Source organism: Anser cygnoides, unplaced genomic scaffold (assembly GCF_040182565.1).
Source record: "Anser cygnoides isolate HZ-2024a breed goose unplaced genomic scaffold, Taihu_goose_T2T_genome scaffold_49_1, whole genome shotgun sequence".
Taxonomy (NCBI): Eukaryota; Metazoa; Chordata; class Aves; order Anseriformes; family Anatidae; genus Anser; species Anser cygnoides.
Window position 1 is genome coordinate 757814 of NW_027103072.1, and position 144179 is coordinate 901992.

Here is a 144179-nt window from a genome sequence, read left to right on the forward strand (position 1 = left end):
CCAGTGGTGGCAGTGCACTCTCTGGACTCACTGCATCCCCAGTGGTGCCAGGGCACTCTCTGGACTCACAGCACTGCATCCCCATTGGTGCCAGTGCAGTCTCTGGACTCACTGCACTGCATCCCCAGTGGTGCCAGTGCACTCTCTGGACTCACCGGGGTGCATCCCCAGTGGTGCCAGTGCACTCTCTGGCCTCACTGCACTGCATCCCCTGTGGTGCCAGTACACTCTCTGGACTCATTGCACTGCATCCCCAGTGGTGCCAGTGCACTATCTGGACTCATTGCAGTGCATCACCAGTGGTGCCAGTGCACTCTCTGAGTCACTGCACTGCATTCCCAGTGGTGCCAGTGCACTCTCTGGACTCACTGCAGTGCATCCCAAGTGGTGCCAGTGCACTCTCTGGACTCACTGCACTGCAACCCCAGTGGTGCCACTGCACTCTCTGGACTCACCGCACTGCATCCCCAGTGGTGCCAGTGCACTCTCTGGACTCACTGCACTGCATCCCCAAGGTGCCAGTGCACTCTCTGGACTCAACTGCACTGCATCCCCAGTGGTGCCCGTGCACTCTCTGGACTCACTGCAGTGCATCCCCAGTGGTGCCAGTGCACTCTCTGGACTCACTGCATTGCATCCCCAGTGGTGCCAGTGCACTCTCTGCACTCACTGCACTGCATCCCCAGTGGTACCAGTGCACTCTCTGGACTCACTGCACTGCATCCCCAGTGGTGCCAGTGCACTGTCTGGACTCACTGCAGTGTATCGCCATTGGAGCCGGTGCACTCTCTGGACTCACTAAACTGCATCCACAGTGGTGCCAGAGAACTCTCTGGTCTCACTGCAGTGCATCCCCAGTGGTGCCAGTGCACTCTCTGGACTCACTGCAATGCATCCCCAGTGGTGCCAGTGCACTCTCTGCACTCACTGCACTGCATCACCAGTGGTGCCACTGCAATCTCTGGACTCAGTGCAGTGCATCCCCAGTCGTGCCAGTGCACTCTCTGGAGTCACTGCACTGCATCCCCAGTGCTGCCAGTGCACTCTCTGGACTCACTGCAGTGCATCCCCAGTGGTGCCAGTGCACTCTCTGGACTCACTGCAGTGCATCCCCAGTGGTGCCAGTGCACTCTCTGGACTCACTGCACTGCATCCCCAGAGGTGCCAGTGCACTCTCTGGACTCACTGCACTTCATCCCCAGTGGTGCCAGTGCACTCTCTGGACTCACTGCATTGCATCCCCAGTGGTGCCAGTGACCTCTCTGGACTCACTGCACTGCATCCCCAGTGGTGCCACTGCACTCTCTGGACTCACTGCACTGCATCACCATTGGTGCCAGGGCATTCTCCGGACTCACTGCAGTGCATCCGCAGTGGTGCCAGTGCACTCTTTCGAGTCACTGCAGTGCATCCCCAGTGGTGCCAGTGCACTCTCTGGACTCACTGCACTGCATCCCCAGTGGTGCCAGTGCACTCTCTGGACTCACTGCACTGCATCCCCAGTGGTGCCAGTGCACTCTCTGGACTCACTGCACTGCATCACCATTGGTGCCAGGGCACTCTCTGGACTCACTGCAGTGCATCCGCAGTGGTGCCAGTGCACTCTTTCGATTCACTGCACTGCATCCCCATTAGTTCCAGTGCATTCTCTGGACTCATTGCAGTGCATCCCCAGTGGTGCCAGTGCACTCTCTGGACTCACTGCACTGCATCCCCAGTGGTGCCAGTGCACTCTCTGGACTCACTGCACTGCATCCCCAGTGCTGACAGTGCACTCTCTGGACTCACTGCACTGCATCCCCAGTGCTGACAGTGCACTCTCTGGACTCACTGCAGTGCATCCCCAGTGGTGCCAGTGCACTCTCTGGACTCACTGCACTGCATCCCCAGTGGAACCAGTGCACTCTCCGGACTCACTGCACTGCATCCCTAATGGTGCCAGTGCACTCTCTGGACTCACTGCAGTGCATCCCCAGTGGTGCCAGTGCACTCTCTGGACTCACTGCACTGCATCCCCAGTGGTGCCAGTGCACTCTCTGCACTCACTACACTGCATCCCCGGTGTTCCCAGAGCACTCTCTGGACTCACCGAGGTGCATCCCCAGTGGTGCCAGTGCACTCTCTGGACTCACTGCAGTGCATCCCCAGTGGTGCCAGTGCACTCTCTGGACTCACTGCAGTGCAGCCCCTGAGGTGCCAGTGTAATCTCTGGAATCACTGCACTGCATCCCCAGTCGTGCCAGTGCACTCTCTGGAATCACTGCCGTGCATCCCCAGTAGTGCCAGTGCACTCTCTGGACTCACTGCACTGCATCCCCAGTGGTGCCAGTGCACTCTCTGGACTCACTGCATTGCATCCCCAGTGGTGCCAGTGCACTCTCTGGACTCACTGCACTGCATCCCCAGTGGTGCCAATGCACTCTCTGGACTCACTGCACTGCATCACCATTGGTGCCAGTGCACTCTCCGGACTCACTGCACTGCATCCGCAGTGGTGCCAGTGCACTCTTTTGAGTCACTGCAGTGCATCCCCAGTGGTGCCAGTGCACTCTCTGGACTCACTGCAGTGCATCCCCAGTGGTGCCAGTGCACTCTCTGCACTCACTGCACTGCATCACCAGTGGTTCCACTGCACTCTCTGGACTCACTGCAGTGCATCCCCAGTCGTGCCAGTGCACTCTCTGGAGTCACTGCACTGCATCCCCAGTGCTGCTAGTGCACTCTCTGGACTCACTGCAGTGCATCCCCAGTGGTGCCAGTGCACTCTCTGGACTCACTGCAGTGCATCCCCAGTGGTGCCAGTGCACTCTCTGGACTCACTGCACTGCATCCCCAGAGGTGCCAGTGCACTCTCTGGACTCACTGCACTTCATCCCCAGTGGTGCCAGTGCACTCTCTGGACTCACTGCATTGCATCCCCAGTGGTGCCAGTGACCTCTCTGGACTCACTGCACTGCATCCCCAGTGGTGCCTGTGCACTCTCTGGACTCACTGCACTGCATCACCATTGGTGCCAGGGCATTCTCCGGACTCACTGCAGTGCATCCCCAGTGGTGCCAGTGCACTCTCTGGACTCACTGCAGTGCATCCCCAGTGGTGCCAGTGCACTCTCTGGACTCACTGCAGTGCATCCCCAGTGGTGCCAGTGCACTCTCTGCACTCACTGCACTGCATCCCCAGTGTTCCCCGAGCACTCTCTGGACTCACTGCAGTGCATCCCCAGTGGTGCCAGTGCACTCTCTGGACTCACTGCAGTGCATCCCCAGTGGTGCCAGTGCACTCTCTGGACTCACTGCACTGCATCCCCAGTGGTGCCACTGCACTCTCTGGACTCACTGCACTGCATCACCATTGGTGCCAGGGCACTCGCTGGACTCACTGCAGTGCATCCGCAGTGGTGCCAGTGCACTCTTTCGATTCACTGCACTGCATCCCCATTAGTTCCAGTGCATTCTCTGGACTCATTGCAGTGCATCCCCAGTGGTGCCAGTGCACTCTCTGGACTCACTGCACTGCATCCCCAGTGGTGCCAGTGCAATCTCTGGACTCACTGCACTGCATCCCCAGTGCTGACAGTGCACTCTCTGGACTCACTGCACTGCATCCCCAGTGCTGACAGTGCACTCTCTGGACTCACTGCAGTGCATCCCCAGTGGTGCCAGTGCACTCTCTGGACTCACTGCACTGCATCCCCAGTGGAACCAGTGCACTCTCCGGACTCACTGCACTCCATCCCTAATGGTGCCAGTGCACTCTCTGGACTCACTGCAGTGCATCCCCAGTGGTGCCAGTGCACTCTCTGGACTCACTGCACTGCATCCCCAGTGGTGCCAGTGCACTCTCTAGAGTCACTGCACTGCATCCCCGGTGTTCCCAGAGCACTCTCTGGACTCACCGAGGTGCATCCCCAGTGGTGCCAGTGCACTCTCTGGACTCACTGCACTGCATCCCCAGTGGTGCCAGTGCACTCTCTGGACTCACTGCAGTGCATCCCCAGTGGTTCCAGTGCACTCTCTGGACTCACTGCAGTGCAGCCCCTGAGGTGCCAGTGTACTCTCTGGATCACTGAACTGCATCACCATTGGTGCCAGGGCACTCTCCGGACTCACTGCAGTGCATCCCCAGTGGTGCCAGTGCACTCTTTCGAGTCACTGCACTGCATCCCCAGTGGTGCCAGTGCATTCTCTGGACTCACTGCAGTGCATCCCCATTGGTGCCAGTGCAGTCTCTGGAGTCACTGCAGTGCATCCCCAGTGGTGCCAGTGCACTCTATGGACTCACTGCACTGCATCACCAGTGCTGACAGTGCACTCTCTGGACTCACTGCACTGCATCACCATTGGTGCCAGGGCACTCTCCGGACTCACTGCAGTGCATCCCCAGTGGTGCCAGTGCACTCTCTGTAGTCACTGCACTGCATCCCCAGTGGTGCCAATGCATTCTCTGGACTCACTGCAGTGCATCCCCATTGGTGCCAGTGCAGTCTCTGGAGTCACTGCAGTGCATCCCCAGTGGTGCCAGTGCCCTCTCTGGACTCACTGCACTGCATCCCCAGTGCTGACAGTGCACTCTCTGGACTCACTGCACTGCATCCCCAGTGGTGCCAGTGTACTCTCTGGACTCAGTGCACTGCTTCCCCTGTGGTGCCAGTGCACTCTCTGGACTCACTGCACTGCATCAACAGTGGTGCCAGTGCACTCTCTGGACTCACTGCAGTGCATCCCCAGAGGTGCCAGTGCACTCTCTGGACTCACTGCAGTGCATCCCCTGTGGTGCCATTGCACTCTCTGGACTCACTGCACTGCATCCCCAGTGGTGCCAGTGCACTCTCTGGACTCACTGCACTGTATCCCCAGTGGTGCCAGTGCACTCTCTGGACTCACTGCAGTGCATCCCCTTTTGTGCCAGTGCACTCTCTGGACTCACTGCACTGCATCCCCAGTGGTGCCAGTGCACTCTCTAGAGTCACTGCACTGCATCCCCAGTGGTGCCAGTGCACTCTCTGGACTCACTGCAGTGCATCCCCAGTGGTGCCAGTGCACTCTCTGGACTCACTGCACTGCATCCCCAGTGCTGACAGTGCACTCTCTGGACTCACTGCACTGCATCCCCAGTGGTGCCAGTGAACTCTCTGGACTCACTGCAGTGCATCCCTTGTGGTGACTTTGCACTCTCAGGACTCACTGCACTGCATCCCCAGTGGTGCCAGTGCACTCTCTGGAGTCACAGCACTGCATCAACAGTGGTGCCTCTGCACTCTCTGGACTCACTGCACTGCATCCCCAGTGGTGCCAGTGCACTCTCTGGACTCACTGTAGTGCATCCCCAGTGGTGCCAGTGCACTCTCTGCACTCACTGCACTGCATCACCAGTGGTGCCACTGCAATCTCTGGACTCACTGCAGTGCATCCCCAGTGGTGCCAGTGCACTCTCTGGAGTCACTGCACTGCATCCCCAGTGCTGCCAGTGCACTCTCTGGACTCACTGCAGTGCATCCCCAGTGGTGCCAGTGCACTCTCTGGACTCACTGCAGTGCATCCCCAGTGGTGCCAGTGCACTCTCTGGACTCACTGCACTGCATCCCCAGAGGTGCCAGTGCACTCTCTGGACTCACTGCACTTCATCCCAGTGGTGCCAGTGCACTCTTTCGAGTCACTGCACTGCATCCCCATTAGTTCCAGTGCATTCTCTGGACTCACTGCACTGCATCCCCAGTGGTGCCACTGCACTCTCTGGACTCACTGCACTGCATCACCATTGGTGCCAGGGCACTCTCCGGACTCACTGCAGTGCATCCGCAGTGGTGCCAGTGCACTCTTTCGAGTCACTGCAGTGCATCCCCAGTGGTGCCAGTGCACTCTCTGGACTCACTGCACTGCATCCCCAGTGGTGCCAGTGCACTCTCTGGACTCACTGCACTGCATCCCCAGTGTTCCCCGAGCACTCTCTGGACTCACTGCACTGCATCACCATTGGTGCCAGGGCACTCTCTGGACTCACTGCACTGCATCCGCAGTGGTGCCAGTGCACTCTTTCGATTCACTGCACTGCATCCCCATTAGTTCCAGTGCATTCTCTGGACTCATTGCAGTGCATCCCCAGTGGTGCCAGTGCACTCTCTGGACTCACTGCACTGCATCCCCAGTGGTGCCAGTGCACTCTCTGGACTCACTGCACTGCATCCCCAGTGCTGACAGTGCACTCTCTGGACTCACTGCACTGCATCCCCAGTGCTGACAGTGCACTCTCTGGACTCACTGCAGTGCATCCCCAGTGGTGCCAGTGCACTCTCTGGAGTCACTGAAGTGCATCCCCAGTGGTGCCAGTGCACTCTCTGGACTCACTGCACTGCATCCCTAATGGTGCCAGTGCACTCTCTGGACTCACTGCAGTGCATCCCCAGTGGTGCCAGTGCACTCTCTGGACTCACTGCACTGCATCCCCAGTGGTGCCAGTGCACTCTCTGGACTCACTGCACTGCATCCCCAGTGGTGCCAGTGCACTCTCTGGACTCACTGCAGTGCATCCCCTGAGGTGCCAGTGTACTCTCTGGACTCACTGCACTGCATCCCCAGTGGTGCCAGTGCACTCTCTGGAATCACTGCAGTGCATCCCCAGTAGTGCCAGTGCACTCTCTGGACTCACTGCACTGCATCCCCAGTGGTGCCAGTGCACTCTCTGAGTCACTGCACTGCATCCCCAGTGGAGCCAGTGCACTCTATGGAATAACTGCACTGCATACCCAGTGGTGCCAGTGCACTCTCTGGACTCACTGCACTGCATCCCCAGTGGTGCCAGTGCACTCTCTGGACTCACTGCACTGCATCCCCAGTGGTTCCAGTGCACTCTCTGGATCACTGCACTGCATCACCATTGGTGCCAGGGCACTCTCCGGACTCACTGCAGTGCATCCCCAGTGGTGCCAGTGCACTCTTTCGAGTCACTGCACTGCATCCCCAGTGGTGCCATGCATTCTCTGGACTCACTGCAGTGCATCCCCATTGGTGCCAGTGCAGTCTCTGGAGTCACTGCAGTGCATCCCCAGTGGTGCCAGTGCCCTCTCTGGACTCACTGCACTGCATCCCCAGTGCTGACAGTGCACTCTCTGGACTCACTGCACTGCATCCCCAGTGGTGCCAGTGTACTCTCTGGACTCAGTGCACTGCTTCCCCAGTGGTGCCACTGCACTCTCTGGACTCACTGCAGTGCATCCCCAGTGGTGCCAGTGCACTCTCTGGACTCACTGCACTGCATCCCCAGTGGTGCCAGTGCACTCTCTGGACTCACTGCAGTGCATCCCCTTTTGTGCCAGTGCACTCTCTGGACTCACTGCACTGCATCCCCAGTGGTGCCAGTGCACTCTCTAGAGTCACTGCACTGCATCCCCAGTGGTGCCAGTGCACTCTCTGGACTCACTGCAGTGCATCCCCAGTGGTGCCAGTGCACTCTCTGGACTCACTGCACTGCATCCCCAGTGCTGACAGTGCACTCTCTGGACTCACTGCACTGCATCCCCAGTGGTGCCAGTGAACTCTCTGGACTCACTGCAGTGCATCCCCAGTGGTGCCTTTGCACTCTCAGGACTCACTGCACTGCATCCCCAGTGGTGCCAGTGCACTCTCTGGAGTCACAGCACTGCATCAACAGTGGTGCCTCTGCACTCTCTGGAGTCACTGCACTGCATCCCCAGTGGTGCCAGTGCACTCTCTGGACTCACTGTAGTGCATCCCCAGTGGTGCCAGTGCACTCTCTGGACTCACTGCAGTGCATCCCCAGTGGTGCCAGTGCACTCTCTGGAGTCACTGCACTGCATCACCAGTGGTGCCACTGCACTCTCTGGACTCACTGCAGTGCATCCCCAGTGGTGCCAGTGCACTCTCTGGACTCACTGCACTGCATCCCCAGTGCTGCCAGTGCACTCTCTGGACTCACTGCAGTGCATCCCCAGTGGTGCCAGTGCACTCTCTGGACTCACTGCACTGCATCCCCAGTGGTGCCAGTGCACTCTCTGGACTCACTGCACTGCATCCCCAGAGGTGCCAGTGCACTCTCTGGACTCACTGCACTTCAACCCCAGTGGTGCCAGTGCATGGACTCACTGCATTGCATCCCCAGTGGTGCCAGTGCACTCTCTGGACTCACTGCACTGCATCCCCAATGGTGCCACTGCACTCTCTGGACTCACTGCACTGCATCACCATTGGTGCCAGGGCACTCTCCGGACTCACTGCAGTGCATCCGCAGTGGTGCCAGTGCACTCTTTCGAGTCACTGCCGTGCATCCCCAGTGGTGCCAGTGCACTCTCTGGACTCACTGCACTGCATCCCCAGTGGTGCCAGTGCACTCTCTGCACTCACTGCACTGCATCCCCAGTGTTCCCCGAGCACTCTCTGGACTCACTGCAGTGCATCCCCAGTGGTGCCAGTGCACTCTCTGGACTCACTGCACTGCATCCCCAGTGGTGCCAGTGCACTCTCTGGACTCACTGCACTGCATCCCCAGTGGTGCCACTGCACTCTCTGGACTCACTGCACTGCATCCCCATTGGTGCCAGGGCTCTCTCTGGACTCACTGCAGTGCATCGGCAGTGGTGCCAGTGCACTCTTTCGATTCACTGCACTGCATCCCCATTAGTTCCAGTGCATTCTCTGGACTCATTGCAGTGCATCCCCAGTGGTGCCAGTGCACTCTCTGGACTCACTGCACTGCATCCCCAGTGCTGACAGTGCACTCTCTGGACTCACTGCACTGCATCCCCATTGCTGACAGTGCACTCTCTGACTCATTGCAGTGCATCCCCAGTGGTGCCAGTGCACTCTCTGGACTCACTGCACTGCATCCCCAGTGGTGCCAGTGCACTCTCCGGACTCACTGCACTGCATCCCTAATGGTGCCAGTGCACTCTCTGGACTCACTGCAGTGCATCCCCAGTGGTGCCAGTGCCCTCTCTGGACTCACTGCACTGCATCCCCAGTGGTGCCAGTGCACTCTCTGGACTCACTGCACTGCATCCCCAGTGGTGCCAGGGCACTCTCTGCACTCACTGCACTGCATCCCCGCTGTTCCCAGAGAACTCTCTGGACTCACCGAGGTGCATCCCCAGTGGTGCCAGTGCACTCTCTGGTCTCACTGCAGTGCATCCCCAGTGGTGCCAGTGCACTCTCTGGACTCACTGCAGTGCAGCTCCTGAGGTGCCAGTGTACTCTCTGGACTCACTGCACTGCATCCCCAGTGGTGCCAGTGCACTCTCTGGAATCACTGCAGTGCATCCCCAGTAGTGCCAGTGCACTCTCTGGACTCACTGCACTTCATCCCCAGTGGTGCCTGTGCACTCTCTTGAGTCACTGCACTGCATCCCCAGTGGAGCCAGTGCACTCTATGGACTAACTGCACTGCATACCCAGTGGTGCCAGTGCACTTTCTGCACTCAGGCACTGCATCCCCAGTGGTGCCAGTGCACTCTCTGGACTCACTGCACTGCATGAACCGTGGTGCCAGTGCACTCTCTGGACTCACTGCAGTGCATCCCCAGTGCTGCCAGTGCAATCTCAGGACTCACTGCAGTGCAGCCCCAGTTGGTGCCAGTGCACTCTCTGGACTCACTGCACTGCATCCCCAGTGGTGCCAGTGCACTCTCTGGACTCACTGCAGTGCATCCCCAGTGGTGCCAGTGCACTCTCTGGAGTCACTGCAGTGTATCCCCAGTGGTGCCAGTGCACTCTCTGGACTCACTGCACTGCATCCCCAGTGGTGCCAGTGCACTCTCTGCACTCACTGCACTGCATCCCCAGTGGTGCCAGTGCACTCTCTGGACTCACTGCAGTGCATCCCCAGTGGTGCCAGTGCACTCTCTGGACTCACTGCACTGCATCCCCAGTGGTGCCAGTGCACTCTGTGGACTCACTGCAGTGCATCCCCTTTTGTGCCAGTGCACTCTCTGGACTCACTGCACTTCATCCCCAGTGGTACCTGTGCACTCTCTAGAGTCACTGCACTGCATCCCCAGTGGTGCCAGTGCACTCTCTGGACTCACTGCAGTGCATCCCCAGTGGTGCCAGTGCACTCTCTGGACTCACTGCACTGCATCCCCAGTGCTGACAGTGCACTCTCTGGACTCACTGCACTGCATCCCCAGTGGTGCCAGTGAACTCTCTGGACTCACTGCACTGCAGTGTGCATGCACCTCTGACTCACTGGTGCATCCCCAGTTTGCACTCTCAGGACTCACTGCACTGCATCCCCAGTGGTGCCAGTGCACTCTCTAGAGTCACTGCACTGCATCCCCTGTGGTACCAGTGCACTCTCTGGACTCACTGCAGTGCATCCCCAGTGGTGCCAGTGCACTCTCTGGACTCACTGCACTGCATCCCCAGTGCTGACAGTGCACTCTCTGGACTCACTGTACTGCATCCCCAGTGGTGCCAGTGAACTCTCTGGACTCACTGCAGTGCATCCCCAGTGGTGCCTTTGCACTCTCAGGACTCACTGCACTGCATCCCCAGTGGTGCCAGTGCACTCTCTGGAGTCACAGCACTGCATCAACAGTGGTGCCTCTGCACTCTCTGGAGTCACTGCACTGCATCCCCAGTGGTGCCAGTGCACTCTCTGGACTCACTGTAGTGCATCCCCAGTGGTGCCAGTGCACTCTATGGACTCACTGCACTGCATCCCCAGTGGTGCCAGTGCACTCTCTGGAATCACTGTAGTGCATCCCCAGTAGTGCCAGTGCACTCTCTGGACTCACTGCACTGCATCCCCAGTGGTGCCTGTGCACTCTCTTGAGTCACTGCACTGCATCCCCAGTGGAGCCAGTGCACTCTATGGACTAACTGCACTGCATACCCAGTGGTGCCAGTGCACTCTCTGGACTCACTGCACTGCATCCCCAGTGGTGCCAGTGCACTCTCTGGACTCACTGCACTGCATCCCGAGTGGTTCCAGTGCACTCTCTGGATCACTGCACTGCATCACCATTGGTGCCAGGGCACTCTCCGGACTCACTGCAGTGCATCCCCAGTGGTGCCAGTGCACTCTTTCGAGTCACTGCACTGCATCCCCAGTGGTGCCCATGCATTCTCTGGACTCACTGCAGTGCATCCCCATTGGTGCCAGTGCAGTCTCTGGAGTCACTGCAGTGCATCCCCAGTGGTGCCAGTGCCCTCTCTGGACTCACTGCACTGCATCCCCAGTGCTGACAGTGCACTCTCTGGACTCACTGCACTGCATCCCCTGTGGTGCCAGTGTACTCTCTGGACTCAGTGCACTGCTTCCCCAGTGGTGCCACTGCACTCTCTGGACTCACTGCAGTGCATCCCCAGTGGTGCCAGTGCACTCTCTGGACTCACTGCAGTGCATCCCCAGTGGTGCCAGTGCACTCTCTGGACTCACTGCACTGCATCCCCAGTGGTGCCAGTGCACTCTCTGGACTCACTGCACTGCATCCCCAGTGGTGCCAGTGCACTCTCTGGACTCACTGCACTGCATCGCCAGTGGTGCCAGTGCACTCTCTGGACTCACTGCAGTGCATCCCCAGTGGTGCCAGTGCACTCTCTGGACTCACTGCACTGCATCACCAGTGCTGACAGTGCACTCTCTGGACTCACTGCACTGCATCCCCAGTGGTGCCAGTGAACTCTCTGGACTCACTGCAGTGCATCCCTTGTGGTGCCTTTGCACTCTCAGGACTCACTGCACTGCATCCCCAGTGGTGCCAGTGCACTCTCTGGAGTCACAGCACTGCATCAACAGTAGTGCCTCTGCACTCTCTGGAGTCACTGCACTGCATCCCCAGTGGTGCCAGTGCACTCTCTGGACTCACTGCAGTGCATCCCCAGTGGTGCCAGTGCACTCTCTGGACTCACTGCACTGCATCCCCAGTGGTGCCAGTGCACTCTCTGGACTCACTGCAGTGCATCCCAGTGGTGCCTTTGCACTCTCTGGACTCACTGCACTGCATCCCCAGTGGTGCCAGTGCACTCTCTGGAGTCACTGCACTGCATCCCCAGTGGTGCCAGTGCACTCTCTGGACTCACTGCAGTGCATCCCCAGTGGTGCCAGTGCACTCTCTGGACTCACTGCACTGCATCCCCAGTGGTGCCAGTGCACTCTCTGGACTCACTGCACTGCATCCCCAGTGGTGCCAGTGCACTCTCTGGAGTCACTGCACTGCATCCCTATTGGTGCCAGTGCACTCTCTGGACTCACTGCACTGCATCCCCAGTGGTGCCGGTGCACTCTCTGGATCACTGCACTGCATCCCCAGTGGTGCCAGAGGCACTCTGGACTCACTGCAGTGCATCCCCAGTGGTGCCAGTGCACTCTCTGGTCACTGCAGTGCATCCCCAGTGGTGCCAGTGCACTCTCTGGACTCACTGCACTGCATCCCCAGTGGTGCCAGTGCACTCTCTGGACTCACTGCACTGCATCCCCAGTGGTCCCAGAGCACTCTCTGGACTCACTGCAGTGCATCCCCAGTGGTGCCAGTGCACTCTCTGGACTCACTGCAGTGCATCCCCAGTGGTGCCAGTGCACTCTCTGGACTCACTGCACTGCATCCCCAGTGGTGCCAGTGCACTCTCTGGACTCACTGCAGTGCATCCCCAGTGGTGCCAGGGCACTCTCTGGACTCACTGCACTGCATCCCCAGTGCCAGTGCACTCTCTGGACTCACTGCACTGCATCCCCAGTAGTGCCAGTGCATTCTCTGGACTCACTGCAGTGCATCCCCAGTGGTGCCAGTGCACTCTCTGGACTCACTGCATTGCATCCCCAGTGGTGCCAGTGCACTCTCTGGACTCACTGCACTGCATCCCCAGTGCTGCCAGTGCACTCTCTGGACTCACTGCAGTGCATCCCCAGTGGTGCCAGTGCACTCTCTGGACTCACTGCAGTGCATCCCCAGTGGTGCCAGTGCACTCTCTGGACTCACTGCACTGCATCCCCGGTGGTGCCAGAGCACTCTCTGGACTCACTGCAGTGCATCCCCAGTGGTGCCAGTGCACTCTCTGGACTCACTGCACTGCATCCCCAGTGGTGCCAGTGCACTCTCTGGACTCACTGCACTGCATCCCCAGTGGTGCCAGTGCACTCTCTGGACTCACTGCACTGCATCCCCAGTGGTGCCAGTGCACTCTCTGGACTCACTGCAGTGCATCCCCAGTGGTGCCAGTGCACTCTCTGGACTCACTGCACTGCATCCCCAGTGGTGCCTGTGCACTCTCTGGACTCACTGCACTGCATCCCCAGTGGTGCCAGTGCACTCTATGGACTCACTGCACTGCATAACCAGTGGTGCCAGTGCACTCTCTGGACTCACTGCACTGCATCCCCAGTGGTGCCAGTGCACTCTCTGGACTCACTGCACTGCATCCCCAGTGGTGCCAGTGCACTCTCTGGATCACTGCACTGCATCACCATTGGTGCCAGTGCACTCTCCGGACTCACTGCAGTGCATCCCCAGTGGTGCCAGTGCACTCTTTCGAGTCACTGCACTGCATCCCCAGTGGTGCCAATGCACTCTCTGGACTCACTGCAGTGCATCCCCATTGGTGCCAGTGCACTCTCTGGACTCACTGCAGTGCATCCCCAGTGGTGCCAGTGCACTCTCTGGACTCACTGCACTGCATCCCCAGTGCTGACAGTGCACTCTCTGGACTCACTGCACTGCATCCCCAGTGGTGCCAGTGACTCACTCTCTGCCACTGCACTCTCTGCACTGCATCCCCAGTGGTGCCACTGCTGGACTCACTGCAGTGCATCACCAGTGGTGCCAGTGCACTCTCTGGACTCACTGCACTGCATCCCCAGTGTGCCAGTGCACTCTCTGGACTCACTGCAGTGCATCCCCTTTTGTGCCAGTGCACTCTCTGGACTCACTGCACTGCATCCCCAGTGGTGCCAGTGCACTCTCTAGACTCACTGCACTGCATCCCCAGTGGTGCCAGTGCACTCTCTGGACTCACTGCAGTGCATCCCCAGTGGTGCCAGTGCACTCTCTGGACTCACTGCACTGCATCCCCAGTGGTGCCAGTGCACTCTCTGGACTCACTGCACTGCATCCCCAGTGCTGACAGTGCACTCTCTGGACTCACTGCAGTGCATCCCCAGTGGTGCCAGTGCACTCTCTGGACTCACTGCAGTGCATCCCCAGTGGTGCCAGTGCACTCTCTGGACTCACTGCACTGCATCCCCAGTGGTGCCAGTGCACTCTCTGGACTCACTGCATTGCATCCCCAGTGGTGCCAGTGCACTCTCTGGACTCACTGCAGTGCATCCCCAGTGGTGCCACTGCACTCTCTGGACTCACTGCACTGCATCACCATTGGTGCCAGGGCACTCTCCGGACTCACTGCAGTGCATCCGCAGTGGTGCCAGTGCACTCTTTCGAGTCACTGCAGTGCATCCCCAGTGGTGCCAGTGCACTCTCTGGACTCACTGCAGTGCATCCCCAGTGGTGCCAGTGCACTCTCTGGACTCACTGCAGTGCATCCCCAGTGGTGCCAGTGCACTCTCTGGACTCACTGCAGTGCATCCCCAGTGGTGCCAGTGCACTCTCTGGACTCACTGCACTGCATCCCCAGTGGTGCCAGTGCACTCTCTGGACTCACTGCACTGCATCCCCAGTGGTGCCAGTGCACTCTCTGGAGTCACTGCACTGCATCCCCAGTGGTGCCAGTGCACTCTCTGGATTCACTGCAGTGCATCCCCAGTGGTGCCAGTGCACTCTCTGGACTCACTGCAGTGCATCCCCAGTGGTGCCAGTGCACTCTCTGGACTCACTGCAGTGCATCCCCAGTGGTGCCAGTGCACTCTCTGGACTCACTGCACTGCATCCCCAGTGTGCCAGTGCACTCTCTGGACTCACTGCACTGCATCCCCAAGGTGCCAGTGCACTCTCTGGACTCACTGCACTGCATCCCCAGTGCTGCCAGTGCACTCTCTGGACTCACTGCAGTGCATCCCCAGTGGTGCCACTGCACTCTCTGGACTCACTGCACTGCATCACCATTGGTGCCAGTGCACTCTCCGGACTCACTGCAGTGCATCCCCAGTGGTGCCAGTGCACTCTCTGGACTCACTGCAGTGCATCCCCTTTGGTGCCAGTGCACTCTCTGGACTCACTGCACTGCATCCCCAGTGGTGCCAGTGCACTCTCTGCACTCACTGCACTGCATCCCCAGTGTGCCCCGAGCACTCTCTGGACTCACTGCAGTGCATCCCCAGTGGTGCCAGTGCACTCTCTGGACTCACTGCAGTGCATCCCCAGTGGTGCCAGTGCACTCTCTGGACTCACTGCACTGCATCCCCAGTGGTGCCACTGCACTCTCTGGACTCACTGCACTGCATCACCATTGGTGCCAGGGCACTCGCTGGACTCACTGCAGTGCATCCGCAGTGGTGCCAGTGCACTCTTTCGATTCACTGCACTGCATCCCCATTAGTTCCAGTGCATTCTCTGGACTCATTGCAGTGCATCCCCAGTGGTGCCAGTGCACTCTCTGGACTCACTGCACTGCATCCCCAGTGGTGCCAGTGCACTCTCTGGACTCACTGCACTGCATCCCCAGTGCTGACAGTGCACTCTCTGGACTCACTGCACTGCATCCCCAGTGCTGACAGTGCACTCTCTGGACTCACTGCAGTGCATCCCCAGTGGTGCCAGTGCACTCTCTGGACTCACTGCAGTGCATCCCCAGTGGTGCCTGTGCACTCTCTGGAGTCACTGCAGTGTATCCCCAGTGGTGCCAGTGCACTCTCTGGACTCACTGCACTGCATCCCCAGTGGTGCCAGAGCACTCTCTGGACTCACTGCAGTGCATTCCCAGTGCTGCCAGTGCACTCTCTGGACTCACTGCACTGCATCCCCAGTGGTGCCAGTGCACTCTCTGGACTCACTGCACTGCATCACCAGTGGTGCCAGTGCACTCTCTGGACTCACTGCACTGCATCCCCAGTGGTGCCAGTGCACTCTCTGGACTCACTGCACTGCATCCCCAGTGGTGCCAGTGCACTCTCTGGACTCACTGCAGTGCATCCCCAGTGGTGCCAGTGCACTCTCTGGACTCACTGCAGTGCATCCCCAGTAGTGCCAGTGCACTCTCTGGACTCACTGCACTGCATCCCCAGTGGTGCCAGTGCACTCTCTGGACTCACTGCATTGCATCCCCAGTGGTGCCAGTGCACTCTCTGGACTCACTGCAGTGCATCCCCAGTGGTGCCACTGCACTCTCTGGACTCACTGCACTGCATCACCATTGGTGCCAGGGCACTCTCCGGACTCACTGCAGTGCATCCGCAGTGGTGCCAGTGCACTCTTTCGAGTCACTGCAGTTCATCCCCAGTGGTGCCAGTGCACTCTCTGGACTCACTGCAGTGCATCCCCAGTGGTGCCAGTGTACTCTCTGGACTCACTGCAGTGCATCCCCAGTGGTGCCAGTGCACTCTCTGGACTCACTGCAGTGCATCCCCAGTGGTGCCAGTGCACTCTCTGGACTCACACCACTGCATCCCCAGTGGTGCCAGTGCACTCTCTGGAGTCACAGTACTGCATCAACAGTGGTGCCTCTGCACTCTCTGGAGTCACTGCACTGCATCCCCAGTGGTGCCAGTGCACTCTCTGGATTCACTGCAGTGCATCCCCAGTGGTGCCAGTGCACTCTCTGGACTCACTGCAGTGCATCCCCAGTGGTGCCAGTGCACTCTCTGGACTCACTGCAGTGCACCCCCACTGCTGCCAGTGCACTCTCTGGACTCACTGCACTGCATCCCCAGTGATGCCAGTGCACTCTCTGGACTCACTGCACTGCATCCCCAAGGTGCCAGTGCACTATCTGGACGCAACTGCACTGCATCCCCAGTGCTGCCAGTGCACTCTCTGGACTCACTGCAGTGCATCCCCAGTGGTGCCACTGCACTCTCTGGACTCACTGCACTGCATCACCATTGGTGCCAGGGCATTCTCCGGACTCACTGCAGTGCATCCCCAGTGGTGCCAGTGCACTCTCTGGACTCACTGCAGTGCATCCCCAGTGGTGCCAGTGCACTCTCTGGACTCACTGCACTGCATCCCCAGTGGTGCCAGTGCACTCTCTGCACTCACTGCACTGCATCCCCAGTGTTCCCCGAGCACTCTCTGGACTCACTGCAGTGCATCCCCAGTGGTGCCAGTGCACTCTCTGGACTCACTGCAGTGCATCCCCAGTGGTGCCAGTGCACTCTCTGGACTCACTGCACTGCATCCCCAGTGGTGCCACTGCACTCTCTGGACTCACTGCACTGCATCACCATTGGTGCCAGGGCACTCGCTGGACTCACTGCAGTGCATCCGCAGTGGTGCCAGTGCACTCTTTCGATTCACTGCACTGCATCCCCATTAGTTCCAGTGCATTCTCTGGACTCATTGCAGTGCATCCCCAGTGGTGCCAGTGCACTCTCTGGACTCACTGCACTGCATCCCCAGTGGTGCCAGTGCAATCTCTGGACTCACTGCACTGCATCCCCAGTGCTGACAGTGCACTCTCTGGACTCACTGCACTGCATCCCCAGTGCTGACAGTGCACTCTCTGGACTCACTGCAGTGCATCCCCAGTGGTGCCAGTGCACTCTCTGGACTCACTGCACTGCATCCCCAGTGGAACCAGTGCACTCTCCGGACTCACTGCACTCCATCCCTAATGGTGCCAGTGCACTCTCTGGACTCACTGCAGTGCATCCCCAGTGGTGCCAGTGCACTCTCTGGACTCACTGCACTGCATCCCCAGTGGTGCCAGTGCACTCTCTAGAGTCACTGCACTGCATCCCCGGTGTTCCCAGAGCACTCTCTGGACTCACCGAGGTGCATCCCCAGTGGTGCCAGTGCACTCTCTGGAGTCACAGCACTGCATCAACAGTGGTGCCTCTGCACTCTCTGGAGTCACTGCACTGCATCCCCAGTGGTGCCAGTGCACTCTCTGGACTCACTGTAGTGCATCCCCAGTGGTGCCAGTGCACTCTCTGCACTCACTGCACTGCATCACCAGTGGTGCCACTGCAATCTCTGGACTCACTGCAGTGCATCCCCAGTGGTGCCAGTGCACTCTCTGGAGTCACTGCACTGCATCCCCAGTGCTGCCAGTGCACTCTCTGGACTCACTGCAGTGCATCCCCAGTGGTGCCAGTGCACTCTCTGGACTCACTGCAGTGCATCCCCAGTGGTGCCAGTGCACTCTCTGGAGTCACAGCACTGCATCAACAGTGGTGCCTCTGCACTCTCAGGACTCACTGCACTGCATCCCCAGTGGTGCCAGTGCACTCTCTGGAGTCACAGCACTGCATCAACAGTGGTGCCTCTGCACTCTCTGGAGTCACTGCACTGCATCCCCAGTGGTGCCAGTGCACTCTCTGGACTCACTGTAGTGCATCCCCAGTGGTGCCAGTGCACTCTCTGCACTCACTGCACTGCATCACCAGTGGTGCCACTGCAATCTCTGGACTCACTGCAGTGCATCCCCAGTGGTGCCAGTGCACTCTCTGGAGTCACTGCACTGCATCCCCAGTGCTGCCAGTGCACTCTCTGGACTCACTGCAGTGCATCCCCAGTGGTGCCAGTGCACTCTCTGGACTCACTGCAGTGCATCCCCAGTGGTGCCAGTGCACTCTCTGAGTCACTGCACTGCATCCCCAGAGGTGCCCGTGCACTCTCTGGACTCACTGCACTTCATCCCCAGTGGTGCCAGTGCACTCTTTCGAGTCACTGCACTGCATCCCCATTAGTTCCAGTGCATTCTCTGGACTCACTGCACTGCATCCCCAGTGGTGCCACTGCACTCTCTGGACTCACTGCACTGCATCACCATTGGTGCCAGGGCACTCTCCGGACTCACTGCAGTGCATCCGCAGTGGTGCCAGTGCACTCTTTCGAGTCACTGCAGTGCATCCCCAGTGGTGCCAGTGCACTCTCTGGACTCACTGCACTGCATCCCCAGTGGTGCCAGTGCACTCTCTGGACTCACTGCACTGCATCCCCAGTGTTCCCCGAGCACTCTCTGGACTCACTGCACTGCATCACCATTGGTGCCAGGGCACTCTCTGGACTCACTGCACTGCATCCGCAGTGGTGCCAGTGCACTCTTTCGATTCACTGCACTGCATCCCCATTAGTTCCAGTGCATTCTCTGGACTCATTGCAGTGCATCCCCAGTGGTGCCAGTGCACTCTCTGGACTCACTGCACTTCATCCCCAGTGGTGCCAGTGCACTCTCTGGACTCACTGCACTGCATCCCCAGTGCTGACAGTGCACTCTCTGGACTCACTGCACTGCATCCCCAGTGCTGACAGTGCACTCTCTGGACTCACTGCAGTGCATCCCCATTGGTGCCAGTGCAGTCTCTGGAGTCACTGCAGTGCATCCCCAGTGGTGCCAGTGCACTCTCTGGACTCACTGCACTGCATCCCTAATGGGGCCAGTGCACTCTCTGGACTCACTGCAGTGCATCCCCAGTGGTGCCAGTGCACTCTCTGGACTCACTGCACTGCATCCCCAGTGGTGCCAGTGCACTCTCTGGACTCACTGCACTGCATTCCCAGTGGTGCCAGTACACTCTCTGGACTCACTGCAGTGCAGCCCCTGAGGTGCCAGTGTACTCTCTGGACTCACTGCACTGCATCCCCAGTGGTGCCAGTGCACTCTCTGGAATAACTGCAGTGCATCCCCAGTAGTGCCAGTGCACTCTCTGGACTCACTGCAGTGCATCCCCAGTGGTGCCAGTGCACTCTCTGGAATAACTGCACTGCATCCCCAGTCGTGCCAGTGCACTCTCTGGAATCACTGCACTGCATCCCCAGTGGTGCCAGTGCACTCTCTGGACTCACTGCACTGCATCCCGTGTGGTTCCAGTGCACTCTCTGGATCACTGCACTGCATCACCATTGGTGCCAGGGCACTCTCCGGACTCACTGCAGTGCATCCCCAGTGGTGCCAGTGCACTCTTTCGAGTCACTGCACTGCATCCCCAGTGGTGCCAATGCATTCTCTGGACTCACTGCAGTGCATCCCCATTGGTGCCAGTGCAGTCTCTGGAGTCACTGCAGTGCATCCCCAGTGGTGCCAGTGCCCTCTCTGGACTCACTGCACTGCATCCCCAGTGCTGACAGTGCACTCTCTGGACTCACTGCACTGCATCCCCAGTGGTGCCAGTGTACTCTCTGGACTCAGTGCACTGCTTCCCCAGTGGTGCCACTGCACTCTCTGGACTCACTGCACTGCATCCCCAGTGGTGCCAGTGCACTCTCTGGACTCACTGCACTGCATCCCCAGTGGTGCCAGTGCACTCTCTGGACTCACTGCAGTGCATCCCCTTTTGTGCCAGTGCACTCTCTGGACTCACTGCACTGCATCCCCAGTGGTGCCAGTGCACTCTCTAGAGTCACTGCACTGCATCCCCAGTGGTGCCAGTGCACTCTCTGGACTCACTGCAGTGCATCCCCAGTGGTGCCAGTGCACTCTCTGGACTCACTGCACTGCATCCCCAGTGCTGACAGTGCACTCTCTGGACTCACTGCACTGCATCCCCAGTGGTGCCAGTGAACTCTCTGGACTCACTGCAGTGCATCCCTTGTGGTGCCTTTGCACTCTCAGGACTCACTGCACTGCATCCCCAGTGGTGCCAGTGCACTCTCTGGAGTCACAGCACTGCATCAACAGTGGTGCCTCTGCACTCTCTGGAGTCACTGCACTGCATCCCCAGTGGTGCCAGTGCACTCTCTGGACTCACTGTAGTGCATCCCCAGTGGTGCCAGTGCACTCTCTGGACTCACTGCACTGCATCCCCAGTGGTGCCAGTGCACTCTCTGCACTCACTGCACTGCATCACCAGTGGTGCCACTGCAATCTCTGGACTCACTGCAGTGCATCCCCAGTGGTGCCAGTGCACTCTCTGGAGTCACTGCACTGCATCCCCAGTGCTGCCAGTGCACTCTCTGGACTCACTGCAGTGCATCCCCAGTGGTGCCAGTGCACTCTCTGGACTCACTGCACTGCATCCCCAGAGGTGCCCGTGCACTCTCTGGACTCACTGCACTTCATCCCCAGTGGTGCCAGTGCACTCTTTCGAGTCACTGCACTGCATCCCTATTAGTTCCAGTGCATTCTCTGGACTCACTGCACTGCATCCCCAGTGGTGCCACTGCACTCTCTGGATCACTGCACTGCATCACCATTGGTGCCAGGGCACTCTCCGGACTCACTGCAGTGCATCCGCAGTGGTGCCAGTGCACTCTTTCGAGTCACTGCAGTGCATCCCCAGTGGTGCCAGTGCACTCTCTGGACTCACTGCACTGCATCCCCAGTGGTGCCAGTGCACTCTCTGGACTCACTGCACTGCATCCCCAGTGTTCCCCGAGCACTCTCTGGACTCACTGCAGTGCATCCCCAGTGGTGCCAGTGCACTCTCTGGACTCACTGCAGTGCATCCCCAGTGGTGCCAGTGCACTCTCTGGACTCACTGCACTGCATCCCCAGTGGTGCCACTGCACTCTCTGGACTCACTGCAGTGCATCCCCAGTGGTGCCAGGGCACTCTCTGGACTCACTGCACTGCATCCCCAGTGCTGACAGTGCACTCTTTCGATTCACTGCACTGCATCCCCATTAGTTCCAGTGCATTCTCTGGACGCATTGCAGTGCATCCCCAGTGGTGCCAGTGCACTCTCTGGACTCACTGCATTGCATCCCCAGTGGTGCCAGTGCACTCTCTGGACTCACTGCACTGCATCCCCAGTGCTGACAGTGCACTCTCTGGACTCACTGCAGTGCATCCCCAGTGGTGCCAGTGCACTCTCTGGACTCACTGCACTGCATCCCCAGTGGTGCCAGTGCACTCTCTGGACTCACTGCACTGCATCCCCGGTGTTCCCAGAGCACTCTCTGGACTCACCGAGGTGCATCCCCAGTGGTGCCAGTGCACTCTCTGGACTCACTGCACTGCATCCCCAGTGGTGCCAGTGCACTCTCTGGACTCACTGCAGTGCAGCCCCTGAGGTGCCAGTGTACTCTCTGGACTCACTGCACTGCATCCCCAGTGGTGCCAGTGCACTCTCTGGAATCACTGCAGTGCATCCCCAGTAGTGCCAGTGCACTCTCTGGACTCACTGCACTGCATCCCCAGTGGTGCCTGTGCACTCTCTTGAGTCACTGCACTGCATCCCCAGTGGAGCCAGTGCACTCTATGGAATAACTGCGCTGCATAACCAGTGGTGCCAGTGCACTCTCTGGACTCACTGCACTGCATCCCCAGTGGTGCCAGTGCACTCTCTGGACTCACTGCACTGCATCCCGTGTGGTTCCAGTGCACTCTCTGGATCACTGCACTGCATCACCATTGGTGCCAGGGCACTCTCCGGACTTACTGCAGTGCATCCCCAGTGGTGCCAGTGCAGTCTTTCGAGTCACTGCACTGCATCCCCAGTGGTGCCAATGCATTCTCTGGACTCACTGCAGTGCATCCCCATTGGTGCCAGTGCAGTCTCTGGAGTCACTGCAGTGCATCCCCAGTGGTGCCAGTGCCCTCTCTGGACTCACTGCACTGCATCCCCAGTGCTGACAGTGCACTCTCTGGACTCACTGCACTGCATCCCCAGTGGTGCCAGTGTACTCTCTGGACTCAGTGCACTGCTTCCCCAGTGGTGCCACTGCACTCTCTGGACTCACTGCAGTGCATCACCAGTGGTGCCAGTGCACTCTCTGGACTCACGGCACTACATCCCCAGTGGTGCCAGTGCACTCTCTGGACTCACTGCAGTGCATCCCCTTTTCTGCCAGTGCACTCTCTGGACTCACTGCACTGCATCCCCAGTGGTGCCAGTGCACTCTCTAGAGTCACTGCACTGCATCCCCAGTGGTGCCAGTGCACTCTCTGGACTCACTGCAGTGCATCCCCAGTGGTGCCAGTGCACTCTCTGGACTCACTGCACTGCATCCCCAGTGCTGACAGGGCACTCTCTGGACTCACTGCACTGCATCCCCAGTGGTGCCAGTGAACTCTCTGGACTCACTGCAGTGCATCCCTTGTGGTGCCTTTGCACTCTCAGGACTCACTGCACTGCATCCCCAGTGGTGCCAGTGCACTCTCTCGAGTCACGGCACTGCATCCCCAGTGGTGCCAGTGCACTCTCTGGACTCACTGTAGTGCATCCCCAGTGGTGCCAGTGCACTCTCTGGACTCACTGCACTGCATCCCCAGTGGTGCCAGTGCACTCTCTGGACTCACTGCAGTGCATCCCTTGTGGTGCCTTTGCACTCTCAGGTCTCACTGCACTGCATCCCCAGTGGTGCCAGTGCACTCTCTGGAGTCACAGCACTGCATCAACAGTGGTGCCAGTGCACTCTCTGGACTCACTGCATTGCATCCCCAGTGGTGCCAGTGTAGTCTCTGGACTCACAGCAGTGCATCCCCAGTGGTACCAGTGCAACTACTGGACTCACTGCAGTGTAGCTCAGTGGTGCCAGAGCACTCTCTGGACTCACTGCACTGCATCCCCAGTGGTGCCAGTGCACTCTCTGGACTCACTGCAATGTATCGCCATTGGAGCCGGTGCACTCTCTGGACTCACTGCAATGCATCCCCAGTGGTGCCAGGGCACTCTCTGGACTCACAGCACTGCATCCCCATTGGGGCCAGTGCACTCTCTGGACTCACTGCACTAAAACCCCAGTGGTGCCAGTGCAGTCTCTGGACTCACTGCACTGCATCCCCAGTGGTGCCAGTGCACTCTCTGGACTCACTGCAATGCATCCCCAGTGGTGCCAGTGCACTCTCTGGACTCACTGCACTGCATCCCCTGTGGTGCCAGTACACTCTCTGGACTCACTGCACTGCATCCCCAGTGGTGACAGTGTACTCTCTGGACTCACTGCACTGCATCACCAGCTGTGCCAGTGCACTCTCTGGACTCACTGCAGTGCATCCCCAGTGGTGCCAGTGCACTTTCTGGAGTCACTGCAGTGCATCCCCTTTTGTGCCAGTGCACTCTCTGCACTCACTGCACTGCATCCCCAGAAGTGCCAGTGCACTCTCTGGACTCACTGCACTGCATCCCCAGTGGTGCCAGTGCACTCTCTGGACTCACTGCATTGGATCCCCAGTGGTGTCAGTGCACTCTCTGGACTCAGTGCAGTGCATCCCCAGTGGTGCCAGTGCACTCTCTGGACTCACTGCAGTGCATCACCAGTGGTGCCAGTGCACTCTCTGGAGTCACTGCACTGCATCCCCAGTGGTGCCAGTGCACTCTCTGGACTCACTGCGGTGTATCCCCAGTGGTGCCAGTGCACTCTCTGGACTCACTGAACTGCATCCCCAGTGGTGCCAGAGCACTCTCTGGACTCACTGCAGTGCATCCCCAGTGCTGCCAGTGCACTCTCTGGACTCACTGCACTGCATCCCCAGTGGTGCCAGTGCATTCTCTGGACTCATTGCACTGCATCCCCAGTGGTGCCAGTGCACTCTCTGGACTCACTGCACTGCATCCCCAGTGGTGCCAGTGCACTCTCTGGAGTCACAGCACTGCATCAACAGTGGTGCCTCTGCACTCTCTGGAGTCACTGCACTGCATCCCCAGTGGTGCCAGTGCACTCTCTGGACTCACTGTAGTGCATCCCCAGTGGTGCCAGTGCACTCTCTGGACTCACTGCAGTGCATCCCCAGTGGTGCCAGTGCACTCTCTGGACTCACTGCACTGCATCCCCAGTGGTGCCAGTGCACTCTCCGGAATCACTGCACTGCATCACCAGTGGAGTCAGTGCAATCTCTGGACTCACTGCAGTGCATCCCCAGTGGTGCCCGTGCACTCTCTGGACTCACTGCAGTGCATCCCCAGTGGTGCCAGTGCACTCTCTGGACTCACTGCATTGCATCCCCAGTGGTGCCAGTGCACTCTCTGCACTCACTGCAGTGCATCCGCAGTGGTGCCAGTGCACTCTCTGGAGTCACTGCACTGCATCCCCAGTGGTGCCTGTGCAGTCTCTGGACTCACTACAGTTCATCCCCAGTGGAGCCAGTGCAATCTCAGGACTCACTGCAGTGCAGCTCCAGTTGGTGCCAGTGCAGTCTCTGGACTCACTGCACTGCATCCCCAGTGGTGCCAGTGCACTCTCTGGACTCACTGCACTGCATCCCCAGTGGTGCCAGTGCACTCTCTGGACTCACTGTAGTGCATCCCCAGTGGTGCCAGTGCAATCTCAGGACTCACTGCAGTGCAGCTCCAGTTGGTGCCAGTGCACTCTCTGGACTCACTGCACTGCATTCCCAGTGGTGTCAGTGCACTCTCTGGACTCACTGCAGTGCATCCCCAGTGGTGCCTGTGCACTCTCTGGAGTCACTGCAGTGTATCCCCAGTGGTGCCAGTGCACTCTCTGGACTCACTGAACTGCATCCCCAGTGGTGCCAGAGCACTCTCTGGACTCACTGCAGTGCATTCCCAGTGCTGCCAGTGCACTCTCTGGACTCACTGCACTGCATCGCCAGTGGTGCCAGTGCACTCTCTGGACTCACTGCACTGCATCACCAGTGGTGCCAGTGCACTCTCTGGAGTCACAGAACTGCATCAACAGTGGTGCCTCTGCACTCTCTGGAGTCACTGCACTGCATCCCCAGTGGTGCCAGTGCACTCTCTGGATTCACTGCAGTGCATCCCCAGTGGTGCCAGTGCACTCTCTGGACTCACTGCAGTGCATCCCCAGTGGTGCCAGTGCACTCTCTGGACTCACTGCAGTGCACCCCCACTGCTGCCAGTGCACTCTCTGGACTCACTGCACTGCATCCCCAGTGGTGCCAGTGCACTCTCTGGACTCACTGCACTGCATCCCCAAGGTGCCAGTGCACTATCTGGACTCAACTGCACTGCATCCCCAGTGCTGCCAGTGCACTCTCTGGACTCACTGCAGTGCATCCCCAGTGGTGCCAGTGCACTCTCTGGACTCACTGCAGTGCATCCCCAGTGGTGCCAGTGCACTCTCTGGACTCACTGCACTTCATCCCCAGTGGTGCCAGTGCACTCTCTGGACTCACTGCATTGCATCCCCAGTGGTGCCAGTGCACTCTCTGGACTCACTGCACTGCATCCCCAGTGGTGTCACTGCACTCTCTGGACTCACTGCACTGCATCACCATTGGTGCCAGGGCACTCTCCGGACTCACTGCAGTGCATCCGCAGTGGAGCCAGTGCACTCTTTCGAGTCACTGCAGTGCATCCCCAGTGGTGCCAGTGCACTCTCTGGACTCACTGCACTGCATCCCCAGTGCTGCCAGTGCACTCTCTGGAATCACTGCAGTGCATCCCCAGTGGTGCCAGTGCACTCTCTGGACTCACTGCACTGCATCCCCAGTGGTGCCAGTGCAGTCTCTGGAGTCACTGCAGTGCATCCCCAGTGGTGCCAGTGCCCTCTCTGGACTCACTGCACTGCATCCCCAGTGCTGACAGTGCACTCTCTGGACTCACTGCACTGCATCCCCAGTGGTGCCAGTGTACTCTCTGGACTCAGTGCACTGCTTCCCCAGTGGTGCCACTGCACTCTCTGGACTCACTGCAGTGCATCACCAGTGGTGCCAGTGCACTCTCTGGACTCACGGCACTACATCCCCAGTGGTGCCAGTGCACTCTCTGGACTCACTGCAGTGCATCCCCTTTTCTGCCAGTGCACTCTCTGGACTCACTGCACTGCATCCCCAGTGGTGCCAGTGCACTCTCTAGAGTCACTGCACTGCATCCCCAGTGGTGCCAGTGCACTCTCTGGACTCACTGCAGTGCATCCCCAGTGGTGCCAGTGCAGTCTCTGGACTCACTGCACTGCATCCCCAGTGCTGACAGGGCACTCTCTGGACTCACTGCACTGCATCCCCAGTGGTGCCAGTGAACTCTCTGGACTCACTGCAGTGCATCCCTTGTGGTGCCTTTGCACTCTCAGGACTCACTGCACTGCATCCCCAGTGGTGCCAGTGCACTCTCTCGAGTCACGGCACTGCATCCCCAGTGGTGCCAGTGCACTCTCTGGACTCACTGTAGTGCATCCCCAGTGGTGCCAGTGCACTCTCTGGACTCACTGCACTGCATCCCCAGTGGTGCCAGTGCACTCTCTGGACTCACTGCAGTGCATCCCTTGTGGTGCCTTTGCACTCTCAGGTCTCACTGCACTGCATCCCCAGTGGTGCCAGTGCACTCTCTGGAGTCACAGCACTGCATCAACAGTGGTGCCAGTGCACTCTCTGGACTCACTGCATTGCATCCCCAGTGGTGCCAGTGTAGTCTCTGGACTCACAGCAGTGCATCCCCAGTGGTACCAGTGCAACTACTGGACTCACTGCAGTGTAGCTCAGTGGTGCCAGAGCACTCTCTGGACTCACTGCACTGCATCCCCAGTGGTGCCAGTGCACTCTCTGGACTCACTGCAATGTATCGCCATTGGAGCCGGTGCACTCTCTGGACTCACTGCAATGCATCCCCAGTGGTGCCAGGGCACTCTCTGGACTCACAGCACTGCATCCCCATTGGGGCCAGTGCACTCTCTGGACTCACTGCACTAAAACCCCAGTGGTGCCAGTGCAGTCTCTGGACTCACTGCACTGCATCCCCAGTGGTGCCAGTGCACTCTCTGGACTCACTGCAATGCATCCCCAGTGGTGCCAGTGCACTCTCTGGACTCACTGCACTGCATCCCCTGTGGTGCCAGTACACTCTCTGGACTCACTGCACTGCATCCCCAGTGGTGACAGTGTACTCTCTGGACTCACTGCACTGCATCACCAGCGGTGCCAGTGCACTCTCTGGACTCACTGCAGTGCATCCCCAGTGGTGCCAGTGCACTTTCTGGAGTCACTGCAGTGCATCCCCTTTTGTGCCAGTGCACTCTCTGCACTCACTGCACTGCATCCCCAGAAGTGCCAGTGCACTCTCTGGACTCACTGCACTGCATCCCCAGTGGTGCCAGTGCACTCTCTGGACTCACTGCATTGGATCCCCAGTGGTGTCAGTGCACTCTCTGGACTCAGTGCAGTGCATCCCCAGTGGTGCCAGTGCACTCTCTGGACTCACTGCAGTGCATCACCAGTGGTGCCAGTGCACTCTCTGGAGTCACTGCACTGCATCCCCAGTGGTGCCAGTGCACTCTCTGGACTCACTGCAGTGTATCCCCAGTGGTGCCAGTGCACTCTCTGGACTCACTGAACTGCATCCCCAGTGGTGCCAGAGCACTCTCTGGACTCACTGCAGTGCATCCCCAGTGCTGCCAGTGCACTCTCTGGACTCACTGCACTGCATCCCCAGTGGTGCCAGTGCATTCTCTGGACTCATTGCACTGCATCCCCAGTGGTGCCAGTGCACTCTCTGGACTCACTGCACTGCATCCCCAGTGGTGCCAGTGCACTCTCTGGAGTCACAGCACTGCATCAACAGTGGTGCCTCTGCACTCTCTGGAGTCACTGCACTGCATCCCCAGTGGTGCCAGTGCACTCTCTGGACTCACTGTAGTGCATCCCCAGTGGTGCCAGTGCACTCTCTGGACTCACTGCAGTGCATCCCCAGTGGTGCCAGTGCACTCTCTGGACTCACTGCACTGCATCCCCAGTGGTGCCAGTGCACTCTCCGGAATCACTGCACTGCATCACCAGTGGAGTCAGTGCAATCTCTGGACTCACTGCAGTGCATCCCCAGTGGTGCCCGTGCACTCTCTGGACTCACTGCAGTGCATCCCCAGTGGTGCCAGTGCACTCTCTGGACTCACTGCATTGCATCCCCAGTGGTGCCAGTGCACTCTCTGCACTCACTGCAGTGCATCCGCAGTGGTGCCAGTGCACTCTCTGGAGTCACTGCACTGCATCCCCAGTGCTGACAGTGCAGTCTCTGGACTCACTACAGTTCATCCCCAGTGGAGCCAGTGCAATCTCAGGACTCACTGCAGTGCAGCTCCAGTTGGTGCCAGTGCAGTCTCTGGACTCACTGCACTGCATCCCCAGTGGTGCCAGTGCACTCTCTGGAATAACTGCACTGCATCCCCAGTCGTGCCAGTGCACTCTCTGGAATCACTGCACTGCATCCCCAGTGGTGCCAGTGCACTCTCTGGACTCACTGCACTGCATCCCGTGTGGTTCCAGTGCACTCTCTGGATCACTGCACTGCATCACCATTGGTGCCAGGGCACTCTCCGGACTCACTGCAGTGCATCCCCAGTGGTGCCAGTGCACTCTTTCGAGTCACTGCACTGCATCCCCAGTGGTGCCAATGCATTCTCTGGACTCACTGCAGTGCATCCCCATTGGTGCCAGTGCAGTCTCTGGAGTCACTGCAGTGCATCCCCAGTGGTGCCAGTGCCCTCTCTGGACTCACTGCACTGCATCCCCAGTGCTGACAGTGCACTCTCTGGACTCACTGCACTGCATCCCCAGTGGTGCCAGTGTACTCTCTGGACTCAGTGCACTGCTTCCCCAGTGGTGCCAGTGCACTCTCTGGACTCACTGCACTGCATCCCCAGTGGTGCCAGTGCACTCTCTGGACTCACTGCACTGCATCCCCAGTGGTGCCAGTGCACTCTCTGGACTCACTGCAGTGCATCCCCTTTTGTGCCAGTGCACTCTCTGGACTCACTGCACTGCATCCCCAGTGGTGCCAGTGCACTCTCTAGAGTCACTGCACTGCATCCCCAGTGGTGCCAGTGCACTCTCTGGACTCACTGCAGTGCATCCCCAGTGGTGCCAGTGCACTCTCTGGACTCACTGCACTGCATCCCCAGTGCTGACAGTGCACTCTCTGGACTCACTGCAGTGCATCCCCAGTGGTGCCAGTGAACTCTCTGGACTCACTGCAGTGCATCCCTTGTGGTGCCTTTGCACTCTCAGGACTCACTGCACTGCATCCCCAGTGGTGCCAGTGCACTCTCTGGAGTCACAGCACTGCATCAACAGTGGTGCCTCTGCACTCTCTGGAGTCACTGCACTGCATCCCCAGTGGTGCCAGTGCACTCTCTGGACTCACTGTAGTGCATCCCCAGTGGTGCCAGTGCACTCTCTGGACTCACTGCACTGCATCCCCAGTGGTGCCAGTGCACTCTCTGCACTCACTGCACTGCATCACCAGTGGTGCCACTGCAATCTCTGGACTCACTGCAGTGCATCCCCAGTGGTGCCAGTGCACTCTCTGGAGTCACTGCACTGCATCCCCAGTGCTGCCAGTGCACTCTCTGGACTCACTGCAGTGCATCCCCAGTGGTGCCAGTGCACTCTCTGGACTCACTGCACTGCATCCCCAGAGGTGCCCGTGCACTCTCTGGACTCACTGCACTTCATCCCCAGTGGTGCCAGTGCACTCTTTCGAGTCACTGCACTGCATCCCTATTAGTTCCAGTGCATTCTCTGGACTCACTGCACTGCATCCCCAGTGGTGCCACTGCACTCTCTGGATCACTGCACTGCATCACCATTGGTGCCAGGGCACTCTCCGGACTCACTGCAGTGCATCCGCAGTGGTGCCAGTGCACTCTTTCGAGTCACTGCAGTGCATCCCCAGTGGTGCCAGTGCACTCTCTGGACTCACTGCAGTGCATCCCCAGTGGTGCCAGTGCACTCTCTGGACTCACTGCACTGCATCCCCAGTGTTCCCCGAGCACTCTCTGGACTCACTGCAGTGCATCCCCAGTGGTGCCAGTGCACTCTCTGGACTCACTGCAGTGCATCCCCAGTGGTGCCAGTGCACTCTCTGGACTCACTGCACTGCATCCCCAGTGGTGCCACTGCACTCTCTGGACTCACTGCAGTGCATCCCCAGTGGTGCCAGGGCACTCTCTGGACTCACTGCACTGCATCCCCAGTGCTGACAGTGCACTCTTTCGATTCACTGCACTGCATCCCCATTAGTTCCAGTGCATTCTCTGGACGCATTGCAGTGCATCCCCAGTGGTGCCAGTGCACTCTCTGGACTCACTGCATTGCATCCCCAGTGGTGCCAGTGCACTCTCTGGACTCACTGCACTGCATCCCCAGTGCTGACAGTGCACTCTCTGGACTCACTGCAGTGCATCCCCAGTGGTGCCAGTGCACTCTCTGGACTCACTGCACTGCATCCCCAGTGGTGCCAGTGCACTCTCTGGACTCACTGCACTGCATCCCCGGTGTTCCCAGAGCACTCTCTGGACTCACCGAGGTGCATCCCCAGTGGTGCCAGTGCACTCTCTGGACTCACTGCACTGCATCCCCAGTGGTGCCAGTGCACTCTCTGGACTCACTGCAGTGCAGCCCCTGAGGTGCCAGTGTACTCTCTGGACTCACTGCACTGCATCCCCAGTGGTGCCAGTGCACTCTCTGGAATCACTGCAGTGCATCCCCAGTAGTGCCAGTGCACTCTCTGGACTCACTGCACTGCATCCCCAGTGGTGCCTGTGCACTCTCTTGAGTCACTGCACTGCATCCCCAGTGGAGCCAGTGCACTCTATGGAATAACTGCGCTGCATAACCAGTGGTGCCAGTGCACTCTCTGGACTCACTGCACTGCATCCCCAGTGGTGCCAGTGCACTCTCTGGACTCACTGCACTGCATCCCGTGTGGTTCCAGTGCACTCTCTGGATCACTGCACTGCATCACCATTGGTGCCAGGGCACTCTCCGGACTTACTGCAGTGCATCCCCAGTGGTGCCAGTGCAGTCTTTCGAGTCACTGCACTGCATCCCCAGTGGTGCCAATGCATTCTCTGGACTCACTGCAGTGCATCCCCATTGGTGCCAGTGCAGTCTCTGGAGTCACTGCAGTGCATCCCCAGTGGTGCCAGTGCCCTCTCTGGACTCACTGCACTGCATCCCCAGTGCTGACAGTGCACTCTCTGGACTCACTGCACTGCATCCCCAGTGGTGCCAGTGTACTCTCTGGACTCAGTGCACTGCTTCCCCAGTGGTGCCACTGCACTCTCTGGACTCACTGCAGTGCATCACCAGTGGTGCCAGTGCACTCTCTGGACTCACGGCACTACATCCCCAGTGGTGCCAGTGCACTCTCTGGACTCACTGCAGTGCATCCCCTTTTCTGCCAGTGCACTCTCTGGACTCACTGCACTGCATCCCCAGTGGTGCCAGTGCACTCTCTAGAGTCACTGCACTGCATCCCCAGTGGTGCCAGTGCACTCTCTGGACTCACTGCAGTGCATCCCCAGTGGTGCCAGTGCAGTCTCTGGACTCACTGCACTGCATCCCCAGTGCTGACAGGGCACTCTCTGGACTCACTGCACTGCATCCCCAGTGGTGCCAGTGAACTCTCTGGACTCACTGCAGTGCATCCCTTGTGGTGCCTTTGCACTCTCAGGACTCACTGCACTGCATCCCCAGTGGTGCCAGTGCACTCTCTCGAGTCACGGCACTGCATCCCCAGTGGTGCCAGTGCACTCTCTGGACTCACTGTAGTGCATCCCCAGTGGTGCCAGTGCACTCTCTGGACTCACTGCACTGCATCCCCAGTGGTGCCAGTGCACTCTCTGGACTCACTGCAGTGCATCCCTTGTGGTGCCTTTGCACTCTCAGGTCTCACTGCACTGCATCCCCAGTGGTGCCAGTGCACTCTCTGGAGTCACAGCACTGCATCAACAGTGGTGCCAGTGCACTCTCTGGACTCACTGCATTGCATCCCCAGTGGTGCCAGTGTAGTCTCTGGACTCACAGCAGTGCATCCCCAGTGGTACCAGTGCAACTACTGGACTCACTGCAGTGTAGCTCAGTGGTGCCAGAGCACTCTCTGGACTCACTGCACTGCATCCCCAGTGGTGCCAGTGCACTCTCTGGACTCACTGCAATGTATCGCCATTGGAGCCGGTGCACTCTCTGGACTCACTGCAATGCATCCCCAGTGGTGCCAGGGCACTCTCTGGACTCACAGCACTGCATCCCCATTGGGGCCAGTGCACTCTCTGGACTCACTGCACTAAAACCCCAGTGGTGCCAGTGCAGTCTCTGGACTCACTGCACTGCATCCCCAGTGGTGCCAGTGCACTCTCTGGACTCACTGCAATGCATCCCCAGTGGTGCCAGTGCACTCTCTGGACTCACTGCACTGCATCCCCTGTGGTGCCAGTACACTCTCTGGACTCACTGCACTGCATCCCCAGTGGTGACAGTGTACTCTCTGGACTCACTGCACTGCATCACCAGCTGTGCCAGTGCACTCTCTGGACTCACTGCAGTGCATCCCCAGTGGTGCCAGTGCACTTTCTGGAGTCACTGCAGTGCATCCCCTTTTGTGCCAGTGCACTCTCTGCACTCACTGCACTGCATCCCCAGAAGTGCCAGTGCACTCTCTGGACTCACTGCACTGCATCCCCAGTGGTGCCAGTGCACTCTCTGGACTCACTGCATTGGATCCCCAGTGGTGTCAGTGCACTCTCTGGACTCAGTGCAGTGCATCCCCAGTGGTGCCAGTGCACTCTCTGGACTCACTGCAGTGCATCACCAGTGGTGCCAGTGCACTCTCTGGAGTCACTGCACTGCATCCCCAGTGGTGCCAGTGCACTCTCTGGACTCACTGCGGTGTATCCCCAGTGGTGCCAGTGCACTCTCTGGACTCACTGAACTGCATCCCCAGTGGTGCCAGAGCACTCTCTGGACTCACTGCAGTGCATCCCCAGTGCTGCCAGTGCACTCTCTGGACTCACTGCACTGCATCCCCAGTGGTGCCAGTGCATTCTCTGGACTCATTGCACTGCATCCCCAGTGGTGCCAGTGCACTCTCTGGACTCACTGCACTGCATCCCCAGTGGTGCCAGTGCACTCTCTGGAGTCACAGCACTGCATCAACAGTGGTGCCTCTGCACTCTCTGGAGTCACTGCACTGCATCCCCAGTGGTGCCAGTGCACTCTCTGGACTCACTGTAGTGCATCCCCAGTGGTGCCAGTGCACTCTCTGGACTCAGTGCAGTGCATCCCCAGTGGTGCCAGTGCACTCTCTGGACTCACTGCACTGCATCCCCAGTGGTGCCAGTGCACTCTCCGGAATCACTGCACTGCATCACCAGTGGAGTCAGTGCAATCTCTGGACTCACTGCAGTGCATCCCCAGTGGTGCCCGTGCACTCTCTGGACTCACTGCAGTGCATCCCCAGTGGTGCCAGTGCACTCTCTGGACTCACTGCATTGCATCCCCAGTGGTGCCAGTGCACTCTCTGCACTCACTGCAGTGCATCCGCAGTGGTGCCAGTGCACTCTCTGGAGTCACTGCACTGCATCCCCAGTGGTGCCTGTGCAGTCTCTGGACTCACTACAGTTCATCCCCAGTGGAGCCAGTGCAATCTCAGGACTCACTGCAGTGCAGCTCCAGTTGGTGCCAGTGCAGTCTCTGGACTCACTGCACTGCATCCCCAGTGGTGCCAGTGCACTCTCTGGACTCACTGCACTGCATCCCCAGTGGTGCCAGTGCACTCTCTGGACTCACTGTAGTGCATCCCCAGTGGTGCCAGTGCAATCTCAGGACTCACTGCAGTGCAGCTCCAGTTGGTGCCAGTGCACTCTCTGGACTCACTGCACTGCATTCCCAGTGGTGCCAGTGCACTCTCTGGACTCACTGCAGTGCATCCCCAGTGGTGCCTGTGCACTCTCTGGAGTCACTGCAGTGTATCCCCAGTGGTGCCAGTGCACTCTCTGGACTCACTGAACTGCATCCCCAGTGGTGCCAGAGCACTCTCTGGACTCACTGCAGTGCATTCCCAGTGCTGCCAGTGCACTCTCTGGACTCACTGCACTGCATCGCCAGTGGTGCCAGTGCACTCTCTGGACTCACTGCACTGCATCACCAGTGGTGCCAGTGCACTCTCTGGAGTCACAGAACTGCATCAACAGTGGTGCCTCTGCACTCTCTGGAGTCACTGCACTGCATCCCCAGTGGTGCCAGTGCACTCTCTGGATTCACTGCAGTGCATCCCCAGTGGTGCCAGTGCACTCTCTGGACTCACTGCAGTGCATCCCCAGTGGTGCCAGTGCACTCTCTGGACTCACTGCAGTGCACCCCCACTGCTGCCAGTGCACTCTCTGGACTCACTGCACTGCATCCCCAGTGGTGCCAGTGCACTCTCTGGACTCACTGCACTGCATCCCCAAGGTGCCAGTGCACTATCTGGACTCAACTGCACTGCATCCCCAGTGCTGCCAGTGCACTCTCTGGACTCACTGCAGTGCATCCCCAGTGGTGCCAGTGCACTCTCTGGACTCACTGCAGTGCATCCCCAGTGGTGCCAGTGCACTCTCTGGACTCACTGCACTTCATCCCCAGTGGTGCCAGTGCACTCTCTGGACTCACTGCATTGCATCCCCAGTGGTGCCAGTGCACTCTCTGGACTCACTGCACTGCATCCCCAGTGGTGTCACTGCACTCTCTGGACTCACTGCACTGCATCACCATTGGTGCCAGGGCACTCTCCGGACTCACTGCAGTGCATCCGCAGTGGAGCCAGTGCACTCTTTCGAGTCACTGCAGTGCATCCCCAGTGGTGCCAGTGCACTCTCTGGACTCACTGCACTGCATCCCCAGTGCTGCCAGTGCACTCTCTGGAATCACTGCAGTGCATCCCCAGTGGTGCCAGTGCACTCTCTGGACTCACTGCACTGCATCCCCAGTGGTGCCAGTGCAGTCTCTGGAGTCACTGCAGTGCATCCCCAGTGGTGCCAGTGCCCTCTCTGGACTCACTGCACTGCATCCCCAGTGCTGACAGTGCACTCTCTGGACTCACTGCACTGCATCCCCAGTGGTGCCAGTGTACTCTCTGGACTCAGTGCACTGCTTCCCCAGTGGTGCCACTGCACTCTCTGGACTCACTGCAGTGCATCACCAGTGGTGCCAGTGCACTCTCTGGACTCACGGCACTACATCCCCAGTGGTGCCAGTGCACTCTCTGGACTCACTGCAGTGCATCCCCTTTTGTGCCAGTGCACTCTCTGGACTCACTGCACTGCATCCCCAGTGGTGCCAGTGCACTCTCTAGAGTCACTGCACTGCATCCCCAGTGGTGCCAGTGCACTCTCTGGACTCACTGCAGTGCATCCCCAGTGGTGCCAGTGCAGTCTCTGGACTCACTGCACTGCATCCCCAGTGCTGACAGGGCACTCTCTGGACTCACTGCACTGCATCCCCAGTGGTGCCAGTGAACTCTCTGGACTCACTGCAGTGCATCCCTTGTGGTGCCTTTGCACTCTCAGGACTCACTGCACTGCATCCCCAGTGGTGCCAGTGCACTCTCTCGAGTCACGGCACTGCATCCCCAGTGGTGCCAGTGCACTCTCTGGACTCACTGTAGTGCATCCCCAGTGGTGCCAGTGCACTCTCTGGACTCACTGCACTGCATCCCCAGTGGTGCCAGTGCACTCTCTGGACTCACTGCAGTGCATCCCTTGTGGTGCCTTTGCACTCTCAGGTCTCACTGCACTGCATCCCCAGTGGTGCCAGTGCACTCTCTGGAGTCACAGCACTGCATCAACAGTGGTGCCAGTGCACTCTCTGGACTCACTGCATTGCATCCCCAGTGGTGCCAGTGTAGTCTCTGGACTCACAGCAGTGCATCCCCAGTGGTACCAGTGCAACTACTGGACTCACTGCAGTGTAGCTCAGTGGTGCCAGAGCACTCTCTGGACTCACTGCACTGCATCCCCAGTGGTGCCAGTGCACTCTCTGGACTCACTGCAATGTATCGCCATTGGAGCCGGTGCACTCTCTGGACTCACTGCAATGCATCCCCAGTGGTGCCAGGGCACTCTCTGGACTCACAGCACTGCATCCCCATTGGGGCCAGTGCACTCTCTGGACTCACTGCACTAAAACCCCAGTGGTGCCAGTGCAGTCTCTGGACTCACTGCACTGCATCCCCAGTGGTGCCAGTGCACTCTCTGGACTCACTGCAATGCATCCCCAGTGGTGCCAGTGCACTCTCTGGACTCACTGCACTGCATCCCCTGTGGTGCCAGTACACTCTCTGGACTCACTGCACTGCATCCCCAGTGGTGACAGTGTACTCTCTGGACTCACTGCACTGCATCACCAGCGGTGCCAGTGCACTCTCTGGACTCACTGCAGTGCATCCCCAGTGGTGCCAGTGCACTTTCTGGAGTCACTGCAGTGCATCCCCTTTTGTGCCAGTGCACTCTCTGCACTCACTGCACTGCATCCCCAGAAGTGCCAGTGCACTCTCTGGACTCACTGCACTGCATCCCCAGTGGTGCCAGTGCACTCTCTGGACTCACTGCATTGGATCCCCAGTGGTGTCAGTGCACTCTCTGGACTCAGTGCAGTGCATCCCCAGTGGTGCCAGTGCACTCTCTGGACTCACTGCAGTGCATCACCAGTGGTGCCAGTGCACTCTCTGGAGTCACTGCACTGCATCCCCAGTGGTGCCAGTGCACTCTCTGGACTCACTGCAGTGTATCCCCAGTGGTGCCAGTGCACTCTCTGGACTCACTGAACTGCATCCCCAGTGGTGCCAGAGCACTCTCTGGACTCACTGCAGTGCATCCCCAGTGCTGCCAGTGCACTCTCTGGACTCACTGCACTGCATCCCCAGTGGTGCCAGTGCATTCTCTGGACTCATTGCACTGCATCCCCAGTGGTGCCAGTGCACTCTCTGGACTCACTGCACTGCATCCCCAGTGGTGCCAGTGCACTCTCTGGAGTCACAGCACTGCATCAACAGTGGTGCCTCTGCACTCTCTGGAGTCACTGCACTGCATCCCCAGTGGTGCCAGTGCACTCTCTGGACTCACTGTAGTGCATCCCCAGTGGTGCCAGTGCACTCTCTGGACTCACTGCAGTGCATCCCCAGTGGTGCCAGTGCACTCTCTGGACTCACTGCACTGCATCCCCAGTGGTGCCAGTGCACTCTCCGGAATCACTGCACTGCATCACCAGTGGAGTCAGTGCAATCTCTGGACTCACTGCAGTGCATCCCCAGTGGTGCCCGTGCACTCTCTGGACTCACTGCAGTGCATCCCCAGTGGTGCCAGTGCACTCTCTGGACTCACTGCATTGCATCCCCAGTGGTGCCAGTGCACTCTCTGCACTCACTGCAGTGCATCCGCAGTGGTGCCAGTGCACTCTCTGGAGTCACTGCACTGCATCCCCAGTGCTGACAGTGCAGTCTCTGGACTCACTACAGTTCATCCCCAGTGGAGCCAGTGCAATCTCAGGACTCACTGCAGTGCAGCTCCAGTTGGTGCCAGTGCAGTCTCTGGACTCACTGCACTGCATCCCCAGTGGTGCCAGTGCACTCTCTGGACTCACTGCACTGCATCCCCAGTGGTGCCAGTGCACTCTCTGGACTCACTGTAGTGCATCCCCAGTGGTGCCAGTGCAATCTCAGGACTCACTGCAGTGCAGCTCCAGTTGGTGCCAGTGCACTCTCTGGACTCACTGCACTGCATCCCCAGTGGTGCCAGTGCACTCTCTGGACTCACTGCAGTGCATCCCCAGTGGTGCCTGTGCACTCTCTGGAGTCACTGCAGTGTATCCCCAGTGGTGCCAGTGCACTCTCTGGACTCACTGAACTGCATCCCCAGTGGTGCCAGAGCACTCTCTGGACTCACTGCAGTGCATTCCCAGTGCTGCCAGTGCACTCTCTGGACTCACTGCACTGCATCGCCAGTGGTGCCAGTGCACTCTCTGGACTCACTGCACTGCATCACCAGTGGTGCCAGTGCACTCTCTGGACTCAGTGCACTGCATCCCCAGTGGTGCCAGTGCACTCTCTGGACTCACTGCACTGCATCCCCAGTGGTGCCAGTGCACTCTCTGGACTCACTGCAGTGCATCCCCAGTGGTGCCAGTGCACTCTCTGGACTCACTGCAGTGCATCCCCAGTAGTGCCAGTGCACTCTCTGGACTCACTGCACTGCATCCCCAGTGGTGCCAGTGCACTCTCTGGACTCACTGCATTGCATCCCCAGTGGTGCCAGTGCACTCTCTGGACTCACTGCACTGCATCCCCAGTGGTGCCACTGCACTCTCTGGACTCACTGCACTGCATCACCATTGGTGCCAGGGCACTCTCCGGACTCACTGCAGTGCATCCGCAGTGGTGCCAGTGCACTCTTTTGAGTCACTGCAGTTCATCCCCAGTGGTGCCAGTGCACTCTCTGGACTCACTGCAGTGCATCCCCAGTGGTGCCAGTGCACTCTCTGGACTCACTGCAGTGCATCCCCAGTGCTGCCAGTGCACTCTCTGGACTCACTGCAGTGCATCCCCAGTGGTGCCAGTGCACTCTCTGGACTCACAGCACTGCATCCCCAGTGGTGCCAGTGCACTCTCTGGAGTCACAGAACTGCATCAACAGTGGTGCCTCTGCACTCTCTGGAGTCACTGCACTGCATCCCCAGTGGTGCCAGTGCACTCTCTGGATTCACTGCAGTGCATCCCCAGTGGTGCCAGTGCACTCTCTGGACTCACTGCAGTGCATCCCCAGTGGTGCCAGTGCACTCTCTGGACTCACTGCAGTGCACCCCCACTACTGCCAGTGCACTCTCTGGACTCACTGCACTGCATCCCCAGTGGTGCCAGTGCACTCTCTGGACTCACTGCACTGCATCCCCAAGGTGCCAGTGCACTATCTGGACTCAACTGCACTGCATCCCCAGTGCTGCCAGTGCACTCCCTGGACTCACTGCAGTGCATCCCCAGTGGTGCCAGTGCACTCTCTGGACTCACTGCAGTGCATCCCCAGTGGTGCCAGTGCACTCTCTGGACTCACTGCACTTCATCCCCAGTGGTGCCAGTGCACTCTCTGGACTCACTGCATTGCATCCCCAGTGGTGCCAGTGCACTCTCTGGACTCACTGCACTGCATCCCCAGTGGTGTCACTGCACTCTCTGGACTCACTGCACTGCATCACCATTGGTGCCAGGGCACTCTCCGGACTCACTGCAGTGCATCCGCAGTGGAGCCAGTGCACTCTTTCGAGTCACTGCAGTGCATCCCCAGTGGTGCCAGTGCACTCTCTGGACTCACTGCACTGCATCCCCAGTGCTGCCAGTGCACTCTCTGGAATCACTGCAGTGCATCCCCAGTGGTGCCAGTGCACTCTCTGGACTCACTGCACTGCATCCCCAGTGGTGCCAGTGCACTCTCTGGACTCACTGCATTGCATCCCCAGTGGTGCCAGTGCACTCTCTGGACTCACTGCAGTGCATCCCCAGTGGTGCCAGTGCACTCTCTGGACTCACTGCAGTGCATCCCCAGTGGTGCCAGTACACTCTCTGCACTCACTGCACTGTATCACCAGTGGTGCCAGTGCACTCTCTGGACTCACTGCAGTGCATCCCCAGTGGTGCCAGTGCACTCTCTGGACTCACTGCACTGCATCCCCAGTGGTGCCAGTGCACTCTCTGGAGTCGCAGCACTGCATCAACAGTGGTGCCTCTGCACTCTCTGGAGTCACTGCACTGCATCCCCAAGGTGCCAGTGCACTCTCTGGACTCACTGCAGTGCATCCCCAGTGGTGCCAGTGCACTCTCTGGACTCACTGCAGTGCATCCCCAGTGCTGCCAGTGCACTCTCTGGACTCACTGCAGTGCATCCCCAGTGGTGCCAGTGCACTCTCTGGACTCACTGCAGTGCATCCCCAGTGGTTCCAGTGCACTCTCTGGACTCACTGCAGTGCAGCCCCTGAGGTGCCAGTGTACTCTCTGGATCACTGAACTGCATCACCATTGGTGCCAGGGCACTCTCCGGACTCACTGCAGTGCATCCCCAGTGGTGCCAGTGCACTCTTTCGAGTCACTGCACTGCATCCCCAGTGGTGCCAGTGCATTCTCTGGACTCACTGCACTGCATCCCCACTGGTGCCAGTGCACTCTCTGGACTCACTGCAGTGCATCCCCAGTGGTGCCAGTGCACTCTCTGGACTCACTGCACTGCATCACCAGTGCTGACAGTGCACTCTCTGGACTCACTGCACTGCATCCCCAGTGGTGCCAGTGCACTCTCTGGACTCACTGCAGTGCATCTCCTTTTGCGCCAGTGCACTCTCTGGACTCACTGCAGTGCATCCCCAGTGGTGCCAGTACACTCTCTGCACTCACTGCACTGTATCACCAGTGGTGCCAGTGCACTCTCTGGACTCACTGCAGTGCATCCCCAGTGGTGCCAGTGCACTCTCTGGACTCACTGCACTGCATCCCCAGTGGTGCCAGTGCACTCTCTGGAGTCGCAGCACTGCATCAACAGTGGTGCCTCTGCACTCTCTGGAGTCACTGCACTGCATCCCCAAGGTGCCAGTGCACTCTCTGGACTCACTGCAGTGCATCCCCAGTGGTGCCAGTGCACTCTCTGGACTCACTGCAGTGCATCCCCAGTGCTGCCAGTGCACTCTCTGGACTCACTGCAGTGCATCCCCAGTGGTGCCAGTGCACTCTCTGGACTCACTGCAGTGCATCCCCAGTGGTTCCAGTGCACTCTCTGGACTCACTGCAGTGCAGCCCCTGAGGTGCCAGTGTACTCTCTGGATCACTGAACTGCATCACCATTGGTGCCAGGGCACTCTCCGGACTCACTGCAGTGCATCCCCAGTGGTGCCAGTGCACTCTTTCGAGTCACTGCACTGCATCCCCAGTGGTGCCAGTGCATTCTCTGGACTCACTGCAGTGCATCCCCATTGGTGCCAGTGCAGTCTCTGGAGTCACTGCAGTGCATCCCCAGTGGTGCCAGTGCACTCTCTGGACTCACTGCACTGCATCACCAGTGCTGACAGTGCACTCTCTGGACTCACTGCACTGCATCCCCAGTGGTGCCAGTGCACTCTCTGGACTCACTGCAGTGCATCTCCTTTTGCGCCAGTGCACTCTCTGGACTCACTGTAGTGCATCCCCAGTGGTGCCAGTGCACTCTCTGCACTCACTGCACTGCATCACCAGTGGTGCCACTGCACTCTCTGGACTCACTGCAGTGCATCCCCAGTGGTGCCAGTGCACTCTCTGGAGTCACTGCACTGCATCCCCAGTGGTGCCAGTGCACTCTCTGCACTCACTGCACTGCATCCCCGGTGTTCCCAGAGCACTCTCTGGACTCACCGAGGTGCATCCCCAGTGGTGCCAGTGCACTCTCTGGACTCACTGCACTGCATCCCCAGTGGTGCCAGTGCACTCTCTGGACTCACTGCAGTGCAGCCCCTGAGGTGCCAGTGTACTCTCTGGACTCACTGCACTGCATCCCCAGTGGTGCCAGTGCACTCTCTGGAATAACTGCAGTGCATCCCCAGTAGTGCCAGTGCACTCTCTGGACTCACTGCACTGCATCCCCAGTGGTGCCTGTGCACTCTCTTGAGTCACTGCACTGCATCCCCAGTGGAGCCAGTGCACTCTATGGAATAACTGCACTGCATACCCAGTGGTGCCAGTGCACTCTCTGGACTCACTGTACTGCATCCCCAGTGGTGCCAGTGCACTCTCTGGACTCACTGCACTGCATCCCGTGTGGTTCCAGTGCACTCTCTGGATCACTGCACTGCATCACCATTGGTGCCAGGGCACTCTCCGGACTCACTGCAGTGCATCCCCAGTGGTGCCAGTGCACTCTTTCGAGTCACTGCACTGCATCCCCAGTGGTGCCAATGCATTCTCTGGACTCACTGCAGTGCATCCCCATTGGTGCCAGTGCAGTCTCTGGAGTCACTGCAGTGCATCCCCAGTGGTGCCAGTGCCCTCTCTGGACTCACTGCACTGCATCCCCAGTGCTGACAGTGCACTCTCAGGACTCACTGCACTGCATCCCCAGTGGTGCCAGTGCACTCTCTGGACTCAGTGCACTGCTTCCCCAGTGGTGCCACTGCACTCTCTGGACTCACTGCACTGCATCCCCAGTGGTGCCAGTGCACTCTCTGGACTCACTGCACTGCATCCCCAGTGGTGCCAGTGCACTCTCTGGACTCACTGCAGTGCATCCCCTTTTGTGCCAGTGCACTCTCTGGACTCACTGCACTGCATCCCCAGTGGTGCCAGTGCACTCTCTAGAGTCACTGCACTGCATCCCCAGTGGTGCCAGTGCACTCTCTGGACTCACTGCAGTGCATCCCCAGTGGTGCCAGTGCACTCTCTGGACTCACTGCACTGCATCCCCAGTGCTGACAGTGCACTCTCTGGACTCACTGCACTGCATCCCCAGTGGTGCCAGTGAACTCTCTGGACTCACTGCAGTGCATCCCTTGTGGTGCCTTTGCACTCTCAGGACTCACTGCACTGCATCCCCAGTGGTGCCAGTGCACTCTCTGGACTCACTGTAGTGCATCCCCAGTGGTGCCAGTGCACTCTCTGGACTCACTGCACTGCATCCCCAGTGGTGCCAGTGCACTCTCTGCACTCACTGCACTGCATCACCAGTGGTGCCACTGCAATCTCTGGACTCACTGCAGTGCATCCCCAGTGGTGCCAGTGCACTCTCTGGAGTCACGGCACTGCATCCCCAGTGCTGCCAGTGCACTCTCTGGACTCACTGCAGTGCATCCCCAGTGGTGCCAGTGCACTCTCTGGACTCACTGCACTGCATCCCCAGAGGTGCCCGTGCACTCTCTGGACTCACTGCACTTCATCCCCAGTGGTGCCAGTGCACTCTTTCGAGTCACTGCACTGCATCCCCATTAGTTCCAGTGCATTCTCTGGACTCACTGCAGTGCATCCCCAGTGGTGCCAGTGCACTCTCTGGACTCACTGCACTGCATCACCATTGGTGCCAGTGCACTCTCTGGACTCACTGCAGTGCATCCGCAGTGGTGCCAGTGCACTCTTTCGAGTCACTGCAGTGCATCCCCAGTGGTGCCAGTGCACTCTCTGGACTCACTGCACTGCATCCCCAGTGGTGCCAGTGCACTCTCTGGACTCACTGCACTGCATCCCCAGTGTTCCCCGAGCACTCTCTGGACTCACTGCAGTGCATCCCCAGTGGTGCCAGTGCACTCTCTGGACTCACTGCAGTGCATCCCCAGTGGTGCCAGTGCACTCTCTGGACTCACTGCACTGCATCCCCAGTGGTGCCACTGCACTCTCTGGACTCACTGCACTGCATCACCATTGGTGCCAGGGCACTCTCTGGACTCACTGCACTGCATCCCCAGTGCTGACAGTGCACTCTTTCGATTCACTGCACTGCATCCCCATTAGTTCCAGTGCATTCTCTGGACTCATTGCAGTGCATCCCCAGTGGTGCCAGTGCACTCTCTGGACTCACTGCATTGCATCCCCAGTGGTGCCAGTGCACTCTCTGGACTCACTGCACTGCATCCCCAGTGCTGACAGTGCACTCTCTGGACTCACTGCACTGCATCCCCAGTGCTGACAGTGCACTCTCTGGACTCACTGCAGTGCATCCCCATTGGTGCCATTGCACTCTCTGGACTCACTGCACTGCATCCCCAGTGGTGCCAGTGCACTCTCTGCACTCACTGCACTGCATCCCCGGTGTTCCCAGAGCACTCTCTGGACTCACCGAGGTGCATCCCCAGTGGTGCCAGTGCACTCTCTGGACTCACTGCACTGCATCCCCAGTGGTGCCAGTGCACTCTCTGGACTCACTGCAGTGCAGCCCCTGAGGTGCCAGTGTACTCTCTGGACTCACTGCACTGCATCCCCAGTGGTGCCAGTGCACTCTCTGGAATCACTGCAGTGCATCCCCAGTAGTGCCAGTGCACTCTCTGGACTCACTGCACTGCATCCCCAGTGGTGCCTGTGCACTCTTTTGAGTCACTGCACTGCATCCCCAGTGGAGCCAGTGCACTCTATGGAATAACTGCACTGCATACCCAGTGGTGCCAGTGCACTCTCTGGACTCACTGCACTGCATCCCCAGTGGTGCCAGTGCACTCTCTGGACTCACTGCACTGCATCCCGTGTGGTTCCAGTGCACTCTCTGGATCACTGCACTGCATCACCATTGGTGCCAGGGCACTCTCCGGACTTACTGCAGTGCATCCCCAGTGGTGCCAGTGCAGTCTTTCGAGTCACTGCACTGCATCCCCAGTGGTGCCAACGCATTCTCTGGACTCACTGCAGTGCATCCCCATTGGTGCCAGTGCAGTCTCTGGAGTCAATGCAGTGCATCCCCAGTGGTGCCAATGCCCTCTCTGGACTCACTGCACTGCATCCCCAGTGCTGACAGTGCACTCTCTGGACTCACTGCACTGCATCCCCAGTGGTGCCAGTGTACTCTCTGGACTCAGTGCACTGCTTCCCCAGTGGTGCCACTGCACTCTCTGGACTCACTGCAGAGCATCACCAGTGGTGCCAGTGCACTCTCTGGACTCACGGCACTACATCCCCAGTGGTGCCAGTGCACTCTCTGGACTCACTGCAGTGCATCCCCTTTTGTGCCAGTGCACTCTCTGGACTCACTGCACTGCATCCCCAGTGGTGCCAGTGCACTCTCTAGAGTCACTGCACTGCATCCCCAGTGGTGCCAGTGCACTCTCTGGACTCACTGCACTGCATCCCCAGTGGTGCCAGTGCAGTCTCTGGACTCACTGCACTGCATCCCCAGTGCTGACAGGGCACTCTCTGGACTCACTGCACTGCATCCCCAGTGGTGCCAGTGAACTCTCTGGACTCACTGCAGTGCATCCCTTGTGGTGCCTTTGCACTCTCAGGACTCACTGCACTGCATCCCCAGTGGTGCCAGTGCACTCTCTGGAGTCACAGCACTGCATCAACAGTGGCGCCTCTGCACTCTCTGGAGTCACGGCACTGCATCCCCAGTGGTGCCAGTGCACTCTCTGGACTCACTGTAGTGCATCCCCAGTGGTGCCAGTGCACTCTCTGGACTCACTGCACTGCATCCCCAGTGGTGCCAGTGCACTCTCTGGACTCACTGCAGTGCATCCCTTGTGGTGCCTTTGCACTCTCAGGTCTCACTGCACTGCATCCCCAGTGGTGCCAGTGCACTCTCTGGAGTCACAGCACTGCATCAACAGTGGTGCCAGTGCACTCTCTGGATTCACTGCATTGCATCCCCAGTGGTGCCAGTGTAGTCTCTGGACTCACAGCAGTGCATCCCCAGTGGTACCAGTGCAACTACTGGACTCACTGCAGTGTAGTTCAGTGGTGCCAGAGCACTCTCTGGACTCACTGCACTGCATCCCCAGTGGTGCCAGTGCACTCTCTGGACTCACTGCAATGTATCGCCATTGGAGCCGGTGCACTCTCTGGACTCACTGCAATGCATCCGCAGTGGTGCCAGGGCACTCTCTGGACTCACAGCACTGCATCCCCATTGGGGCCAGTGCACTCTCTGGACTCACTGCACTAAAACCCCAGTAGTGCCAGTGCAGTCTCTGGACTCACTGCACTGCATCCCCAGTGGGTGCCAGTGCACTCTCTGGACTCACTGCAATGCATCCCCAGTGGTGCCAGTGCACTCTCTGGACTCACTGCACTGCATCCCCTGTGGTGCCAGTACACTCTCTGGACTCACTGCACTGCATCCCCAGTGGTGACAGTGTACTCTCTGGACTCACTGCACTGCATCACCAGCGGTGCCAGTGCACTCTCTGGACTCACTGCAGTGCATCCCCAGTGGTGCCAGTGCACTTTCTGGAGTCACTGCAGTGCATCCCCTTTTGTGCCAGTGCACTCTCTGCACTCACTGCACTGCATCCCCAGAAGTGCCAGTGCACTCTCTGGACTCACTGCACTGCATCCCCAGTGGTGCCAGTGCACTCTCTGGACTCACTGCATTGGATCCCCAGTGGTGCCAGTGCACTCTCTGGACTCAGTGCAGTGCATCCCCAGTGGTGCCAGTGCACTCTCTGGACTCACTGCAGTGCATCACCAGTGGTGCCAGTGCACTCTCTGGAGTCACTGCACTGCATCCCCAGTGGTGCCAGTGCACTCTCTGGACTCACTGCAGTGCATCCCCATTGGTGCCAGTGCTCTCTCTGGACTCACTGCACTGCATCCCCAGTGGTGCCAGTGCACTCTCTGGAGTCACTGCACTGCATCCTCAGTGGTGCCAGTGCACTCTCTGGACTCACTGCACTGCATCCCCAGTGGTGCCAGGGCACTCTCTGGACTCACTGCACTGCATCCCCAGTGGTCCCAGTGCACTCTCTGCCCTCACTGCAGTGCATCCCCAGTGGTGCCAGTGCACTCTCTGCACTCACTGCAGTGCATCCCCAGTGGTGCCAGTGCAATCTCTGGGCTCACCGGGGTGCATCCCCAGTGGTGCCAGTGCACTCTCTGGACTCACTGCACTGCATCACCTGTGGTGCCAGTGCACTCTCTGGACTCACTGCAGTGCATCCCCAGTGGTGCCAGTGCACTCTCTGCACTCACTGCACTGCATCCCCAGTGGTGCCAGTGCACTCTGTGGACTCACTGCGCTGCATCCCCAGTGGTGCCAGTGCACTCTCTGGACTCACTGCACTGCATCCCCAGTGGTGCCAGTGCACTCTCTGCACTCATTGCACTGCATCCCCAGTGGTGCCAGTGCACTATCTGGACTCATTGCAGTGCATCCCCAGTGGTGCCAGTGCACTCTCTGAGTCACTGCACTGCATTCCCAGTGGTGCCAGTGCACTCTCTGGACTCACTGCAGTGCATCCCAAGTGGTGCCAGTGCACTCTCTGGACTCACCGCACTGCATCCCCAGTGGTGCCAGTGCACTCTCTGGACTCACTGCACTGCATCCCCAAGGTGCCAGTGCACTCTCTGGACTCAACTGCACTGCATCACCTGTGGTGCCAGTGCACTCTCTGGACTCACTGCAGTGCATCCCCAGTGGTGCCAGTGCACTCTCTGCACTCACTGCACTGCATCCCCAGTGGTGCCAGTGCACTCTCTGCACTCACTGCACTGCATCCCCAGTGGTGCCAGTGCACTCTCTGGACTCACTGCACTGCATCCCCAGTGGTGCCTGTGCAGTCTCTGGACTCACTACAGTTCATCCCCAGTGGAGCCAGTGCACTCTCTGGACTCACTGCACTCCATCCCCACTGGTGCCAGTGCACTCTCTGGACTCACTGCACTGCATCCCCACTGGTGCCAGTCCACTCTCTGGACTCACTGCACTGCATCCCCAGTGGTGCCAGTGCACTCTCTGCACTCATGCACTGCATACCCAGTGGTGTCAGTGCACTCTTTGGACTCACTGTACTGCATCCCCAGTGGTGCCAGTGCACTCTCTGGACTCACTGCACTGCATCCCCAGTGGTGCCAGTGTAGTCTCTGGACTCACTGTAGTGCATCCCCAGTGGTGCCAGTGCAATCTCAGGACTCACTGCAGTGCAGCTCCAGTTGGTGCCAGTGCAGTCTCTGGACTCACTGCACTGCATCCCCACTGGTGCCAGTGCACTCTCTGGACTCACTGCAGTGCATCCCCAGTGGTGCCAGTGCACTCTCTGGAGTCACTGCACTGCATCCCCAGTGGTGCCACTGCACTCTCTGGACTCACTGAACTGCATCCCCAGTGGTGCCAGAGCACTCTCTGGACTCACTGCAGTGCATCCCCAGTGCTGCCAGTGCACTCTCTGGACTCACTGCACTGCATCCCCAGTGGTGCCAGTGCACTCTCTGCACTCAGTGCACTGCATCCCCAGTGGTGCCAGTGCACTCTCTGGACTCACTGCACTGCATCCCCAGTGGTGCCAGTGCACTCTCTGGAGTCACAGCACTGCATCAACAGTGGTGCCTCTGCACTCTCTGGAGTCACTGCACTGCATCCCCAGTGGTGCCAGTGCACTCTCTGGACTCACTGTAGTGCATCCCCAGTGGGGCCAGTGCACTCTCTGGACTCACTGCAGTGCATCCCCAGTAGTGCCAGTGCACTCTCTGGAGTCACTGCAAAGCATCCCCAGTGGTGCCAGTGCACTCTCTGCCCTCACTGCAGGGCATCCCCAGTGGTGCCAGTGCACTCTCTGGAGTCACTGCACTGCATCCCCAGTGGTGCCAGTGCACTCTCTGGACTCACTGCATTGCATCCCCAGTGGTACCAGTGCACTCTCTGGACTCACTGCACTGCATCCCCAGTGGTGCCACTGCACTCTCTGGACTCACTGCACTGCATCACCAGTGGTGCCAGGGCACTCTCCGGACTCACTGCAGTGCATCCGCAGTGGTGCCAGTGCACTCCTTCGAGTCACTGCAGTGCATCCCCAGTGGTGCCAGTGCACTCTCTGGACTCACTGCACTGCATCCCCAGTGGTGCCAGTGCACTCTCTGGACTCACTGCACTGCATCCCCAGTGGTGCCAGTGCACTCTCCGGAATCACTGCACTGCATCACCAGTGGAGTCAGTGCACTCTCTGGACTCACTGCAGTGCATCCCCAGTGGTGCCCGTGCACTCTCTGGACTCACTGCAGTGCATCCCCAGTGGTGCCAGTGCACTGTCTGGACTCACTGCATTGCATCCCCAGTGGTGCCAGTGCACTCTCTGCACTCACTGCAGTGCATCCGCAGTGGTGCCAGTGCACTCTCTGGAGTCACTGCACTGCATCCCCAGTGGTGCCTGTGCAGTCTCTGGACTCACTACAGTTCATCCCCAGTGGAGCCAGTGCAATCTCAGGACTCACTGCAGTGCAGCTCCAGTTGGTGCCAGTGCAGTCTCTGGACTCACTGCACTGCATCCCCAGTGGTGCCAGTGCACTCTCTGGACTCACTGCACTGCATCCCCAGTGGTGCCAGTGTAGTGTCTGGACTCACTGTAGTGCATCCCCAGTGGTGCCAGTGCAATCTCAGGACTCACTGCAGTGCAGCTCCAGTTGGTGCCAGTGCACTTTCTGGACTCACTGCACTGCATCCCCAGTGGTGCCAGTGCACTCTCTGGACTCACTGCAGTGCATCCCCAGTGGTGCCTGTGCACTCTCTGGAGTCACTGCAGTGTATCCCCAGTGGTGCCAGTGCACTCTCTGGACTCACTGAACTGCATCCCCAGTGGTGCCAGAGCACTCTCTGGACTCACTGCAGTGCATTCCCAGTGCTGCCAGTGCACTCTCTGGACTCACTGCACTGCATCGCCAGTGGTGCCAGTGCACTCTCTGGACTCACTGCACTGCATCACCAGTGGTGCCAGTGCACTCTCTGGACTCAGTGCACTGCATCCCCAGTGGTGCCAGTGCACTCTCTGGACTCACTGCACTGCATCCCCAGTGGTGCCAGTGCACTCTCTGGACTCACTGCAGTGCATCCCCAGTGGTGCCAGTGCACTCTCTGGACTCACTGCAGTGCATCCCCAGTAGTGCCAGTGCACTCTCTGGACTCACTGCACTGCATCCCCAGTGGTGCCAGTGCACTCTCTGGACTCACTGCATTGCATCCCCAGTGGTGCCAGTGCACTCTCTGGACTCACTGGACTGCATCCCCAGTGGTGCCACTGCACTCTCTGGACTCACTGCACTGCATCACCATTGGTGCCATGGCACTCTCCGGACTCACTGCAGTGCATCCGCAGTGGTGCCAGTGCACTCTTTCGAGTCACTGCAGTTCATCCCCAGTGGTGCCAGTGCACTCTCTGGACTCACTGCAGTGCATCCCCAGTGGTGCCAGTGCACTCTCTGGACTCACTGCAGTGCATCCCCAGTGCTGCCAGTGCAGTCTCTGGACTCACTGCAGTGCATCCCCAGTGGTGCCAGTGCACTCTCTGGACTCACAGCACTGCATCCCCAGTGGTGCCAGTGCACTCTCTGGAGTCACAGAACTGCATCAACAGTGGTGCCTCTGCACTCTCTGGAGTCACTGCACTGCATCCCCAAGGTGCCAGTGCACTATCTGGACTCAACTGCACTGCATCCCCAGTGCTGCCAGTGCACTCTCTGGACTCACTGCAGTGCATCCCCAGTGGTGCCAGTGCACTCTCTGGACTCACTGCACTTCATCCCCAGTGGTGCCAGTGCACTCTCTGGACTCACTGCATTGCATCCCCAGTGGTGCCAGTGCACTCTCTGGACTCACTGCACTGCATCCCCAGTGGTGTCACTGCACTCTCTGGACTCACTGCACTGCATCACCATTGGTGCCAGGGCACTCTCCGGACTCACTGCAGTGCATCCGCAGTGGAGCCAGTGCACTCTTTCGAGTCACTGCAGTGCATCCCCAGTGGTGCCAGTGCACTCTCTGGACTCACTGCACTGCATCCCCAGTGGTGCCAGTGCACTCTCTGGAATCACTGCAGTGCATCCCCAGTGGTGCCAGTGCACTCTCTGGACTCACTGCACTGCATCACCATTGGTGCCAGTGCACTCTCCGGACTCACTGCAGTGCATCCGCAGTGGTGCCAGTGCACTCTTTTGAGTCACTACAGTGCATCCCCAGTGGTGCCAGTGCACTCTCTGGACTCACTGCAGTGCATCCCCAGTGGTGCCAGTGCACTCTCTGCACTCACTGCACTGTATCACCAGTGGTGCCAGTGCACTCTCTGGACTCACTGCAGTGCATCCCCAGTGGTGCCAGTGCACTCTCTGGACTCACTGCACTGCATCCCCAGTGGTGCCAGTGCACTCTCTGGAGTCGCAGCACTGCATCAACAGTGGTGCCTCTGCACTCTCTGGAGTCACTGCACTGCATCCCCAGTGGTGCCAGTGCACTCTCTGGACTCACTGCAGTGCATCCCCAGTGGTGCCAGTGCACTCTCTGGACTCACTGCACTGCATCCCCAGTGGTGCCACTGCACTCTCTGGACTCACTGCACTGCATCACCATTGGTGCCAGGGCACTCTCCGGACTCACTGCAGTGCATCCGCAGTGGTGCCAGTGCACTCTCTGAGTCACTGCACTGCATTCCCAGTGGTGCCAGTGCAATCTCTGGGCTCACCGGGGTGCATCCCCAGTGGTGCCAGTGCACTCTCTGGACTCACTGCACTGCATCACCTGTGGTGCCAGTGCACTCTCTGGACTCACTGCAGTGCATCCCCAGTGGTGCCAGTGCACTCTCTGCACTCACTGCACTGCATCCCCAGTGGTGCCAGTGCACTCTGTGGACTCACTGCGCTGCATCCCCAGTGGTGCCAGTGCACTCTCTGGACTCACTGCACTGCATCCCCAGTGGTGCCAGTGCACTCTCTGCACTCATTGCACTGCATCCCCAGTGGTGCCAGTGCACTATCTGGACTCATTGCAGTGCATCCCCAGTGGTGCCAGTGCACTCTCTGAGTCACTGCACTGCATTCCCAGTGGTGCCAGTGCACTCTCTGGACTCACTGCACTGCAACCCCAGTGGTGCCAGTGCACTCTCTGGACTCACCGCACTGCATCCCCAGTGGTGCCAGTGCACTCTCTGGACTCATTGCACTGCATCCCCAAGGTGCCAGTGCACTCTCTGGACTCAACTGCACTGCATCACCTGTGGTGCCAGTGCACTCTCTGGACTCACTGCAGTGCATCCCCAGTGGTGCCAGTGCACTCTCTGCACTCACTGCACTGCATCCCCAGTGGTGCCAGTGCACTCTCTGCACTCACTGCACTGCATCCCCAGTGGTGCCAGTGCACTCTGTGGACTCACTGCGCTGCATCCCCAGTGGTGCCAGTGCACTCTCTGGACTCACTGCACTGCATCCCCAGTGGTGCCAGTGCACTCTCTGCACTCATTGCACTGCATCTCCAGTGGTGCCAGTGCACTATCTGGACTCATTGCAGTGCATCCCCAGTGGTGCCAGTGCACTCTCTGAGTCACTGCACTGCATCCCAAGTGGTGCCAGTGCACTCTCTGGACTCACTGCACTGCAACCCCAGTGGTGCCAGTGCACTCTCTGGACTCACCGCACTGCATCCCCAGTGGTGCCAGTGCACTCTCTGGACTCACTGCACTGCATCCCCAAGGTGCCAGTGCACTCTCTGGACTCAACTGCACTGCATCACCTGTGGTGCCAGTGCACTCTCTGGACTCACTGCAGTGCATCCCCAGTGGTGCCAGTGCACTCTCTGCACTCACTGCACTGCATCCCCAGTGGTGCCAGTGCACTCTCTGCACTCACTGCACTGCATCCCCAGTGGTGCCAGTGCACTCTCTGGACTCACTGCACTGCATCCCCAGTGGTGCCTGTGCAGTCTCTGGACTCACTACAGTTCATCCCCAGTGGAGCCAGTGCACTCTCTGGACTCACTGCACTCCATCCCCACTGGTGCCAGTGCACTCTCTGGGCTCACTGCACTGCATCCCCACTGGTGCCAGTCCACTCTCTGGACTCACTGCACTGCATCCCCAGTGGTGCCAGTGCACTCTCTGCACTCATGCACTGCATACCCAGTGGTGTCAGTGCACTCTTTGGACTCACTGTACTGCATCCCCAGTGGTGCCAGTGCACTCTCTGGACTCACTGCACTGCATCCCCAGTGGTGCCAGTGTAGTCTCTGGACTCACTGTAGTGCATCCCCAGTGGTGCCAGTGCAATCTCAGGACTCACTGCAGTGCAGCTCCAGTTGGTGCCAGTGCAGTCTCTGGACTCACTGCACTGCATCCCCACTGGTGCCAGTGCACTCTCTGGACTCACTGCAGTGCATCCCCAGTGGTGCCAGTGCACTCTCTGGAGTCACTGCACTGCATCCCCAGTGGTGCCACTGCACTCTCTGGACTCACTGAACTGCATCCCCAGTGGTGCCAGAGCACTCTCTGGACTCACTGCAGTGCATCCCCAGTGCTGCCAGTGCACTCTCTGGACTCACTGCACTGCATCCCCAGTGGTGCCAGTGCACTCTCTGCACTCAGTGCACTGCATCCCCAGTGGTGCCAGTGCACTCTCTGGACTCACTGCACTGCATCCCCAGTGGTGCCAGTGCACTCTCTGGAGTCACAGCACTGCATCAACAGTGGTGCCTCTGCACTCTCTGGAATCACTGCACTGCATCCCCAGAGGTGCCAGTGCACTCTCTGGACTCACTGTAGTGCATCCCCAGTGGGGCCAGTGCACTCTCTGGACTCACTGCAGTGCATCCCCAGTAGTGCCAGTGCACTCTCTGGAGTCACTGCAAAGCATCCCCAGTGGTGCCAGTGCACTCTCTGCCCTCACTGCAGGGCATCCCCAGTGGTGCCAGTGCACTCTCTAGAGTCACTGCACTGCATCCCCAGTGGTGCCAGTGCACTCTCTGGACTCACTGCATTGCATCCCCAGTGGTACCAGTGCACTCTCTGGACTCACTGCACTGCATCCCCAGTGGTGCCACTGCACTCTCTGGACTCACTGCACTGCATCACCAGTGGTGCCAGGGCACTCTCCGGACTCACTGCAGTGCATCCGCAGTGGTGCCAGTGCACTCCTTCGAGTCACTGCAGTGCATCCCCAGTGGTGCCAGTGCACTCTCTGGACTCACTGCACTGCATCCCCAGTGGTGCCAGTGCACTCTCTGGACTCACTGCACTGCATCCCCAGTGGTGCCAGTGCACTCTCCGGAATCACTGCACTGCATCACCAGTGGAGTCAGTGCACTCTCTGGACTCACTGCAGTGCATCCCCAGTGGTGCCCGTGCACTCTCTGGACTCACTGCAGTGCATCCCCAGTGGTGCCAGTGCACTCTCTGGACTCACTGCATTGCATCCCCAGTGGTGCCAGTGCACTCTCTGCACTCACTGCAGTGCATCCGCAGTGGTGCCAGTGCACTCTCTGGAGTCACTGCACTGCATCCCCAGTGGTGCCTGTGCAGTCTCTGAACTCACTACAGTTCATCCCCAGTGGAGCCAGTGCAATCTCAGGACTCACTGCAGTGCAGCTCCAGTTGGTGCCAGTGCAGTCTCTGAACTCACTGCACTGCATCCCCAGTGGTGCCAGTGCACTCTCTGGACTCACTGCACTGCATCCCCAGTGGTGCCAGTGTAGTGTCTGGACTCACTGTAGTGCATCCCCAGTGGTGCCAGTGCAATCTCAGGACTCACTGCAGTGCAGCTCCAGTTGGTGCCAGTGCACTCTCTGGACTCACTGCACTGCATCCCCAGTGGTGCCAGTGCACTCTCTGGACTCACTGCAGTGCATCCCCAGTGGTGCCTGTGCACTCTCTGGAGTCACTGCAGTGTATCCCCAGTGGTGCCAGTGCACTCTCTGGACTCACTGAACTGCATCCCCAGTGGTGCCAGAGCACTCTCTGGACTCACTGCAGTGCATTCCCAGTGCTGCCAGTGCACTCTCTGGACTCACTGCACTGCATCGCCAGTGGTGCCAGTGCACTCTCTGGACTCACTGCACTGCATCACCAGTGGTGCCAGTGCACTCTCTGGACTCAGTGCACTGCATCCCCAGTGGTGCCAGTGCACTCTCTGGACTCACTGCACTGCATCCCCAGTGGTGCCAGTGCACTCTCTGGACTCACTGCAGTGCATCCCCAGTGGTGCCAGTGCACTCTCTGGACTCACTGCAGTGCATCCCCAGTAGTGCCAGTGCACTCTCTGGACTCACTGCACTGCATCCCCAGTGGTGCCAGTGCACTCTCTGGACTCACTGCATTGCATCCCCAGTGGTGCCAGTGCACTCTCTGGACTCACTGGACTGCATCCCCAGTGGTGCCACTGCACTCTCTGGACTCACTGCACTGCATCACCATTGGTGCCATGGCACTCTCCGGACTCACTGCAGTGCATCCGCAGTGGTGCCAGTGCACTCTTTCGAGTCACTGCAGTTCATCCCCAGTGGTGCCAGTGCACTCTCTGGACTCACTGCAGTGCATCCCCAGTGGTGCCAGTGCACTCTCTGGACTCACTGCAGTGCATCCCCAGTGCTGCCAGTGCACTCTCTGGACTCACTGCAGTGCATCCCCAGTGGTGCCAGTGCACTCTCTGGACTCACAGCACTGCATCCCCAGTGGTGCCAGTGCACTCTCTGGAGTCACAGAACTGCATCAACAGTGGTGCCTCTGCACTCTCTGGAGTCACTGCACTGCATCCCCAAGGTGCCAGTGCACTATCTGGACTCAACTGCACTGCATCCCCAGTGCTGCCAGTGCACTCTCTGGACTCACTGCAGTGCATCCCCAGTGGTGCCAGTGCACTCTCTGGACTCACTGCAGTGCATCCCCAGTGGTGCCAGTGCACTCTCTGGACTCACTGCACTTCATCCCCAGTGGTGCCAGTGCACTCTCTGGACTCACTGCATTGCATCCCCAGTGGTGCCAGTGCACTCTCTGGACTCACTGCACTGCATCCCCAGTGGTGTCACTGCACTCTCTGGACTCACTGCACTGCATCACCATTGGTGCCAGGGCACTCTCCGGACTCACTGCAGTGCATCCGAAGTGGAGCCAGTGCACTCTTTCGAGTCACTGCAGTGCATCCCCAGTGGTGCCAGTGCACTCTCTGGACTCACTGCACTGCATCCCCAGTGGTGCCAGTGCACTCTCTGGAATCACTGCAGTGCATCCCCAGTGGTGCCAGTGCACTCTCTGGACTCACTGCACTGCATCACCATTGGTGCCAGTGCACTCTCCGGACTCACTGCAGTGCATCCGCAGTGGTGCCAGTGCACTCTTTTGAGTCACTGCAGTGCATCCCCAGTGGTGCCAGTGCACTCTCTGGACTCACTGCAGTGCATCCCCAGTGGTGCCAGTGCACTCTCTGGACTCACTGCACTGTATCACCAGTGGTGCCAGTGCACTCTCTGGACTCACTGCAGTGCATCCCCAGTGGTGCCAGTGCACTCTCTGGACTCACTGCACTGCATCCCCAGTGGTGCCAGTGCACTCTCTGGAGTCGCAGCACTGCATCAACAGTGGTGCCTCTGCACTCTCTGGAGTCACTGCACTGCATCCCCAGTGGTGCCAGTGCACTCTCTGGACTCACTGCAGTGCATCCCCAGTGGTGCCAGTGCACTCTCTGGACTCACTGCAGTGCATCCCCAGTGGTGCCAGTGCACTCTCTGGACTCACTGCACTGCATCCCCAGTGGTGCCACTGCACTCTCTGGACTCACTGCACTGCATCACCATTGGTGCCAGGGCACTCTCCGGACTCACTGCAGTGCATCCGCAGTGGTGCCAGTGCACTCTTTCGAGTCACTGCACTGCATCCCCATTAGTGCCAGTGCATTCTCTGGACTCACTGCAGTGCATCCCCAGTGGTGCCAGTGCAATCTCTGGGCTCACCGGGGTGCATCCCCAGTGGTGCCAGTGCACTCTCTGGACTCACTGCACTGCATCACCTGTGGTGCCAGTGCACTCTCTGGACTCACTGCAGTGCATCCCCAGTGGTGCCAGTGCACTCTCTGCACTCACTGCACTGCATCCCCAGTGGTGCCAGTGCACTCTGTGGACTCACTGCGCTGCATCCCCAGTGGTGCCAGTGCACTCTCTGGACTCACTGCACTGCATCCCCAGTGGTGCCAGTGCACTCTCTGCACTCATTGCACTGCATCCCCAGTGGTGCCAGTGCACTATCTGGACTCATTGCAGTGCATACCCAGTGGTGCCAGTGCACTCTCTGAGTCACTGCACTGCATTCCCAGTGGTGCCAGTGCACTCTCTGGACTCACTGCACTGCAACCCCAGTGGTGCCAGTGCACTCTCTGGACTCACCGCACTGCATCCCCAAGGTGCCAGTGCACTCTCTGGACTCAACTGCACTGCATCACCTGTGGTGCCAGTGCACTCTCTGGACTCACTGCAGTGCATCCCCAGTGGTGCCAGTGCACTCTCTGCACTCACTGCACTGCATCCCCAGTGGTGCCAGTGCACTCTCTGCACTCACTGCACTGCATCCCCAGTGGTGCCAGTGCACTCTGTGGACTCACTGCGCTGCATCCCCAGTGGTGCCAGTGCACTCTCTGGACTCACTGCACTGCATCCCCAGTGGTGCCAGTGCACTCTCTGCACTCATTGCACTGCATCCCCAGTGGTGCCAGTGCACTATCTGGACTCATTGCAGTGCATCCCCAGTGGTGCCAGTGCACTCTCTGAGTCACTGCACTGCATCCCAAGTGGTGCCAGTGCACTCTCTGGACTCACTGCACTGCAACCCCAGTGGTGCCAGTGCACTCTCTGGACTCACCGCACTGCATCCCCAGTGGTGCCAGTGCACTCTCTGGACTCACTGCACTGCATCCCCAAGGTGCCAGTGCACTCTCTGGACTCAACTGCACTGCATCACCTGTGGTGCCAGTGCACTCTCTGGACTCACTGCAGTGCATCCCCAGTGGTGCCAGTGCACACTCTGCACTCACTGCACTGCATCCCCAGTGGTGCCAGTGCACTCTCTGCACTCACTGCACTGCATCCCCAGTGGTGCCAGTGCACTCTCTGGACTCACTGCACTGCATCCCCAGTGGTGCCTGTGCAGTCTCTGGACTCACTACAGTTCATCCCCAGTGGAGCCAGTGCACTCTCTGGACTCACTGCACTCCATCCCCACTGGTGCCAGTGCACTCTCTGGACTCACTGCACTGCATCCCCACTGGTGCCAGTCCACTCTCTGGACTCACTGCACTGCATCACCAGTGGTGCCAGTGCACTCTCTGCACTCATGCACTGCATACCCAGTGGTGTCAGTGCACTCTTTGGACTCACTGTACTGCATCCCCAGTGGTGCCAGTGCACTCTCTGGACTCACTGCACTGCATCCCCAGTGGTGCCAGTGCAATCTCAGGACTCACTGCAGTGCAGCTCCAGTTGGTGCCAGTGCAGTCTCTGGACTCACTGCACTGCATCCCCACTGGTGCCAGTGCACTCTCTGGACTCACTGCAGTGCATCCCCAGTGGTGCCAGTGCACTCTCTGGAGTCACTGCACTGCATCCCCAGTGGTGCCACTGCACTCTCTGGACTCACTGAACTGCATCCCCAGTGGTGCCAGAGCACTCTCTGGACTCACTGCAGTGCATCCCCAGTGCTGCCAGTGCACTCTCTGGACTCACTGCACTGCATCCCCAGTGGTGCCAGTGCACTCTCTGCACTCAGTGCACTGCATCCCCAGTGGTGCCAGTGCACTCTCTGGACTCACTGCACTGCATCCCCAGTGGTGCCAGTGCACTCTCTGGAGTCACAGCACTGCATCAACAGTGGTGCCTCTGCACTCTCTGGAGTCACTGCACTGCATCCCCAGTGGTGCCAGTGCACTCTCTGGACTCACTGTAGTGCATCCCCAGTGGGGCCAGTGCACTCTCTGGACTCACTGCAGTGCATCCCCAGTAGTGCCAGTGCACTCTCTGGAGTCACTGCAAAGCATCCCCAGTGGTGCCAGTGCACTCTCTGCCCTCACTGCAGGGCATCCCCAGTGGTGCCAGTGCACTCTCTGGAGTCACTGCACTGCATCCCCAGTGGTGCCAGTGCACTCTCTGGACTCACTGCATTGCATCCCCAGTGGTACCAGTGCACTCTCTGGACTCACTGCACTGCATCCCCAGTGGTGCCACTGCACTCTCTGGACTCACTGCACTGCATCACCAGTGGTGCCAGGGCACTCTCCGGACTCACTGCAGTGCATCCCCAGTGGTGCCAGTGCACTCCTTCGAGTCACTGCAGTGCATCCCCAGTGGTGCCAGTGCACTCTCTGGACTCACTGCACTGCATCCCCAGTGGTGCCAGTGCACTCTCTGGACTCACTGCACTGCATCCCCAGTGGTGCCAGTGCACTCTCCGGAATCACTGCACTGCATCACCAGTGGAGTCAGTGCACTCTCTGGACTCACTGCAGTGCATCCCCAGTGGTGCCCGTGCACTCTCTGGACTCACTGCAGTGCATCCCCAGTGGTGCCAGTGCACTCTCTGGACTCACTGCATTGCATCCCCAGTGGTGCCAGTGCACTCTCTGCACTCACTGCAGTGCATCCGCAGTGGTGCCAGTGCACTCTCTGGAGTCACTGCACTGCATCCCCAGTGGTGCCTGTGCAGTCTCTGGACTCACTACAGTTCATCCCCAGTGGAGCCAGTGCAATCTCAGGACTCACTGCAGTGCAGCTCCAGTTGGTGCCAGTGCAGTCTCTGGACTCACTGCACTGCATCCCCAGTGGTGCCAGTGCACTCTCTGGACTCACTGCACTGCATCACCATTGGTGCCAGGGCACTCTCCGGACTCACTGCAGTGCATCCGCAGTGGTGCCAGTGCACTCTTTCGAGTCACTGCACTGCATCCCCATTAGTGCCAGTGCATTCTCTGGACTCACTGCAGTGCATCCCCAGTGGTGCCAGTGCAATCTCTGGGCTCACCGGGGTGCATCCCCAGTGGTGCCAGTGCACTCTCTGGACTCACTGCACTGCATCACCTGTGGTGCCAGTGCACTCTCTGGACTCACTGCAGTGCATCCCCAGTGGTGCCAGTGCACTCTCTGCACTCACTGCACTGCATCCCCAGTGGTGCCAGTGCACTCTGTGGACTCACTGCGCTGCATCCCCAGTGGTGCCAGTGCACTCTCTGGACTCACTGCACTGCATCCCCAGTGGTGCCAGTGCACTCTCTGCACTCATTGCACTGCATCCCCAGTGGTGCCAGTGCACTATCTGGACTCATTGCAGTGCATACCCAGTGGTGCCAGTGCACTCTCTGAGTCACTGCACTGCATTCCCAGTGGTGCCAGTGCACTCTCTGGACTCACTGCACTGCAACCCCAGTGGTGCCAGTGCACTCTCTGGACTCACCGCACTGCATCCCCAAGGTGCCAGTGCACTCTCTGGACTCAACTGCACTGCATCACCTGTGGTGCCAGTGCACTCTCTGGACTCACTGCAGTGCATCCCCAGTGGTGCCAGTGCACTCTCTGCACTCACTGCACTGCATCCCCAGTGGTGCCAGTGCACTCTCTGCACTCACTGCACTGCATCCCCAGTGGTGCCAGTGCACTCTGTGGACTCACTGCGCTGCATCCCCAGTGGTGCCAGTGCACTCTCTGGACTCACTGCACTGCATCCCCAGTGGTGCCAGTGCACTCTCTGCACTCATTGCACTGCATCCCCAGTGGTGCCAGTGCACTATCTGGACTCATTGCAGTGCATCCCCAGTGGTGCCAGTGCACTCTCTGAGTCACTGCACTGCATCCCAAGTGGTGCCAGTGCACTCTCTGGACTCACTGCACTGCAACCCCAGTGGTGCCAGTGCACTCTCTGGACTCACCGCACTGCATCCCCAGTGGTGCCAGTGCACTCTCTGGACTCACTGCACTGCATCCCCAAGGTGCCAGTGCACTCTCTGGACTCAACTGCACTGCATCACCTGTGGTGCCAGTGCACTCTCTGGACTCACTGCAGTGCATCCCCAGTGGTGCCAGTGCACACTCTGCACTCACTGCACTGCATCCCCAGTGGTGCCAGTGCACTCTCTGCACTCACTGCACTGCATCCCCAGTGGTGCCAGTGCACTCTCTGGACTCACTGCACTGCATCCCCAGTGGTGCCTGTGCAGTCTCTGGACTCACTACAGTTCATCCCCAGTGGAGCCAGTGCACTCTCTGGACTCACTGCACTCCATCCCCACTGGTGCCAGTGCACTCTCTGGACTCACTGCACTGCATCCCCACTGGTGCCAGTCCACTCTCTGGACTCACTGCACTGCATCACCAGTGGTGCCAGTGCACTCTCTGCACTCATGCACTGCATACCCAGTGGTGTCAGTGCACTCTTTGGACTCACTGTACTGCATCCCCAGTGGTGCCAGTGCACTCTCTGGACTCACTGCACTGCATCCCCAGTGGTGCCAGTGCAATCTCAGGACTCACTGCAGTGCAGCTCCAGTTGGTGCCAGTGCAGTCTCTGGACTCACTGCACTGCATCCCCACTGGTGCCAGTGCACTCTCTGGACTCACTGCAGTGCATCCCCAGTGGTGCCAGTGCACTCTCTGGAGTCACTGCACTGCATCCCCAGTGGTGCCACTGCACTCTCTGGACTCACTGAACTGCATCCCCAGTGGTGCCAGAGCACTCTCTGGACTCACTGCAGTGCATCCCCAGTGCTGCCAGTGCACTCTCTGGACTCACTGCACTGCATCCCCAGTGGTGCCAGTGCACTCTCTGCACTCAGTGCACTGCATCCCCCCAGTGCACTCTCTGACTCACTGTGCATCCCCAGTGGTGCCAGTGCACTCTCTGGAGTCACAGCACTGCATCAACAGTGGTGCCTCTGCACTCTCTGGAGTCACTGCACTGCATCCCCAGTGGTGCCAGTGCACTCTCTGGACTCACTGTAGTGCATCCCCAGTGGGGCCAGTGCACTCTCTGGACTCACTGCAGTGCATCCCCAGTAGTGCCAGTGCACTCTCTGGAGTCACTGCAAAGCATCCCCAGTGGTGCCAGTGCACTCTCTGCCCTCACTGCAGGGCATCCCCAGTGGTGCCAGTGCACTCTCTGGAGTCACTGCACTGCATCCCCAGTGGTGCCAGTGCACTCTCTGGACTCACTGCATTGCATCCCCAGTGGTACCAGTGCACTCTCTGGACTCACTGCACTGCATCCCCAGTGGTGCCACTGCACTCTCTGGACTCACTGCACTGCATCACCAGTGGTGCCAGGGCACTCTCCGGACTCACTGCAGTGCATCCCCAGTGGTGCCAGTGCACTCCTTCGAGTCACTGCAGTGCATCCCCAGTGGTGCCAGTGCACTCTCTGGACTCACTGCACTGCATCCCCAGTGGTGCCAGTGCACTCTCTGGACTCACTGCACTGCATCCCCAGTGGTGCCAGTGCACTCTCCGGAATCACTGCACTGCATCACCAGTGGAGTCAGTGCACTCTCTGGACTCACTGCAGTGCATCCCCAGTGGTGCCCGTGCACTCTCTGGACTCACTGCAGTGCATCCCCAGTGGTGCCAGTGCACTCTCTGGACTCACTGCATTGCATCCCCAGTGGTGCCAGTGCACTCTCTGCACTCACTGCAGTGCATCCGCAGTGGTGCCAGTGCACTCTCTGGAGTCACTGCACTGCATCCCCAGTGGTGCCTGTGCAGTCTCTGGACTCACTACAGTTCATCCCCAGTGGAGCCAGTGCAATCTCAGGACTCACTGCAGTGCAGCTCCAGTTGGTGCCAGTGCAGTCTCTGGACTCACTGCACTGCATCCCCAGTGGTGCCAGTGCACTCTCTGGACTCACTGCACTGCATCCCCAGTGGTGCCAGTGTAGTGTCTGGACTCACTGTAGTGCATCCCCAGTGGTGCCAGTGCAATCTCAGGACTCACTGCAGTGCAGCTCCAGTTGGTGCCAGTGCACTCTCTGGACTCACTGTAGTGCATCCCCAGTGGTGCCAGTGCAATCTCAGGACTCACTGCAGTGCAGCTCCAGTTGGTGCCAGTGCACTCTCTGGACTCACTGCAGTGCATCCCCAGTGGTGCCAGTGCACTCTCTGGACTCACTGCAGTGCATCCCCAGTGGTGCCTGTGCACTCTCTGGAGTCACTGCAGTGTATCCCCAGTGGTGCCAGTGTACTCTCTGGACTCACTGAACTGCATCCCCAGTGGTGCCAGAGCACTCTCTGGACTCACTGCAGTGCATTCCCAGTGCTGCCAGTGCACTCTCTGGACTCACTGCACTGCATCGCCAGTGGTGCCAGTGCACTCTCTGGACTCACTGCACTGCATCACCAGTGGTGCCAGTGCACTCTCTGGACTCAGTGCACTGCATCCCCAGTGGTGCCAGTGCACTCTCTGGACTCACTGCACTGCATCCCCAGTGGTGCCAGTGCACTCTCTGGACTCACTGCAGTGCATCCCCAGTGGTGCCAGTGCACTCTCTGGACTCACTGCAGTGCATCCCCAGTAGTGCCAGTGCACTCTCTGGACTCACTGCACTGCATCCCCAGTGGTGCCAGTGCACTCTCTGGACTCACTGCATTGCATCCCCAGTGGTGCCAGTGCACTCTCTGGACTCACTGGACTGCATCCCCAGTGGTGCCACTGCACTCTCTGGACTCACTGCACTGCATCACCATTGGTGCCATGGCACTCTCCGGACTCACTGCAGTGCATCCGCAGTGGTGCCAGTGCACTCTTTCGAGTCATTGCAGTTCATCCCCAGTGGTGCCAGTGCACTCTCTGGACTCACTGCAGTGCATCCCCAGTGGTGCCAGTGCACTCTCTGGACTCACTGCAGTGCATCCCCAGTGCTGCCAGTGCACTCTCTGGACTCACTGCAGTGCATCCCCAGTGGTGCCAGTGCACTCTCTGGACTCACAGCACTGCATCCCCAGTGGTGCCAGTGCACTCTCTGGAGTCACAGAACTGCATCAACAGTGGTGCCTCTGCACTCTCTGGAGTCACTGCAGTGCATCCCCAGTGGTGCCAGTGCACTCTCTGGACTCACTGCAGTGCATCCCAAGTGCTGCCAGTGCACTCTCTGGACTCACTGCAGTGCACCCCCAGTGGTGCTAGTGCACTCTCCGGAATCACTGCAGTGCATCCCCAGTGGTGCCAGTGCACTCTCTGGACTCACTGCGCTGCATCCACAGTGGTGCCAGTGCACTCTCTGGACTCACTGCATTGCATCCCCAGTGGTGCCAGTGCACTCTCTGGACTCACTGCACTGCATCCCCAGTGGTGCCAGGGCACTCTCTGGACTCACTGCAGTGCATCCCCAGTGGTGCCAGTGCACTCTCTGCCCTCACTGCAGTGCATCCCCAGTGGTGCCAGTGCACTCTCTGCACTCACTGCAGTGTATCCCCAGTGGTGCCAGTGCACTCTCTGGGCTCACCGGGGTGCATCCCCAGTGGTGCCAGTGCACTCTCTGGACTCACTGCAGTGCACCCCCACTGGTGCCAGTGCACTCTCTGGACTCACTGCACTGCATCCCCAGTGGTGCCAGTGCACTCTCTGGACTCACTGCACTGCATCCCCAGTGGTGCCAGTGCACTCTCTGGACTCACTGCACTGCATCCCCAGTGGTGCCAGTGCACTCTCTGGAGTCACTGCACTGCATCCCAGTGGTGCCTCTGCACTCTCTGGACTCACTGCACTGCATCACCAGTGGTGCCAGTGCACTCTCTGGACTCACTGTAGTGCATCCCCAGTGGGGCCAGTGCACTCTCTGGACTCACTGCAGTGCATCCCCAGTAGTGCCAGTGCACTCTCTGGAGTCACTGCAAAGCATCCCCAGTGGTGCCAGTGCACTCTCTGCCCTCACTGCAGTGCATCCCCAGTGGTGCCAGTGCACTCTCTGGAGTCACTGCACTGCATCCCCAGTGGTGCCAGTGCACTCTCTGGACTCACTGCATTGCATCCCCAGTGGTGCCAGTGCACTCTCTGGACTCACTGCACTGCATCCCCAGTGGTGCCACTGCACTCTCTGGACTCACTGCACTGCATCACCAGTGGTGCCAGGGCACTCTCCGGACTCACTGCAGTGCATCCCCAGTGGTGCCAGTGCACTCCTTCGAGTCACTGCAGTGCATCCCCAGTGGTGCCAGTGCACTCTCTGGACTCACTGCACTGCATCCCCAGTGGTGCCAGTGCACTCTCTGGACTCACTGCACTGCATCCCCAGTGGTGCCAGTGCACTCTCCGGAATCACTGCACTGCATCACCAGTGGAGTCAGTGCACTCTCTGGACTCACTGCAGTGCATCCCCAGTGGTGCCAGTGCACTCTCTGGACTCACTGCAGTGCATCCCCAGTGGTGCCAGTGCACTCTCTGGACTCACTGCATTGCATCCCCAGTGGTGCCAGTGCACTCTCTGGACTCACTGCACTGCATCCGCAGTGGTGCCAGTGCACTCTCTGGAGTCACTGCACTGCATCCCCAGTGGTGCCTGTGCAGTCTCTGGACTCACTACAGTTCATCCCCAGTGGAGCCAGTGCAATCTCAGGACTCACTGCAGTGCAGCTCCAGTGGTGCCAGTGCAGTCTCTGGACTCACTGCACTGCATCCCCAGTGGTGCCAGTGCACTCTCTGGACTCACTGCACTGCATCACCATTGGTGCCAGGGCACTCTCCGGACTCACTGCAGTGCATCCGCAGTGGTGCCAGTGCACTCTTTCGAGTCACTGCACTGCATCCCCAGTGGTGCCAGTGCACTCTCTGGACTCACTGCAGTGCATCCCCAGTGGTGCCAGTGCACTCTCTGGGCTCACTGGGGTGCATCCCCAGTGGTGCCAGTGCACTCTCTGGACTCACTGCACTGCATCACCTGTGGTGCCAGTGCACTCTCTGGACTCACTGCAGTGCATCCCCAGTGGTGCCAGTGCACTCTCTGCACTCACTGCACTGCATCCCCAGTGGTGCCAGTGCACTCTCTGGACTCACTGCACTGCATCCCCAGTGGTGCCAGTGCACTCTCTGGACTCACTGCACTGCATCCCCAGTGGTGCCAGTGCACTCTCTGCACTCATGCACTGCATCCCCAGTGGTGCCAGTGCACTATCTGGACTCATTGCAGTGCATCCCCAGTGGTGCCAGTGCACTCTCTGAGTCACTGCACTGCATTCCCCAGTGGTGCCAGTGCACTCTCTGGACTCACTGCACTGCAACCCCAGTGGTGCCAGTGCACTCTCTGGACTCACCGCACTGCATCCCCAAGGTGCCAGTGCACTCTCTGGACTCAACTGCACTGCATCACCTGTGGTGCCAGTGCACTCTCTGGACTCACTGCAGTGCATCCCCAGTGGTGCCAGTGCACTCTCTGCACTCACTGCACTGCATCCCCAGTGGTGCCAGTGCACTCTCTGCACTCACTGCACTGCATCCCCAGTGGTGCCAGTGCACTCTGTGGACTCACTGCGCTGCATCCCCAGTGGTGCCAGTGCACTCTCTGGACTCACTGCACTGCATCCCCAGTGGTGCCAGTGCACTCTCTGCACTCATTGCACTGCATCCCCAGTGGTGCCAGTGCACTATCTGGACTCATTGCAGTGCATCCCCAGTGGTGCCAGTGCACTCTCTGAGTCACTGCACTGCATCCCAAGTGGTGCCAGTGCACTCTCTGGACTCACTGCACTGCAACCCCAGTGGTGCCAGTGCACTCTCTGGACTCACCGCACTGCATCCCCAGTGGTGCCAGTGCACTCTCTGGACTCACTGCACTGCATCCCCAAGGTGCCAGTGCACTCTCTGGACTCAACTGCACTGCATCACCTGTGGTGCCAGTGCACTCTCTGGACTCACTGCAGTGCATCCCCAGTGGTGCCAGTGCACACTCTGCACTCACTGCACTGCATCCCCAGTGGTGCCAGTGCACTCTCTGCACTCACTGCACTGCATCCCCAGTGGTGCCAGTGCACTCTCTGGACTCACTGCACTGCATCCCCAGTGGTGCCTGTGCAGTCTCTGGACTCACTACAGTTCATCCCCAGTGGAGCCAGTGCACTCTCTGGACTCACTGCACTCCATCCCCACTGGTGCCAGTGCACTCTCTGGACTCACTGCACTGCATCCCCACTGGTGCCAGTCCACTCTCTGGACTCACTGCACTGCATCACCAGTGGTGCCAGTGCACTCTCTGCACTCATGCACTGCATACCCAGTGGTGTCAGTGCACTCTTTGGACTCACTGTACTGCATCCCCAGTGGTGCCAGTGCACTCTCTGGACTCACTGCACTGCATCCCCAGTGGTGCCAGTGCAATCTCAGGACTCACTGCAGTGCAGCTCCAGTTGGTGCCAGTGCAGTCTCTGGACTCACTGCACTGCATCCCCACTGGTGCCAGTGCACTCTCTGGACTCACTGCAGTGCATCCCCAGTGGTGCCAGTGCACTCTCTGGAGTCACTGCACTGCATCCCCAGTGGTGCCACTGCACTCTCTGGACTCACTGAACTGCATCCCCAGTGGTGCCAGAGCACTCTCTGGACTCACTGCAGTGCATCCCCAGTGCTGCCAGTGCACTCTCTGGACTCACTGCACTGCATCCCCAGTGGTGCCAGTGCACTCTCTGCACTCTGCACTGCATCCCCAGTGGTGCCAGTGCACTCTCTGGACTCACTGCACTGCATCCCCAGTGGTGCCAGTGCACTCTCTGGAGTCACAGCACTGCATCAACAGTGGTGCCTCTGCACTCTCTGGAGTCACTGCACTGCATCCCCAGTGGTGCCAGTGCACTCTCTGGACTCACTGTAGTGCATCCCCAGTGGGGCCAGTGCACTCTCTGGACTCACTGCAGTGCATCCCCAGTAGTGCCAGTGCACTCTCTGGAGTCACTGCAAAGCATCCCCAGTGGTGCCAGTGCACTCTCTGCCCTCACTGCAGGGCATCCCCAGTGGTGCCAGTGCACTCTCTGGAGTCACTGCACTGCATCCCCAGTGGTGCCAGTGCACTCTCTGGACTCACTGCATTGCATCCCCAGTGGTACCAGTGCACTCTCTGGACTCACTGCACTGCATCCCCAGTGGTGCCACTGCACTCTCTGGACTCACTGCACTGCATCACCAGTGGTGCCAGGGCACTCTCCGGACTCACTGCAGTGCATCCCCAGTGGTGCCAGTGCACTCCTTCGAGTCACTGCAGTGCATCCCCAGTGGTGCCAGTGCACTCTCTGGACTCACTGCACTGCATCCCCAGTGGTGCCAGTGCACTCTCTGGACTCACTGCACTGCATCCCCAGTGGTGCCAGTGCACTCTCCGGAATCACTGCACTGCATCACCAGTGGAGTCAGTGCACTCTCTGGACTCACTGCAGTGCATCCCCAGTGGTGCCCGTGCACTCTCTGGACTCACTGCAGTGCATCCCCAGTGGTGCCAGTGCACTCTCTGGACTCACTGCATTGCATCCCCAGTGGTGCCAGTGCACTCTCTGCACTCACTGCAGTGCATCCGCAGTGGTGCCAGTGCACTCTCTGGAGTCACTGCACTGCATCCCCAGTGGTGCCTGTGCAGTCTCTGGACTCACTACAGTTCATCCCCAGTGGAGCCAGTGCAATCTCAGGACTCACTGCAGTGCAGCTCCAGTTGGTGCCAGTGCAGTCTCTGGACTCACTGCACTGCATCCCCAGTGGTGCCAGTGCACTCTCTGGACTCACTGCACTGCATCCCCAGTGGTGCCAGTGTAGTGTCTGGACTCACTGTAGTGCATCCCCAGTGGTGCCAGTGCAATCTCAGGACTCACTGCAGTGCAGCTCCAGTTGGTGCCAGTGCACTCTCTGGACTCACTGTAGTGCATCCCCAGTGGTGCCAGTGCAATCTCAGGACTCACTGCAGTGCAGCTCCAGTTGGTGCCAGTGCACTCTCTGGACTCACTGCAGTGCATCCCCAGTGGTGCCAGTGCACTCTCTGGACTCACTGCAGTGCATCCCCAGTGGTGCCTGTGCACTCTCTGGAGTCACTGCAGTGTATCCCCAGTGGTGCCAGTGTACTCTCTGGACTCACTGAACTGCATCCCCAGTGGTGCCAGAGCACTCTCTGGACTCACTGCAGTGCATTCCCAGTGCTGCCAGTGCACTCTCTGGACTCACTGCACTGCATCGCCAGTGGTGCCAGTGCACTCTCTGGACTCACTGCACTGCATCACCAGTGGTGCCAGTGCACTCTCTGGACTCAGTGCACTGCATCCCCAGTGGTGCCAGTGCACTCTCTGGACTCACTGCACTGCATCCCCAGTGGTGCCAGTGCACTCTCTGGACTCACTGCAGTGCATCCCCAGTGGTGCCAGTGCACTCTCTGGACTCACTGCAGTGCATCCCCAGTAGTGCCAGTGCACTCTCTGGACTCACTGCACTGCATCCCCAGTGGTGCCAGTGCACTCTCTGGACTCACTGCATTGCATCCCCAGTGGTGCCAGTGCACTCTCTGGACTCACTGGACTGCATCCCCAGTGGTGCCACTGCACTCTCTGGACTCACTGCACTGCATCACCATTGGTGCCATGGCACTCTCCGGACTCACTGCAGTGCATCCGCAGTGGTGCCAGTGCACTCTTTCGAGTCATTGCAGTTCATCCCCAGTGGTGCCAGTGCACTCTCTGGACTCACTGCAGTGCATCCCCAGTGGTGCCAGTGCACTCTCTGGACTCACTGCAGTGCATCCCCAGTGCTGCCAGTGCACTCTCTGGACTCACTGCAGTGCATCCCCAGTGGTGCCAGTGCACTCTCTGGACTCACAGCACTGCATCCCCAGTGGTGCCAGTGCACTCTCTGGAGTCACAGAACTGCATCAACAGTGGTGCCTCTGCACTCTCTGGAGTCACTGCAGTGCATCCCCAGTGGTGCCAGTGCACTCTCTGGACTCACTGCAGTGCATCCCAAGTGCTGCCAGTGCACTCTCTGGACTCACTGCAGTGCACCCCCAGTGGTGCTAGTGCACTCTCCGGAATCACTGCAGTGCATCCCCAGTGGTGCCAGTGCACTCTCTGGACTCACTGCGCTGCATCCACAGTGGTGCCAGTGCACTCTCTGGACTCACTGCATTGCATCCCCAGTGGTGCCAGTGCACTCTCTGGACTCACTGCACTGCATCCCCAGTGGTGCCAGGGCACTCTCTGGACTCACTGCAGTGCATCCCCAGTGGTGCCAGTGCACTCTCTGCCCTCACTGCAGTGCATCCCCAGTGGTGCCAGTGCACTCTCTGCACTCACTGCAGTGTATCCCCAGTGGTGCCAGTGCACTCTCTGGGCTCACCGGGGTGCATCCCCAGTGGTGCCAGTGCACTCTCTGGACTCACTGCAGTGCACCCCCACTGGTGCCAGTGCACTCTCTGGACTCACTGCACTGCATCCCCAGTGGTGCCAGTGCACTCTCTGGACTCACTGCACTGCATCCCCAAGGTGCCAGTGCACTATTTGGACTCAACTGCACTGCATCCCCAGTGCTGCCAGTGCACTCTCTGGACTCACTGCAGTGCATCCCCAGTGGTGCCAGTGCACTCTCTGGACTCACTGCACTTCATCCCCAGTGGTGCCAGTGCACTCTCTGGACTCACTGCATTGCATCCCCAGTGGTGCCAGTGCACTCTCTGGACTCACTGCACTGCATCCCCAGTGGTGTCACTGCACTCTCTGGACTCACTGCACTGCATCACCATTGGTGCCAGGGCACTCTCCGGACTCACTGCAGTGCATCCGCAGTGGAGCCAGTGCACTCTTTCGAGTCACTGCAGTGCATCCCCAGTGGTGCCAGTGCACTCTCTGGACTCACTGCACTGCATCCCCAGTGGTGCCAGTGCACTCTCTGGAATCACTGCAGTGCATCCCCAGTGGTGCCAGTGCACTCTCTGGACTCACTGCACTGCATCCCCAGTGGTGCCAGTGCACTCTCTGGACTCACTGCATTGCATCCCCAGTGGTGCCAGTGCACTCTCTGGACTCACTGCACTGCATCCCCAGTGGTGCCACTGCACTCTCTGTATTCACTGCACTGCATCACCATTGGTGCCAGTGCACTCTCCGGACTCACTGCAGTGCATCCGCAGTGGTGCCAGTGCACTCTTTTGAGTCACTGCAGTGCATCCCCAGTGGTGCCAATGCACTCTCTGGACTCACTGCAGTGCATCCCCAGTGGTGCCAGTGCACTCTCTGCACTCACTGCACTGTATCACCAGTGGTGCCAGTGCACTCTCTGGACTCACTGCAGTGTATCCCCAGTGGTGCCAGTGCACTCTCTGGACTCACTGCACTGCATCCCCAGTGGTGCCAGTGCACTCTCTGGAGTCGCAGCACTGCATCAACAGTGGTGCCTCTGCACTCTCTGGAGTCACTGCACTGCATCCCCAGTGGTGCCAGTGCACTCTCTGGACTCACTGCAGTGCATCCCCAGTGGTGCCAGTGCACTCTCTGGACTCACTGCACTGCATCCCCAGTGGTGCCAGTGCACTCTCTGGACTCACTGCACTGCATCCCCAGTGGTGCCAGTGCACTCTCTGGACTCACTGCAGTGCATCTCCTTTTGCGCCAGTGCACTCTCTGGACTCACTGCACTGCATCCACAGTGGTGCCAGTGCACTCTCTGGAGTCACTGCACTGCATCCCCAGTGGTGCCAGTGCACTCTCTGGACTCACTGCAGTGCATCCCCAGTGGTGCCAGTGCACTCTCTGGACTCACTGCACTGCATCCCCAGTGCTGACAGTGCACTCTCTGGACTCACTGCACTGCATCACCAGTGGTGGCAGTGTACTCTCTGGACTCACTGCACTGCATCCCCAGTGGAGACAGTGCACTCTCTGTAGTCACTGCGCTGCATCCCCAGTGGTTCCAGGGCACTCTCTCGACTCACAGCACTGCAACTCCAGTGGTGCCAGTGCACTCTCTGGAGTCACTGCGCTGCATCCCCAGTGGTGCCAGTGCCCTCTGTGGACTCACTGCACTACATCCCCTGTGGGGCCAGTGCACTCTCTGGACTCACTGCAGTGCATCCCCAGTGGTGCCAGTGTACTCTGTGGACTCACTGCAGTGCATCCCCAGTGTTGCCAGTGCACTCTCTGGAGTCACTGCACTGCATCCCCAGTGGTGCCAGTGCACTCTCTGGACTCACTGCACTGCATCCCCAGTGGTGCCAGTGCACTCTCTGGACTCACTGCAGTGCATCCCCAGTGGTGCCAGTGCACTCTCTGGACTCACTGCACTGCATCCCATTGGTGCTAGTGCACTCTCTGGACTCACTGCACTGCATCCCCAGTGGTGCCAGTGCACTCTCTGGACTCACTGGACTGCATCCCCAGTGGTGCCAGTGCACTCTCTGGACTCACTGCAGTGCATCCCCAGTGGTGCCAGTGCACTCTCTGGACTCACTGCAGTGCTTCCGCACTGGTGCCAGTGCACTCTCTGCACTCACTGCACTGCATCAACAGTGGTGCCTCTGCACTCTCTGGACTCACTGCACTGCATCCCCAGTGGTGCCAGTGCACTCTCTGGACTCACTGTAGTGCATCCCCAGTGGTGCCAGTGCACTCTCTGGACTCACTGCAGTGCATCCCCAGTGGTGCCAGTGCACTCTCTGGACTCACTGCAGTGCATCCCTTGTGGTGCCTTTGCACTCTCAGGACTCACTGCACTGCATCCCCAGTGGTGCCAGTGCACTCTCTGGTCTCAGTGCACTGCATCCCCAATGGTGCCAGGGCACTCTCTGGACTCTCTGCACTGCATCCCCAGTGGTGCCAGTGCACTCTCTGGACTCACTGCACTGCATCTCCAGTGGTGCCAGTGCACTCTCTGAGCTCACTGCAGTGCATCCCCAGTGGTGCCAGTGCACTCTCTGGACTCACTGCACTGCATCCCCAGTGGTGCCAGTGCACTGTCTGGACTCACTGCAGTGTATCGGCATTGGAGCCGGTGCACTCTCTGGACTCACTAAACTGCATCCCCAGTGGTGCCAGAGAACTCTCTGGTCTCACTGCAGTGCATCCCCAGTGGTGCCAGTGCACTCTCTGGACTCACTGCATCCCCAGTGGTGCCAGGGCACTCTCTGGACTCACAGCACTGCATCCCCGTTGGTGCCAGTGCACTCTCTGGACTCACTGCACTAAAACCCCAGTGGTGCCAGTGCAGTCTCTGGACTCACTGCACTGCATCCCCAGTGGTGTCAGTGCACTCTCTGGACTCACCGGGGTGCATCCCCAGTGGTGCCAGTGCACTCTCTGGACTCACTGCACTGCATCCCCTGTGGTGCCAGTACACTCTCTGGACTCATTGCACTGCTTCCCCAGTGGTGCCAGTGCACTATCTGGACTCATTGCAGTGCATCACCAGTGGTGCCAGTGCACTCTCTGAGTCACTGCACTGCATTCCCAGTGGTGCCAGTGCACTCTCTGGACTCACTGCAGTGCATCCCAAGTGGTGCCAGTGCACTCTCTGGACTCACTGCACTGCAACCCCAGTGGTGCCAGTGCACTCTCTGGACTCACCGCACTGCATCCCCAGTGGTGCCAGTGCACTCTCTGGACTCACTGCACTGCATCCCCAAGGTGCCAGTGCACTCCCTGGACTCAACTGCACTGCATCCCCAGTGCTGCCCGTGAACTCTCTGGACTCACTGCAGTGCATCCCCAGTGGTGCCAGTGCACTCTCTGGACTCACTGCATTGCATCCCCAGTGGTGCCAGTGCACTCTCTGCACTCACTGCACTGCATCCCCAGTGGTGCCAGTGCACTCTCTGGACTCACTGCACTGCATCCCCAGTGGTGCCAGTGCACTGTCTGGACTCACTGCAGTGTATCGCCATTGGAGCCGGTGCACTCTCTGGACTCACTAAACTGCATCCCCAGTGGTGCCAGAGAACTCTCTGGTCTCACTGCAGTGCATCCCCAGTGGTGCCAGTGCACTCTCTGGACTCACTGCATCCCCAGTGGTGCCAGGGCACTCTCTGGACTCACAGCACTGCATCCCCATTGGTGCCAGTGCACTCTCTGGACTCACTGCACTAAAACCCCAGTGGTGCCAGTGCAGTCTCTGGACTCACTGCACTGCATCCCCAGTGGTGCCAGTGCACTCTCTGGACTCACCGGGGTGCATCCCCAGTGGTGCCAGTGCACTCTCTGGACTCACTGCACTGCATCCCCTGTGGTGCCAGTACACTCTCTGGACTCACTGCAGTGCATCCCCAGTGGTGCCAGTGTACTCTCTGGACTCACTGCACTGCATCACCAGCGGTGCCAGTGCACTCTCTGGACTCACTGCAGTGCATCCCCAGTGGTGCCAGTGCACTTTCTGGAGTCACTGCAGTGCATCCCCTGTTGTGCCAGTGCACTCTCTGCACTCACTGCACTGCATCCCCAGAAGTGCCAGTGCACTCACTGGACTCACTGCACTGCATCCCCAGTGGTTCCATTGCACTCTCTGGACTCACTGCATTGGATCCCCAGTGGTGTCAGTGCACTCTCTGGACTCAGTGCAGTGCATCCCCAGTGGTGCCAGTGCACTCTCTGGACTCACTGCAGTGCTTCCCCACTGGTGCCAGTGCACTCTCTGGACTCACTGCACTGCATCCCCAGTGGTGCCAGTGCACTCTCTGGACTCACTGCAGTGCATCACCAGTGGTGCCAGTGCACTCTCTGGAGTCACTGCACTGCATCCCCAGTGGAGCCAGTGCACTCTCTGGACTCACTGCACTGCATTCCCAGTGGTGCCAGTGCACTCTATGGACTCACTGCACTGCATCCCCAGTGGTGCCAGTGCACTCTCTGGACCCTTGCAGTGCATCCCCACTGGTGCCAGTGCACTCTCTGGACTCACTGCACTGCATCCCCAATGGTGCCAGTGAACTCTCTGTAGTCACTGCACTGCGTCCCCAGTGGTGCCAGTGCACTCTCTGGACTCACTGCAGTGTATCCCCTGTGGTGCCAGTGCACTCTGTGGACTCACTGCACTGCATCCCAGTGGTGCCAGTGCACTCTCTGGACTCACTGCACTGCATCCCCAAGGTGCCAGTGCACTCTCTGGACTCAACTGCACTGCATCCCCAGTGCTGCCAGTGCACTCTCTGGACTCACTGCAGTGCATCCGCAGTGGTGCCAGTGCACTCTTTCGAGTCACTGCAGTGCATCCCCAGTGGTGCCAGTGCACTCTCTGGACTCACTGCACTGCATCACCAGCGGTGCCAGTGCACTCTCTGGACTCACTGTAGTGCATCCCCAGTGGTGCCAGTGCACTTTCTGGAGTCACTGCAGTGCATCCCCTGTTGTGCCAGTGCACTCTCTGCACTCACTGCACTGCATCCCCAGAAGTGCCAGTGCACTCACTGGACTCACTGCACTGCATCCCCAGTGGTTCCATTGCACTCTCTGGACTCACTGCATTGGATCCCCAGTGGTGTCAGTGCACTCTCTGGACTCAGTGCAGTGCATCCCCAGTGGTGCCAGTGCACTCTCTGGACTCACTGCAGTGCTTCCCCACTGGTGCCAGTGCACTCTCTGGACTCACTGCACTGCATCCCCAGTGGTGCCAGTGCACTCTCTGGACTCACTGCAGTGCATCACCAGTGGTGCCAGTGCACTCTCTGGAGTCACTGCACTGCATCCCCAGTGGAGCCAGTGCACTCTCTGGACTCACTGCACTGCATTCCCAGTGGTGCCAGTGCACTCTATGGACTCACTGCACTGCATCCCCACTGGTGCCACTGCACTCTCTGGACTCACTGCACTGCATCCTCAATGGTGCCAGTGCACTCTCTGTAGTCACTGCACTGCGTCCCCAGTGGTGCCAGTGCACTCTCTGGCCTCACTGCAGTGTATCCCCTGTGGTGCCAGTGCACTCTGTGGACTCACTGCACTGCATCCCAGTGGTGCCAGTGCACTCTCTGGACTCACTGCACTGCATCCCCAAGGTGCCAGTGCACTCTCTGGACTCACTGCAGTGTATCCCCTGTGGTGCCAGTGCACTCTGTGGACTCACTGCACTGCATCCCAGTGGTGCCAGTGCACTCTTTCGAGTCACTGCAGTGCATCCCCAGTGGTGCCAGTGCACTCTCTGGACTCACTGCACTGCATCCCCAGTGGTGCCAGTGCACTCTCTGGAATCACTGCAGTGCATCCCCAGTGGTGCCAGTGCACTCTCTGGACTCACTGCATTGCATCCCCAGTGGTGCCAGTGCACTCTCTGGACTCACTGCACTGCATCCCCAGTGGTGCCACTGCACTCTCTGGACTCACTGCACTGCATCACCATTGGTGCCAGGGCACTCTCCGGACTCACTGCAGTGCATCCGCAGTGGTGCCAGTGCACTCTTTCGAGTCACTGCAGTGCATCCCCAGTGGTGCCAGTGCACTCTCTGGACTCACTGCACTGCATCCCCAGTGGTGCCAGTGCACTCTCTGGACTCACTGCACTGCATCCCCAGTGTTCCCCGAGCACTCTCTGGACTCACTGCAGTGCATCCCCAGTGGTGCCACTGCACTCTCTGGACTTACTGCACTGCATCCCCAGTGGTGCCACTGCACTCTCTGGACTCACTGCACTGCATCACCATTGGTGCCAGGGCACTCTCCGGACTCACTGCAGTGCATCCCCAGTGGTGCCAGTGCACTCTTTCGAGTCACTGCACTGCATCCCCATTAGTTCCAGTGCATTCTCTGGACTCATTGCAGTGCATCCCCAATGGTGCCAGTGCACTCTCTGGACTCACTGCACTGCATCCCCAGTGGTGCCAGTGCACTCTCTGGACTCACTGCACTGCATCCCCAGTGCTGACAGTGCACTCTCTGGACTCACTGCACTGCATCCCCAGTGCTGACAGTGCACTCTCTGGACTCACTGCAGTGCATCCCCAGTAGTGCCAGTGCACTCTCTGGACTCACTGCACTGCATCCCCAGTGGTGCCAGTGCACTCTCTGGACTCACTGCACTGCATCCCTAATGGTGCCAGTGCACTCTCTGGACTCACTGCACTGCATCCCCAGAAGTGCCAGTGCACTCACTGGACTCACTGCACTGCATCCCCAGTGGTGCCAGTGCACTTTCTGGAGTCACTGCAGTGCATCCCCTGTTGTGCCAGTGCACTCTCTGCACTCACTGCACTGCATCCCCAGAAGTGCCAGTGCACTCACTGGACTCACTGCACTGCATCCCCAGTGGTTCCATTGCAATCTCTGGACTCACTGCATTGGATCCCCAGTGGTGTCAGTGCACTCTCTGGACTCAGTGCAGTGCATCCCCAGTGGTGCCAGTGCACTCTCTGGACTCACTGCAGTGCTTCCCCACTGGTGCCAGTGCACTCTCAGGACTCACTGCACTGCATCCCCAGTGGTGCCAGTGCACTCTCTGGACTCACTGCAGTGCATCACCAGTGGTGCCAGTGCACTCTATGGACTCACTGCACTGCATCCCCAGTGGTGCCAGTGCACTCTCTGGACCCTTGCAGTGCATCCCCACTGGTGCCAGTGCACTCTCTGGACTTACTGCACTGCATCCCCAGTGGTGCCACTGCACTCTCTGGACTTACTGCACTGCATCCCCAGTGGTGCCACTGCACTCTCTGGACTCACTGCACTGCATCACCATTGGTGCCAGGGCACTCTCCGGACTCACTGCAGTGCATCCGCAGTGGTGCCAGTGCACTCTTTCGAGTCACTGCACTGCATCCCCATTAGTTCCAGTGCATTCTCTGGACTCATTGCAGTGCATCCCCAGTGGTGCCAGTGCACTCTCTGGACCCTTGCAGTGCATCCCCACTGGTGCCAGTGCACTCTCTGGACTCACTGCACTGCATCCCCAATGGTGCCAGTGCACTCTCTGTAGTCACTGCACTGCGTCCCCAGTGGTGCCAGTGCACTCTCTGGACTCACTGCAGTGTATCCCCTGAGGTGCCAGTGCACTCTGTGGACTCACTGCACTGCATCCCAGTGGTGCCAGTGCACTCTCTGGACTCACAGCACTGCATCCCCAAGGTGCCAGTGCACTCTCTGGACTCAACAGCACTGCATCCCCAGTGCTGCCAGTGCACTCTCTGGACTCACTGCAGTGCATCCGCAGTGGTGCCAGTGCACTCTTTCGAGTCACTGCAGTGCATCCCCAGTGGTGCCAGTGCACTCTCTGGACTCACTGCACTGCATCACCAGCGGTGCCAGTGCACTCTCTGGAGTCACTGCAGTGCATCCCCTGTTGTGCCAGTGCACTCTCTGCACTCACTGCACTGCATCCCCAGAAGTGCCAGTGCACTCACTGGACTCACTGCACTGCATCCCCAGTGGTTCCATTGCACTCTCTGGACTCACTGCATTGGATCCCCAGTGGTGTCAGTGCACTCTCTGGACTCAGTGCAGTGCATCCCCAGTGGTGCCAGTGCACTCTCTGGACTCACTGCAGTGCTTCCCCAGTGGTGCCAGTGCACTCTCTGGACTCACTGTACTGCATCCCCAGTGGTGCCAGTGCACTCTGTGGACTCACTGCACTGCATCCCAGTGGTGCCAGTGCACTCTCTGGACTCACTGCACTGCATCCCCAAGGTGCCAGTGCACTCTCTGGACTCACTGCAGTGTATCCCCTGTGGTGCCAGTGCACTCTGTGGACTCACTGCACTGCATTCCCAGTGGTGCCAGTGCACTCTATGGACTCACTGCACTGCATCCCCAGTGGTGCCAGTGCACTCTCTGGACCCTTGCAGTGCATCCCCACTGGTGCCAGTGCACTCTCTGGACTTACTGCACTGCATCCCCAGTGGTGCCACTGCACTCTCTGGACTTACTGCACTGCATCCCCAGTGGTGCCACTGCACTCTCTGGACTCACTGCACTGCATCACCATTGGTGCCAGGGCACTCTCCGGACTCACTGCAGTGCATCCGCAGTGGTGCCAGTGCACTCTTTCGAGTCACTGCACTGCATCCCCATTAGTTCCAGTGCATTCTCTGGACTCATTGCAGTGCATCCCCAGTGGTGCCAGTGCACTCTCTGGACCCTTGCAGTGCATCCCCACTGGTGCCAGTGCACTCTCTGGACTCACTGCACTGCATCCCCAATGGTGCCAGTGCACTCTCTGTAGTCACTGCACTGCGTCCCCAGTGGTGCCAGTGCACTCTCTGGACTCACTGCAGTGTATCCCCTGTGGTGCCAGTGCACTCTGTGGACTCACTGCACTGCATCCCAGTGGTGCCAGTGCACTCTCTGGACTCACAGCACTGCATCCCCAAGGTGCCAGTGCACTCTCTGGACTCAACTGCACTGCATCCCCAGTGCTGCCAGTGCACTCTCTGGACTCACTGCAGTGCATCCGCAGTGGTGCCAGTGCACTCTTTCGAGTCACTGCAGTGCATCCCCAGTGGTGCCAGTGCACTCTCTGGACTCACTGCACTGCATCACCAGCGGTGCCAGTGCACTCTCTGGACTCACTGCAGTGCATCCCCAGTGGTGCCAGTGCACTTTCTGGAGTCACTGCAGTGCATCCCCTGTTGTGCCAGTGCACTCTCTGCACTCACTGCACTGCATCCCCAGAAGTGCCAGTGCACTCACTGGACTCACTGCACTGCATCCCCAGTGGTTCCATTGCACTCTCTGGACTCACTGCATTGGATCCCCAGTGGTGTCAGTGCACTCTCTGGACTCAGTGCAGTGCATCCCCAGTGGTGCCAGTGCACTCTCTGGACTCACTGCAGTGCTTCCCCAGTGGTGCCAGTGCACTCTCTGGACTCACTGCACTGCATCCCCAGTGGTGCCAGTGCACTCTGTGGACTCACTGCACTGCATCCCAGTGGTGCCAGTGCACTCTCTGGACTCACTGCACTGCATCCCCAAGGTGCCAGTGCACTCTCTGGACTCACTGCAGTGTATCCCCTGTGGTGCCAGTGCACTCTCTGGACTCACTGCACTGCATTCCCAGTGGTGCCAGTGCACTCTATGGACTCACTGCACTGCATCCCCAGTGGTGCCAGTGCACTCTCTGGACCCTTGCAGTGCATCCCCACTGGTGCCAGTGCACTCTCTGGACTTACTGCACTGCATCCCCAGTGGTGCCACTGCACTCTCTGGACTTACTGCACTGCATCCCCAGTGGTGCCACTGCACTCTCTGGACTCACTGCACTGCATCACCATTGGTGCCAGGGCACTCTCCGGACTCACTGCAGTGCATCCGCAGTGGTGCCAGTGCACTCTTTCGAGTCACTGCACTGCATCCCCATTAGTTCCAGTGCATTCTCTGGACTCATTGCAGTGCATCCCCAGTGGTGCCAGTGCACTCTCTGGACCCTTGCAGTGCATCCCCACTGGTGCCAGTGCACTCTCTGGACTCACTGCACTGCATCCCCAATGGTGCCAGTGCACTCTCTGTAGTCACTGCACTGCGTCCCCAGTGGTGCCAGTGCACTCTCTGGACTCACTGCAGTGTATCCCCTGTGGTGCCAGTGCACTCTGTGGACTCACTGCACTGCATCCCAGTGGTGCCAGTGCACTCTCTGGACTCACAGCACTGCATCCCCAAGGTGCCAGTGCACTCTCTGGACTCAACTGCACTGCATCCCCAGTGCTGCCAGTGCACTCTCTGGACTCACTGCAGTGCATCCGCAGTGGTGCCAGTGCACTCTTTCGAGTCACTGCAGTGCATCCCCAGTGGTGCCAGTGCACTCTCTGGACTCACTGCACTGCATCACCAGCGGTGCCAGTGCACTCTCTGGACTCACTGCAGTGCATCCCCAGTGGTGCCAGTGCACTTTCTGGAGTCACTGCAGTGCATCCCCTGTTGTGCCAGTGCACTCTCTGCACTCACTGCACTGCATCCCCAGAAGTGCCAGTGCACTCACTGGACTCACTGCACTGCATCCCCAGTGGTTCCATTGCACTCTCTGGACTCACTGCATTGGATCCCCAGTGGTGTCAGTGCACTCTCTGGACTCAGTGCAGTGCATCCCCAGTGGTGCCAGTGCACTCTCTGGACTCACTGCAGTGCTTCCCCAGTGGTGCCAGTGCACTCTCTGGACTCACTGCACTGCATCCCCAGTGGTGCCAGTGCACTCTGTGGACTCACTGCACTGCATCCCAGTGGTGCCAGTGCACTCTCTGGACTCACTGCACTGCATCCCCAAGGTGCCAGTGCACTCTCTGGACTCACTGCAGTGTATCCCCTGTGGTGCCAGTGCACTCTGTGGACTCACTGCACTGCATCCCAGTGGTGCCAGTGCACTCTTTCGAGTCACTGCAGTGCATCCCCAGTGGTGCCAGTGCACTCTCTGGACTCACTGCACTGCATCCCCAGTGGTGCCAGTGCACTCTCTGGAATCACTGCAGTGCATCCCCAGTGGTGCCAGTGCACTCTCTGGACTCACTGCATTGCATCCCCAGTGGTGCCAGTGCACTCTCTGGACTCACTGCACTGCATCCCCAGTGGTGCCACTGCACTCTCTGGACTCACTGCACTGCATCACCATTGGTGCCAGGGCACTCTCCGGACTCACTGCAGTGCATCCGCAGTGGTGCCAGTGCACTCTTACGAGTCACTGCAGTGCATCCCCAGTGGTGCCAGTGCACTCTCTGGACTCACTGCACTGCATCCCCAGTGGTGCCAGTGCACTCTCTGCACTCACTGCACTGCATCCCCAGTGTTCCCCGAGCACTCTCTGGACTCACTGCAGTGCATCCCCAGTGGTGCCAGTGCACTCTATGGACTTACTGCACTGCATCCCCAGTGGTGCCACTGCACTCTCTGGACTCACTGCACTGCATCACCATTGGTGCCAGGGCACTCTCCGGACTCACTGCAGTGCATCCGCAGTGGTGCCAGTGCACTCTTTCGAGTCACTGCACTGCATCCCCATTAGTTCCAGTGCATTCTCTGGACTCATTGCAGTGCATCCCCAGTGGTGCCAGTGCACTCTCTGGACTCACTGCACTGCATCCCCAGTGGTGCCAGTGCACTCTCTGGACTCACTGCACTGCATCCCCAGTGCTGACAGTGCACTCTCTGGACTCACTGCACTGCATCCCCAGTAGTGCCAGTGCACTCTCTGGACTCACTGCACTGCATCCCCAGTGGTGCCAGTGCACTCTCTGGACTCACTGCACTGCATCCCTAAAGGTGCCAGTGCACTCTCTGGACTCACTGCAGTGCATCCCCAGTGGTTCCAGTGCGCCCTCTGGACTCACTGCACTGCATCCCCAGTGGTGCCAGTGCACTCTCTGCACTCACTGCACTGCATCCCCGGTGTTCCCAGAGCACTCTCTGGACTCACTGCACTGCATCCCCAGTGGTGCCAGTGCACTCTCTGGACTCACTGCACTGCATCCCCAGTGGTGCCAGTGCACTCTCTGGACTCACTGCAGTGCAGCCACTGAGGTGCCAGTGTACTCTCTGGACTCACTGCACTGCATCCCCAGTGGTGACAGTGCACTCTCTGGAATCACTGCAGTGCATCCCCAGTAGTGCCAGTGCACTCTCTGGACTCACTGCACTGCATCCCCAGTGGTGCCAGTGCACTCTCTGGACTCACTGCAGTGCATCCCCAGTGGTGCCAGTGCACTCTCTGGACTCACTGCACTGCATCACCAGCGGTGCCAGGGCACTCTCCGGACTCACTGCAGTGCATCCGCAGTGGTGCCAGTGCACTCTTTCGAGTCACTGCAGTGCATCCCCAGTGGTGCCAGTGCACTCTCTGGACTCACTGCACTGCATCACCAGCGGTGCCAGTGCACTCTCTGGACTCACTGCAGTGCATCCCCAGTGGTGCCAGTGCACTTTCTGGAGTCACTGCAGTGCATCCCCTGTTGTGCCAGTGCACCCTCTGCACTCACTGCACTGCATCCCCAGAAGTGCCAGTGCACTCACTGGACTCACTGCACTGCATCCCCAGTGGTTCCATTGCACTCTCTGGACTCACTGCATTGGATCCCCAGTGGTGTCAGTGCACTCTCTGGACTCAGTGCAGTGCATCCCCAGTGGTGCCAGTGCACTCTCTGGACTCACTGCAGTGCTTCCCCACTGGTGCCAGTGCACTCTCTGGACTCACTGCACTGCATCCCCAGTGGTGCCAGTGCACTCTCTGGACTCACTGCAGTGCATCCCCAGTGGTGCCAGTGCACTCTCTGGAGTCACTGCACTGCATCCCCAGTGGAGCCAGTGCACTCTCTGGACTCACTGCACTGCATTCCCAGTGGTGCCAGTGCACTCTATGGACTCACTGCACTGCATCCCCACTGGTGCCACTGCACTCTCTGGACTCACTGCACTGCATCCTCAATGGTGCCAGTGCACTCTCTGTAGTCACTGCACTGCGTCCCCAGTGGTGCCAGTGCACTCTCTGGACTCACTGCAGTGTATCCCCTGTGGTGCCAGTGCACTCTGTGGACTCACTGCACTGCATCCCAGTGGTGCCAGTGCACTCTCTGGAATCACTGCAGTGCATCCCCAGTGGTGCCAGTGCACTCCTTCGAGTCACTGCAGTGCATCCCCAGTGGTGCCAGTGCACTCTCTGCACTCACTGCACTGCATCCCCAGTGGTGCCACTGCACTCTCTGGACTCACTGCACTGCATCACCATTGGTGCCAGGGCACTCTCCGGACTCACTGCAGTGCATCCGCAGTGGTGCCAGTGCACTCTTTCGAGTCACTGCAGTGCATCCCCAGTGGTGCCAGTGCACTCTCTGGACTCACTGCAATGCATCCCCAGTGGTGCCAGTGCACTCTCTGCACTCACTGCACTGCATCCCCAGTGTTCCCCGAGCACTCTCTGGACTCACTGCAGTGCATCCCCAGTGGTGCCACTGCACTCTCTGGACTTACTGCACTGCATCCCCAGTGGTGCCACTGCACTCTCTGGACTCACTGCACTGCATCACCATTGGTGCCAGGGCACTCTCCGGACTCACTGCAGTGCATCCGCAGTGGTGCCAGTGCACTCTTTCGAGTCACTGCACTGCATCCCCATTAGTTCCAGTGCATTCTCTGGACTCATTGCAGTGCATCCCCAGTGGTGCCAGTGCACTCTCTGGACTCACTGCACTGCATCCCCAGTGGTGCCAGTGCACTCTCTGGACTCACTGCACTGCATCCCCAGTGCTGACATTGCACTCTCTGGACTCACTGCACTGCATCCCCAGTGCTGACAGTGCACTCTCTGGACTCACTGCAGTGCATCCCCAGTGGTGCCAGTGCACTCTCTGGACTCACTGCACTGCATTCCCAGTGGTGCCAGTGCACTCTATGGACTCACTGCACTGCATCCCCAGTGGTGCCAGTGCACTCTTTCGAGTCACTGCAGTGCATCCCCACTGGTGCCAGTGCACTCTCTGGACTCACTGCAATGCATCCCCAATGGTGCCAGTGCACTCTCTGTAGTCACTGCACTGTGTCCCCATTGGTGCCAGTGCACTCTCTGGACTCACTGCAGTGTATCCCCTGTGGTGCCAGTGCACTCTGTGGACTCACTGCACTGCATCCCAGTGGTGCCAGTGCACTCTCTGGACTCACTGCACTACATCCCCAAGGTGCCAGTGCACTCTCTGGACTCAACTGCACTGCATCCCCAGTGCTGCCAGTGCACTCTCTGGACTCACTGCACTGCATCCCCAGTGGTGCCAGTGCACTCTCTGGACTCACTGCAGTGCATCCCCAGTGGTGCCAGTGCACTCTCTGGACTCACTGCACTTCATCCCCAGTGGTGCCAGTGCACTCTCTGGACTCACTGCATTGCATCCCCAGTGGTGCCAGTGCACTCTCTGGACTCACTGCACTGCATCCCCAGTGGTGTCAATGCACTCTCTGGACACACGGCACTGCATCACCATTGGTGCCAGGGCACTCTCCAGACTCACTGCAGTGCATCCGCAGTTGGGCCAGTGCACTCTTTCGAGTCACTGCAGTGCATCCGCAGTGGTGCCAGTGCACTCTCTGGACTCACTGCACTGCATCCCCAGTGGTGCCCGTGCACTCTCTGGAATCACTGCAGTGCATCCCCAGTGGTGCCAGTGCACTCTCTGGACTCACTGCAGTGCATCCCCAGTGGTGCCAGTGCACTCTCTGGACTCACTGCATTGCATCCCCAGTGGTGCCAGTGCACTCTCTGGACTCACTGCACTGCATCCCCAGTGGTGCCAGTGCACTCTCTGGACTCACTGCATTGCATCCCCAGTGGTGCCAGTGCACTCTCTGGACTCACTGCACTGCATCCCCAGTGGTGCCACTGCACTCTCTGGACTCACTGCACTGCATCACCATTGGTGCCAGTGCACTCTCCGGACTCACTGCACTGCATCCGCAGTGGTGCCAGTGCACTCTTTTGAGTCACTGCAGTGCATCCCCAGTGGTGCCAGTGCACTCTCTGGACTCACTGCAGTGCATCCCCAGTGGTGCCAGTGCACTCTCTGCACTCACTGCACTGCATCACCAGTGGTGCCACTGCACTCTCTGGACTCAGTGCAGTGCATCCCCAGTCGTGCCAGTGCACTCTCTGGAGTCACTGCACTGCATCCCCAGTGCTGCCAGTGCACTCTCTGGACTCACTGCAGTGCATCCCCAGTGGTGCCAGTGCACTCTCTGGACTCACTGCAGTGCATCCCCAGTGGTGCCAGTGCACTCTCTGGACTCACTGCACTTCATCCCCAGTGGTGCCAGTGCACTCTCTGGACTCACTGCATTGCATCCCCAGTGGTGCCAGTGACCTCTCTGGACTCACTGCACTGCATCCCCAGTGGTGCCACTGCACTCTCTGGACTCACTGCACTGCATCACCATTGGTGCCAGGGCATTCTCCGGACTCACTGCAGTGCATCCGCAGTGGTGCCAGTGCACTCTTTCGAGTCACTGCAGTGCATCCCCAGTGGTGCCAGTGCACTCTCTGGACTCACTGCACTGCATCCCCAGTGGTGCCAGGGCACTCTCTGGACTCACTGCAGTGCATCCGCAGTGGTGCCAGTGCACTCTTTCGATTCACTGCACTGCATCCCCATTAGTTCCAGTGCATTCTCTGGACTCATTGCAGTGCATCCCCAGTGGTGCCAGTGCACTCTCTGGACTCACTGCACTGCATCCCCAGTGGTGCCAGTGCACTCTCTGGACTCACTGCACTGCATCCCCAGTGGTGCCAGTGCACTCTCTGCACTCACTGCACTGCATCCCCAGTGTTCCCCGAGCACTCTCTGGACTCACTGCAGTGCATCCCCAGTGGTGCCAGTGCACTCTCTGGACTCACTGCAGTGCATCCCCAGTGGTGCCAGTGCACTCTCTGGACTCACTGCACTGCATCCCCAGTGGTGCCACTGCACTCTCTGGACTCACTGCACTGCATCACCATTGGTGCCAGTGCACTCTCTGGACTCACTGCAGTGCATCCGCAGTGGTGCCAGTGCACTCTTTCGATTCACTGCACTGCATCCCCATTAGTTCCAGTGCATTCTCTGGACTCATTGCAGTGCATCCCCAGTGGTGCCAGTGCACTCTCTGGACTCACTGCACTGCATCCCCAGTGGTGCCAGTGCACTCTCTGCACTCACTGCACTGCATCCCCGGTGTTCCCAGAGCACTCTCTGGACTCACCGAGGTGCATCCCCAGTGGTGCCAGTGCACTCTCTGGACTCACTGCACTGCATCAACAGTGGTGCCTGTGCACTATCTTGAGTCACTGCACTGCATCCCCAGTGGAGCCAGTGCACTCTATGGACTAACTGCAGTGCATACCCAGTGGTGCCAGTGCACTCTCTGGACTCACTGCACTGCATCCCCAGTGGTGCCAGTGCACTCTCTGGACTCACTGCAATGCATCTTGAGTGGTTCCAGTGCACTCTCTGGATCACTGCACTGCATCACCATTGGTGCCAGGGCACTCTACGGACTCACTGCAGTGCATCCCCAGTGGTGCCAGTGCACTCTCTGTAGTCACTGCACTGCATCCCCAGTGGTGCCAATGCATTCTCTGGACTCACTGCAGTTCATCCCCATTGGTGCCAGTGCAGTCTCTGGAGTCACTGCAGTGCATCCCCAGTGGTGCCAGTGCCCTCTCTGGACTCACTGCACTGCATCCCCAGTGCTGACAGTGCACTCTCTGGACTCACTGCACTGCATCCCCAGTGGTGCCAGTGTACTCTCTGGACTCAGTGCACTGCTTCCCCAGTGGTGCCACTGCACTCTCTGGACTCACTGCACTGCATCAACAGTGGTGCCAGTGCACTCTCTGGACTCACTGCACTGTATCCCCAGTGGTGCCAGTGCACTCTCTGGACTCACTGCAGTGCATCCCCTTTTGTGCCAGTGCACTCTCTGGACTCACTGCACTGCATCCCCAGTGGTGCCAGTGCACTCTCTGGACTCACTGCACTGCATCCCAAGTGGTGCCAGTGCACTCTCTGGACTCACTGCAGTGCATCCCCAGTGGTGCCAGTGCACTCTCTGGACTCACTGCACTGCATCCCCAGTGCTGACAGTGCACTCTCTGGACTCACTGCACTGCATCCCCAGTGTTCCCCGAGCACTCTCTGGACTCACTGCACTGCATCACCATTGGTGCCAGGGCACTCTCTGGACTCACTGCAGTGCATCCGCAGTGGTGCCAGTGCACTCTTTCGATTCACTGCACTGCATCCCCATTAGTTCCAGTGCATTCTCTGGACTCATTGCAGTGCATCCCCAGTGGTGCCAGTGCACTCTCTGGACTCACTGCACTGCATCCCCAGTGGTGCCAGTGCACTCTCTGGACTCACTGCACTGCATCCCCAGTGGTGCCAGTGCACTCTCTGGACTCACTGCACTCCATCCCCAGTGCTGACAGTGCACTCTCTGGACTCACTGCAGTGCATCCCCATTGGTGCCAGTGCAGTCTCTGGAGTCACTGCAGTGCATCCCCAGTGGTGCCAGTGCCCTCTCTGGACTCACTGCACTGCATCCCTAAAGTTGCCAGTGCACTCTCTGGACTCACTGCAGTGCATCCCCAGTGGTGCCAGTGCACTCTCTGGACTCACTGCACTGCATGCCCAGTGGTGCCAGTGCACTCTCTGGACTCACTGCACTGCATCCCCGGTGTTCCCAGAGCACTCTCTGGACTCACCGAGGTGCATCCCCAGTGGTACCAGTGCACTCTCTGGACTCACTGCACTGCATCCCCAGTGGTGCCAGTGCACTCTCTGGACTCACTGCAGTGCAGCCCCTGAGGTGCCAGTGTACTCTCTGGACTCACTGCACTGCATCCCCAGTGGTGCCAGTGCACTCTCTGGAATAACTGCAGTGCATCCCCAGTAGTGCCAGTGCACTCTCTGGACTCACTGCACTGCATCCCCAGTGGTGCCTGTGCACTCTCTTGAGTCACTGCACTGCATCCCCAGTGGAGCCAGTGCACTGTATGGAATAACTGCACTGCATCCCCAGTGGTGCCAGTGCACTCTCTGGACTCACTGCACTGCATCCCCAGTGGTGCCAGTGCACTCTCTGGACTCACTGCACTGCATCCCGTGTGGTTCCAGTGCACTCTCTGGATCACTGCACTGCATCACCATTGGTGCCAGGGCACTCTCCAGACTCACTGCAGTGCATCCCCAGTGGTGCCAGTGCACTCTTTCGAGTCACTGCAGTGCATCCCCAGTGGTGCCACTGTACTCTCTGGACTCACTGCACTGCATCCCCAGTGGTGCCAGTGCACTCTCTGGAATCACTGCAGTGCATCCCCAGTGGTGCCAGTGTACTCTCTGGACTCACTGCACTGCATCCCCAGTGGTGCCAGTGCACTCTCTGGACTCACTGCATTGCATCCCCAGTGGTGCCAGTGCACTCTCTGGACTCACTGCACTGCATCCCCAGTGGTGCCACTGCACTCTCTGGACTCACTGCACTGCATCACCATTGGTGCCAGTGCACTCTCCGGACTCACTGCAGTGCATCCGCAGTGGTGCCAGTGTACTCTTTTGAGTCACTGCAGTGCATCCCCAGTGGTGCCAGTGCACTCTCTGGACTCACTGCAGTGCATCCCCAGTGGTGCCAGTGCACTCTCTGCACTCACTGCACTGTATCCCCAGTGGTGCCAGTGCACTCTCTGGACTCACTGCAGTGCATCCCCAGTGGTGCCAGTGCACTCTCTGGACTCACTGCACTGCATCCCCAGTGGTGCCAGTGCACTCTCTGGACTCACTGCAGTGCATCCCCAGTGGTGCCAGTGCACTCTCTGGACTCACTGCACTGCATCCCCAGTGGTGCCAGTGCACTCTCTGGACTCACTGCAGTGCATCCCCAGTGGTGCCAGTGCACTCTCTGGACTCACTGCACTGCATCCCCAGTGGTGCCAGTGCACTCTCTGGACTCACTGCACTGCATCACCATTGGTGCCAGGGCACTCTCCGGACTCACTGCAGTGCATCCGCAGTGGTGCCAGTGCACTCTTTCGAGTCACTGCACTGCATCCCCATTAGTGCCAGTGCATTCTCTGGACTCATTGCAGTGCATCCCCAGTGGTGCCAGTGCACTCTCTGGACTCACTGCAGTGCATCCCCAGTGGTGCCAGTGCACTCTCTGGACTCACTGCAGTGCATCCCCAGTGGTGCCAATGCACTCTCTGCACTCACTGCACTGCATCGCCAGTGGTGCCAGTGCACTCTCTGCACTCACTGCACTGCATCCCCGGTGTCCCAGAGCACTCTCTGGACTCACCGAGGTGCATCCGCAGTGGTGCCAGTGCACTCTCTGGACTCACCGCACTGCATCACCAGTGGTGCCAGTGCACTCTCTGGACTCACTGCAGTGCAGCCCCTGAGGTGCCAGTGTACTCTCTGGATCACTGCACTGCATCACCATTGGTGCCAGGGCACTCTCCGGACTCACTGCAGTGCATCCCCAGTGGTGCCAGTGCACTCTTTCGAGTCACTGCACTGCATCCCCAGTGGTGCCAGTGCATTCTCTGGACTCACTGCAGTGCATCCCCATTGGTGCCAGTGCACTCTCTGGAGTCACTGCAGTGCATCCCCAGTGGTGCCAGTGCACTCTCTGGACTCACTGCACTGCATCCCCAGTGGTGCCAGTGCACTCTCTGGACTCACTGCACTGCATCCCCAGTGGTGCCAGTGCACTCTCTGGACTCACTGCAGTGCATCTCCTTTTGCGCCAGTGCACTCTCTGGACTCACTGCACTGCATCCCCAGTGGTGCCAGTGCACTCTCTGGACTCACTGCACTGCATCCCCAGTGGTGCCAGTGCACTCTCTGGACTCACTGCAGTGCATCCCCAGTGGTGCCACTGCACTCTCTGTACTCACTGCACTGCATCCCCAGTGCTGACAGTGCACTCTCTGGACTCACTGCACTGCATCACCAGTGGTGGCAGTGCACTCTTTCGAGTCACTGCACTGCATCCCCAGTGGTGCCAGTGCATTCTCTGGACTCACTGCAGTGCATCCCCATTGGTGCCAGTGCACTCTCTGGAGTCACTGCAGTGCATCCCCAGTGGTGCCAGTGCACTCTCTGGACTCACTGCACTGCATCCCCAGTGGAGACAGTGCACTCTCTGTAGTCACTGCGCTGCATCCCCAGTGGTTCCAGTGCACTCTCTGGACTCACTGCACTGCATCCCCAGTGGTGCCAGTGCACTCTCTGGACTCACTGCACTGCATCCCCAGTGGTGCCAGTGCACTCTCTGGACTCACTGCAGTGCATCTCCTTTTGCGCCAGTGCACTCTCTGGACTCACTGCACTGCATCCCCAGTGGTGCCAGTGCACTCTCTGGACTCACTGCACTGCATCCCCAGTGGTGCCAGTGCACTCTCTGGACTCACTGCAGTGCATCCCCAGTGGTGCCACTGCACTCTCTGGTCTCACTGCAGTGCATCCCCAGTGGTGCCAGTGCACTCTCTGGACTCACTGCATCCCCAGTGGTGCCAGTGCACTCTCTGGACTCACTGCACTAAAACCCCAGTGGTGCCAGTGCAGTCTCTGGACTCACTGCACTGCATCCCCAGTGGTGCCAGTGCACTCTCTGGACTCACCAGGGTGCATCCCCAGTGGTGCCAGTGCACTCTCTGGACTCACTGCACTGCATCCCCTGTGGTGCCAGTACACTCTCTGGACTCACTGCAGTGCATCCCCAGTGGTGCCAGTGCAATCTCTGGGCTCACTGCACTGCATCACCAGCGGTGCCAGTGCACTCTCTGGACTCACTGCATTGCATCCCCAGTGGTGCCAGTGCACTCTCTGGACTCACTGCACTGCATCCCCAGTGGTGTCACTGCACTCTCTGGACTCACTGCACTGCATCACCATTGGTGCCAGGGCACTCTCCGGACTCACTGCAGTGCATCCGCAGTGGAGCCAGTGCACTCTTTCGAGTCACTGCAGTGCATCCCCAGTGGTGCCAGTGCACTCTCTGGACTCACTGCACTGCATCCCCAGTGGTGCCAGTGCACTCTCTGGAATCACTGCAGTGCATCCCCAGTGGTGCCAGTGCACTCTCTGGACTCACTGCACTGCATCCCCAGTGGTGCCAGTGCACTCTCTGGACTCACTGCATTGCATCCCCAGTGGTGCCAGTGCACTCTCTGGACTCACTGCACTGCATCCCCAGTGGTGCCACTGCACTCTCTGGACTCACTGCACTGCATCACCATTGGTGCCAGTGCACTCTCCGGACTCACTGCAGTGCATCCGCAGTGGTGCCAGTGTACTCTTTTGAGTCACTGCAGTGCATCCCCAGTGGTGCCAGTGCACTCTCTGGACTCACTGCAGTGCATCCCCAGTGGTGCCAGTGCACTCTCTGCACTCACTGCACTGTATCACCAGTGGTGCCAGTGCACTCTCTGGACTCACTGCAGTGCATCCCCAGTGGTGCCAGTGCACTCTCTGGACTCACTGCACTGCATCCCCAGTGGTGCCAGTGCACTCTCTGGAGTCGCAGCACTGCATCAACAGTGGTGCCTCTGCACTCTCTGGAGTCACTGCAGTGCATCCCCAGTGGTGCCAGTGCACTCTCTGGACTCACTGCAGTGCATCCCCAGTGGTGCCAGTGCACTCTCTGGACTCACTGCAGTGCATCCCCAGTGGTGCCAGTGCACTCTCTGGACTCGCTGCACTGCATCCCCAGTGCTGACAGTGCACTCTCTGGACTCAGTGCACTGCATCCCCAGTGGTGCCAGTGCACTCTCTGGACTCACTGCAGTGCATCCCCAGTGGTGCCAGTGCACTCTCTGGACTCACTGCACTGCATCCCCAGTGGTGCCAGTGCACTCTCTGGACTCACTGCACTGCATCACCATTGGTGCCAGGGCACTCTCCGGACTCACTGCAGTGCATCCGCAGTGGTGCCAGTGCACTCTTTCGAGTCACTGCACTGCATCCCCATTAGTGCCAGTGCATTCTCTGGACTCATTGCAGTGCATCCCCAGTGGTGCCAGTGCACTCTCTGGACTCACTGCACTGCATCCCCAGTGGTGCCAGTGCACTCTCTGCACTCACTGCACTGCATCCCCAGTGGTGCCAGTGCACTCTCTGCACTCACTGCACTGCATCCCCGGTGTCCCAGAGCACTCTCTGGACTCACCGAGGTGCATCCCCAGTGGTGCCAGTGCACTCTCTGGACTCACCGCACTGCATCACCAGTGGTGCCAGTGCACTCTCTGGACTCACTGCAGTGCAGCCCCTGAGGTGCCAGTGTACTCTCTGGATCACTGCACTGCATCACCATTGGTGCCAGGGCACTCTCCGGACTCACTGCAGTGCATCCCCAGTGGTGCCAGTGCACTCTTTCGAGTCACTGCACTGCATCCCCAGTGGTGCCAGTGCATTCTCTGGACTCACTGCAGTGCATCCCCAGTGGTGCCAGTGCACTCTCTGGACTCACTGCACTGCATCCCCAGTGGTGCCAGTGCACTCTCTGGACTCACTGCACTGCATCCCCAGTGGTGCCAGTGCACTCTCTGGACTCACTGCAGTGCATCTCCTTTTGCGCCAGTGCACTCTCTGGACTCACTGCACTGCATCCCCAGTGGTGCCAGTGCACTCTCTGGACTCACTGCACTGCATTCCCAGTTGTTCCAGTGCACTCTCTGGACTCACTGCAGTGCATCCCCAGTGGTGCCACTGCACTCTCTGGACTCACTGCACTGCATCCCCAGTGCTGACAGTGCACTCTCTGGACTCACTGCACTGCATCACCAGTGGTGGCAGTGCACTCTTTCGAGTCACTGCACTGCATCCCCAGTGGTGCCAGTGCATTCTCTGGACTCACTGCAGTGCATCCCCATTGGTGCCAGTGCACTCTCTGGAGTCACTGCAGTGCATCCCCAGTGGTGCCAGTGCACTCTCTGGACTCACTGCACTGCATCCCCAGTGGAGATAGTGCACTCTCTGTAGTCACTGCGCTGCATCCCCAGTGGTTCCAGGGCACTCTCTCGACTCACAGCACTGCAACTCCAGTGGTGCCAGTGCACTCTCTGGAGTCACTGCGCTGCATCCCCAGTGGTGCCAGTGCCCTCTGTGGACTCACTGCACTACATCCCCTGTGGGGCCAGTGCACTCTCTGGACTCACTGCAGTGCATCCCCAGTGGTGCGAGTGCACTCTCTGGACTCACCGGGGTGCATCCCCAGTGGTGCCAGTGCACTCTCTGGACTCACCGGGGTGCATCCCCAGTGGTGACAGTGCACTCTCTGGACTCACTGCAGTGCATCCCCAGTGGTGCCAGTGTACTCTGTGGACTCACTGCAGTGCATCCCCAGTGTTGCCAGTGCACTCTCTGGAGTCACTGCACTGCATCCCCAGTGGTGCCAGTGCACTCTCTGGACTCACTGCACTGCATCCCCAGTGGTGCCAGTGCACTCTCTGGACTCACTGCAGTGCATCCCCAGTGGCGCCAGTGCACTCTCTGGACTCACTGCACTGCTTCCCATTGGTGCTAGTGCACTCTCTGGACTCACTGCACTGCTTCCCATTGGTGCTAGTGCACTCTCTGGACTCACTGCACTGCATCCCCAGTGGTGCCAGTGCACTCTCTGGACTCACTGCACTGCATCCCCAGTGGTGCCAGTGCACTCTCTGGACTCACTGCAGTGCATCCCCAGTGGTGCCAGTGCACTCTCTGGACTCACTGCAGTGCTTCCGCACTGGTGCCAGTGCACTCTCTGCACTCACTGCACTGCATCAACAGTGGTGCCTCTGCACTCTCTGGAGTCACTGCACTGCATCCCCAGTGGTGCCAGTGCACTCTCTGGACTCACTGTAGTGCATCCCCAGTGGTGCCAGTGCACTCTCTGGACTCACTGCACTGCATCCCCAGTGGTGCCAGTGCACTCTCTGGACTCACTGCAGTGCATCCCTTGTGGTGCCTTTGCACTCTCAGGACTCACTGCATCCCCAGTGGTGCCAGTGCACTCTCTGGACTCAGTGCACTGCATCCCCAATGGTGCCAGGGCACTCTCTGGACTCTCTGCACTGCATCCCCAGTGGTGCCAGTGCACTCTCTGAGCTCACTGCAGTGCATCCCCAGTGGTGCCAGTGCACTCTGTGGACTCACTGCACTGCATCCCCAGTGGTGCCAGTGCACTCTCTGCACTCACTGCACTGCATCAACAGTGGTGCCAGTGCACTCTCTGCACTCACTGCACTGCATCCCCAGTGGTGCCAGTGTAGTCTCTGGACTCACAGCAGTGCATCCCCAGTGGTACCAGTGCAACTACTGGACTCACTGCAGTGTAGCTCACTGGTGCCAGTGCACTCTCTGGACTCACTGCAGTGCATCCCCAGTGGTGCCACTGCACTCTCTGGACTCACTGCACTGCATCCCCAGTGCTGACAGTGCACTCTCTGGACTCACTGCACTGCATCACCAGTGGTGGCAGTGCACTCTTTCGAGTCACTGCACTGCATCCCCAGTGGTGCCAGTGCATTCTCTGGACTCACTGCAGTGCATCCCCATTGGTGCCAGTGCACTCTCTGGAGTCACTGCAGTGCATCCCCAGTGGTGCCAGTGCACTCTCTGGACTCACTGCACTGCATCCCCAGTGGAGATAGTGCACTCTCTGTAGTCACTGCGCTGCATCCCCAGTGGTTCCAGGGCACTCTCTCGACTCACAGCACTGCAACTCCAGTGGTGCCAGTGCACTCTCTGGAGTCACTGCGCTGCATCCCCAGTGGTGCCAGTGCCCTCAGTGGACTCACTGCACTACATCCTCTGTGGGGCCAGTGCACTCTCTGGACTCACTGCAGTGCATCCCCAGTGGTGCGAGTGCACTCTCTGGACTCCCCGGGGTGCATCCCCAGTGGTGCCAGTGCACTCTCTGGACTCACCGGGGTGCATCCCCAGTGGTGACAGTGCACTCTCTGGACTCACTGCAGTGCATCCCCAGTGGTGCCAGTGTACTCTGTGGACTCACTGCAGTGCAACCCCAGTGTTGCCAGTGCACTCTCTGGAGTCACTGCACTGCATCCCCAGTGGTGCCAGTGCACTCTCTGGACTCACTGCACTGCATCCCCAGTGGTGCCAGTGCACTCTCTGGACTCACTGCAGTGCATCCCCAGTGGCGCCAGTGCACTCTCTGGACTCACTGCACTGCTTCCCATTGGTGCTAGTGCACTCTCTGGACTCACTGCACTGCTTCCCATTGGTGCTAGTGCACTCTCTGGACTCACTGCACTGCATCCCCAGTGGTGCCAGTGCACTCTCTGGACTCACTGCACTGCATCCCCAGTGGTGCCAGTGCACTCTCTGGACTCACTGCAGTGCATCCCCAGTGGTGCCAGTGCACTCTCTGGACTCACTGCAGTGCTTCCGCACTGGTGCCAGTGCACTCTCTGCACTCACTGCACTGCATCAACAGTGGTGCCTCTGCACTCTCTGGAGTCACTGCACTGCATCCCCAGTGGTGCCAGTGCACTCTCTGGACTCACTGTAGTGCATCCCCAGTGGTGCCAGTGCACTCTCTGGACTCACTGCACTGCATCCCCAGTGGTGCCAGTGCACTCTCTGGACTCACTGCAGTGCATCCCTTGTGGTGCCTTTGCACTCTCAGGACTCACTGCATCCCCAGTGGTGCCAGTGCACTCTCTGGACTCAGTGCACTGCATCCCCAATGGTGCCAGGGCACTCTCTGGACTCTCTGCACTGCATCCCCAGTGGTGCCAGTGCACTCTCTGAGCTCACTGCAGTGCATCCCCAGTGGTGCCAGTGCACTCTGTGGACTCACTGCACTGCATCCCCAGTGGTGCCAGTGCACTCTCTGCACTCACTGCACTGCATCAACAGTGGTGCCAGTGCACTCTCTGCACTCACTGCACTGCATCCCCAGTGGTGCCAGTGTAGTCTCTGGACTCACAGCAGTGCATCCCCAGTGGTACCAGTGCAACTACTGGACTCACTGCAGTGTAGCTCACTGGTGCCAGTGCACTCTCTGGACTCACTGCACTGCATCCCCAGTGGTGCCAGTGCACTGTCTGGACTCACTGCACTGTATCGCCATTGGAGCCGGTGCACTATCTGGACTCACTAAACTGCATCCCCAGCGGTGCCAGAGAACTCTCTGGTCTCACTGCAGTGCATCCCCAGTGGTGCCAGTGCACTCTCTGGACTCACTGCATCCCCAGTGGTGCCAGTGCACTCTCTGGACTCACTGCACTAAAACCCCAGTGGTGCCATTGCAGTCTCTGGACTCACTGCACTGCATCCCCAGTGGTACCAGTGCACTCTCTGGACTCACTGCACTGCATCCCCAGTGGTGCCAGTGCACTCTCTGGACTCACTGCACTGCATCCCCTGTGGTGCCAGTACACTCTCTGGACTCACTGCAGTGCATCCCCAGTGGTGCCAGTGTACTCTCTGGACTCACTGCACTGCATCCCCAGTGGAGCCAGTGCACTCTCTGGACTCACTGCACTGCATCCCCAGTGGTGCCAGTGCACTCTATGGACTCACTGCACTGCATCCCCAGTGGTGCCAGTGCACTCTCTGGACCCACTGCATTGCATCCCCACTGGTGCCAGTGCACTCTCTGGACTCAGTGCACTGCATCCCCAATGGTGCCAGTGCACTCTCTGTAGTCACTGCACTGCATCCCCAGTGGTGCCAGTGCACTCTCTGGACTCACTGCAGTGTATCCCCTGTGGTGCCAGTGCACTCTGTGGACTCACTGCACTGCATCCCAGTGGTGCCAGTGCACTCTCTGGACTCACTGCACTGCATCCCCAAGGTGCCAGTGCACTCTCTGGACTCAACTGCACTGCATCCCCAGTGCTGCCAGTGCACTCTCTGGACTCACTGCAGTGCATCCGCAGTGGTGCCAGTGCACTCTTTCGAGTCACTGCACTGCATCCCCAGTGGTGCCAGTGCACTCTCTGGACTCACTGCACTGCATCCCCAGTGGTGCCAGTGCACTCTCTGGACTCACTGCATTGCATCCCCCGTGGTCCCAGTGCACTCTCTGGAGTACTGCACTGCATCCCCAGTGGTGCCAGTGCACTCTCTGGACTCACTGCACTGCATCCCCAGTGGTGCCACTGCACTCGTCTGGACTCACTGCACTGCATCACCATTGGTGCCAGGGCACTCTCCGGACTCACTGCACTGCATCCGCAGTGGTGCCAGTGCACTCTTTCGAGTCACTGCAGTGCATCCCCAGTGGTGCCAGTGCACTCTCTGGACTCACTGCACTGCATCCCCAGTGGTGCCAGTGCACTCTCTGCACTCACTGCACTGCATCCCCAGTGTTCCCCGAGCACTCTCTGGACTCACTGCAGTGCATCCCCAGTGGTGCCAGTGCACTCTCTGGACTCACTGCACTGCATCCCCAGTGGTGCCACTGCACTCTCTGGACTCACTGCACTGCATCACCATTGGTGCCAGGGCACTCTCCGGACTCACTGCAGTGCATCCGCAGTGGTGCCAGTGCACTCTTTCGAGTCACTGCACTGCATCCCCATTAGTTCCAGTGCATTCTCTGGAGTCATTGCAGTGCATCCCAGGTGGTGCCAGTGCACTCTCTGGACTCACTGCACTGCATCCCCAGTGGTGCCAGTGCACTCTCTGGACTCACTGCACTGCATCCCCAGTGCTGACAGTGCACTCTCTGGACTCACTGCACTGCATCCCCAGTGCTGACAGTGCACTCTCTGGACTCACTGCACTGCATCCCCAGTGGTGCCAGTGCACTCTCTGGACTCACTGCACTGCATCACCAGTGGTGCCAGTGCACTCTCCGGACTCACTGCACTGCATCCCTAATGTTGCCAGTGCACTCTCTGGACTCACTGCAGTGCATCCCCAGTGGTTCCAGTGCACCCTCTGAACTCACTGCACTGCATCCCCAGTGGTGCCAGTGCACTCTCTGCACTCACTGCACTGCATCCCCGGTGTTCCCAGAGCACTCTCTGGACTCACTGCACTGCATCCCCAGTGGTGCCAGTGCACTCTCTGGACTCACTGCACTGCATCCCCAGTGGTGCCAGTGCACTCTCTGGACTCACTGCAGTGCAGCCCCTGAGGTGCCAGTGTACTCTCTGGACTCACTGCACTGCATCCCCAGTGGTGCCAGTGCACTCTCTGGACTCACTGCAGTGCATCCCCAGTGGTGCCAGGGCACTCTCTGGACTCACTGCACTGCATCCCCTGTGGTGCCAGTACACTCTCTGGACTCACTGCAGTGCATCCCCAGTGGTGCCAGTGTACTCTCTGGACTCACTGCACTGAATCACCAGCGGTGCCAGTGCACTCTCTGGACTCACTGCACTGCATCCCCAGTGGTGCCAGTGCACTTTCTGGAGTCACTGCAGTGCATCCCCTTTTGTGCCAGTGCACTCTCTGCACTCACTGCACTGCATCCCCAGAAGTGCCAGTGCACTCTCTGGACTCACTGCACTGCATCCCCAGTGGTTCCATTGCACTCCCTGGACTCACTGCAGTGCATCCCCAGTGGTGCCAGTGCACTCTCTGGACTCACTGCACTGCTTCCCCACTGGTGCCAGTGCACTCTCTGGACTCACTGCAGTGCATCCCCAGTGGTGCCAGTGCACTCTCTGGACTCACTGCAGTGCATCCCCAGTGGTGCCAGTGCACTCTCTGGAGTCACTGCACTGCATCCCCAGTGGAGCCAGTGCACTCTCTGGACTCACTGCACTGCATTCCCAGTGGTGCCAGTGCACTCTCTGGACTCACTGCAGTGCATCCCCAGTGGTGCCAGTGCACTCTCTGGACCCACTGCAGTGCATCCCCACTGGTGCCAGTGCACTCTCTGTAGTCACTGCACTGCGTCCCCAGTGGTGCCAGTGCACTCTCTGGACTCACTGCAGTGTATCCCCTCTGGTGCCAGTGCACTCTGTGGACTCACTGCACTGCATCCCAGTGGTGCCAGTGCACTCTCTGGACTCACTGCACTGCATCCCCAAGGTGCCAGTGCACTCTCTGGACTCAACTGCACTGCATCCCCAGTGCTGCCAGTGCACTCTCTGGACTCACTGCAGTGCATCCCCAGTGGTACCAGTGCACTCTCTGGACTCACTGCACTGCATCCCCAGTGGTGCCAGTGCACTCTCTGGACTCACTGCACTGCATCCCCAGTGCTGACAGTGCACTCTCTGGACTCACTGCACTGCATCCCCAGTGCTGACAGTGCACTCTCTGGACTCACTGCACTGCATCCCCAGTGGTGCCAGTGCACTCTCTGGACTCACTGCACTGCATCACCAGTGGTGCCAGTGCACTCTCCGGACTCACTGCACTGCATCCCTAATGTTGCCAGTGCACTCTCTGGACTCACTGCAGTGCATCCCCAGTGGTTCCAGTGCACCCTCTGAACTCACTGCACTGCATCCCCAGTGGTGCCAGTGCACTCTCTGCACTCACTGCACTGCATCCCCGGTGTTCCCAGAGCACTCTCTGGACTCACTGCACTGCATCCCCAGTGGTGCCAGTGCACTCTCTGGACTCACTGCACTGCATCCCCAGTGGTGCCAGTGCACTCTCTGGACTCACTGCAGTGCAGCCCCTGAGGTGCCAGTGTACTCTCTGGACTCACTGCACTGCATCCCCAGTGGTGCCAGTGCACTCTCTGGACTCACTGCAGTGCATCCCCAGTGGTGCCAGGGCACTCTCTGGACTCACTGCACTGCATCCCCTGTGGTGCCAGTACACTCTCTGGACTCACTGCAGTGCATCCCCAGTGGTGCCAGTGTACTCTCTGGACTCACTGCACTGAATCACCAGCGGTGCCAGTGCACTCTCTGGACTCACTGCACTGCATCCCCAGTGGTGCCAGTGCACTTTCTGGAGTCACTGCAGTGCATCCCCTTTTGTGCCAGTGCACTCTCTGCACTCACTGCACTGCATCCCCAGAAGTGCCAGTGCACTCTCTGGACTCACTGCACTGCATCCCCAGTGGTTCCATTGCACTCCCTGGACTCACTGCAGTGCATCCCCAGTGGTGCCAGTGCACTCTCTGGACTCACTGCACTGCTTCCCCACTGGTGCCAGTGCACTCTCTGGACTCACTGCAGTGCATCCCCAGTGGTGCCAGTGCACTCTCTGGACTCACTGCAGTGCATCCCCAGTGGTGCCAGTGCACTCTCTGGAGTCACTGCACTGCATCCCCAGTGGAGCCAGTGCACTCTCTGGACTCACTGCACTGCATTCCCAGTGGTGCCAGTGCACTCTCTGGACTCACTGCAGTGCATCCCCAGTGGTGCCAGTGCACTCTCTGGACCCACTGCAGTGCATCCCCACTGGTGCCAGTGCACTCTCTGTAGTCACTGCACTGCGTCCCCAGTGGTGCCAGTGCACTCTCTGGACTCACTGCAGTGTATCCCCTCTGGTGCCAGTGCACTCTGTGGACTCACTGCACTGCATCCCAGTGGTGCCAGTGCACTCTCTGGACTCACTGCACTGCATCCCCAAGGTGCCAGTGCACTCTCTGGACTCAACTGCACTGCATCCCCAGTGCTGCCAGTGCACTCTCTGGACTCACTGCAGTGCATCCCCAGTGGTACCAGTGCACTCTCTGGACTCACTGCACTGCATACCCAGTGGTGCCAGTGCACTCTCTGGACTCACTGCACTTCATCCCCAGTGGTGCCAGTGCACTCTCTGGACTCACTGCACTGCATCCCCAGTGGTGCCAGTGCACTCTCTGGACTCACTGCATTGCATCCCCAGTGGTGCCAGTGCACTCTCTGGACTCACTGCACTGCATCCCCACTGGTGCCACTGCACTCTCTGGACTCACTGCACTGCATCACCATTGGTGCCAGTGCACTCTCCGGACTCACTGCACTGCATCCGCAGTGGTGCCAGTGCACTCTTTTGAGTCACTGCAATGCATCCCCAGTGGTGCCAGTGCACTCTCTTGACTCACTGCACTGCATCCCCAGTGGTGCCAGTGCACTCTGTGGACTCACTGCACTGCATCCCCAGTGGTGCCAGTGCACTCTCTGCACTCACTGCACTGCATCAACAGTGGTGCCAGTGCACTCTCTGCACTCACTGCACTGCATCCCCAGTGGTGCCAGTGTAGTCTCTGGACTCACAGCAGTGCATCCCCAGTGGTACCAGTGCAACTACTGGACTCACTGCAGTGTAGCTCACTGGTGCCAGTGCACTCTCTGGACTCACTGCACTGCATCCCCAGTGGTGCCAGTGCACTCTCTGGACTAACTGCACTGCATCCCCAGTGGTGCCAGTGCACTGTCTGGACTCACTGCACTGTATCGCCATTGGAGCCGGTGCACTATCTGCACTCACTAAACTGCATCCCCAGTGGTGCCAGAGAACTCTCTGGTCTCACTGCAGTGCATCCCCAGTGGTGCCAGTGCACTCTCTGGACTCACTGCATCCCCAGTGGTGCCAGTGCACTCTCTGGACACACTGCACTAAAACCCCAGTGGTGCCATTGCAGTCTCTGGACTCACTGCACTGCATCCCCAGTGGTACCAGTGCACTCTCTGGACTCACTGCACTGCATCCCCAGTGGTGCCAGTGCACTCTCTGGACTCACTGCACTGCATCCCCTGTGGTGCCAGTACACTCTCTGGACTCACAGCAGTGCATCCCCAGTGGTGCCAGTGTACTCTCTGGACTCACTGCACTGCATCACCAGCGGTGCCAGTGCACTCTCTGGACTCACTGCAGTGCATCCCCAGTGGTGCCAGTGCACTTTCTGGAGTCACTGCAGTGCATCCCGGGTTGTGCCAGTGCACTCTCTGCACTCACTGCACTGCATCCCCAGAAGTGCCAGTGCACTCTCTGGACTCACTGCATTGGATCCCCAGTGGTGTCAGTGCACTCTCTGGACTCAGTGCAGTGCATCCCCAGTGGTGCCAGTGCACTCTCTGGACTCACTGCAGTGCTTCCCCACTGGTGCCAGTGCACTCTCTGGACTCACTGCAGTGCATCCTCAGTGGTGCCAGTGCACTCTCTGGACTCACTGCACTGCATCCTCAGTAGAGCCAGTGCACTCTCTGGACTCACTGCACTGCATTCCCAGTGGTGCCAGTGCACTCTATGGACTCACTGCACTGCATCCCCAGTGGTGCCAGTGCACTCTCTGGACCCACTGCAGTGCATCCCCACTGGTGCCAGTGCACTCTCTGGACTCAGTGCACTGCATCCCCAATGGTGCCAGTGCACTCTCTGTAGTCACTGCACTGCATCCCCAGTGGTGCCAGTGCACTCTCTGGACTCACTGCAGTGTATCCCCTGTGGTGCCAGTGCACTCTGTGGACTCACTGCACTGCATCCCAGTGGTGCCAGTGCACTCTCTGGACTCACTGCACTGCATCCCCAGTGGTGCCAGTGCACTCTCTGGACTCAACTGCACTGCATCCCCAGTGCTGCCAGTGCACTCTCTGGACTCACTGCAGTGCATCCGCAGTGGTGCCAGTGCACTCTTTCGAGTCACTGCACTGCATCCCCAGTGGTGCCAGTGCACTCTCTGGACTCACTGCACTGCATCCCCAGTGGTGCCAGTGCACTCTCTGGACTCACTGCATTGCATCCCCCGTGGTCCCAGTGCACTCTCTGGAGTACTGCACTGCATCCCCAGTGGTGCCAGTGCACTCTCTGGACTCACTGCACTGCATCCCCAGTGGTGCCACTGCACTCGTCTGGACTCACAGCACTGCATCACCATTGGTGCCAGGGCACTCTCCGGACTCACTGCAGTGCATCCGCAGTGGTGCCAGTGCACTCTTTCGAGTCACTGCAGTGCATCCCCAGTGGTGCCAGTGCACTCTCTGGACTCACTGCACTGCATCCCCAGTGGTGCCAGTGCACTCTCTGCACTCACTGCACTGCATCCCCAGTGTTCCCCGAGCACTCTCTGGACTCACTGCAGTGCATCCCCAGTGGTGCCACTGCACTCTCTGGACTCACTGCACTGCATCCCCAGTGGTGCCACTGCACTCTCTGGACTCACTGCACTGCATCACCATTGGTGCCAGGGCACTCTCCGGACTCACTGCAGTGCATCCGCAGTGGTGCCAGTGCACTCTTTCGAGTCACTGCACTGCATCCCCATTAGTTCCAGTGCATTCTCTGGAGTCATTGCAGTGCATCCCAGGAGGTGCCAGTGCACTCTCTGGACTCACTGCACTGCATCCCCAGTGGTGCCAGTGCACTCTCTGGACTCACTGCACTGCATCCCCAGTGCTGACAGTGCACTCTCTGGACTCACTGCACTGCATCCCCAGTGCTGACAGTGCACTCTCTGGACTCACTGCACTGCATCCCCAGTGGTGCCAGTGCACTCTCTGGACTCACTGCACTGCATCACCAGTGGTGCCAGTGCACTCTCCGGACTCACTGCACTGCATCCCTAATGTTGCCAGTGCACTCTCTGGACTCACTGCAGTGCATCCCCAGTGGTTCCAGTGCACCCTCTGGACTCACTGCACTGCATCCCCAGTGGTGCCAGTGCACTCTCTGCACTCACTGCACTGCATCCCCGGTGTTCCCAGAGCACTCTCTGGACTCACTGCACTGCATCCCCAGTGGTGCCAGTGCACTCTCTGGACTCACTGCACTGCATCCCCAGTGGTGCCAGTGCACTCTCTGGACTCACTGCAGTGCAGCCCCTGAGGTGCCAGTGTACTCTCTGGACTCACTGCACTGCATCCCCAGTGGTGCCAGTGCACTCTCTGGACTCACTGCAGTGCATCCCCAGTGGTGCCAGGGCACTCTCTGGACTCACTGCACTGCATCCCCTGTGGTGCCAGTACACTCTCTGGACTCACTGCAGTGCATCCCCAGTGGTGCCAGTGTACTCTCTGGACTCACTGCACTGAATCACCAGCGGTGCCAGTGCACTCTCTGGACTCACTGCACTGCATCCCCAAGGTGCCAGTGCACTCTCTGGACTCAACTGCACTGCATCCCCAGTGCTGCCAGTGCACTCTCTGGACTCACTGCAGTGCATCCGCAGTGGTGCCAGTGCACTCTTTCGAGTCACTGCACTGCATCCCCAGTGGTGCCAGTGCACTCTCTGGACTCACTGCACTCCATCCCCAGTGGTGCCAGTGCACTCTCTGGACTCACTGCAGTGCATCCCCCGTGGTCCCAGTGCACTCTCTGGAGTACTGCACTGCATCCCCAGTGGTGCCAGTGCACTCTCTGGACTCACTGCACTGCATCCCTAGTGGTGCCACTGCACTCGTCTGGACTCACTGCACTGCATCACCATTGGTGCCAGGGCACTCTCCGGACTCACTGCACTAAAACCCCAGTGGTGCCATTGCAGTCTCTGGACTCACTGCACTGCATCCCCAGTGGTACCAGTGCACTCTCTGGACTCACTGCAGTGCATCCCCAGTGGTGCCAGTGCACTCTCTGGACTCACTGCACTGCATCCCCTGTGGTGCCAGTACACTCTCTGGACTCACTGCAGTGCATCCCCAGTGGTGCCAGTGTACTCTCTGGACTCACTGCACTGCATCACCAGCGGTGCCAGTGCACTCTCTGGACTCACTGCACTGCATCCCCAGTGGTGCCAGTGCACTTTCTGGAGTCACTGCAGTGCATCCCCTGTTGTGCCAGTGCACTCTCTGCACTCACTGCACTGCATCCCCAGAAGTGCCAGTGCACTCTCTGGACTCACTGCATTGGATCCCCAGTGGTGTCAGTGCACTCTCTGGACTCAGTGCAGTGCATCCCCAGTGGTGCCAGTGCACTCTCTGGACTCACTGCAGTGCTTCCCCACTGGTGCCAGTGCACTCTCTGGACTCACTGCACTGCATCCCCAGTGGTGCCAGTGCACTCTCTGGACTCACTGCAGTGCATCCTCAGTGGTGCCAGTGCACTCTCTGGACTCACTGCACTGCATCCCCAGTGGAGCCAGTGCACTCTCTGGACTCACTGCACTGCATTCCCAGTGGTGCCAGTGCACTCTATGGACTCACTGCACTGCATCCCCAGTGGTGCCAGTGCACTCTCTTGACCCACTGCAGTGCATCCCCACTGGTGCCAGTGCACTCTCTGGACTCAGTGCACTGCATCCCCAATGGTGCCAGTGCACTCTCTGTAGTCACTGCACTGCATCCCCAGTGGTGCCAGTGCACTCTCTGGACTCACTGCAGTGTATCCCCTGTGGTGCCAGTGCACTCTGTGGACTCACTGCACTGCATCGCAGTGGTGCCATGTGCACTCTCTGGACTCACTGCACTGCATCCCCAAGGTGCCAGTGCACTCTCTGGACTCAACTGCACTGCATCCCCAGTGCTGCCAGTGCACTCTCTGGACTCACTGCAGTGCATCCGCAGTGGTGCCAGTGCACTCTTTCGAGTCACTGCACTGCATCCCCAGTGGTGCCAGTGCACTCTCTGGACTCACTGCACTGCATCCCCAGTGGTGCCAGTGCACTCTCTGGACTCACTGCATTGCATCCCCCGTGGTCCCAGTGCACTCTCTGGAGTACTGCACTGCATCCCCAGTGGTGCCAGTGCACTCTCTGGACTCACTGCACTGCATCCCCAGTGGTGCCACTGCACTCGTCTGGACTCACTGCACTGCATCACCATTGGTGCCAGGGCACTCTCCGGACTCACTGCAGTGCATCCGCAGTGGTGCCAGTGCACTCTTTCGAGTCACTGCAGTGCATCCCCAGTGGTGCCAGTGCACTCTCTGGACTCACTGCACTGCATCCCCAGTGGTGCCAGTGCACTCTCTGCACTCACTGCACTGCATCCCCAGTGTTCCCCGAGCACTCTCTGGACTCACTGCAGTGCATCCCCAGTGGTGCCACTGCACTCTCTGGACTCACTGCACTGCATCCCCAGTGGTGCCACTGCACTCTCTGGACTCACTGCACTGCATCACCATTGGTGCCAGGGCACTCTCCGGACTCACTGCAGTGCATCCGCAGTGGTGCCAGTGCACTCTTTCGAGTCACTGCACTGCATCCCCATTAGTTCCAGTGCATTCTCTGGACTCATTGCAGTGCATCCCCAGTGGTGCCAGTGCACTCTCTGGACTCACTGCACTGCATCCCCAATGGTGCCAGTGCACTCTCTGGACTCACTGCACTGCATCCCCAGTGGTGCCAGTGCACTCTCTGGACTCACTGCACTGCATCCCCAGTGCTGACAGTGCACTCTCTGGACTCACTGCACTGCATCCCCAGTGCTGACAGTGCACTCTCTGGACTCACTGCACTGCATCCCCAGTGCTGCCAGTGCACTCTCTGGACTCACAGCACTGCATCACCAGTGGTGCCAGTGCACTCTCCGGACTCACTGCACTGCATCCCTAATGTTGCCAGTGCACTCTCTGGACTCACTGCAGTGCATCCCCAGTGGTTCCAGTGCACCCTCTGGACTCACTGCACTGCATCCCCAGTGGTGCCAGTGCACTCTCTGCACTCACTGCACTGCATCCCCGGTGTTCCCAGAGCACTCTCTGGACTCACTGCACTGCATCCCCAGTGGTGCCAGTGCACTCTCTGGACTCACTGCACTGCATCCCCAGTGGTGCCAGTGCACTCTCTGGACTCACTGCAGTGCAGCCCCTGAGGTGCAAGTGTACTCTCTGGACTCACTGCACTGCATCCCCAGTGGTGCCAGTGCACTCTCTGGACTCACTGCAGTGCATCCCCAGTGGTGCCAGGGCACTCTCTGGACTCACTGCACTGCATCCCCTGTGGTGCCAGTACACTCTCTGGACTCACTGCAGTGCATCCCCAGTGGTGCCAGTGTACTCTCTGGACTCACTGCACTGAATCACCAGCGGTGCCAGTGCACTCTCTGGACTCACTGCACTGCATCCCCAAGGTGCCAGTGCACTCTCTGGACTCAACTGCACTGCATCCCCAGTGCTGCCAGTGCACTCTCTGGTCTCACTGCAGTGCATCCGCAGTGGTGCCAGTGCACTCTTTCGAGTCACTGCACTGCATCCCCAGTGGTGCCAGTGCACTCTCTGGACTCACTGCACTGCATCCCCAGTGGTGCCAGTGCACTCTCTGGACTCACTGCATTGCATCCCCCGTGGTGCCAGTGCACTCTCTGGAGTACTGCACTGCATCCCCAGTGGTGCCACTGCACTCTCTGGACTCACTGCACTGCATCACCATTGGTGCCAGGGCACTCTCCGGACTCACTGCAGTGCATCCGCAGTGGTGCCAGTGCACTCTTTCGAGTCACTGCAGTGCATCCCCAGTGGTGCCAGTGCACTCTCTGGACTCACTGCACTGCATCCCCAGTGGTGCCAGTGCACTCTCTGCACTCACTGCACTGCATCCCCAGTGTTCCCCGAGCACTCTCTGGACTCACTGCAGTGCATCCCCAGTGGTGCCAGTGCACTCTCTGGAGTCACTGCACTGCATCCCCAGTGGTGCCACTGCACTCTCTGGACTCACTGCACTGCATCACCATTGGTGCCAGGGCACTCTCCGGACTCACTGCAGTGCATCCGCAGTGGTGCCAGTGCACTCTTTCGAGTCACTGCACTGCATCCCCATTAGTTCCAGTGCATTCTCTGGAGTCATTGCAGTGCATCCCAGGTGGTGCCAGTGCACTCTCTGGACTCACTGCACTGCATCCCCAGTGGTGCCAGTGCACTCTCTGGACTCACTGCACTGCATCCCCAGTGCTGACAGTGCACTCTCTGGACTCACTGCACTGCATCCCCAGTGCTGACAGTGCACTCTCTGGACTCACTGCACTGCATCCCCAGTGGTGCCAGTGCACTCTCTGGACTCACTGCACTGCATCACCAGTGGTGCCAGTGCACTCTCCGGACTCACTGCACTGCATCCCTAATGGTGCCAGTGCACTCTCTGGACTCACTGCAGTGCATCCCCAGTGGTTCCAGTGCACTCTCTGGACTCACTGCACTGCATCCCCAGTGGTGCCAGTGCACTCTCTGCACTCACTGCACTGCATCCCCGGTGTTCCCAGAGCACTCTCTGGACTCACTGCACTGCATCCCCAGTGGTGCCAGTGCACTCTCTGGACTCACTGCACTGCATCCCCAGTGGTGCCAGTGCACTCTCTGGACTCACTGCAGTGCAGCCCCTGAGGTGCCAGTGTACTCTCTGGACTCACTGCACTGCATCCCCAGTGGTGCCAGTGCACTCTCTGGACTCACTGCAGTGCATCCCCAGTGGTGCCACTGCACTCTCTGGACTCACTGCACTGCATCCCCTGTGGTGCCAGTACACTCTCTGGACTCACTGCAGTGCATCCCCAGTGGTGCCAGTGCACTCTCTGGACTCACTGCACTGCATCACCAGCGGTGCCAGTGCACTCTCTGGACTCACTGCACTGCATCCCCAGTGGTGCCAGTGCACTTTCTGGAGTCACTGCAGTGCATCCCCTTTTGTGCCAGTGCACTCTCTGGACTCACTGCACTGCATCCCCAGAAGTGCCAGTGCACTCTCTGGACTCACTGCACTGCATCCCCAGTGGTTCCATTGCACTCTCTGGACTCACTGCAGTGCATCCCCAGTGGTGCCAGTGCACTCTCTGGACTCACTGCACTGCATCCCCAGTGGTGCCAGTGCACTCTCTGGACTCACTGCACTGCATCCCCAGTGGTGCCAGTGCACTCTCTGGACTCACTGCAGTGCATCCCCAGTGGTGCCAGTGCACTCTCTGGACTCACTGCACTGCATCCCCAGTGGTGCCAGTGCACTCTCTGGACTCACTGCACTGCATCCCCAGTGGTGCCAGTGCACTCTCTGGACTCACTGCAGTGCATCCCCAGTGGTGCCAGTGCACTCTCTGGACTCACTGCAGTGCATCCCCAGTGGTGCCAGTGCACTCTCTGAGTCACTGCACTGCATCCCCAGTGGTGCCAGTGCACTCTCTGGACTCACTGCAGTGCATCCCCTGTGGTGCCAGTGCACTCTGTGGACTCACTGCACTGCATCCCAGTGGTGCCAGTGCACTCTCTGGACTCACTGCACTGCATCCCCAGTGGTGCCAGTGCACTCTCTGGACTCAACTGCACTGCATCCCCAGTGCTGCCAGTGCACTCTCTGGACTCACTGCAGTGCATCCCCAGTGGTGCCAGTGCACTCTCTGGACTCACTGCACTGCATCCCCAGTGGTGCCAGTGCACTCTCTGGACTCACTGCACTTGCATCCCCAGTGGTGCCAGTGCACTCTCTGGACTCACTGCATTGCATCCCCAGTGGTGCCAGTGCACTCTCTGGACTCACTGCACTGCATCCCCAGTGGTGTCACTGCACTCTCTGGACTCACTGCACTGCATCACCATTGGTGCCAGGGCACTCTCCAGACTCACTGCAGTGCATCCGCAGTGGTGCCAGTGCACTCTTTCGAGTCACTGCAGTGCATCCCCAGTGGTGCCAGTGCACTCTCTGGACTCACTGCACTGCATCCCCAGTGGTGCCAGTGCACTCTCTGGACTCACTGCAGTGCATCCCCAGTGCTGCCAGTGCACTCTCTGGACTCACTGCAGTGCATCCCCAGTGGTGCCAGTGCACTCTCTGGACTCACTGCATTGCATCCCCAGTGGTGCCAGTGCACTCTCTGGACTCACTGCACTGCATCCCCAGTGGTGCCAGTGCACTCTCTGGACTCACTGCATTGCATCCCCAGTGGTGCCAGTGCACTCTCTGGACTCACTGCACTGCATCCCCAGTGGTGCCAGTGCACTCTCTGGACTCACTGCACTGCATCCCCAGTGGTGCCAGTGCACTCTCTGGACTCACTGCACTGCATCCCCAGTGGTGCCAGTGCACTCTCTGGACTCACTGCAATGCATCCCCAGTGGTGCCAGTGCACTCTCTGGACTCACTGCACTGCATCCCCAGTGGTGCCAGTGCACTCTCTGGACTCACTGCACTGCATCCCCAGTGGTGCCAGTGCACTCTCTGGACTCACTGCAGTGCATCCCCAGTGGTGCCAGTGCACTCTCTGGAGTCACTGCACTGCATCCCCAGTGGTGCCAGTGCACTCTCTGGACTCACTGCAGTGCATCCCCAGTGGTGCCAGTGCACTCTCTGGACTCACTGCAGTGCATCCCCAGTGGTGCCAGTGCACTCTCTGGACTCACTGCACTGCATCCCCAGTGGTGCCAGTGCACTCTCTGGACTCACTGCACTGCATCCCCAGTGGTGCCAGTGCACTCTCTGGACTCACTGCAGTGCATCCCCAGTGGTGCCAGTGCACTCTCTGGACTCACTGCACTGCATCCCCAGTGGTGCCAGTGCACTCTCTGGACTCACTGCACTGCATCCCCAGTGGTGCCAGTGCACTCTCTGGACTCACTGCAGTGCATCCCCAGTGGTGCCAGTGCACTCTTTCGAGTCACTGCACTGCATCCCCAGTGGTGCCAGTGCACTCTCTGGACTCACTGCACTGCATCCCCAGTGGTGCCAGTGCACTCTCTGCACTCACTGCACTGCATCCCCAGTGTTCCCAGTGCACTCTCTGGACTCACTGCAGTGCATCCCCAGTGGTGCCAGTGCACTCTCTGGACTCACTGCAGTGCATCCCCAGTGGTGCCAGTGCACTCTCTGGACTCACTGCACTGCATCCCCAGTGGTGCCACTGCACTCTCTGGACTCACTGCACTGCATCACCATTGGTGCCAGTGCACTCTCTGGACTCACTGCAGTGCATCCGCAGTGGTGCCAGTGCACTCTTTCGATTCACTGCACTGCATCCCCATTGGTGCCAGTGCACTCTCTGGACTCACTGCAGTGCATCCCCAGTGGTGCCAGTGCACTCTCTGGACTCACTGCACTGCATCCCCAGTGGTGCCAGTGCACTCTCTGGACTCACTGCACTGCATCCCCAGTGGTGCCAGTGCACTCTCTGGACTCACTGCACTGCATCCCCAGTGCTGCCAGTGCACTCTCTGGACTCACTGCAGTGCATCCCCAGTGGTGCCAGTGCACTCTCTGGACTCACTGCACTGCATCCCCAGTGGTGCCAGTGCACTCTCTGGACTCACTGCACTGCATCCCCAGTGGTGCCAGTGCACTCTCTGGACTCACTGCACTGCATCCCCAGTGGTGCCAGTGCACTCTCTGGACTCACTGCACTGCATCCCCAGTGGTGCCAGTGCACTCTCTGGACTCACTGCACTGCATCCCCAGTGGTGCCAGTGCACTCTCTGGACTCACTGCAGTGCATCCCCAGTGGTGCCAGTGCACTCTCTGGACTCACTGCACTGCATCCCCAGTGGTGCCAGTGCACTCTCTGGACTCACTGCAGTGCATCCCCAGTGGTACCAGTGCACTCTCTGGACTCACTGCACTGCATCCCCAGTGGTGCCAGTGCACTCTCTGGACTCACTGCACTGCATCCCCAGTGGTGCCAGTGCACTCTCTGGACTCACTGCACTGCATCCCCAGTGGTGCCAGTGCACTCTCTGGACTCACTGCACTGCATCCCCAGTGGTGCCAGTGCACTCTCTGGACTCACTGCACTGCATCCCAGTGGTGCCAGGGCACTCTCCAGACTCACTGCACTGCATCCCCAGTGGTGCCAGTGCACTCTCTGGACTCACTGCAGTGCATCCCCAGTGGTGCCAGTGCACTCTCTGGACTCACTGCACTGCATCCCCAGTGGTGCCAGTGCACTCTCTGGACTCACTGCAGTGCATCCCCAGTGGTGCCAGTGCACTCTCTGGACTCACTGCAGTGCATCCCCAGTGGTGCCAGTGCACTCTCTGGACTCACTGCACTGCATCCCCAGTGGTGCCAGTGCACTCTCTGGACTCACTGCAGTGCATCCCCAGTGGTGCCAGTGCACTCTCTGGACTCACTGCATTGCATCCCCAGTGGTGCCAGTGCACTCTCTGGACTCACTGCACTGCATCCCCAGTGGTGCCACTGCACTCTCTGGACTCACTGCACTGCATCACCATTGGTGCCAGTGCACTCTCCGGACTCACTGCAGTGCATCCGCAGTGGTGCCAGTGCACTCTTTTAAGTCACTGCAGTGCATCCCCAGTGGTGCCAGTGCACTCTCTGGACTCACTGCAGTGCATCCCCAGTGGTGCCAGTGCACTCTCTGCACTCACTGCACTGCATCACCAGTGGTGCCACTGCACTCTCTGGACTCACTGCAGTGCATCCCCAGTGGTGCCAGTGCACTCTCTGGAGTCACTGCACTGCATCCCCAGTGCTGCCAGTGCACTCTCTGGACTCACTGCACTGCATCCCCAGTGGTGCCAGTGCACTCTCTGGACTCACTGCAGTGCATCCCCAGTGGTGCCAGTGCACTCTCTGGACTCACTGCACTGCATCCCCAGAGGTGCCAGTGCACTCTCTGGACTCACTGCACTTCATCCCCAGTGGTGCCAGTGCACTCTCTGGACTCACTGCATTGCATCCCCAGTGGTGCCAGTGCACTCTCTGGACTCACTGCACTGCATCCCCAGTGGTGCCACTGCACTCTCTGGACTCACTGCACTGCATCACCATTGGTGCCAGTGCACTCTCTGGACTCACTGCAGTGCATCCGCAGTGGTGCCAGTGCACTGTTTCGAGTCACTGCAGTGCATCCCCAGTGGTGCCAGTGCACTCTCTGGACTCACTGCACTGCATCCCCAGTGGTGCCAGTGCACTCTCTGCACTCACTGCACTGCATCCCCAGTGTTCCGCGAGCACTCTCTGGACTCACTGCAGTGCATCCCCAGTGGTGCCAGTGCACTCTCTGGACTCACTGCAGTGCATCCCCAGTGGTGCCAGTGCACTCTCTGGACTCACTGCACTGCATCCCCAGTGGTGCCACTGCACTCTCTGGACTCACTGCACTGCATCACCATTGGTGCCAGGGTACTCTCTGGACTCACTGCACTGCATCCGCAGTGGTGCCAGTGCACTCTTTCGATTCACTGCACTGCATCCCCATTAGTTCCAGTGCATTCTCTGGACTCATTGCAGTGCATCCCCAGTGGTGCCAGTGCACTCTCTGGACTCACTGCACTGCATCCCCAGTGGTGCCAGTGCACTCTCTGGACTCACTGCACTGCATCCCCAGTGGTGCCAGTGCACTCTCTGGACTCACTGCACTGCATCCCCAGTGCTGACAGTGCACTCTCTGGACTCACTGCAGTGCATCCCCAGTGGTGCCAGTGCACTCTCTGGACTCACTGCACTGCATCCCCAGTGGTGCCAGTGCACTCTCCGGACTCACTGCACTGCATCCCTAATGGTGCCCAGACTCACTGCACTCAGTGGTCTGGACTCACTGCACTGCATCCCCAGTGGTGCCAGTGCACTCTCTGCACTCACTGCACTGCATCCCCGGTGTTCCCAGAGCACTCTCTGGACTCACCGAGGTGCATCCCCAGTGGTGCCAGTGCACTCTCTGGACTCACTGCACTGCATCCCCAGTGGTGCCAGTGCACTCTCTGGACTCACTGCAGTGCAGCCCCTGAGGTGCCAGTGTACTCTCTGGACTCACTGCACTGCATCCCCAGTGGTGCCAGTGCACTCTCTGGAATCACTGCAGTGCATCCCCAGTAGTGCCAGTGCACTCTCTGGACTCACTGCACTGCATCCCCAGTGGTGCCTGTGCACTCTCTTGAGTCACTGCACTGCATCCCCAGTGGAGCCAGTGCACTCTATGGACTAACTGCACTGCATACCCAGTGGTGCCAGTGCACTCTCTGGACTCACTGCACTGCATCCCCAGTGGTGCCAGTGCACTCTCTGGACTCACTGCACTGCATCCCGAGTGGTTCCAGTGCACTCTCTGGATCACTGCACTGCATCACCATTGGTGCCAGTGCACTCTCCGGACTCACTGCAGTGCATCCCCAGTGGTGCCAGTGCACTCTTTCGAGTCACTGCACTGCATCCCCAGTGGTGCCAATGCATTCTCTGGACTCACTGCAGTGCATCCCCATTGGTGCCAGTGCAGTCTCTGGAGTCACTGCAGTGCATCCCCAGTGGTGCCAGTGCCCTCTCTGGACTCACTGCACTGCATCCCCAGTGCTGACAGTGCACTCTCTGGACTCACTGCACTGCATCCCCAGTGGTGCCAGTGTACTCTCTGGACTCAGTGCACTGCTTCCCCAGTGGTGCCACTGCACTCTCTGGACTCACTGCACTGCATCCCCAGTGGTGCCAGTGCACTCTCTGGACTCACTGCACTGCATCCCCAGTGGTGCCAGTGCACTCTCTGGACTCACTGCAGTGCATCCCCTTTTGTGCCAGTGCACTCTCTGGACTCACTGCACTGCATCCCCAGTGGTGCCAGTGCACTCTCTAGAGTCACTGCACTGCATCCCCAGTGGTGCCAGTGCACTCTCTGGACTCACTGCAGTGCATCCCCAGTGGTGCCAGTGCACTCTCTGGACTCACTGCACTGCATCCCCAGTGCTGACAGTGCACTCTCTGGACTCACTGCACTGCATCCCCAGTGGTGCCAGTGAACTCTCTGGACTCACTGCAGTGCATCCCCAGTGGTGCCAGTGCACTCTCTGGACTCACTGCACTGCATCCCCAGTGGTGCCAGTGCACTCTCTGGAGTCACTGCACTGCATCCCCAGTGGTGCCAGTGCACTCTCTGGACTCACTGCACTGCATCCCCAGTGGTGCCAGTGCACTCTCTGGACTCACTGCACTGCATCCCCAGTGGTGCCAGTGCACTCTCTGGACTCACTGCAGGTGCATCCCCAGTGGTGCCAGTGCACTCTCTGGACTCACTGCACTGCATCCCCAGTGGTGCCAGTGCACTCTCTGGACTCACTGCACTGCATCCCCAGTGGTGCCAGTGCACTCTCTGGACTCACTGCAGTGCATCCCCAGTGGTGCCAGTGCACTCTCTGGACTCACTGCACTGCATCCCCAGTGGTGCCAGTGCACTCTATGGACTCACTGCACTGCATCCCCAGTGGTGCCAGTGCACTCTCTGGACTCACTGCACTGCATCCCCAGTGGTGCCAGTGCACTCTCTGGACTCACTGCACTGCATCCCCAGTGGTGCCAGTGCACTCTCTGGACTCACTGCACTGCATCCCCATTGGTGCCAGGGCACTCTCTGGACTCACTGCAGTGCATCCCCAGTGGTGCCAGTGCACTCTCTCGACTCACTGCACTGCATCCCCAGTGGTGCCAGTGCACTCTCTGGACTCACTGCAGTGCATCCCCAGTGGTGCCAGTGCACTCTCTGGACTCACTGCAGTGCATCCCCAGTGGTGCCAGTGCACTCTCTGGACTCACTGCACTGCATCCCCAGTGGTGCCAGTGCACTCTCTGGACTCACTGCACTGCATCCCCAGTGGTGCCAGTGCACTCTCTGGACTCACTGCACTGCATCCCCAGTGGTGCCAGTGCACTCTCTGGACTCACTGCACTGCATCCCCAGTGGTGCCAGTGCACTCTCTGGACTCACTGCACTGCATCCCCAGTGGTGCCAGTGCACTCTCTGGACTCACTGCAGTGCATCCCCAGTGGTGCCAGTGCACTCTCTGGACTCACTGCACTGCATCCCCAGTGGTGCCAGTGCACTCTCTGGACTCACTGCACTGCATCCCCAGTGGTGCCAGTGCACTCTCTGGACTCACTGCAGTGCATCCCCAGTGGTGCCAGTGCACTCTCTGGACTCACTGCACTGCATCCCCAGTGGTGCCAGTGCACTCTCTGGACTCACTGCACTGCATCCCCAGTGGTGCCAGTGCACTCTCTGGACTCACTGCAGTGCATCCCAGTGGTGCCAGTGCACTCTCTGGACTCACTGCACTGCATCCCCAGTGGTGCCAGTGCACTCTCTGGACTCACTGCACTGCATCCCCAGTGTGCCAGTGCACTCTCTGGACTCACTGCACTGCATCCCCAGTGGTGCCAGTGCACTCTCTGGACTCACTGCACTGCATCCCCAGTGGTGCCAGTGCACTCTCTGGACTCACTGCACTGCATCCCCAGTGGTGCCAGTGCACTCTCTGGAGTCACTGCACTGCATCCCCAGTGGTGCCAGTGCACTCTCTGGACTCACTGCAGTGCATCCCCAGTGGTGCCAGTGCACTCTCTGGACTCACTGCACTGCATCCCCAGTGGTGCCAGTGCACTCTCTGGACTCACTGCACTGCATCCCCAGTGGTGCCAGTGCACTCTCTGGACTCACTGCACTGCATCCCCAGTGGTGCCAGTGCACTCTCTGGACTCACTGCACTGCATCCCCAGTGGTGCCAGTGCACTCTCTGGACTCACTGCACTGCATCCCCAGTGGTGCCACTGCACTCTCTGGACTCACTGCACTGCATCCCCATTGGTGCCAGTGCACTCTCTGGACTCACTGCAGTGCATCCGCAGTGGTGCCAGTGCACTCTCTGGACTCACTGCAGTGCATCCCCAGTGGTGACAGTGCACTCTCTGGACTCACTGCACTGCATCCCCAGTGGTGCCAGTGCACTCTCTGGACTCACTGCACTGCATCCCCAGTGGTGCCAGTGCACTCTCTGGACTCACTGCAGTGCATCCCCAGTGGTGCCAGTGCACTCTCTGGACTCACTGCACTGCATCCCCAGTGGTGCCAGTGCACTCTCTGGACTCACTGCACTGCATCCCCAGTGGTGCCAGTGCACTCTCTGGACTCACTGCAGTGCATCCCCTGGTGCCAGTGCACTCTCTGGACTCACTGCACTGCATCCCCAGTGGTGCCAGTGCACTCTCTGGAGTCACTGCAGTGCATCCCCAGTGGTGCCAGTGCACTCTCTGGACTCACTGCACTGCATCCCCAGTGGTGCCAGTGCACTCTCTGGACTCACTGCACTGCATCCCCAGTGGTGCCAGTGCACTCGATGGACTCACTGCACTGCATATCCAGTGGTGCCAGTGCACTCTCTGGACTCACTGCACTGCATCCCCAGTGGTGCCAGTGCACTCTCTGGACTCACTGCACTGCATCCCCAGTGGTGCCAGTGCACTCTCTGGACTCACTGCACTGCATCCCCAGTGGTGCCAGTGCACTCTCTGGATCACTGCACTGCATCCCCATTGGTGCCAGTGCACTCTCTGGACTCACTGCAGTGCATCCCCAGTGGTGCCAGTGCACTCTCTCGAGTCACTGCACTGCATCCCCAGTGGTGCCAGTGCACTCTCTGGACTCACTGCAGTGCATCCCCATTGGTGCCAGTGCACTCTCTGGACTCACTGCAGTGCATCCCCAGTGGTGCCAGTGCCCTCTCTGGACTCACTGCACTGCATCCCCAGTGGTGCCAGTGCACTCTCTGGACTCACTGCACTGCATCCCCAGTGGTGCCAGTGCACTCTCTGGACTCACTGCACTGCATCCCCAGTGGTGCCAGTGCACTCTCTGGACTCACTGCACTGCATCCCCAGTGGTGCCAGTGCACTCTCTGGACTCACTGCACTGCATCCCCAGTGGTGCCAGTGCACTCTCTGGACTCACTGCAGTGCATCCCCTTTTGTGCCAGTGCACTCTCTGGACTCACTGCACTGCATCCCCAGTGGTGCCAGTGCACTCTCCAGACTCACTGCACTGCATCCCCAGTGGTGCCAGTGCACTCTCTGGACTCACTGCAGTGCATCCCCAGTGGTGCCAGTGCACTCTCTGGACTCACTGCACTGCATCCCCAGTGTGCCAGTGCACTCTCTGGACTCACTGCACTGCATCCCCAGTGGTGCCAGTGCACTCTCTGGACTCACTGCAGTGCATCCCCAGTGGTGCCTTTGCACTCTCTGGACTCACTGCACTGCATCCCCAGTGGTGCCAGTGCACTCTCTGGACTCACTGCACTGCATCACCAGTGGTGCCTCTGCACTCTCTGGAGTCACTGCACTGCATCCCAGTGGTGCCAGTGCACTCTCTGGACTCACTGCAGTGCATCCCCAGTGGTGCCAGTGCACTCTCTGGACTCACTGCACTGCATCCCAGTGGTGCCAGTGCACTCTCTGGACTCACTGCAGTGCATCCCCAGTGGTGCCAGTGCACTCTCTGGACTCACTGCACTGCATCCCCAGTGGTGCCAGTGCACTCTCTGGACTCACTGCAGTGCATCCCCAGTGGTGCCAGTGCACTCTCTGGACTCACTGCACTGCATCCCCAGTGGTGCCAGTGCACTCTCTGGACTCACTGCACTGCATCCCCAGTGGTGCCCGTGCACTCTCTGGACTCACTGCACTGCATCCCCAGTGGTGCCAGTGCACTCTTTGGACTCACTGCACTGCATCCCCAGTGGTGCCAGTGCACTCTCTGGACTCACTGCACTGCATCCCCAGTGGTGCCACTGCACTCTCTGGACTCACTGCACTGCATCACCATTGGTGCCAGTGCACTCTCCGGACTCACTGCAGTGCATCCGCAGTGGTGCCAGTGCACTCTCGACTCACTGCAGTGCATCCCCAGTGGTGCCAGTGCACTCTCTGGACTCACTGCACTGCATCCCCAGTGGTGCCAGTGCACTCTCTGACTCACTGCACTGCATCCCCAGTGGTGCCAGTGCACTCTCTGGACTCACTGCAGTGCATCCCCAGTGGTGCCAGTGCACTCTCTGGACTCACTGCACTGCATCCCCAGTGGTGCCAGTGCACTCTCTGGACTCACTGCACTGCATCCCCAGTGGTGCCAGTGCACTCTCTGGACTCACTGCAGTGCATCCCCAGTGGTGCCAGTGCACTCTCTGGACTCACTGCACTGCATCCCCAGTGGTGCCAGTGCACTCTCTGCACTCACTGCACTGCATCCCCAGTGGTGCCAGTGCACTCTCTGGACTCACTGCAGTGCATCCCCAGTGGTGCCAGTGCACTCTCTGGACTCACTGCACTGCATCCCCAGTGGTGCCAGTGCACTCTCTGGACTCACTGCACTGCATCCCCATTGGTGCCAGTGCACTCTCTGGACTCACTGCACTGCATCCCCAGTGGTGCCAGTGCACTCTCTGGACTCACTGCACTGCATCCCCAGTGGTCCCACTGCACTCTCTGGACTCACTGCAGGTGCATCCCCAGTGGTGCCAGTGCACTCTCTGGACTCACTGCACTGCATCCCCAGTGGTGCCAGTGCACTCTCTGGAGTCACTGCAGTGCATCCCCAGTGGTGCCAGTGCACTCTCTGGACTCACTGCACTGCATCCCCAGTGGTGCCAGTGCACTCTCTGGACTCACTGCAGTGCATCCCCAGTGGTGCCAGTGCACTCTCTGGACTCACTGCACTGCATCCCCAGTGGTGCCAGTGCACTCTCTGGAGTCACTGCACTGCATCCCCAGTGGTGCCAGTGCACTCTCTGGAATCACTGCACTGCATCCCCAGTGGTGCCAGTGCACTCTCTGGACTCACTGCACTGCATCCCCAGTGGTGCCAGTGCACTCTCTGGACTCACTGCACTGCATCCCGTGTGGTGCCAGTGCACTCTCTGGACTCACTGCACTGCATCACCATTGGTGCCAGGGCACTCTCCGGACTCACTGCAGTGCATCCCCAGTGGTGCCAGTGCACTCTTTCGAGTCACTGCACTGCATCCCCAGTGGTGCCAGTGCACTCTCTGGACTCACTGCACTGCATCCCCAGTGGTGCCAGTGCACTCTCTGGACTCACTGCAGTGCATCCCCAGTGGTGCCAGTGCACTCTCTGGACTCACTGCACTGCATCCCCAGTGGTGCCAGTGCACTCTCTGGACTCACTGCACTGCATCCCCAGTGGTGCCAGTGCACTCTCTGGACTCACTGCACTGCATCCCCAGTGGTGCCACTGCACTCTCTGGACTCACTGCACTGCATCCCCAGTGGTGCCAGTGCACTCTCTGGACTCACTGCACTGCATCCCCAGTGGTGCCAGTGCACTCTCTGGACTCACTGCAGTGCATCCCCTTTGGTGCCAGTGCACTCTCTGGACTCACTGCACTGCATCCCCAGTGGTGCCAGTGCACTCTCTAGACTCACTGCACTGCATCCCCAGTGGTGCCAGTGCACTCTCTGGACTCACTGCAGTGCATCCCCAGTGGTGCCAGTGCACTCTCTGGACTCACTGCACTGCATCCCCAGTGGTGCCAGTGCACTCTCTGGACTCACTGCACTGCATCCCCAGTGGTGCCAGTGCACTCTCTGGACTCACTGCAGTGCATCCCCAGTGGTGCCAGTGCACTCTCTGGACTCACTGCACTGCATCCCCAGTGGTGCCAGTGCACTCTCTGGAGTCACTGCACTGCATCCCCAGTGGTGCCAGTGCACTCTCTGGAGTCACTGCACTGCATCCCCAGTGGTGCCAGTGCACTCTCTGGACTCACTGCAGTGCATCCCCAGTGGTGCCAGTGCACTCTCTGGACTCACTGCACTGCATCCCCAGTGGTGCCAGTGCACTCTCTGGACTCACTGCACTGCATCACCAGTGGTGCCAGTGCACTCTCTGGACTCACTGCAGTGCATCCCCAGTGGTGCCAGTGCACTCTCTGGAGTCACTGCACTGCATCCCCAGTGGTGCCAGTGCACTCTCTGGACTCACTGCAGTGCATCCCCAGTGGTGCCAGTGCACTCTCTGGACTCACTGCAGTGCATCCCCAGTGGTGCCAGTGCACTCTCTGGACTCACTGCACTGCATCCCCAGTGGTGCCAGTGCACTCTCTGGACTCACTGCACTTCATCCCCAGTGGTGCCAGTGCACTCTCTGGACTCACTGCACTGCATCCCCAGTGGTGCCAGTGCACTCTCTGGACTCACTGCACTGCATCCCCAGTGGTGCCACTGCACTCTCTGGACTCACTGCACTGCATCACCATTGGTGCCAGGGCACTCTCCGGACTCACTGCAGTGCATCCGCAGTGGTGCCAGTGCACTCACTGGACTCACTGCAGTGCATCCCCAGTGGTGCCAGTGCACTCTCTGGACTCACTGCACTGCATCCCCAGTGGTGCCAGTGCACTCTCTGGACTCACTGCACTGCATCCCCAGTGTCCCCGAGCACTCTCTGGACTCACTGCAGTGCATCCCCAGTGGTGCCAGTGCACTCTTTCGACTCACTGCAGTGCATCCCCAGTGGTGCCAGTGCACTCTCTGGACTCACTGCACTGCATCCCCAGTGGTGCCACTGCACTCTCTGGACTCACTGCACTGCATCACCATTGGTGCCAGGGCACTCTCTGGACTCACTGCAGTGCATCCGCAGTGGTGCCAGTGCACTCTTTCGAGTCACTGCAGTGCATCCCCAGTGGTGCCAGTGCACTCTCTGGACTCACTGCACTGCATCCCCAGTGGTGCCAGTGCACTCTCTGCACTCACTGCACTGCATCCCCAGTGTTGCCCGTGCACTCTCTGGACTCACTGCAGTGCATCCCCAGTGGTGCCAGTGCACTCTCTGGACTCACTGCACTGCATCCCCAGTGGTGCCAGTGCACTCTCTGGACTCACTGCACTGCATCCCCAGTGGTGCCAGTGCACTCTCTGGACTCACTGCAGTGCATCCCCAGTGGTGCCAGTGCACTCTCTGGACTCACTGCACTGCATCCCCAGTGGTGCCAGTGCACTCTCTGGACTCACTGCACTGCATCCCCGGTGTTCCCAGTGCACTCTCTGGACTCACTGCAGTGCATCCCCAGTGGTGCCAGTGCACTCTCTGGACTCACTGCACTGCATCCCCAGTGGTGCCAGTGCACTCTCTGGACTCACTGCAGTGCATCCCCAGTGGTGCCAGTGCACTCTCTGGACTCACTGCACTGCATCCCCAGTGGTGCCAGTGCACTCTCTGGAATCACTGCAGTGCATCCCCAGTGGTGCCAGTGCACTCTCTGGACTCACTGCACTGCATCCCCAGTGGTGCCAGTGCACTCTCTGGACTCACTGCACTGCATCCCCAGTGGTGCCAGTGCACTCTCTGGACTCACTGCACTGCATCCCCAGTGGTGCCAGTGCACTCTCTGGACTCACTGCACTGCATCCCCAGTGGTGCCAGTGCACTCTCTGGACTCACTGCACTGCATCCCCAGTGGTGCCAGTGCACTCTCTGGACTCACTGCACTGCATCCCCATTGGTGCCAGGGCACTCTCTGGACTCACTGCAGTGCATCCCCAGTGGTGCCAGTGCACTCTTTCGACTCACTGCACTGCATCCCCAGTGGTGCCAGTGCACTCTCTGGACTCACTGCAGTGCATCCCCAGTGGTGCCAGTGCACTCTCTGGACTCACTGCAGTGCATCCCCAGTGGTGCCAGTGCACTCTCTGGACTCACTGCACTGCATCCCCAGTGCTGACAGTGCACTCTCTGGACTCACTGCACTGCATCCCCAGTGGTGCCAGTGCACTCTCTGGACTCACTGCACTGCATCCCCAGTGGTGCCACTGCACTCTATGGACTCACTGCACTGCATCCCCAGTGGTGCCAGTGCACTCTCTGGACTCACTGCACTGCATCCCCAGTGGTGCCAGTGCACTCTCTGGACTCACTGCAGTGCATCCCCTTTGGTGCCAGTGCACTCTCTGGACTCACTGCACTGCATCCCCAGTGGTGCCAGTGCACTCTCTAGAGTCACTGCACTGCATCCCCAGTGGTGCCAGTGCACTCTCTGGACTCACTGCACTGCATCCCCAGTGGTGCCAGTGCACTCTCTGGACTCACTGCACTGCATCCCCAGTGGTGCCAGTGCACTCTCTGGACTCACTGCACTGCATCCCCAGTGGTGCCAGTGCACTCTCTGGACTCACTGCACTGCATCCCCAGTGGTGCCAGTGCACTCTCTGGACTCACTGCACTGCATCCCCAGTGGTGCCAGTGCACTCTCTGGACTCACTGCAGTGCATAACCTTTGGTGCCAGTGCACTCTCTGGACTCACTGCAGTGCATCCCCAGTGGTGCCAGTGCACTCTCTGGACTCACTGCACTGCATCCCCAGTGGTGCCAGTGCACTCTCTGGACTCACTGCACTGCATCCCCAGTGGTGCCAGTGCACTCTCTAGAGTCACTGCACTGCATCCCCAGTGGTGCCAGTGCACTCTCTGGACTCACTGCACTGCATCCCCAGTGGTGCCAGTGCACTCTCTGGACTCACTGCACTGCATCCCCAGTGGTGCCAGTGCACTCTCTGGACTCACTGCACTGCATCCCCAGTGGTGCCAGTGCACTCTCTGGACTCACTGCACTGCATCCCCAGTGGTGCCAGTGCACTCTCTGGACTCACTGCACTGCATCCCCAGTGGTGCCAGTGCACTCTCTGGACTCACTGCAGTGCATCCCCTTTTGTGCCAGTGCACTCTCTGGACTCACTGCAGTGCATCCCCAGTGGTGCCAGTGCACTCTCTGGACTCACTGCACTGCATCCCCAGTGGTGCCAGTGCACTCTCTGGACTCACTGCACTGCATCCCCAGTGGTGCCAGTGAACTCTCTGGACTCACTGCAGTGCATCCCTTGTGGTGCCTTTGCACTCTCAGGACTCACTGCACTGCATCCCCAGTGGTGCCAGTGCACTCTCTGGAGTCACAGCACTGCATCAACAGTGGTGCCTCTGCACTCTCTGGAGTCACTGCACTGCATCCCCAGTGGTGCCAGTGCACTCTCTGGACTCACTGCAGTGCATCCCCAGTGGTGCCAGTGCACTCTCTGGACTCACTGCACTGCATCCCCAGTGGTGCCAGTGCACTCTCTGCACTCACTGCACTGCATCACCAGTGGTGCCACTGCACTCTCTGGACTCACTGCAGTGCATCCCCAGTGGTGCCAGTGCACTCTCTGGAGTCACTGCACTGCATCCCCAGTGGTGCCAGTGCACTCTCTGGACTCACTGCAGTGCATCCCCAGTGGTGCCAGTGCACTCTCTGGACTCACTGCACTGCATCCCCAGAGGTGCCAGTGCACTCTCTGGACTCACTGCACTTCATCCCCAGTGGTGCCAGTGCACTCTTTCGAGTCACTGCACTGCATCCCCATTAGTTCCAGTGCATTCTCTGGACTCACTGCACTGCATCCCCAGTGGTGCCACTGCACTCTCTGGACTCACTGCACTGCATCACCATTGGTGCCAGGGCACTCTCCGGACTCACTGCAGTGCATCCGCAGTGGTGCCAGTGCACTCACTGGACTCACTGCAGTGCATCCCCAGTGGTGCCAGTGCACTCTCTGGACTCACTGCACTGCATCCCCAGTGGTGCCAGTGCACTCTCTGGACTCACTGCACTGCATCCCCAGTGTTCCCCGAGCACTCTCTGGACTCACTGCAGTGCATCCCCAGTGGTGCCAGTGCACTCTTTCGAGTCACTGCAGTGCATCCCCAGTGGTGCCAGTGCACTCTCTGGACTCACTGCACTGCATCCCCAGTGGTGCCACTGCACTCTCTGGACTCGCTGCACTGCATCACCATTGGTGCCAGGGCACTCTCTGGACTCACTGCAGTGCATCCGCAGTGGTGCCAGTGCACTCTTTCGATTCACTGCACTGCATCCCCATTAGTTCCAGTGCATTCTCTGGACTCATTGCAGTGCATCCCCAGTGGTGCCAGTGCACTCTCTGGACTCACTGCACTGCATCCCCAGTGGTGCCAGTGCACTCTCTGGACTCACTGCACTGCATCCCCAGTGCTGACAGTGCACTCTCCGGACTCACTGCACTGCATCCCTAGTGTTGCCAGTGCACTCTCTGGACTCACTGCAGTGCATCCCCAGTGGTGCCAGTGCACTCTCTGGACTCACTGCACTGCATCCCCAGTGGTGCCAGTGCACTCTCTGCACTCACTGCACTGCATCCCCGGTGGTGCCAGTGCACTCTCTGGACTCACTGCAGGTGCATCCCCAGTGGTGCCAGTGCACTCTCTGGACTCACTGCACTGCATCCCCAGTGGTGCCAGTGCACTCTCTGGAATCACTGCAGTGCATCCCCAGTAGTGCCAGTGCACTCTCTGGACTCACTGCACTGCATCCCCAGTGGTGCCTGTGCACTCTCTTGAGTCACTGCACTGCATCCCCAGTGGAGCCAGTGCACTCTATGGAATCACTGCACTGCATCCCCAGTGGTGCCAGTGCACTCTCTGGACTCACTGCACTGCATCCCCAGTGGTGCCAGTGCACTCTCTGGACTCACTGCACTGCATCCCCAGTGGTGCCAGTGCACTCTCTGGACTCACTGCACTGCATCCCCAGTGGTTCCAGTGCACTCTCTGGACTCACTGCACTGCATCACCATTGGTGCCAGGGCACTCTCCGGACTCACTGCAGTGCATCCCCAGTGGTGCCAGTGCACTCTTTCGAGTCACTGCACTGCATCCCCAGTGGTGCCAATGCATTCTCTAGACTCACTGCAGTGCATCCCCATTGGTGCCAGTGCACTCTCTGGACTCACTGCAGTGCATCCCCAGTGGTGCCAGTGCCCTCTCTGGACTCACTGCACTGCATCCCCAGTGCTGACAGTGCACTCTCTGTAGTCACTGCACTGCATCCCCAGTGGTGCCAGTGTACTCTCTGGACTCAGTGCACTGCTTCCCCAGTGGTGCCAGTGCACTCTCTGGACTCACTGCACTGCATCCCCAGTGGTGCCAGTGCACTCTCTGGACTCACTGCAGTGCATCCCCTTTTGTGCCAGTGCACTCTCTGGACTCACTGCACTGCATCCCCAGTGGTGCCAGTGCACTCTCTAGAGTCACTGCACTGCATCCCCAGTGGTGCCAGTGCACTCTCTGGACTCACTGCAGTGCATCCCCAGTGGTGCCAGTGCACTCTCTGGACTCACTGCACTGCATCCCCAGTGGTGCCAGTGCACTCTCTGGACTCACTGCAGTGCATCCCCAGTGGTGCCAGTGCACTCTCTGGACTCACTGCACTGCATCCCCAGTGGTGCCAGTGCACTCTCTGGAGTCACTGCACTGCATCCCCAGTGCTGCCAGTGCACTCTCTGGACTCACTGCAGTGCATCCCCAGTGGTGCCAGTGCACTCTCTGGACTCACTGCAGTGCATCCCCAGTGGTGCCAGTGCACTCTCTGGACTCACTGCACTGCATCCCCAGAGGTGCCAGTGCACTCTCTGGACTCACTGCACTTCATCCCCAGTGGTGCCAGTGCACTCTTTCGAGTCACTGCACTGCATCCCCATTGGTGCCAGTGCACTCTCTGGACTCACTGCACTGCATCCCCAGTGGTGCCACTGCACTCTCTGGACTCACTGCACTGCATCACCATTGGTGCCAGGGCACTCTCCGGACTCACTGCAGTGCATCCGCAGTGGTGCCAGTGCACTCTTTCGAGTCACTGCAGTGCATCCCCAGTGGTGCCAGTGCACTCTCTGGACTCACTGCACTGCATCCCCAGTGGTGCCAGTGCACTCTCTGCACTCACTGCACTGCATCCCCAGTGTTCCCCGAGCACTCTCTGGACTCACTGCAGTGCATCCCCAGTGGTGCCAGTGCACTCTCTGGACTCACTGCACTGCATCCCCAGTGGTGCCACTGCACTCTCTGGACTCACTGCACTGCATCACCATTGGTGCCAGGGCACTCTCTGGACTCACTGCAGTGCATCCGCAGTGGTGCCAGTGCACTCTTTCGATTCACTGCACTGCATCCCCATTAGTTCCAGTGCATTCTCTGGACTCATTGCAGTGCATCCCCAGTGGTGCCAGTGCACTCTGTGGACTCACTGCACTGCATCCCCAGTGGTGCCAGTGCACTCTCTGGACTCACTGCACTGCATCCCCAGTGCTGACAGTGCACTCTCTGGACTCACTGCACTGCATCCCCAGTGGTGCCAGTGCACTCTCTGGACTCACTGCAGTGCATCCCCAGTGGTGCCAGTGCACTCTCTGGACTCACTGCACTGCATCCCCAGTGGTGCCAGTGCACTCTCCGGACTCACTGCACTGCATCCCCAGTGGTGCCAGTGCACTCTCTGGACTCACTGCAGTGCATCCCCAGTGGTGCCAGTGCACTCTCTGGACTCACTGCACTGCATCCCCAGTGGTGCCAGTGCACTCTCTGCACTCACTGCACTGCATCCCCAGTGTTCCCAGTGCACTCTCTGGACTCACTGCAGGTGCATCCCCAGTGGTGCCAGTGCACTCTCTGGACTCACTGCACTGCATCCCCAGTGGTGCCACTGCACTCTCTGGACTCACTGCAGTGCAGCCCCTGAGGTGCCAGTGTACTCTCTGGACTCACTGCACTGCATCCCCAGTGGTGCCAGTGCACTCTCTGGAATCACTGCAGTGCATCCCCAGTAGTGCCAGTGCACTCTCTGGACTCACTGCACTGCATCCCCAGTGGTGCCAGTGCACTCTCTGGACTCACTGCAGTGCAGCCCCAGTGGTGCCAGTGTACTCTCTGGACTCACTGCACTGCATCCCCAGTGGTGCCAGTGCACTCTCTGGACTCACTGCAGTGCATCCCCAGTGGTGCCAGTGCACTCTCTGCACTCACTGCACTGCATCAACAGTGGTGCCAGTGCACTCTATGGAATCACTGCACTGCATCCCCAGTGGTGCCAGTGCACTCTCTGGACTCACTGCACTGCATCCCCAGTGGTGCCAGTGCACTCTCTGGACTCACTGCACTGCATCCCGTGTGGTTCCAGTGCACTCTCTGGACTCACTGCACTGCATCCCCATTGGTGCCAGGGCACTCTCTGGACTCACTGCAGTGCATCCCCAGTGGTGCCAGTGCACTCTTTCGCGTCACTGCACTGCATCCCCAGTGGTGCCAATGCATTCTCTGGACTCACTGCAGTGCATCCCCAGTGGTGCCAGTGCACTCTCTGGAGTCACTGCAGTGCATCCCCAGTGGTGCCAGTGCCCTCTCTGGACTCACTGCACTGCATCCCCAGTGCTGACAGTGCACTCTCTGGACTCACTGCACTGCATCCCCAGTGGTGCCAGTGTACTCTCTGGACTCAGTGCACTGCTTCCCCAGTGGTGCCACTGCACTCTCTGGACTCACTGCAGTGCATCCCCAGTGGTGCCAGTGCACTCTCTGGACTCACGGCACTACATCCCCAGTGGTGCCAGTGCACTCTCTGGACTCACTGCAGTGCATCCCCTTTTGTGCCAGTGCACTCTCTGGACTCACGGCACTGCATCCCCAGTGGTGCCAGTGCACTCTCTAGAGTCACTGCACTACATCCCCAGTGGTGCCAGTGCACTCTCTGGACTCACTGCACTGCATCCCCAGTGGTGCCAGTGCACTCTCTGCACTCACTGCACTGCATCCCCGGTGTTCCCAGAGCACTCTCTGGACTCACCGAGGTGCATCCCCTGAGGTGCCAGTGTACTCTCTGGACTCACTGCACTGCATCCCCAGTGGTGCCAGTGCACTCTCTGGAATCACTGCAGTGCATCCCCAGTAGTGCCAGTGCACTCTCTGGACTCACTGCACTGCATCCCCAGTGGTGCCTGTGCACTCTCTTGAGTCACTGCACTGCATCCCCAGTGGAGCCAGTGCACTCTATGGAATAACTGCACTGCATACCCAGTGGTGCCAGTGCACTCTCTGGACTCACTGCACTGCATCCCCAGTGGTGCCAGTGCACTCTCTGGACTCACTGCACTGCATCCCCAGTGGTGCCAGTGCACTCTCTGGACTCACTGCACTGCATCCCGTGTGGTTCCAGTGCACTCTCTGGATCACTGCACTGCATCACCATTGGTGCCAGGGCACTCTCCGGACTCACTGCAGTGCATCCCCAGTGGTGCCAGTGCACTCTTTCGAGTCACTGCACTGCATCCCCAGTGGTGCCAATGCATTCTCCAGACTCACTGCAGTGCATCCCCATTGGTGCCAGTGCAGTCTCTGGAGTCACTGCAGTGCATCCCCAGTGGTGCCAGTGCCCTCTCTGGACTCACTGCACTGCATCCCCAGTGCTGACAGTGCACTCTCTGTAGTCACTGCACTGCATCCCCAGTGGTGCCAGTGTACTCTCTGGACTCAGTGCACTGCTTCCCCAGTGGTGCCACTGCACTCTCTGGACTCACTGCACTGCATCAACAGTGGTGACAGTGCACTCTCTGGACTCACTGCACTGCATCCCCAGTGGTGCCAGTGCACTCTCTGGACTCACTGCAGTGCATCCCCTTTTGTGCCAGTGCACTCTCTGGACTCACTGCACTGCATCCCCAGTGGTGCCAGTGCACTCTCTAGAGTCACTGCACTGCATCCCCAGTGGTGCCAGTGCACTCTCTGGACTCACTGCAGTGCATCCCCAGTGGTGCCAGTGCACTCTCTGGACTCACTGCACTGCATCCCCAGTGCTGACAGTGCACTCTCTGGACTCACTGCACTGCATCCCCAGTGGTGCCAGTGAACTCTCTGGACTCACTGCAGTGCATCCCTTGTGGTGCCTTTGCACTCTCAGGACTCACTGCACTGCATCCCCTTTTGTGCCAGTGCACTCTCTGGAGTCACAGCACTGCATCAACAGTGGTGCCTCTGCACTCTCTGGAGTCACTGCACTGCATCCCCAGTGGTGCCAGTGCACTCTCTGGACTCACTGCAGTGCATCCCCAGTGGTGCCAGTGCACTCTCTGGAGTCACTGCACTGCATCCCCAGTGCTGCCAGTGCACTCTCTGGACTCACTGCAGTGCATCCCCAGTGGTGCCAGTGCACTCTCTGGACTCACTGCAGTGCATCCCCAGTGGTGCCAGTGCACTCTCTGGACTCACTGCACTGCATCCCCAGAGGTGCCCGTGCACTCTCTGGACTCACTGCACTTCATCCCCAGTGGTGCCAGTGCACTCTTTCGAGTCACTGCACTGCATCCCCATTAGTTCCAGTGCATTCTCTGGACTCACTGCACTGCATCCCCAGTGGTGCCACTGCACTCTCTGGACTCACTGCACTGCATCACCATTGGTGCCAGGGCACTCTCCGGACTCACTGCAGTGCATCCGCAGTGGTGCCAGTGCACTCTTTCGAGTCACTGCAGTGCATCCCCAAGTGGTTCCAGTGCACTCTCTGGACTCACTGCACTGCATCCCCAGTGGTGCCAGTGCACTCTCTGCACTCACTGCACTGCATCCCCAGTGTTCCCCGAGCACTCTCTGGACTCACTGCAGTGCATCCCCAGTGGTGCCAGTGCACTCTCTGGACTCACTGCACTGCATCCCCAGTGGTGCCACTGCACTCTCTGGACTCACTGCAGTGCATCCCCAGTGGTGCCAGTGCACTCTCTGGACTCACGGCACTACATCCCCAGTGGTGCCAGTGCACTCTCTGGACTCACTGCAGTGCATCCCCTTTTGTGCCAGTGCACTCTCTGGACTCACGGCACTGCATCCCCAGTGGTGCCAGTGCACTCTCTGGACTCACTGCACTGCATCCCCAGTGGTGCCAGTGCACTCTCTGCACTCACTGCACTGCATCCCCGGTGTTCCCAGAGCACTCTCTGGACTCACCGAGGTGCATCCCCTGAGGTGCCAGTGTACTCTCTGGACTCACTGCACTGCATCCCCAGTGGTGCCAGTGCACTCTCTGGAATCACTGCAGTGCATCCCCAGTAGTGCCAGTGCACTCTCTGGACTCACTGCACTGCATCCCCAGTGGTGCCTGTGCACTCTCTTGAGTCACTGCACTGCATCCCCAGTGGAGCCAGTGCACTCTATGGAATAACTGCACTGCATACCCAGTGGTGCCAGTGCACTCTCTGGACTCACTGCACTGCATCCCCAGTGGTGCCAGTGCACTCTCTGGACTCACTGCACTGCATCCCCAGTGGTGCCAGTGCACTCTCTGGACTCACTGCACTGCATCCCGTGTGGTTCCAGTGCACTCTCTGGATCACTGCACTGCATCACCATTGGTGCCAGGGCACTCTCCGGACTCACTGCAGTGCATCCCCAGTGGTGCCAGTGCACTCTTTCGAGTCACTGCACTGCATCCCCAGTGGTGCCAATGCATTCTCTAGACTCACTGCAGTGCATCCCCATTGGTGCCAGTGCAGTCTCTGGAGTCACTGCAGTGCATCCCCAGTGGTGCCAGTGCCCTCTCTGGACTCACTGCACTGCATCCCCAGTGCTGACAGTGCACTCTCTGTAGTCACTGCACTGCATCCCCAGTGGTGCCAGTGTACTCTCTGGACTCAGTGCACTGCTTCCCCAGTGGTGCCACTGCACTCTCTGGACTCACTGCACTGCATCAACAGTGGTGACAGTGCACTCTCTGGACTCACTGCACTGCATCCCCAGTGGTGCCAGTGCACTCTCTGGACTCACTGCAGTGCATCCCCTTTTGTGCCAGTGCACTCTCTGGACTCACTGCACTGCATCCCCAGTGGTGCCAGTGCACTCTCTAGAGTCACTGCACTGCATCCCCAGTGGTGCCAGTGCACTCTCTGGACTCACTGCAGTGCATCCCCAGTGGTGCCAGTGCACTCTCTGGACTCACTGCACTGCATCCCCAGTGCTGACAGTGCACTCTCTGGACTCACTGCACTGCATCCCCAGTGGTGCCAGTGAACTCTCTGGACTCACTGCAGTGCATCCCTTGTGGTGCCTTTGCACTCTCAGGACTCACTGCACTGCATCCCCTTTTGTGCCAGTGCACTCTCTGGAGTCACAGCACTGCATCAACAGTGGTGCCTCTGCACTCTCTGGAGTCACTGCACTGCATCCCCAGTGGTGCCAGTGCACTCTCTGGACTCACTGCAGTGCATCCCCAGTGGTGCCAGTGCACTCTCTGGAGTCACTGCACTGCATCCCCAGTGCTGCCAGTGCACTCTCTGGACTCACTGCAGTGCATCCCCAGTGGTGCCAGTGCACTCTCTGGACTCACTGCAGTGCATCCCCAGTGGTGCCAGTGCACTCTCTGGACTCACTGCACTGCATCCCCAGAGGTGCCCGTGCACTCTCTGGACTCACTGCACTTCATCCCCAGTGGTGCCAGTGCACTCTTTCGAGTCACTGCACTGCATCCCCATTAGTTCCAGTGCATTCTCTGGACTCACTGCACTGCATCCCCAGTGGTGCCACTGCACTCTCTGGACTCACTGCACTGCATCACCATTGGTGCCAGGGCACTCTCCGGACTCACTGCAGTGCATCCCCAGTGGTGCCAGTGCACTCTTTCGAGTCACTGCAGTGCATCCCCAAGTGGTTCCAGTGCACTCTCTGGACTCACTGCACTGCATCCCCAGTGGTGCCAGTGCACTCTCTGCACTCACTGCACTGCATCCCCAGTGTTCCCCGAGCACTCTCTGGACTCACTGCAGTGCATCCCCAGTGGTGCCAGTGCACTCTCTGGACTCACTGCACTGCATCCCCAGTGGTGCCACTGCACTCTCTGGACTCACTGCACTGCATCACCATTGGTGCCAGGGCACTCTCTGGACTCACTGCAGTGCATCCGCAGTGGTGCCAGTGCACTCTTTCGATTCACTGCACTGCATCCCCATTAGTTCCAGTGCATTCTCTGGACTCATTGCAGTGCATCCCCAGTGGTGCCAGTGCACTCTGTGGACTCACTGCACTGCATCCCCAGTGGTGCCAGTGCACTCTCTGGACTCACTGCACTGCATCCCCAGTGCTGACAGTGCACTCTCTGGACTCACTGCACTGCATCCCCAGTGCTGACAGTGCACTCTCTGGACTCACTGCAGTGCATCCCCAGTGGTGCCAGTGCACTCTCTGGACTCACTGCACTGCATCCCCAGTGGTGCCAGGGCACTCTCCGGACTCACTGCACTGCATCCCTAATGTTGCCAGTGCACTCTCTGGACTCACTGCAGTGCATCCCCAGTGGTGCCAGTGCACTCTCTGGACTCACTGCACTGCATCCCCAGTGGTGCCAGTGCACTCTCTGCACTCACTGCACTGCATCCCCGGTGTTCCCAGAGCACTCTCTGGACTCACCGAGGTGCATCCCCAGTGGTGCCAGTGCACTCTCTGGACTCACTGCACTGCATCCCCAGTGGTGCCACTGCACTCTCTGGACTCACTGCAGTGCAGCCCCTGAGGTGCCAGTGTACTCTCTGGACTCACTGCACTGCATCCCCAGTGGTGCCAGTGCACTCTCTGGAATCACTGCAGTGCATCCCCAGTAGTGCCAGTGCACTCTCTGGACTCACTGCACTGCATCCCCAGTGGTGCCAGTGCACTCTCTGGACTCACTGCAGTGCAGCCCCTGAGGTGCCAGTGTACTCTCTGGACTCACTGCACTGCATCCCCAGTGGTGCCAGTGCACTCTCTGGAATCACTGCAGTGCATCCCCAGTAGTGCCAGTGCACTCTCTGCACTCACTGCACTGCATCAACAGTGGAGCCAGTGCACTCTATGGAATAACTGCACTGCATACCCAGTGGTGCCAGTGCACTCTCTGGACTCACTGCACTGCATCCCCAGTGGTGCCAGTGCACTCTCTGGACTCACTGCACTGCATCCCGTGTGGTTCCAGTGCACTCTCTGGATCACTGCACTGCATCACCATTGGTGCCAGGGCACTCTCCGGACTCACTGCAGTGCATCCCCAGTGGTGCCAGTGCAGTCTTTCGCGTCACTGCACTGCATCCCCAGTGGTGCCAATGCATTCTCTGGACTCACTGCAGTGCATCCCCATTGGTGCCAGTGCAGTCTCTGGAGTCACTGCAGTGCATCCCCAGTGGTGCCAGTGCCCTCTCTGGACTCACTGCACTGCATCCCCAGTGCTGACAGTGCACTCTCTGGACTCACTGCACTGCATCCCCAGTGGTGCCAGTGTACTCTCTGGACTCAGTGCACTGCTTCCCCAGTGGTGCCACTGCACTCTCTGGACTCACTGCAGTGCATCACCAGTGGTGCCAGTGCACTCTCTGGACTCACGGCACTACATCCCCAGTGGTGCCAGTGCACTCTCTGGACTCACTGCAGTGCATCCCCTTTTGTGCCAGTGCACTCTCTGGACTCACTGCACTGCATCCCCAGTGGTGCCAGTGCACTCTCTAGAGTCACTGCACTACATCCCCAGTGGTGCCAGTGCACTCTCTGGACTCACTGTAGTGCATCCCCTGTGGTGCCAGTGCACTCTCTGGACTCACTGCAGTGCAACCCCAGTGGTGCCAGTGCAATCTAAGGACTCACAGCAGTGCAGCTAAAATTGGTGCCAGTGCACTCTCTGGACTCACTGCACTGCATCCCCAGTGGTGCCAGTGCACTCTCTAGACTCACTGCACTACATCCCCTTTGGTGCCAGTGCACTCTCTGGACTCACTGCAGTGCATCCACTGTGGTGCCATTGCACTCTCAGGACTCACTGCACTGCATCCCCAGTGGTGCCAGTGCACTCTCTGGACTCACTGAAGTGCATCCCCAGTGGAGCCAGTGCTCTCTGTTGACTCACTGCACTGCATCCCCAGTGGTGCCAGTGCACTCTCTGGACTCACTGCACTGCATCCCCAGTGCTGCCAGTGCACTCTCTGGACTCACTGCAGTGCATCCCCAGTGGTGACAGTGCACTCTCTGTAGTCACTGCGCTGCATCCCCAGTGGCGACAGTGCACTCTCTGGACTCACTGTGCTGCATCCCCAGTGGTGCCAGTGCACTCTCTGGACTCACTGCAGTGTAACCCCTGCGGTGCCTGTGCACTCTGTGCTCTCAGTGCAATGCATCTCCAGTGGTGCCAGCGCAGTCTCTGGACTCACCGCAGTGCAGCCCAAGTGGCGCCAGTGCACTCTCTGGACTCACTGCACTGCATCCCCACTGGTGCCAGTACACTCTCTGGACTCACTGCAGTGCATCCCCTGTCGTGCCATTGCACTCTCAGGACTCACTGCACTGCATCCCCAGTGGTGCCAGTGCACTCTCTGGTCTCAATGCACTGCATCCCCATTGCTGACAGTGCCCTCTCTGGACTCACTGCACTGCATTCCCAGTGGTGCCAGTGCACTCTCTGGACTCACTGCAGTGCATCCCCAGTGGTGCCAGTGCACTCTCTGGTCTCACTGCAGTGCATCCCCAGTGGTGCCAGTGCACTCTCTGCACTCACTGCAGTGCATCCCAAGTGCTGCCAGTGCACTCTCTGGACTCACTGCAGTGCATCCCCAGTGGTGCCAGTGCACTCTCTGCCCTCACTGCAGTGCATCCCCAGTGGTGCCAGTGCACTCTCTGCACTCACTGCAGTGCATCCCCAGTGGTGCCAGTGCAATCTCTGGGCTCACCGGGGTGCATCCCCAGTGGTGCCAGTGCACTCTCTGGACTCACTGCAGTGCACCCCCACTGGTGCCAGTGCACTCTCTGGACTCACTGCACTGCATCCCCAGTGCTGACAGTGCACTCTCTGGACTCACTGCACTGCATCCCCAAGGTGCCAGTGCAGTCTCTGGACTCAACTGCACTGCATTCCCAGTGCTGCCAGTGCACTCTCTGGACTCACTGCAGTGCATCCCCAGTGGTGCCAGTGCACTCTCTGGACTCACTGCAGTGCATCCCCAGTGGTGCCAGTGCACTCTCTGGACTCACTGCATTTCATCCCCAGTGGTGCCAGTGCACTCTCTGGACTCACTGCATTGCATCCCCAGTGGTGCCAGTGCACTCTCTGGACTCACTGCACTGCATCCCCAGTGGTGTCACTGCACTCTCTGGACTCACTGCACTGCATCACCATTGGTGCCAGGGCACTCTCCGGACTCACTGCAGTGCATCCGCAGTGGAGCCAGTGCACTCTTTCGAGTCACTGCAGTGCATCCCCAGTGGTGCCAGTGCACTCTCTGGACTCACTGCACTGCATCCCCAGTGGTGCCAGTGCACTCTCTGGAATCACTGCAGTGCATCCCCAGTGGTGCCAGTGCACTCTCTGGACTCACTGCACTGCATCCCCAGTGGTGCCAGTGCACTCTCTGGACTCACTGCATTGCATCCCCAGTGGTGCCAGTGCACTCTCTGGACTCACTGCACTGCATCCCCAGTGGTGCCACTGCACTCTCTGGACTCACTGCACTGCATCACCATTGGTGCCAGTGCACTCTCCGGACTCACTGCAGTGCATCCGCAGTGGTGCCAGTGCACTCTTTTGAGTCACTGCAGTGCATCCCCAGTGGTGCCAGTGCACTCTCTGGACTCACTGCAGTGCATCCCCAGTGGTGCCAGTGCACTCTCTGCACTCACTGCACTGTATCACCAGTGGTGCCAGTGCACTCTCTGGACTCAGTGCAGTGCATCCCCAGTGGTGCCAGTGCACTCTCTGGACTCACTGCACTGCATCCCCAGTGGTGCCAGTGCACTCTCTGGAGTCGCAGCACTGCATCAACAGTGGTGCCTCTGCACTCTCTGGAGTCACTGCACTGCATCCCCAGTGGTGCCAGTGCACTCTCTGGACTCACTGCACTGCATCCCCAGTGGTGCCAGTGCACTCTCTGGACTCACTGCAGTGCATCCCCAGTGGTGCCAGTGCACTCTCTGGACTCACTGCACTGCATCCCCAGTGCTGACAGTGCACTCTCTGGACTCACTGCACTGCATCCCCAGAGCTGACAGTGCACTCTCTGGACTCACTGCAGTGCATCCCTTGTGGTGCCAGTGCACTCTCTGGACTCACTGCACTGCATCCCCAGTGGTGCCAGTGCACTCTCTGGACTCACTGCACTGCATCACCATTGGTGCCAGTGCACTCTCTGCACTCACTGCACTGCATCCCCAGTGGTGCCAGTGCACTCTCTGGACTCACTGCAGTGCATCCGCAGTGGTGCCAGTGCACTCTTTCGAGTCACTGCACTGCATCCCCATTAGTGCCAGTGCATTCTCTGGACTCATTGCAGTGCATCCCCAGTGGTGCCAGTGCACTCTCTGGACTCACTGCAGTGCATCCCCAGTGGTGCCAGTGCACTCTCTGGACTCACTGCAGTGCATCCCCAGTGGTGCCAGTGCACTCTCTGCACTCACTGCACTGCATCCCCAGTGGTGCCAGTGCACTCTCTGCACTCACTGCACTGCATCCCCGGTGTCCCAGAGCACTCTCTGGACTCACCGAGGTGCATCCCCAGTGGTGCCAGTGCACTCTCTGGACTCACTGCAGTGCAGCCCCTGAGGTGCCAGTGTACTCTCTGGATCACTGCACTGCATCACCATTGGTGCCAGGGCACTCTCCGGACTCACTGCAGTGCATCCCCAGTGGTGCCAGTGCACTCTCTGGACTCACTGCAGTGCAGCCCCTGAGGTGCCAGTGTACTCTCTGGATCACTGCACTGCATCACCATTGGTGCCAGGGCACTCTCCGGACTCACTGCAGTTCATCCCCAGTGGTGCCAGTGCACTCTTTCGAGTCACTGCACTGCATCCCCAGTGGTGCCAGTGCATTCTCTGGACTCACTGCAGTGCTTCCCCATTGGTGCCACTGCACTCTCTGGAGTCACTGCAGTGCATCCCCAGTGGTGCCAGTGCACTCTCTGGACTCACTGCACTGCATCCCCAGTGGTGCCAGTGCACTCTCTGGACTCACTGCACTGCATCCCCAGTGGTGCCAGTGCACTCTCTGGAGTCACTGCACTGCATCCCCAGTGGTGCCAGTGCACTCTCTGGACTCACTGCACTGCATCCCCAGTGGTGCCAGTGCACTCTCTGGACTCACTGCACTGCATCCCCAGTGCTGACAGTGCACTCTCTGGACTCACTGCACTGCATCACCAGTGGTGGCAGTGTACTCTCTGGACTCACTGCACTGCATCCCCAGTGGAGACAGTGCACTCTCTGTAGTCACTGCGCTGCATCCCCAGTGGTCCCAGGGCACTCTCTCGACTCACAGCACTGCAACTCCAGTGGTGCCAGTGCACTCTCTGGAGTCACTGCGCTGCATCCCCAGTGGTGCCAGTGCCCTCTGTGGACTCACTGCACTACATCCCCTGTGGGGCCAGTGCACTCTCTGGACTCACTGCAGTGCATCCCCAGTGGTGCGAGTGCACTCTCTGGACTCACCGGGGTGCATCCCCAGTGGTGCCAGTGCACTCTCTGGACTCACCGGGGTGCATCCCCAGTGGTGCCAGTGCACTCTCTGGACTCACTGCAGTGCATCCCCAGTGGTGCCAGTGTACTCTGTGGACTCACTGCAGTGCATCCCCAGTGTTGCCAGTGCACTCTCTGGAGTCACTGCACTGCATCCCCACTGGTGCCAGTGCACTGTCTGGACTCACTGCACTGCATCCCCAGTGGTGCCAGTGCACTCTCTGGACTCACTGCAGTGCATCCCCAGTGGCGCCAGTGCACTCTCTGGACTCACTGCACTGCATCCCATTGGTGCTAGTGCACTCTCTGGACTCACTGCACTGCATCCCCAGTGGTGCCAGTGCACTCTCTGGACTCACTGCACTGCATCCCCAGTGGTGCCAGTGCACTCTCTGGACTCACTGCAGTGCATCCCCAGTGGTGCCAGTGCACTCTCTGGACTCACTGCAGTGCTTCCGCACTGGTGCCAGTGCACTCTCTGCACTCACTGCACTGCATCAACAGTGGTGCCTCTGCACTCTCTGGAGTCACTGCACTGCATCCCCAGTGGTGCCAGTGCACTCTCTGGACTCACTGTAGTGCATCCCCAGTGGTGCCAGTGCACTCTCTGGACTCACTGCACTGCATCCCCAGTGGTGCCAGTGCACTCTCTGGACTCACTGCAGTGCATCCCTTGTGGTGCCTTTGCACTCTCAGGACTCACTGCACTGCATCCCCAGTGGTGCCAGTGCACTCTCTGGACTCAGTGCACTGCATCCCCAATGGTGCCAGGGCACTCTCTGGACTCTCTGCACTGCATCCCCAGTGGTGCCAGTGCACTCTCTGGACTCACTGCACTGCATCCCCAGTGGTGCCAGTGCACTCTCTGAGCTCACTGCAGTGCATCCCCAGTGGTGCCAGTGCACTCTCTGGACTCACTGCACTGCATCCCCAGTGGTGCCAGTGCACTCTCTGGACTCACTGCACTGCATCAACAGTGGTGCCAGTGCACTCTCTGCACTCACTGCACTGCATCCCCAGTGGTGCCAGTGTAGTCTCTGGACTCACAGCAGTGCATCCCCAGTGGTGCCAGTGCAACTACTGGACTCACTGAAGTGTAGCTCACTGGTGCCAGTGCACTCTCTGGACTCACTGCACTGCATCCCCAGTGGTGCCAGTGCACTCTCTGGACTCACTGCACTGCATCCCCAGTGGTGCCAGTGCACTGTCTGGACTCACTGCACTGTATCGCCATTGGAGCCGGTGCACTCTCTGGACTCACTAAACTGCATCCCCAGTGGTGCCAGAGAACTCTCTGGTCTCACTGCAGTGCATCCCCAGTGGTGCCAGTGCACTCTCTGGACTCACTGCATCCCCAGTGGTGCAAGTGCACTCTCTGGACTCACTGCACTAAAACCCCAGTGGTGCCAGTGCAGTCTCTGGACTCACTGCACTGCATCCCCAGTGGTGCCAGTGCACTCTCTGGACTCACCGGGGTGCATCCCCAGTGGTGCCAGTGCACTCTCTGGACTCACTGCACTGCATCCCCTGTGGTGCCAGTACACTCTCTGGACTCACTGCAGTGCATCCCCAGTGGTGCCAGTGTACTCTCTGGACTCACTGCACTGCATCACCAGCGGTGCCAGTGCACTCTCTGGACTCACTGCAGTGCATCCCCAGTGGTGCCAGTGCACTTTCTGGAGTCACTGCAGTGCATCCCCTGTTGTGCCAGTGCACTCTCTGCACTCACTGCACTGCATCCCCAGAAGTGCCAGTGCACTCACTGGACTCACTGCACTGCATCCCCAGTGGTTCCATTGCACTCTCTGGACTCACTGCATTGGATCCCCAGTGGTGTCAGTGCACTCTCTGGACTCAGTGCAGTGCATCCCCAGTGGTGCCAGTGCACTCTCTGGACTCACTGCAGTGCTTCCTAACTGGTGCCAGTGCACTCTGTGGACTCACTGCACTGCATCCCCAGTGGTGCCAGTGCACTCTCTGGACTCACTGCAGTGCATCCCCAGTGGTGCCAGGGCACTCTCTGGAGTCACTTCACTGCATCCCCAGTGGAGCCAGTGCACTCTCTGGACTCAATGCACTGCATTCCCAGTGGTGCCAGTGCACTCTATGGACTCACTGCACTGCATCCCCAGTGGTGCCAGTGCACTCTCTGGACCCACTGCACTGCGTCCCCAGTGGTGCCAGTGCACTCTGTGGACTCACTGCACTGCATCCCAGTGGTGCCAGTGCACTCTCTGGACTCACTGCAGTGTATCCCCTGTGGTGCCAGTGCACTCTGTGGACTCACTGCACTGCATTCCAGTGGTGCCAGTGCACTCTCTGGACTCACTGCACTGCATCCCCAAGGTGCCAGTGCACTCTCTGGACTCAACTGCACTGCATCCCCAGTGCTGCCAGTGCACTCTCTGGACTCACTGCAGTGCATCCGCAGTGGTGCCAGTGCACTCTTTCGAGTCACTGCAGTGCATCCCCAGTGGTGCCAGTGCACTCTCTGGACTCACTGCACTGCATCCCCAGTGGTGCCAGTGCACTCTCTGGAATCACTGCAGTGCATCCCCAGTGGTGCCAGTGCACTCTCTGGACTCACTGCATTGCATCCCCAGTGGTGCCAGTGCACTCTCTGGACTCACTGCACTGCATCCCCAGTGGTGCCACTGCACTCTCTGGATCACTGCACTGCATCACCATTGGTGCCAGGGCACTCTCCGGACTCACTGCAGTTCATCCGCAGTGGTGCCAGTGCACTCTTTCGAGTCACTGCAGTGCATCCCCAGTGGTGCCAGTGCACTCTCTGGACTCACTGCACTGCATCACCAGCAGTGCCAGTGCACTCTCTGGACTCACTGCAGTGCATCCCCAGTGGTGCCAGTGCACTTTCTGGAGTCACTGCAATGCATCCCCTGTTTTGCCAGTGCACTCTCTGCACTCACTGCACTGCATCCCCAGAAGTGCCAGTGCACTCTCTGGACTCACTGCAGTGCATCCCTTGTGGTGCCTTTGCACTCTCTGGACTCACTGCACTGCATCCCCAGTGGTGCCAGTGCACTCTCTGGACTCAGTGCACTGCATCCCCAATGGTGCCAGGGCACTCTCTGGACTCTCTGCACTGCATCCCCAGTGGTGCCAGTGCACTCTCTGGACTCACTGCACTGCATCCCCAGTGGTGCCAGTGCACTCTCTGAGCTCACTGCAGTGCATCCCCAGTGGTGCCAGTGCACTCTCTGGACTCACTGCACTGCATCCCCAGTGGTGCCAGTGCACTCTCTGGACTCACTGCACTGCATCAACAGTGGTGCCAGTGCACTCTCTGCACTCACTGCACTGCATCCCCAGTGGTGCCAGTGTAGTCTCTGGACTCACAGCAGTGCATCCCCAGTGGTGCCAGTGCAACTACTGGACTCACTGCAGTGTAGCTCACTGGTGCCAGTGCACTCTCTGGACTCACTGCACTGCATCCCCAGTGGTGCCAGTGCACTCTCTGGACTCACTGCACTGCATCCCCAGTGGTGCCAGTGCACTGTCTGGACTCACTGCACTGTATCGCCATTGGAGCCGGTGCACTCTCTGGACTCACTAAACTGCATCCCCAGTGGTGCCAGAGAACTCTCTGGTCTCACTGCAGTGCATCCCCAGTGGTGCCAGTGCACTCTCTGGACTCACTGCATCCCCAGTGGTGCAAGTGCACTCTCTGGACTCACTGCACTAAAACCCCAGTGGTGCCAGTGCAGTCTCTGGACTCACTGCACTGCATCCCCAGTGGTGCCAGTGCACTCTCTGGACTCACCTTGGTGCATCCCCAGTGGTGCCAGTGCACTCTCTGGACTCACTGCACTGCATCCCCTGTGGTGCCAGTACACTCTCTGGACTCACTGCAGTGCATCCCCAGTGGTGCCAGTGTACTCTCTGGACTCACTGCACTGCATCACCAGCGGTGCCAGTGCACTCTCTGGACTCACTGCAGTGCATCCCCAGTGGTGCCAGTGCACTTTCTGGAGTCACTGCAGTGCATCCCCTGTTGTGCCAGTGCACTCTCTGCACTCACTGCACTGCATCCCCAGAAGTGCCAGTGCACTCACTGGACTCACTGCACTGCATCCCCAGTGGTTCCATTGCACTCTCTGGACTCACTGCATTGGATCCCCAGTGGTGTCAGTGCACTCTCTGGACTCAGTGCAGTGCATCCCCAGTGGTGCCAGTGCACTCTCTGGACTCACTGCAGTGCTTCCTAACTGGTGCCAGTGCACTCTGTGGACTCACTGCACTGCATCCCCAGTGGTGCCAGTGCACTCTCTGGACTCACTGCAGTGCATCCCCAGTGGTGCCAGTGCACTCTCTGGAGTCACTGCATTGGATCCCCAGTGGTGTCAGTGCACTCTCTGGACTCAGTGCAGTGCATCACCAGTGGTGCCAGTGCACTCTCTGGACTCACTGCAGTGCTTCCCCACTGGTGCCAGTGCACTCTCTGGACTCACTGCACTGCATCCCCAGTGGTGCCAGTGCACTCTCTGGACTCACTGCAGTGCATCACCAGTGGTGCCAGTGCACTCTCTGGAGTCACTGCACTGCATTCCCAGTGGAGCCAGTGCACTCTATGGACTCACTGCACTGCATCCCCAGTGGTGCCAGTGCACTCTCTGGACCCACTGCAGTGCATCCCCACTGGTGCCAGTGCACTCTCTGGACTCACTGCACTGCATCCGCAGTGGTGCCAGTGCACTCTTTCGAGTCACTGCAGTGCATCCCCAGTGGTGCCAGTGCACTCTCTGGACTCACTGCACTGCATCCCCAGTGCTGACAGTGCACTCTCTGGACTCACCGGGGTGCATCCTCAGTGGTGCCAGTGCACTCTCTGGACTCAGTGCACTGCATCCCCACTGGTGCCAGTGCACTCTCTGGACTCACTGCACTGCATCCCCAGTGGTGCCACTGCACTCTCTGGACTCACTGCACTGCATCCCCAGTGGTGGCAGTGTACTCTCTGGACTCACTGCACTGCATCCCCAGTGGAGACAGTGCACTCTCTGTAGTCACTGCGCTGCATCCCCAGTCTTCCCAGGGCACTCTCTCGACTCACAGCACTGCAACTCCAGTGGTGCCAGTGCACTCTCTGGAGTCACTGCGCTGCATCCCCAGTGGTGCCAGTGCCCTCTGTGGACTCACTGCACTACATCCCCTGTGGGGCCAGTGCACTCTCTGGACTCACTGCAGTGCATCCCCAGTGGTGCGAGTGCACTCTCTGGACTCACCGGGGTGCATCCCCAGTGGTGCCAGTGCACTCTCTGGACTCACCGGGGTGCATCCCCAGTGGTGCCAGTGCACTCTCTGGACTCACTGCAGTGCATCCCCAGTGGTGCCAGTGTACTCTGTGGACTCACTGCAGTGCATCCCCAGTGTTGCCAGTGCACTCTCTGGAGTCACTGCACTGCATCCCCAGTGGTGCCAGTGCACTGTCTGGACTCACTGCACTGCATCCCCAGTGGTGCCAGTGCACTCTCTGGACTCACTGCAGTGCATCCCCAGTGGCGCCAGTGCACTCTCTGGACTCACTGCACTGCATCCGCAGTGGTGCCAGTGCACTCTTTTGAGTCACTGCAGTGCATCCCCAGTGCTGCCAGTGCACTCTCTGGACTCACTGCAGTGCATCCCCAGTGGTGCCAGTGCACTCTCTGGACTCACTGCAGTGCTTCCGCACTGGTGCCAGTGCACTCTCTGCACTCACTGCACTGCATCAACAGTGGTGCTTCTGCACTCTCTGGAGTCACTGCACTGCATCCCCAGTGGTGCCAGTGCACTCTCTGGACTCACTGTAGTGCATCCCCAGTGGTGCCAGTGCACTCTCTGGACTCACTGCACTGCATCCCCAGTGGTGCCAGTGCACTCTCTGGACTCACTGCAGTGCATCCCTTGTGGTGCCTTTGCACTCTCTGGACTCACTGCA